The 144,179-nt window shown below is 36.8% G+C and overlaps 1 protein-coding gene and 1 long non-coding RNA gene across 4 annotated transcripts; one reads left to right on the forward strand and one right to left on the reverse strand.

Moving 5' to 3' along the window:
* Window positions 1-21,500: 21,500 nt before the first annotated feature.
* Window positions 21,501-78,048, forward strand: LOC127806173 (probable protein S-acyltransferase 15). Of its 3 annotated transcripts, XM_052343281.1 has the most exons (7): window positions 21,504-21,867; window positions 53,380-53,472; window positions 53,584-53,685; window positions 53,782-53,853; window positions 76,972-77,070; window positions 77,153-77,248; window positions 77,366-78,048. In XM_052343281.1, exons 1-7 carry the CDS (start codon window positions 21,595-21,597, stop codon window positions 77,459-77,461), a joined length of 831 nt encoding a protein of 276 aa, XP_052199241.1. In that variant the 5' UTR covers window positions 21,504-21,594; the 3' UTR covers window positions 77,462-78,048. The 3 variants fall into 3 exon arrangements, with proteins under 3 accessions (XP_052199243.1, XP_052199242.1, XP_052199241.1); XM_052343283.1 differs by lacking the exon at window positions 77,153-77,248 and having other exon boundaries at window positions 21,501-21,867; XM_052343282.1 differs by lacking the exon at window positions 53,782-53,853 and having other exon boundaries at window positions 21,501-21,867.
* A 1,516-nt stretch (window positions 78,049-79,564) lies between these two features.
* LOC127806174 (uncharacterized) lies at window positions 79,565-81,047 on the reverse strand. The gene is made up of 2 exons (XR_008024362.1): window positions 80,423-81,047; window positions 79,565-80,103 (listed from the first exon to the last, which is right to left on the reverse strand). It is a non-coding gene; the product is annotated as an uncharacterized LOC127806174 (long non-coding RNA).
* Between the last annotated feature and the right edge of the window lie 63,132 nt (window positions 81,048-144,179).

Raw genomic sequence — 144,179 nt, forward strand, 5'->3', positions numbered from 1 at the left:
TTTTGGGTCTTTTGGGTTTCCTTTTTCCACTCAATAATTCGTCGCCGTTCAGTTTCTTTTGCAGGCTCTTAAGCTAGCAATATATGAACACACAAACTCTCTCTCTCTCCAGAGAGGTTTCTGGTGATCGTACTCAAAGGATCAAAGAAATTAATGAGCAGCAGATCTACTACATTTAGCAAAGGAAAATTCTATCAGCAACCCGGCAAATTACTCTTTATAACCCATAGTTTTATTTCATCAACTACTCTCCATTAAAAAACCTTTGTTACCCTTACCTAACTACTTTCTCCCAACTACTTTCTTAACTCTTCGCAACCCAATCTCCCATCACTTTCATTAAATTTTTGCGAACATTTCTGATTCTGATCTTCGCAACCCAATCTCCGATCACTTTCACTAAACATTTGCGAACGTTTCTGATTCTGATCACTTATAGCGATTACCTTCTTCTTGTTTCTGTTAATTTTAATTCTATTCTTGACTTTTCTCTATGAATGATTATATCCAAAAATTGATGAGATAGGAAGAGTTTTATGGAGAAGATGATGAGCACCAAATCGTGCAAAATGAGCAGGTGGAGTACTACAATGAATCGCACCAGCAACACGTCAATATTCTGGTAAGTCATTTTATTTGTAATTTTAGATTAATGCATGCTATTAACTGATGCTGAGAATCACTACATGAATGGCAGCCCGAGCTTCCCGACACATTCCAATCAGGGATACCCAGGTTCCCCGACTGTAACTCTTCATGGAACCCAAGTTTCACCGACTCTTAGCCATCGGGAACCCTCGGGTTCCCTGACTCGAAGCTGTCGGGGAACGTTGGGCTTCCCGACTCAAGAGAGTCGGGAACCAAAACGTTCCCCGACAGCTTCGAGGGTTCCCCGACTCGCATCGGTCGGGTTCCCAACTCACACCCTATTCCCGACCGCTTACAATAGGGAACCCGAGGGTGATCCCTGATTTTTCTCAATGGGTCGGTGGTTCCCAACCCGCGATTCCATTCTCCATTCTATCACACACATTTTAAAATTTATATTTTTTCTTCTGTTTATATAAATTTTGTTTTTTTTAATTTATATATTTTATTCATATTTTGTTTAAAGCACAACCCATTTTTAATTTATGTATCTTATTTTTGTTTTGATAATAGGGATTTGATCATCAAAATTTAGAGAATTTTGATAATGAGAATGGCATATCGTTTGATGCTAGTCAAACTTTTGTTAGGAATGAGATTTTCAGTAATAGGGAAACACTGATTAAATGGCTTAAGACAGTTGGAAAAGAAAATGAAATGGTTATTCTTATAAAGGGTTCTGAATATGAGGTATAGGAAGAAAACCTAGAATTCGTCTTGTTTGTAAACGGAGTGGAAAGTATAAATCATCAAAAAAGGGAGATGAGACAATAGGATAAACAAATCGTAGGAGGACAGGGTCTAAAAAGTGTGGTTATTCATTTGAGTTACTTGGTGTTAAATTGTCAAATGAACACTGGATGTTGAAGGTTGTATGTGGATTGCACAACCATTTACCAGCAGCTCAACTTGAGGGTCATTCATATACTGGCCGACTTATAGAGAAAGAGAAACTAATTATGATAACAATGTCTAACAATCTTGTGAAGCCAAGAAATATTTTAATGATGTTAAAGACAGAAGATAAAAAAAATGTGAGTACCATCAAAACTATATATAATGCACGACAAAGATATAGACTCATGGATAAAGGTGGTCGATCACAAATACAACAGTTGATGAAAAAATTGAAAGATTGTAATTATGTAGAGTGGCATAGAAGTGATACATTATCAGATTGTATCATAGACTTATTTTGAGCTCATCCGATGGCTATAGAGTTATTTAAAACATTTCTTCATGTATTAATAATGGACTGTACATACAAAACTAATAGATATAAGTATCCACTGCTAGAGATCGTTGGTGTGACGCCAACTGACACTACAAGAATTTTGGATTTTAGCGACGGAATATTTCCGTCGCTAAATCCAAAATTTCGTCGCTAAATCAATTTAGCAACGAATTTTTTCCGTCGCTGAAACAATCGTCGCTATATTTTTTTGCGATGGATCTGTCGCCAATTTAGCAACGGAAAATTTCCTGTAGCTAAATGTATTTTTTTTTTTTTAAATTTAGCAACGGAAATTTTCGTCGCTATTTTTTAAAAAAAAATTAAAATTTATTTTAACGACAGAATATTCCATCGCTATTTTTAAAATTTTTTATAAAATATATTTTTTTATTTTTAAAATATAAAATTAAAAATTAAAAAAATGTTAGCGACAGAATATATTCCGTCGCTAAAGCATATTTATAAATAAAAAAATAAAAAATAAAAAATAATAATAATAATTAAAAAATAAAAAATATATTTACACTACAATCTGACAAACATAAAATTATTAAAAAAGAAGATAATTAATTAATACTTAAATATTTAAACTTTAAATATAATCAAAAACAAAATAAAATTAGAATACTAACAAACATTTCTAATAGTTGACTGAAAATAAATAAAATAACACACACAAAAAAAGAAAAAAGCATACAAAATATATGAACCGCAAAAAACATCTAAAAAATAAAAAGTAAAATAAATATCTAAAAAATAAACATCTAAAATATCTGAAAACACTTCAAATTTACTAAATTTTAAAGAAGACAAAGGAATATCTAAAAAAAAAAAAAAAAAACTTAACCTGAGCGAGGGCGAGGGGTAACAAGCGAGGGCGACAGAGCGATCAAGCGAGAGACGAGGGCGAGCAACGAGAGGTGAGGGCGATGTAGCAAACGAGAGCGAGAAAGCGATGGTGAGACAGCGAAGGCGAGGGCGAGGCCGGGAGCGAGAGGTGAGATCTAACGAGGGCGAAGCAGCGACCGAGAGCGAGAGCGATGGTGAGACAGTGAGGACAAGCGAGGGCGAAGCAGCAAGGGAGAGCGAGGGCGAAGCAGCGAGGGAGAGCGAGAGCGAGAGCGAGGGTGAAGTCGCGAGCGAGAGCGAGACATCGAGCGAGAGGCGAGAGGCGAGGTTGAGCGAGGGCGAAGCAGCAACCAAGAGAGAGAGCGAGGGCGAGGCCGTAAGCGAGAGGCGAGATCGAGCGAGAGTGGGGGGAAGACGAGGCAGTGAGCGAAAGCAGGGGCGAAGGCGAGATGAGAAGGCGAGGGCAAGAAGCTAGAAAGAGCTAGAGAGACAGAGAAGGTTAGAGATTTGGGGGAGGGGGACTTAGGGTTTTTTGGGGGGAAGGGAGAGGGAAGGGGGATTTGGTTAAGAAATAGGCGGGGAGTTTCCCACCTCTTGGATTTTTTTTTAATATTTATTAATTAAATAAAAAATAATATAATTTATAAAAATAATAGAAATAATTATTTAATTGATAAAAATAATGTAATTTAAATAAAATTTTATTATTAAATAATTTAAATAAAATCTTATTGTAATTATCTAAAAAATTAATTATATTATAAATCGAATAATTATAATAAATTAATTTTATATATTGAATTATTTATTGATAGTTTGTTATCTTAAAAAATTAATTTTTTTCTATAAATAAAAATTATACTAAACGAATTTCAAATTGCTGAATTTCATCTATAACTCAGAGACAAAATTAAAGAGTACAAATAATAAAGAGATATATTTATTTTTTTCTTGGTCAACATTAATGTTTTATACATAACACTTAAACTTTAAAAACAAAAATTAACCCCTATGATTTTTTTATAGTATAACTATTAAGGGGAAAAACCATTACATATTTTCGTCAGAAAATCATTCCGGACTTATCTTAATACTCTGTTATCCTAATCAACACATTTCACTTCTCTAGTTGTTTATTATGAATGACTTAATTATATATTTAATTGTGTTACAATGTCTATATATTAGATAGTGACATATGATATTGTTATAAGTATAAGACACAATGTCATCTATATATTATGGTTTTAAACTTTTTAGTTTAGCAAAAAATTCTCTTATTTATAAAGAAAAAGAAATTGACAAATAGCTCCTAAACACCTTCTTATATAATGTAATCCCTCGATATTGTTTTATTTTTATGATTTCTAAAATTTAAAATAAAGAAAATTTCAATAATATTATGATTTTTAAACTTTTTATTTATTTTTCAAATGTAGTATTTGTTTACATTTTGTACACATTTAATAAATATTACGGTTTTGTACACAATGTCATTCATATATTATAGTTTTAAACTTTTTAGTTTAGCAAAAGATTCTCCTATTTATAAAAAAAAAAAAAAGAAATTGACAAATAGCTCTTAGACACATTTTTATATAATGTAATCCCTCAATATTGTTTTATTTTTATGATTTCTAAAATTTAAAATAAAAAAAAATCAATAATATATATTATGATTTTTAAACTTTTTATTTATTTTTCAAATGTAGTGTTTGTTTATATTTTGTACACATTTAATAAATATTACAAATAATTAATTATTATACATTTAATATATTTTTTATTTTATACACATGAAATATATTAATTGATATAGTTAGAATTTAGCAATATTATGATTTTTAATATTAATATATTTATTTAAATTTTATAAATTAATTTTTTTATATTCATCTCATGTTTAAATGTATATTTAATTTTTTATAAAATTTAAATATTTATATATTTAAATATTCATCTCAAATTTAAATATTTATAAATTAATTGAATAAAAAAAATTAAAAATTAAAGCAACAGATTTGGACAATCCGTCGCTAACTTTAATTTTTTTTATTTAAATTAATTTTAATTTTAAATTTTTTATTATAAAATTTAGCGATGGAAAATAAATTTCGTCGCTAAATTTTAATAATAAAAAATTTAAAATTAAAATTTTATTTTAATTATTTAAATTAATATTAAAATTAATTTTTTATTTTTAAATTTTGCCACGAAATTTATTTTTCGTCGCTAAAATTAGTGACAGAAATAAATTATGTTGCTATATGACTTGCCCAAGAGGAGACAGTGATGCCATGATGCGCTATAAGACAATTATTCTAAATATAAAAAATTAAACATAATATATTTAAAAAAATTACAATTACAAAATTAATCTTACCACATCAGCAATGGTTACTCTATCTTGATCACCTCTATCAAACCCGAATCTATTTGTAAGATTTTGTATGATTCGATGCGTAATGTGATGATATCATTGCAAGTAGTCTTCACTGCACTCCCATGACACTCGGGCAAGTCCATCCCGTCAGTGTGCTGGCAATAAGTGAAAATCCCAGCGAGACCAGCTATCATTGATAAAATCATAAATTACCTTATATGTTGTGGTAGCTTTATCCCGCTTAGCTTCAATAGGGGATAATGAAGGTGGAGGTATATTCTTCATATGCCTAAATTGTCGCAAAACCCTCTTCAGATGATATGGCTCAATCACGCCTCCACACTTAAGACATCCGGAGAAGAACGCAATCTCATGCAATGGGTGTTGTGCACGATACCTCTTATATTGTGTCCATATGACCTGCACATGTTTCAGAATTTCAATGACGAGCAATATTAAGTTGCAAAATATAATGTGTGAACAAAATACCTGATCTTCAGTTAAGTCATCAAGTCGCTCTCGTAAAGATTGCAAAGAATCGTACTCACGAACAGGAAGCCAACAGTTAGCCCTAGACAACTCGTCAGTATATGATAAGTTATGTTTACTTCTAGTCAATGGAAAATGTTCTTATATCCAAGTCTGTGTACATTTAATGTAAATAATTGTTAAGATATATGGAAAGACATAGTAAAAATATGCACAGAATAAAAAAATTTAAATGATTACCTCAAGTAATGTTAAATATCCACAGATTCCATTGACATCTCTTCTACTCGCAATATCTAGCTGCCTATATAAATATGCCAAACAAGCAGCCCCCCATGCATACGTACCAAATATACTCAAGTCTTCCAACAATGCAAGATAGGAAATCAAAATCATGCTACCACTCTTATCCACAAATAATGTACAACCTAATAAAAATAACAAATACGCCCTACTGGCATTATAGATCTCTTCATCCGGAGCTAAATTTGGTACGTTCATAAATGCTCTTCTCAGCCAATCTAATTTCACATACGGTCCCCGAGTCTCAGCTATCTGGCCTACTGCTTCTACTATTGAGACCCCAAGTAAACGACAAAGTAAGTTCTGAGCTTCATTACCTGTCAAATGAGGGATTGATACAAGGCTGCCAGCAACTGGTATCTTCAGAATAGTAGCAACGTCATCTAGCGTGAGTGTCATCTCACCAAATGGTAGATGAAATGTGTTAGTCTCAGGTTGCAATCTCTCTGAAAAAGCTGACACAACTGTAGGATTTACAAATCGATACGTGGATTCTATCAAATGTGCCAACTGAGATCTTACGACAACATCATAAATATGTTGTTGATTTGCCAATGGCCAATCAAGAATTCTTTGTCCATGGCTATTGCACTTTAATACACCTCTTTCCTATTACATAAAAATAATAAAATAATTACTAAAATTATAATAATTATTTTAAATGTAAAATTATTTTCATAATCGCTTACCTCTCCAACCCATATGCTAACAATAACATGATTTTTAAAACTCTTTAAAATGGATGGATCTTCAGGGCCTCCCAAAAATAGTTCAGTAGTATCATCTGGAGCACGAGTAGATGGCTGCTCTAGAGCACTAGTAGATGGTTGTTCCAGAGCACTAGGAGGTGATGAGTCCAAAGTACCTGGCTGCTCAGAAATGTGCGTCTCTGAGATAGATGTATTAGCTACAGAATAACCATCATGGTCTTCTACCCTCTTCCTCCTCGTGGAAACTATCAGACGCTAACGAGATAAAGATGGGCGAACTCCCTCTACTTCTCCTTCTCGAGTAAGTGTCATACCTATAAATGAATGTACTATATTAGTTATTTTTAAAATAATAATAATCTACTATAAAATTAATTTAATTTATATAAGAATGTTATATTAAATATCTAAATGCATGATAACAAATAAAATTGTTTATAATAAGATTAATAATAATTAGATTTATGAGAAAGGTGAAGTGTAAAAGCGTACCTGATTTCAGTCCGATTTCTTCTTCCTCGCAAAACAATGGCCAAAGATTGTTAAGGTTTGTTTGAGAAATGTGATAAATTGTGTGGCTAGTGTGGCTGTGAGGGTATATTTGGGTATTTATGGGCTGTAAATAGTAATTCTTGTGGTTGTAAAGAGTAAAAATAAAAATTTACTTGCACGGGTTATGAAGAGCAATTTATGGGGTTCCCAATAGAATTTCTCTTAGCAAAGGGATACCCTTGAAGAGCAAGATGCATAGTAAATGTTCCCACTTGGACATATATCATTGGCAACGAGGTTGTAAGGAATCAATTATTCGGGCCTTGTGTCTTTCCTTTGAAAGCAAGGTCTAGGCCAACTGTGACCGCTCATTAGCTAAACTCTAATACCTCGAATTTTAATAAGAATTTTTGGACAAATTAACTAGTGGAAAATTAATTTTTGAGAAAATGTTATTGAAATAGGCCAAAATGACAATCACAAAAGTTATAGGCCTTGACAGTAAATTAAAAGAGGAATTATTGATGAGCTATTCTGAGATTTGGATAATAATGCAATTTCTCAAAGGTTTGTAGGGTATATGTGTAGCATTATTTCATGATGGACTTTAGTGTTATTTTTAGGGGTATTCTTGTAATATTCTAAAGCTAAGGACATGAGCTTAAGGGCTAAAGGGAATTAAAAAACAAAGAGGAGTCAAAGTGTAATTATCAAAACTTGAAACATTGGACAGCCAAAGGCGAGTTAGAGGCTGTTTGGCTAGGCTTAATTTGTAGCTAGTCAACACTAACTTTAAAATTAGTCGTCAACTTTTTTAAAAATTTATGGGTGTTTGGCTAAATTTAATAATAAAAACACTATCTATTTTAAAAGCTTTCAATACAATGTTTTTAAAAAGTTATCAAAAAGTTATCCTAGGCTAACTTTTTATTTTTGAAGCTTAAAACTACACCAAAAATGCTAAAGTTAACCAACAAAATGACAAATATGCACTCAAACAAATTACAAAATTCCAAGCTACCTATCTTTGCCAATTCTATTGTTTTTCTCTGTGATATTATTTTGATGATGAAAAATCTTATTTGATTTTATGTTTTCATATTTTAATGATTCTCTATAAGTGCAATTGAATTATTTTATTAAGCACAATAATAAATTTATCTAATGACAAAATACGTTTTCATCATTATCCTTAATTGCATTTGAAAAAAAAAAGTTTTTATTATCAAAAAGAACCATTTATATTTGAATATATCAAATTTTGTCATATAACACTTGAATATCAAAATTGTGTTTTCAAAATTGAAGGTCAAACTATCGACTGTTTATGCAAATCAGTCGACCGTTTGTGCTTGAAATATCGACCAGCCTTCCAAGCTTGTCAACCGGCCTTATGTAGGCTCTCAATACGCTCTGGTTGACAACTATTGCATAAAAATCGATCGACCATTTTTACCCATGTTGATCATTTTTCTCATTCATGTCAATCATTTCCTTAGGTTTTTTTCTAGCCAATCGATTGTTTCTTAAGTCTGACAATTGTTTCCATCGTTGATATCTTTAACGGCAAGTTTTGCAAATCATTAAATGCGACCAACAGCTCCATCAATTACTAATAAATCCAAAGGCCATCAGAAACCTATAAATACCAACACAAGTTTTACTATTCTATTCAAGTGCTCTAATGATTTTAAATTTTTCTCTCAAAAAGGTTTTGTGTAAGATTTATATTATTTGTTTAAGCCTATGTGTATTATTTTTTAGAGACATTGTAATTGAGAGATTTATCTCTCGGATCATCTCTTCTACAAAATTCATTGTATATTTGCCTAGTAAGGTTGCTAGAGAACCTACTTTGTTAAGTAATAGGTTATAATCCTAATTATTGTACTATAAAACATACTTAAGATCAAATAAGATATTTTAGTAATTAATTGTTGAAAATCCTTAGCGAGAAAATAAGATAATAGATTAAACCATTTAAATTAAACTACTATATATTACTTGTGTCGTTTCCGCACTTATCATTCATTTCTTTATTCTTTTTAAGCATCACTCTACAATCATCATCTTTTTTCATTAAAACCTCATCAATATATAGACAATTTTTTTAAAACTTAATTAAAATTTTAAAAACTCCCAATTCACTCCCCTAAATGTACGGTGCCATTATTTGCGCAACCTAACAAATTCTTCATTGTTGTCATTGTTGTTGAAAGTCGTCGTCATTGTCATCATCAAAAGTAGTAGTAGTAGTAGTAACAGTAACGGAAGGGAAAGAGAGGGAGTTTGTTTATATATACATATATGTTACATACAATTTATATATATATATATACATATATATACACACATATATATAGTTTATTTATATAAATATATTGTTTGGTATATAAAAATTTATTAATTAAAATCATAATATATGATATACTTTTGTTACAAAATATAATTAATTATATTTTTTACTATAATTACTTTTCAATGAATTTATTTATACAAATGAAGATAGTATGTCTCTTTTTTTTTTTATCATTTTCATCACTTTTAACAAGTTTACACTTTTATTTTATCAAACACATTTTTCTAATTATAGTTTTAAAGACATTTTATCCAAACACTTTTATTAAATTAATACATGACTTAAAATTTTAAAAATCTTAAAGATATATAATTTAAAGCTCTTTTAAAAAAAAAAAAAAAAACCTAACCAAATAAACTCTTAATCGCAACACTTATTAACCTTGGGGATAGAGACACAACTATACATGTATGTGAGGTTGGGCAATTCTCCCGTCAACTTCTAAAATTGCCCTTGGTAAGTTGATGCTTGATGTTGTGAATATGAATTATTATATTCTCTGATATTTATATTTTAAAATAAAAATAATAAAAGATAATTAATTAATATTAAAAAATTAATATATAAACTTGAAATTTTTGCTCTTTTAACCTAAAGTCACGTCTCCACCACTACTTGAGACTATATTAAGATAGGAGAAATGATATCTCTAAAATACAAGTCAAGTGGTTAGATCACGATAAGTTGATATTTACACCAGTAGGTCCTGAGTTCGATTTCTTGCCCTATATAGTGAGGTAAAGTCTCCACCTATAATTTATTTTCTTTATCAAAATCGAGAACACGAGTAATAGGGAACCGTGCAAGGATGATAATCCTAGGATAGAGGAAATAATAGTCAAAGTTGATTGGAGGTAAAGTGCAGTTTGGTAGTGGTATGTTGAGTATATTTAGGAATTCAATTAACTAACTTTGGGGGACGAATTAAGCGATTATGGGATTTGAAATTATACACGTGTTATGTTAGTGAATTAAATTAAAGAGTTAAACTTGTTAAGTGAATAAAATATTTAATAGTGTAGTGACTAATTTACATAGGCTTTTGTTGATTTTTTTAATTTAAATTTTTAACTTATTTTAAATTTGAAATGAAATTAAAGAATTTATCAAATAAAAAAAATTTAATTACATAATCTTTAAACTTTAAAAAAAAATTAAATTTAATCAGCTAGCCTGTGAGCCCATAGGCACAAAATACTTGGGCTCAACTTGGCCCTTTATATTGAGGTGGGCTTAACCAACCCATCAAGTACAATAACAACCCCGTGAAGGGGCAAGTTGGGCAATCAATCAGATATTTCTTGGACAAAAAGGAAGGAAAGAGAGTAAAAATAAGTAGATTTGGTTAGGGGAAGGTCACCCAAAAAACCAATCTAATGATAAGGAGGAGTGTGATAGTGGCAATAGAATCATAGATTGAAGGAAGAAAATAGTAAAAAGAAGAAGAAGAGGAGATAAATAGAAATAGTTAACAGTAATGGCCAACACAATAGTTGACAATTGTTCGAAGGAGACAACACAATAGTCATGGGCGGATGTAGGGGGACTTCTCAGGCCGGGCTATATTAATATTTAGTTGGAGCTATAGACTTTTACATATATACATATATCTATATATAATAAATATATATACTGTTTACCTGGGGTCGGCACGGGCTTGCCAGCCCCCCCTATGTCTGCCCCTAACAACAATAGTGGAACTTGAAAGACTTATTTTTGTTGAAAAACTCAACTAAAATGATCCCACAAATGGGGCCCTGCAGGTTGGCGAAACCATTGCTCTATATAGTCTAATCCATACTACAAATCTCCCCCCAACTCCAAGGATCTTATCAACCACCCTCTACTTTGTTCTTCATTTTCTTCTCTTACTCATCCTCTTCGTTAAATAAGAGCCGCACAATTGCTCGTTCACTAAAAATTGATGCACCCAACCAACAGATTGTTGGCTGATTCAACACCACAACAAATTGTTGGGGGTGTTGAATGAATATCAAAATAATATAATTATATTTATATATTATGTAATTTAAAAATGTATTTTTATATTTATATACATTATGAGGAAAATGGTCATTTGGTCAATAATTCAAAGTAATACCTTATTTATAATTGGGTGAAGACATAAATGCATCCATGTACTTTAACAAAAAAATCTGTGGCACTCCAAATTTTCAAAACATCTCATTAGACACCTCTATTTTAAAAAAGTAAAACTAGTAAAAAAAATTTAATTTATATTAAATTAAATATATCCCTATACTTTATAAAAAAAATAAACACCCATAATTAAAAATAATACGACGACAAAATATTTACTATTTAGGCATGTGCAACACGTGCATAGGCAGAAGAAGCAGTCGAAGTAACTTGGCGCATGCATCACACGAGCTAAAAACATAATAATAATTAAAAAATTAAAAAAATTATTTTAGGACTGGAAGGTAAAGTTTGAAGTGCCAAGATCTTCCATAACACAATCAAGAAAGATCTGACCCACCTTTGAAGTAGATAAAGGTAAGTGGTTTTCATGTAACCTTTCTAAATTCATGTTATGCACGTTTAATTTATTCTTGAATCATCTTTGAAGTAGATAAAGGTAAAGTTTGGTAAAGTTTCGTCATTCTTATTACTAATGTGGTTTATGACATAAACACCCACATGGTAGCTAGCCATGTTCTAAATTTTGTGACATAGAGTAAAATGGTGGATAATTAAATTTATATATCCTATATGAATGAGGCAATCTTATCTTGATCTTAATGTATCGAATTATATAACTTGATATTAAAATATTAAATTTAGTTGACCCCTTCGAGTCAAATGATGATATTAAAATATAAAAAAATTTACACAATTACATTACTCATTCATGAAAATTATTTTCAACTCTTACTGAGAGGTTCAACTCTTCTATTGTCATTTTTAAATGTGTCAGGTGACTTGAATTTTAGCAAAGGAAAGGAAAGAGCAGTTGAAACTTAGGCTTTTTTTTTTTTTTTTTTGTTATTTTCATGTTGTTTTTAGTTTTTTAAACAGTGAAAATGTATTTATTTTTGAAAATAAGAAAAAAAATTGTAAAGAAAATTCAAAATAACAAAAAATTATTTTATATATTTTTATTGCAAATATGTTCAAAATTTTAAAAACGTGAAAAATGCTACAAATAAAAAAAGTACATTTTCAGCAATATCAAAATAAACATTCAAAACACAAAATTGAAAATAAATTCAAAACTGAAAATTGAAACACGAAGAGAACATTCCCTTAGTTTCTATTATTTATTTTAATTTTATGTTTAATTTGAAGAAAATTATGTGATTTGGGACATTGAAACTTTTATGAATGTTTTAGTATTTTTTTTAATTACTATCAATGTTTTAAAAACTGGACTGTACTCATCGATTTGACCAATTAAACTGGGAATCGGTCTACCATTCGATCCGATTATATGTATATTGTTGACCTTCATTTAAACTTGTCAAAATTGAGGTAACTTGGTGAATCGGATTAGAACCAAGAACTGAGTTGACCCCGATTTTTTAATTGCTTTGATTGATTATTTATTTTGTTAAGATAATTAATTCTAATTTTTTGTTAATTATTTATTGCAGGGTATAAATTATTTTTAATAACTGTGATATCTTATATGTGTGTGTCTATATATATATATATTATATATATATATATATGATATCATTCAGTCGGATCATTCCAATTCAACCAATCGAATCAACTGAACCGTGATCCAGTTAATAAACCGATTCACTATTTGATCCGATTTTTAAAACATTGATTACTGTACCATTTTAAGTTCGAAAGTTTCTATTTTGCCTCAATGAATTTCGTTCTAAACTTCTATTTTGGAAGTTTATATTATTAATAATAAAAATTGTACTTTGACAATTGTGAAATTTGTACTTCAATTTAAGTTCCATCTAGACCGAAGCTTAGGTGTTTCCTTAGTACTTGGTTTTAGGCTGATGTTATTCCTTCTAGTTTGGGTTTAGTTAATCCAATTATGGTTTATTCCTTTGATGATTATTCTATTCCTGGGTTTAGTGGCAGATTGGGTTAACCTCAATTCCTTTATTTTGGTCAATTCCAACGAAATAGCTAAATAATGGCCCAAGTCAGTTTGACCCAAGAAACTAGATATGATTGGCTACCTAACTTGATTCGTAGGTAGTGACATTATCATGCTAACTAACATTAACAACTAATTAACCATATACTTATTTGCTCCTTTTTTTCACACTTGTTTCTTCTGTACAATTCAGTTATCAATGAGGAGTTTGAGTTCCAATCAATCCATTTAAAGTGAAAGAAAATATAAATATAAAATTTATTTAAAAATATAAATATAAATGGGGTTAACTTGGACATCGTTCACATCTCTATTCATTGGGGGTGATATAATTATAAGAAGCATACTACTTGTACAGAAAGTGTTACAGAAATAGTGATAGAAAGGCGATTAATTGATGAAAATACCTTTCATCCAATGGCAAAATTGCTTTCTCTTTTCTTGACTACCTCTTCTATCATTTTTCTTCCTTGTCTATGGCTGCCTCACTCTCTTATCGCCTCATTTCATCTCTCGCACGTCGACCATCGCTTCATATTTCCCTATCGTTGGTGAAGGATGTAATAATAATCAACGTGTAAAAAGCAAGGTGGCGAGAGGCGACTATGGGCAAGAGAGGGGAAAGAAGAGGTGGCTAAGGAAAGGGAAATAATTTTGCAATTGAATGATGGGTATTTTTGTCAATTTATCATCTCTATATAACTCTCTGTATAACCACCTATGCACAAACAACATTTTCCTAATTATAGTTGGTTCACGACATTTGTCGACCATTCTTTTTGACACTATGGCTTTGAGTTTATCCACCAGGTAGAATGGACTTAAGGTTTAATCCTTAAACTTATCATACATAGGAAATCGCCTGAATTGTCAGGCTACGTGAAGTCACGGTAGTTTAATTATGATTATTTTATTAAACAAACAATTTATCATGTTTTTAGTGTATTGATTCCAAATTTTGAAGCTTCTCGGATTACAAGCCTATCAGTCCTTATAGAGTTGTTTATACGATTATCTAAAATCTCTAAAATACTTAAGGCTAGGGGTGTGCAAAAAATCGGATAAATCGATTTAATCGAACCGAATCGACCAGTTCGATTAGTCTTAATAATCGGTTCGGTTTCGGTTACCCATTTAACAAAAAATTGAATAGTTGATTCGGTTCAGTTATTTGGGTCAAAATAACCAAACCCAAATAACCGAACCGCCAACCTGTTCTTGGCCCCCAATCGCGCCACCCCCCCCCTCCCAAACCCAAGTTCATTGTTCAGGCCTGCACACCCAATAGCTCGAGAGTCGCCCCCCCTTCCCTACCCTTCGAAGGCGACAGCATCGAACCCTAGGTCCCTAATCGGCTAACCCTCACATTGTCGTTGTCGTCGAACCCAAACGCCCTCGTCGACATCGTCGTCGGTTCTCCCCCCCTCCCAACACCCTACCGCGCGCTCTGCGCTAGATAGCTCGAGAGTCACCCCCTACCTGTCGAAGGTGAAAGCAAACCAAACCCTAACCGGCTAACCCTTACCTCGCAGTTGCCGTCGAACCCAAACACCCTCGTCGTCGACTTCTCCCTCCCCAACACCCAGCCTCTCTGCTCCAGCCGCCAGATAGCTCTTGAGTCACCCCCCACCCGTCGAAGGTGAGAGCAAACCGAACCCTAACCGACTACCCTTCACCTCGCATTCGTCGTCGCCCCTTCATCCCTTCTCTCTCAAGAGATCGAGAGTGAGTGATTTCGAAACCCTAACCCTAACTTGTTTCAGATTCAATTTGTTCATTTGTCGTTTGTTCATTTGTTAATTTGTTTCAAATTTAGTTTGTTCATTTGTTAATTTGTTTCTGATTCAAGTTTGTTCATGTCCTTCAAACAGGGGGAGGCAATTGCGATGTGCTTACAGCACTATATCTTGGCATTGGGGACTGCTGTGATGATCCCTACATTTCTTGTTCCCTTGATGGGTGGAATTGATGTCAATTAGTTAGTCCTCCTCTAAGTCCTCTTGGTGTAGAATTTGTGTTTTTATATCATTCTCAAAACACCAGTTTTGGTTCATTTTCTGTCATTCAATCTTTGATGTCACACATTGTTGTTTTCGTATTTGGAATAGAGGTAATCAAGTCTTATTTTGAATGAATGTTAATTACTTGGCTGCTAGTAATCAAGGTTGAATGAATGAATGTTAATTATTTGCCATTCGATTTCGGTTAGGTCGATTTTTGTGTAGGTTTGGTTTGATTTTTTGGGTAGGCTTTCGGTTCGGTTAGCTCAAATTCAGAATCGGTTAATTCGGTTAGTGTAGATTTTCGGTTCGGTTCGGTTCGATTATATGCTTAAGGTCGGTTCGGTTTGGTTAGTTAAAATCGGGTAGTTCAGTTCGGTTATAACCGAACGCACACCCCTACTTAAGGCAATTTACTCTTTTAGAAAGTAAAAGAATGAAAGAAGAAAAAATATTTGAGAGTTTCATTTCATTTGGTATAATAATTGTGCTTGATATTGTGATTAATTAAATAATTTAATAATTGGATTTGTAATTTAAACTTAGTATCTTACTGTGAAAAAAGAAATAAGTTTCTGTAAATTTTATCGTAAGAGGGGAAGTAAAATAAACTATGAAATTAAATTTTAACTATAATTAGAGAGGACGCTTGGCCTGCTTGATTTGTGTAATTTTAGGTTTATTTGGTGAGTTAGTGATCGTAGGTTTCTTTTAACAGTAAAAATAAAAAAATAAATTATTTAATTAACCACTATACAGAGCACAAATATTACATCAAAATTAAATGAATGTCTCCCTTGTTTTTGCTACAAACATTTTTAATGTTGCGTTTTCTTTACTGTTTTCAAGTCATTTTTAGTTTTTAATTTTTTAAAATAATAAAAATGCGTTATTTTTACTATTTTTAAAAATATATTTTTGAAAACAAAAAAAAAATTGTAAAGAAAACTCAAAATAACAAAAAGTTGTTTTGAGTGTTTTCATTCAAAACAAACTCTAAACTCAAAACACATTTATTTATTTATATTTTATTATTGTAATGAAAAAAAATATTACAAAATTCATTAACTTTAAAATGTATATTTTTTAATAATATATTAACATTAAATATTTATAATTTACTAAATAATCAAATTTATTGAATAAAATATCATTACAAATTTATTTTCAAAATTTCAAAGAGATCACATTTTCTAATTTTTTGTTTTGAAAAATAGTTTTTCAAAATGACAAAGAGAATGCATTTTTAATTTTTTAAAACCAAACTACCAAAATAGAAAACTAAAAATAAATTCAAAACTCAAAATTGAAAATTAAAAAATAAAGAGAACACAACCTAAGATATGTTCTCTTTGTTGTTTTTAAATTGTTTTATATTTTCAATTTTTTAAAACACTCAAAATACATTTATTTATCTATTTTCAAAAATATATTTTTTAAAACATAATTTTTTTTACACACAACACTAAAACACACCAAAAATGTGTTTTGGCCGTTTTTAGTCAAAACACTTTGTTAAAATTCAAAACATAGAAAACGCCGCTGCTGTATTTTATTCTTTCTCTCTCTCTCTCTTTTGTATTCTCTTCTCATCTTCTAGAGAACGCCATCATTGTCGACCAGCAATTGAGATCACATTTTTTGACTGTCGCCGTTTGTCTTCTTCTAGCCCCCATTGACGTTCATCCTCCAGCAATCGCCGCCGAATAGTCATCGTTGTCCTCAAAAAGCAACCCAAATCCACCACATCTTCCGGTAACATAGATCGACCCCCTTCGACAGTCATCGTTCATCCTCAGCCACCGCTGTCATTTGTCCTCTAGCCACCACCGCCATTCGTCCTTAGCCACTACAATTGAACAATTAGATCGCTCGATCTGCCTCCTCTAGTAACTTAGATTTGTAACACCCCACTCTCTGGAGCGATACGTAACGTAAGATTTCGGGGATATAATTTTTTTTTTCAAATAAAAACCCATCACAAAAATCGTTCCCCAAAGATCCTGTTACACCTTCTCAGTATATCAACTATGAACCATCAATAAACTAAGACAGGTTCACCAACACAAATGTGGAAGCTAGATCGAAACCTTAACAGGTCATAACCGAAACTACTTTATTTATAATATAAAGTCAAATCAATACTTACAAGACGTTCTCAAAATAAACAACATTATTGAACGCGACATATTACAAGCTATCAACTAATCGCCGTTACTCCTCGGCAACTCCCTTTCCTTTCGCACCGCTGCATTTACTTGGAACGTTTAAATATTCTAGGGACATAGTCCAAATTAGATACTGAATCATTTAAGTGAGAGTTCAAAACGCATTTTCTCATGAATGAATGTAAGACATGAAATAAACCAATGCACCCGGTAAGCCCTAGCCCAAAAGAATCCCCAGCGCTCAACCCTACCACGTGAAAAGAGCAATCTCTCTAAAAGCTATGCCACCATACCGACTCGACGACATGACTCGATTCTAGCTTAAGAGGGACAAGCCAACACATCTCTCTAGATCGCACTTCCACTCTAAGCGTCCGGGAACCACTATATAATTCCAACTCCAAAATTTCACATGGACCACCTAGTCATCCTAGTACAACTTCTCTGGCCAAACGGCCTGGCACGAAAACCAAGGTAGCTATCCCGGCATACTCACCAGCACGAGATACCCTTATTATTCTGTCACGCCCTTAGAGAATTACAACTACATTATCCAGACAACATCCTAGGTTGACATCCCACACGAACAACATATTATGGACCACCTAGTCGTCCTAGTGCAACTTTCTTGACCAAACGGTCTGGCACGGAAACTAAGGCGACTATCCTGACATGCACACCAGCATCAGATACTCCTATTATTCCGTCACGCCCTTGGAGAATTATGGCTACACTATCCAGACAACATCTTAGGCTGACATTCTATACGTACACACAAAACTCAAGACAATGTCATATTTCACAATTCAAAGCATCATATAAACAACAGTTTTATAAAATGTAATGCACGAGTACAAAACGTTTAGGGACGAATATTCCTCATAAAACCAACCGTCACCGGTTACCGTTTCAATGCACAAAACCATTTTGCATGAAATCACAACACGTTTAGATAGAACAAGAACCAAGTTTTTGTAGTGAACAACTCACAATAAACAAGTTTTGGGGGCGAACACTAAAAACTTAAAACCAAGTTTTTCGGTAGAACACTCACCTCGAACTAAACTCAGAACACCTCAAATGTTGTGCCCAACCTCGATTTTTGTGCAACTCCTCAAGTCTTTTGACCAAACCATCTGCTTACATGCCCTCACGTGCTGCTCAAGTGCTCTGTGCGTGTGGTGCTTCGCGTATGCTTAAAAAGCCCTCTATCCACTAAACCCGAAACACTCTTGTTTAGCACGAATTTATCATAACTTCGAATGAAAGAATCCTTAGCCATGACCCCCTATTTATAGGTTTTGGAAACTTAGCCACTAAGAAACACATATTCTGCAATCATTTCAAATGGCGCTGCTCAAGTGCTCTGTGCGTGTGGTGCTTCGCGTATGCTTAAAAAACCCTCTATCCACTAAACCCGAAACACTCTTGTCTAGCACGAATTTATCACAACTTTGAATGAGAGAATCCTTAGCCATGAACCCTTATTTATAGGTTTTGGAAACTTAGCCACTAAGAAACACATATTCTGTAATCATTTCAAATCTTTCAAAATATTTTCCAATCATTCCAAATCTTCTAAAATCTTCTGCAATCATTGTAAATCTTCCAAAATATTATATAATCATTACCAAATCTTTTAAGATATTCTGCAATCATTCTAAATCTTCCAAGATATTATATAATTATTACCAAATCTTCTAAGATATTCTGCAATCATTCTAAATCTTCCAAGATATTATATAATCATTACCAAATCTTCTAAGATATTTTGCAATCATTCTAAATCTTCCAAGATATTATATAATCATTACCAAATCTTCTAAGATCTTTTGCAATCATTCTGAATCTTTTAAGATTTTCTGTAATCATTCCAAATCTTCTAAGATTTTATGCAATCATTGTTATTCGAATCAAATCTTATTCAAATCATATCCAACAAAATCTTATCCAAATCTTATCAAATCTTATCCTTAAAGTCATCATGAGCCTTTATTTTATCTCTAATGTTATCATGAGCTTTCATCTTATCTCTAACGTCATCATGAGACTTCATCCTTATCTCTAAAGTCATTTATGAGGCTTTTCCTGAATCTCTCAAATGCCCCTAGTAAAAAAGTTTCAAGAATTATACTTTGGCCCGAACTTTTGGATAAGTGCACTTAGACCATTTTCAATATGGTCTCTAGACTAATTTTTAATTGCATTTTAGTCCATGAAGAATGGATTAATTACACTAATACCCCTGATTTTTAGGTAAATTACACTTTTATCCGAACTCTCAAAAATTATGATTTTTCCCCTGACTCAGAAATTGAACTTTTGTCTCTAAATATCCACAATCCCTTAAAATATCTTATTTACTCAAGTATCTGAATCTAAAAATCTTGAGTATTACATCCCGTACGATCATTCGATTTTCTCAACCTGGTAGATAGTTGTACCAGAAACTGTTCCCGATCCAACTTATTTTGATGCCTAAAATCATAACTCGTCATTACCATACTATTTTCCTTAAAAATCTAGGGTCCGGAGTACTTCCTCCGGTTGATTCGACAATTAGTTAACTAAATTCTCAAATTGATTTTCAGTTCCTTGAATTTACTCGACACTTGCAATATAGGGTATTACAAGATTGCTCCCTTCCTACTACTCTTCCTCCTCTAGCCAAATTAGCCGCCTCCTCTAGGCCAGATCCGTAGTCCTTGCCTCACCATTCTCGTTTTCTAGATTCGTTGCCATCACTAACTTGAAAATGTATTTATTGTTTGTATTTTTTTATTTCTCTATTTCTTATTTTTTACCAAAGTTAATTTATTTCTTATTTGTATTTTTTTTGTAATGGAAAAAAAATATTGCACCATTCACTAACTTCAAAATGTATATATTATTTAATAGTATACTAGTATTAAACTATTTCAATTTAAATAATAATCAAATTCTTTGAATAAAATATCATAAAATATTTTTTTTTCAAAATTCCAAAGTAAATGTGTTTTCCAATTTTCAATTTTGAGAAACAGTTTCTCAAAATAACAAAAAAAATACATTTTCAAAAATCTTAAAATAAACACTCAAAACACAAAACTCAAAATGAATTCAAAACTCAAAATTAAAAATTGAAATACGAAGAAAACACCACCTAAATTTTTATTACATTTAGAGTGACTGTCATAGGGTAAATCACATCAGAGGTCACAAAATTTTGACGTCCTTTTTAATTTGGTCACTAAACTTCAATTGCTTATAAGGTGATAATAAAACTTTAAAATATTTTGCAATATAGTCACTAAAGTGATTTTTGGATAATTTCTTACCAAAATTGCTGATGTGGCAATGGCCACATTATCGTCACATCATCGTCACGTCAGGAATTTTGGCTAGGAACCATCAAAAAATTATTTTAGTGATCACATTGTAAAACATTTTAAAGTCTTGTTATCGCTTTGCAAGAAATTGAAATTTAGTGATTAAATTAAGAATAACACCAAAATTTTGTGACTTTTGGTTTGATTTACCCGACTGTCATACATATACTTCTTACAAAATAAATCATAGGTTCCATTCCAATAGGTAAATTGGACTTTTATCTCTAGTTACTTGTATTTGCAACAAAAATACAATTGCTGGTCAAATAATTGTTGGCCCAAGGGCACCAGTAGTGTCTTACTCTGGGCTTGCTTTTGGGCTTCTGGAGGCCCATAGACATGGATATGAGACTGATATGGGGTTCTGGAGGAGGCCCATTTTATTTTATACATTCTCCTACGATGCCGAACAGGAACTCTCGCGGATTTTTTATTTTTATTTTTTTATTAATACAAATCGAGAATCTGGGGGTTTTCTTCCTCAAGGCCAAGAAATAAAGATCGATGAAGTGGCAAAGATTCGTGTCAGTGCCAGTTTTCTTAGCGATCATCCTTCTGGGTTTTGTTTACTATGTCACAATCTTCATTTTCTTGGAGGATTGGTTGGGTTTGCAGAGCTCAGCTGGCTCGTTGAACGCTCTCATCTTCACTCTCTTGGCCTCTCTCTGTGTTTTCTCCTTCTCGATCTGTGTTCTCACAGAGCCTGGCCATGTTCCATCAACATATGTTCCTGATGTTGAAGATATTGGGGCTTCAGATCAAGGGTCCACTAAAACTGTAAGTTTCTTAAATGATTTTTTGTTGTTGTTGTTATTGTTTCAGACCCATTTGTGTTTAATGTTTTAATTGGGGCTCTGGTTTCTTATCTCTTGGTTTCTAGATGCAACTGCCAAGCCGTGTAATTCCCTTGGATTTTTGTTATTAATAAAAATCATAATCTCGCGTTTGGGCTAATTAATTGAGCTTCAGGCTCCAGATTCTTTGCAAGAAAGTTATCTGGAATAACATTAATTTCATAGCAATTGAATTGCTGAAGTCTATGAAATGCAAATGTTCATCAATGTACCAATGTTTAGGCCATGGCACATTATGTATGAATGAAATTGATTGGAGCTAGCTGTATGGTTGTAACTATAACCCTGATAAGTTGTACTCTGACAAGCTTGCTATCTCGAGGATTCTTTTGCATGGCATTAATCCGATCCTTTGCCATACAGATTAGTTTTTGATTTTTTATACGTGTATTAAACTACTTGAATTGTACTGAAGACCAGGTTTGAGTTTCTTTTTCTTTTCTTTCAACCAGCAGGATTGATCACAAACTTGTCGCATGCTTTGTCATCTTTGCCTGTGAAAATGGTGAAATTTAAAAGTTGTCAAGGCAAATGAAAAGTTTAGAAATCAACTATGTGATCCAAGGATTATAAGTATATTTAGCATTGTGTGATTCACCTTACATTTGGAGTTAAAATATGGAATATTTGATAACTCAAATAATTGTGCTGGAGTAGCAATTTGTTACTCTGTCAAGACAAGGAAAGAGGAAGGGAGGAGTGTTCATAGCTTTCTATCTTGTGTGACACTTTGAATTGGGTGCCTCAATATGTACTAGACAAGAATACTTGATAAGCACATCAAAATATGTATTGCAATGTTATGTGGTCCTCAATGGTGGTTTGGTTGAAATTGTATCTACAACGTTGGAAGTAGGATTTTTTATTTTTCTTTGTATTTATCTTTTTTTTTATATAAGGAATGTAAATTTGATGGTTCTTAGAAATTCCTGCACAATAATCACAAAATATGAAAATTTGAAGACAACTCTTCATCTTGATGCTAATCCTTCGTGTTATTTGTGTGATGCCACTGCATCATTGTCAAACTAACAAAAATCTGGCTGTGATCACATATCTCGACACTCTTCCTTGCATCATGTTACATTGGCCAAGCATTAAATATGTGATGTTTCATTGGGAAAAAAGACCGAGAACCAACTCATGATTTGCCCATCTAGATGCCCTTGAGGCACTTCCATTCTTATTCCATCAAGTCTTCCCTTGAATGCTCTGTTGCTCATGGTGACATACTTGGTACTTTTGGCATGGTTAAGCAAGTGACTCTCCACACCTGTCTGTCCCCTTACAGCATAGTCTCTTTTCTGATAAGTTATCTCAAAAGTGCAGCCTTATGTTCTTACACCAGCCAGAATATAATTCACATATTTTGACATGTGGCAGATATGAACAGTCAAGTTGAGAACAGAAATTGAATTTATGTTTTGCGAACTATATATACATACTCTATTAATCAAATTATCCATTTTTGGGTTAAATCCTTTATCAAATCTGTGAGTTGCTGATGTGAAATATATGTCAATATAAATGATCTTGCATGGCCTCCATGTCCACCTTATTTTTTTCATGTTGGGGGAATGGGGTGGGGGGTTGTACATCATGAACACTGTTTTTGGTTAGAAATGACAATGGATCAGATATGGACTAAGTGCAGGGGGGGAAGTATTAGGTGTATAACACTGTTTTGTTTTTAGGAATAATAATTTCTAGATATGGACCAGGTGAACCTTCCCCCCCACCCATAATTCCTTCCTATTAGCTTTATCTGTTGGTTAATATACTTAGTCCCCCATCCTTGTCCCCATTAGGTAACGAAAATATCTACTGGATACCCATTCTTGTGAATTTAAATCATATCTTATCTTAAATTTCAATCAAAATTTGGGGTCACTATGTTTTTAGGTCAGGGTTTTGTCAAATTCTGATTTTTTTTTTTTTTTTTTTTGTGCTTGGTAATCAAATTTTGTTTTTATTTAGTTAAGTTCTATCCCAGCTGCAAGTTCCTCAGCAAGAGGCATGTTGGTATAGTTAGTTGCTAGCAAACAACCTTGGCTTAAGTAGGCCACTTGAATTTGGCCTTGGATGCATAATGTACCAGCACCTAAACTGTAGAAAATGAAACAAGCCTAAAAAATAATTGGAGGCTTGAATTAATTCCATAAAACACACATGAAAAATATATATAGGTTGTGTCCTACTTTTTCTCCTATAAAGTAGGACAAGATTTAGGATATCTATCTCCTAGAAAATAGGATAAACTATCTCCTAAAACTTAGGAAATAAATTTAAACTTTACATCAAGATTTGCAACAAGAAAACTCTAGGATTATCCAACTGATTTAATCTTTAACCGTGAGTTATCTCTTCCTTTATCCGCATCTTCTACATTCCTTCTTAGCTTTGAAGTCTCTTTAGCTTAGGATCCTCTAATTCCATCCAACACTCCCCCTCAAGCTGGAGAATAGATGCAAGTCATTCCCAACTTGCTAATTAATGATTCAAACCCTGGTCTTGCAGCTGCTTTTGTGAATACATCAGCTATTTGACCAGTGGTAGGAATATAAGACAAATTGATCCCACCTTCTTTGATCTCCCTTTTTGTAAAACTTCGATCTATCTTCACATGTTTCATTCGGTCATGCTAAATTGGATTTTTCACAATATTTATAGCTGATTTGCTATCACTATAAACCCTTGTTGGTAGAGTTAAGGGTATCCCCAAGTCTTCCATTAGCCTTTCTAACCAGATTACCTCACAAATTCCTTGAGCTATGGCTCAGAATTTGGCTCCAGCATTGCTGCGGGCCACCACTGATTGCTTCTTACTTCTTCATGTAACCGCATTTCCTTATAGCTTAGTGCAATAGCTTGAGGTTGATCTATTGTCCTCATGAGACCTTGCCCAATCTGCATCCACAAAGCCTTCAATTCCTCTTTCCTCAGTCTTCTTGAACAGTAAGCCTTTCCTTTGAGATATCTCAAGACATGAAACACAGCTTTTAAGTGTCTTTGAGTAGGAGAATGCATATATTGACTTACTATACTTACTGCATAGGCTATGTTCGGCCTAGTAAGTGACAAATATATTAGTCTTCCAACCAATCTCTGGTACCTCTCCTTATCTATGGGGGTATCATCCCCTTCCTCTTCAATTTTCCAGCCCTTTTCTAAGAGAGTCCCAATAGGCTTGCATGCCAACATTCTTGTATTTTTTAGTAGATCCAGGGTATATTTCTGCTGTGAAATGAATAAGCCTTCCTTGCTCCTAACTACCTCCATTCCTAGGAAGTACCTTATAATTTCTAGGTCTTTTACCTCAAATTCTGTCATCAGTTGCTGTTTCAAGCTTTCAATTTTCTATAAATCATCCCTTGTCACAATAATGTCATCAACATAAATAATTAGTTTAACTCTCTTTACTCTTGCCATGTGTTTTATAAACAAGGTTGTCGTGTACCTAGGGTTTAGCCTAGGGTTACATTGGAAATCGGAAGGATCTGAGATGCTGAAGATTAAGAACAAAACGATTGGAGAGGGAATTTGGACAGAAATGGGAGAGAAATTAGAGAGAAATGAGGGAGAGTTACTGAGGGAAACTAGAGGGAGATTGGGAGAGAATTCTAGAGAGAGAAATGAGAATATTCAATTATCATTCAACATGCCTTTCCATCCTCTCTAGCTCTAGCCTCACAGCATTGCACATGCACCCATGTGCAGTTACAACAGTGACCACAATTGCCTATAGCTAAAACAAATATCTATAACAGAAAAAGTAAAGGAAATTACAAAATATGGTAAAGCATGTAAGCTAAATACTATTATATTTCCTACTCTATCCTTGGGGATCCTCGGGGTCATGACACAAGTATCTTATGTCTTATCACATGACTTATGCTAAATTATCCCCTCAGTTCAAAGGGTTTGTTGCAAAAATTGATAGCATTAGAATTCCAAAAAATGTCTTAAGAAGCTATGAATGACCCTAAGTGGAAGGCTGTAGTTATGGAGGAGATGAATGCCTTGGTTAAAAGCAATACTTGGGATATTGTAAAACTACCTTCAAACAAAAAGGTAGTAGGATGTAGATGGGTTTTTTCTGTGAAGAATAATACAAATGGAAGTATTGAAAGATACAAGACTAGATTGGTGGCTCAAGGGTTTACACAAACTTATGGGATTGACTATGAGGATACTGTTGCTCCTGTGGCCAAACTTAATTCCATTTGGGTATTACTCTCCCTTCTTGTTAATTTAGATTGGCCATTGTTTCAATTTGATATCAAAAATGCATTTCTAAATGGTGAGTTGGATGAGGAGATATACATGAAGATGCCTCTATGTTTTGAACAAGGAGCTGGTTGTGACAGTGTGTGCAAGATCAAGAGGTCCCTATACAGATTAAAGTAGTCCCCTAGGGTCTGGTTCAAGAAATTTAGCATGACCTTAAGCCGAGTGGGATATAAACAAGGGCAAGCCGACCATACCTTTGTCATGACCCCTAGGATCTCCAAGGATAGAGTAGGAAATATAATAGTATTTAGCTTACATGCATTACCATATTGCCCCTTTATTGTTCCTTGGGTCATGACAATTTGACTTATGATCTTACCTTTTTCTGTAGAGTAATAGGCATAGCCCGATCTAGGTCATCCTTGCTTGCAGCACCATTGTCAGTGCTGTGAACTTCTGTGCTTTCCTCTCTAGTGTTGTCCTCTAGTGGACCAGCCTTTGGAAGTGATGGCTGACCATGCTGAGACTGAGAATGGCCTTTAGGCCGTCTTGAGTACACAAACAGAGGGCTGTCAGCTGAATAAGGACTAGGATCAAGAGAGGAAACAACTGGACCAAGAGAAGGGGTTGTTGTTTCTGGCTTAGAGGGAGATGAATAAGCAAGATTAGAGGGATTAGAAGGAATAAGATCTACCACTATGCTGTTAGGAATTGATGCTCCCCCTTGAGAGCATACTGGCAGATTAAAATCAAGGGGACAAAATGAGGGAATAGGAGTTCCTGATGACCTTTGAGCCTCAGGAAAGAGGACTGGAGGCTTGTAGAAAAATAGGTCTTCATAAAAAGTGACATTAGTGGACACAAGGATTTTTCTAGTGTTAGGACAATAAACTCTTATATCCCTTTTGGGAGGGAGAGTACCTGATAAGATACATTTGATGACCTTGTGATCCAGTTTGGTTCGAGAGATATTGTTTTGTACATACATAACACAACCAAATATCTCAGGAGCAAGATGTTACGACCCTAGGATTTGCCTAGGGTTTAGGAAGGAATTTGGTAAGAATTAGAGGTAGATAGGGCAGAAAGGGAGAGAAGAACAAAACAGACAGAATTGAGGAGGAAGAGAGAAAGACGGGAGAGAGAACTATGAGAATTGAGAGAGGGAAAATGAGAGCATTCAAATCATTCATTCATTAAGCTGCTTTCTCTATCTACTCAAGCCTATTTATAGGCTTACAATTGAAGGTATTAACAACAATAACAAAAAATACAACTAATAGGAAAAACATATAACATGTATTACTATTATATTCTTGGGGTCATGACAATCCCCACCCCTTCAAACAATTCTTGTCCCCAAGAATTGACTGCTGCTAAGCCTATTATTCAGCCAATTCCAGCCTTAACAATCTAGTTTCTTCTTCGCCTTTTCTTGTTCTTATCTCTTACTTTTCTTTTCTTTTGCCTTTCTGTGTCTTTTCCTCCAAAAACAGCAGTACCATGATTTGCTGCCGCACCTGTTCCAGCCATCCACCCATTCCTTGTTGCTCCCAAAATTAATTCCAGTTGACCTGTCACGCCTTCCACCATAACCTCTCCAACCATAGAGAGTAAGTCAAACTACTTTACATGCCAAAACTTGGTTCGATGCTACTGCTTTCCAATGGAAATAAGAACTATTAAAGCAGCAAAAGTCTCATTTCCTTCCACAAAGAATTTCCCCACCGTCTTCCCAACATCTTCTTTCTCTTTAGTAGAGGTGTCCTCAATTGGGGTATCTTTAACTTCCCGATTGTTGGTGTACACTAAAAACCCACTTCCAGAAGATTTTTTTGCCAGTGGAAACTTGATAGCTTCTTCAACAATTACCATCACTTCCTTGGCAGCCTGAATTGTCTGATCCAATTCAGGTTTTTCCTCATTCTTTGCAGCTACCGTCCTTATCCTTAGGTCTTTATCAGCCTCATACTTTTCATCAGCTGTAAGGACGCTATCACCATCGCCATCCTTCACTTCTAGTGCTGATACATCAACCTCCAGCAGATATGAATAGTGATCCCCACCGATAGCCTTGTCCAATCTCTCTTCCTTGTTGAATTCTTTAGTTACAATTGGCCGGTCCAACTCCAATTTTTCCTCCGATTCATGCTTGGCATGATTTGCAGCCTTAAAAGCTCCCTCAATCAGTTGGCTGCCCTTAATATAACTGTTAGGCTGCAGCTCCTGCTTCCTAAAAATGGCTTCCAAGGCGAGTTCCTGCAGCCTTGCTCGCTCGGCCGCCTCTTTCACAGTTGTCGGCATCATCATTTTGACCATTAATCTTAGTTTGTCCTTCAAACCGCTAACAAATCTTAATACAAAATAGCGCTCTGTCAGGGTTGGCTGATCACTCCACACTAGGGACCTTAACTCCTCAAATTTATCCCAATAATCTGTCACCGATCCCTCCTGACTTAATTTGTTGAACTCCTTAGTCACCTTAATCATGTTTTTCTTCCCAAATTGGTCATGTAAATTTCCAACAAGATCAATCCACTTGATCTCCCCTTCCCTAGACATTAGAGTATGATTGGAAGTGTGGGAAGATGAACATCTTACCTGAATTTTCGGTTTCAAGGCCAGTAGTTCCTCTGCTTCTTGCAAGCCATAGGTCATAGGAAGGGTGCCCTAGCTGGGCAGAATTGGATCAGCTATTGCCCGGGGAGGAAAATTCGGTGATAGCCGGCATCGAGGTAGTGAAGACAGCATGTTGAACATGCTGTTGATCTGTTGGACATGTTGCTCCATCATCTCCCTATGCCTTTCCAAGTCACTTTGCACTCTTTCTCGAGAGGCAGCTAGATCAGCTAGATCCCAACGCATGTTTGCTTTGTTGGCCGCAATATCCTCCTGGCTGTGGGTCATTGCCTCCTGTGTTGCCTTAGATTCCTTAACTTCAGAATTCCGCCTCTTAAAATGATCAACTGCCTCAGAAAATTGATCTTCCATAGGGCGTTGTTTTGTGTAATCTTCCTTACTCTCCGATGCAAGAGCAACCTCCAAAGTTCAGCTGTTGCTGAACAACCTCCAATAATTGCCTGATTCGAAATGCAGCCGTGACAATCACTCGGCTCCCTGAGTCTCGTTCAAAATCAGATCGGAATCGCTGTAGACCAGCAATCGCCCGCCCCTGTAATAGCTTCCAAAGACCACAAGCTGCTTCTGGAAAATATCGATTCCCTTCTTACCACTTTCGACCACAGCTTCCTACTTGCCTCAATCTCAATTAAGCCATGGTTGATCTCCAAGTTGCCCAATCGATTTTGCCTAACCGCTTGGTGTTAGGACAAATCAATGCGGCAGCCACAACATGCACCTAAAGCTGGATTTCTCTTTCTGGATCCTGCGTTGCTTGGCCTTGCTGCCTTCTGATCACAAACAACAACACATTACGCGGACTGGTCTGTTATTTAACCTGACAGAATCAAAATCACCATTTGATCAAGTGAGTAGCAGCCAAAAGTTGATCGCAACAGCCAATAGTGACTTCCCCTCTAGCTGGAATCGGTGTCTTTGTCTCTCAATTCAGTTAATCCGACCGATCTTAGGCAATAAATTGGAGCAGCTCAGTAAGCGATGACTCCAAACTTCAGAAACACGATCAAAATCCAAGCAATTTCCAGTTCATACCATCCGAGAATCTGAAGGAAACTTCTCGAGGCACATGAAATTAACGAATGACAAATTAGAACCTGACAAAGAGGCTTTTACTTATATCACAGAGTTTTCGTTGGATCAATAAGAGGCTTCCGAATCGATTGCTAGCTTCCTTCGGTCAATCAGATTCAATAATCGCCCCAACCCATGCCCAATCACCGTCCAATTGGCTCCAGAATTTCCCAGAGTTTGCTGCTTCTTGAATCTCTTTTCGTAACTTATTCGATTCCACACCCAATCACCGACCAGCTTCTTGTTTTCGGTGCTACTTCCGCTGTGCCCTCTGATTCGCTTGAAATTTTAAATCAATGTCTGGTTGGAACTCTTTCAGCTTGCAATGCCTTCCTGATTTTGATTTCGTAGCTGAAGATAGTCTTTCGATTTCGAGCATCAACCTCTGTCAGACCTTGCTACAAATCCCCGATTCTGAAAGCTGCCTGATCGGATACGATTTTGCTTCGCCACACTTTGTCACTTCTTTTGTGATTCAACACACCTCAATTCCGAGTCACTCGCCTGATCTCAAATCACTCAGAATCCGTCGGATCTCAACACCAATTCGAGCCGCCCTCCTCCGTTTAACGATTCCGATGTCGCCAATAACATTTGCCTTCTAGGATCAATCTAAGTTCCGCTTCTCCTCTTAGATCGGACAGATCCAAATCTCAATTCTGAACTCAATCGCATACAAGTTCTCCGGACTCAATTGTTGCTTGAACGTGCATGAATTACAGATTTCCGAAATCACCTCAGCCTCGTCTTCACCAGAGTTTGATTGAAATCACAGCCAATGAAGGATTGGCTTTGATGCCATTGTTACGACCCTAGGATTTGCCTAGGGTCTAGGAAGGAATTTGGTAAGAATTAGAGGTAGATAGGGCAGAAAGGGAGGGAAGAACAAAACTGATAGAACTGAGGAAGAAGAGAGAAAGACAAGAGAGAGAACTAGGAGAATTGAGAGAGGGAAAATGAGAGAATTCAAATCATTCATTCATTAAGCTGGTTTCTCTAATTACTCAAGCCTATTTATAGACTTACAATTGAAGGTATTAACAACAATAACAGAAAATACAGCTAATAGGAAAAATATATAACATGTATTACTATTATATCCTTGGGATTCCTTGGGATCATGACACATGAGAATTTAGGAAAATAGTATTTGGGTAGAGGTCACAAAGGACATCAAATATGTAGTTGTGAGAACAGCCTCTCCCTAATAGGAATAAGGACCATTGTGTCACGGCTTGAGCCTGACAATGCCTTCCTTTCTAGTCCAATATGAATTAGAAGGATCAAACACCGAATCAGAGAGCAGAAACATAGACAAAAAGAGAGAAGAATGAGGAAGAATAGAGAGAAGAACGAGAGAGAACAGGGAGAAGAGAGAAGAGAGGTATTGCAGAATTCTGATATTTTCGTTAGTTCCATTCATTCCCAGGATGGGAGAATATACACCAGCATTTGGGAGGAGAGATTCTCCTGCCAGGGTGAGCCCTACACCTTAACAAACTTGATATTCCCCTAACTTCTTTGCACATGGTAGTAACTACCTCTATATTAGGAATTACAATAGTAAAAGTAAATAAACTAACTTCTACATTAGGAATTACGGCAGTAAAAGTAACTAAACTTTAAATGAGCTATGGTAAGGGCCATTCTTGTGACACATTGGTAGTAAGCATTATAGCTCAAGCCACTTCTAAGAGATTTCTATTTTTTCTTTCAGCCATACCATTTTGTTGTGGTGTGTATAGGCATGAGTTTTTATGGTAAATACCATGTTTAGATAGGTAGTTGGTAAGGTCATGAGAGAAATATTCTCGACCATTATCAGTGTGAAGGATGTGAATTGAAGTTTGGAACATGTTCAAGATAAATTTGTGAAATTTCTTGAAGACGTTGCTTGCTTTGGATTTTTACCTCATAAGGTACACCCAACAAGTCTTAGAATGATCATCAATAAATGTTATAAACCATCTAGAACTAGAAATATTTTGGTGTTTAGATGATCTCCAAATATCATTGTGGATCAAATGAAAAAGTGTAGATGGTTTATAGGATTTAATGGGATGGGGAGATCGAGAGTGTTTTGTAAGAGTACACTGCTCACATGAGAAAATTTGATCTTTATTGATGAAAATTTTGAGGGTACAAGAATTTTAAATAGGGAAAACTACGGTGTTCTAATCGTCTATGCCATAATAGAACTTTGGCATCCGTTGTGACTATTAGACCAGCCTTATTTGTGAAAGAGGCTAAAGCATCCTTTGTCAAGTAGTATAGGTTGTCCCTTGCCTTAGCACTGCTAATCATCCTCCTCGATGCTTGGTCTTGAAATAAGCAATAGGATGGAAAGAAAGTGATACAACAATTCATATCTTGAGTGATCTTATTGACTGATAATAAATTGCATTGTAACCCCAGTACATGTAGGACTAATTTTAACTTCAAGTCTTCAATTCAGAAATACACACTCTTCCAAGTCCTAGGCCAAGTGAGGTTGTGCCATCGGCCATAGAAATATTAATAGAAGTGCTACAAGGAGTATATTTAGTCATTGAGGAGGCTGAACAAGCCATATGATTTGATGCACCAGTGTCCACTATCCAAACACTCTTAGGAAACCTTTTTGAAATTAGAGAGTAGGGAGAATTACCTTGCACAGTAGTAGATGCCATGGGAAGCTGTACCTTGATTGAGCAGCCTATATAAGGCTTGAATCGGGTCCTCTGTCAGGTTGAGATTGGTGTTCTTCCCAGTTTTTGTTGGTACATCTGTGTCATGTGCCTATTAAATAAAAGGCGGGAATTAGAGATGGCCGTAACACATGGTAGTTAGCGGTTGTATGGGGTTTTGGGCGGGAGCTATTCATTTTCGAATGACCCACTTGTTTGCCCACTGGACGGAGGAGATTAGTATAAATTTACACTGATCTCACTCTCAATGCACGAATGAATTGAATCTTAAAGTCTTCTCTCAATTCTCTCGCTCTCTTTCTCTCTCCCTCATGCTCAGATCTCTCAGTCAGACCTGTAGGATCTGACAATTTGGTATCGGAGCGATCCCGACCAGGCTGAGCTGCAAGAAGAATTGGTGATGGCAGACGACACACGGATGAAGAACACGGAGGCACAACTACACCAATTTGGTTCCACGGTATCAGATCTATAGGTGAGAGTTGATAAGCTAGAATTGGGATCCGACCGCAATCATGAAGCGATCATCTCCATTGATCACAAATTGGATGGGGTGGTCAATCAAATCCGAGAAGAAGTGGGAGCACAGATCCGGGAACAGTTACAAAGCTTTATGGTTATGTTCACGCGACAACAATCGGTAAGTCTCTCTCCAGATTTTCCCCTTAGGGAGAGAACATACCTGATTCTTCCCAACCATGGGATGAGTCAGAGGAGACTGGGAACCTCTGAGGTCAGGGAAGAATTAGGAGAAATAGGGGAAAATTTGGTTGGACGAAGACATGGAATGAATGGAGGTCTTAGCCATCCAGGATACCCATGCCAAAATTGGATATCCCTATGTTTGATGGGAGTACACCTCGATGGTGGATTAGACGATGTGAGAGGGCCTTTGAATGGTTTGGGATATCGGAGCATCAGAAGGTAAGTACGGGTGCGACCTACCTTAATGATGCTGGGGATGATTGTGTTAGCGTTATGCCCCACAAGCCAATTATATTTACATGTAATTGATTGTACTTTACATTTTGATTCTTTAGGAACAATCAATTATTATTGCAAGGCATTTATGTTTTTTATTTGTCATTGATGGTTGTCATTATTTATTGTAATCCATTCTCGACAAAGTCCATAGATCAAATAGGCTCATGGAATTTGGTTGTGCATTGAGATGACGATCATGAAACATATTCCTTATAAGTCTTGATCTTAAATGTTCCTAGTCATAGAGTTATTAGGATTGGACACTAATAACTCGAATAGACTAGCACATATAATGCATGCTTAATCAGGAGAATGTCTCATTTTATGGACATTGGTGTGGGGACACTAGTGCATATATGTGGGTGCTTATTATAAGAATAAGTACACTAAACTGACTTGCTACAGAATTTCTAATGGTTATTTTAATGTCGAATTGGAATTTTTGTGTTGCAATAGTGCAGATTGATCCTTAGACTTGAGACATCATGGTAGTCTTATATTTGACTGGTTATGCTTTGGTTCTTCTTTGGATTCCAATGGAGTCATTAACAAATTATCACTGGGCGTAATCTTATCACATATGAAGGCTTATGAATGTCGAAATAGGATTCATCACTTATCGATAAGATGAGAAGATGTCCTATGTATTCCGATGATTTCATGACTGAGGAAATCCTTGGCCAAGGTGAGGTGGAAATCAAAACGTGTTTTGATTTCACCTATTAAGTCATAAATCTGGAATGGATACATAGTTATTGAATGATTAGGGTTTCGTCACAAAACCATACCTTAAATTCAATCGGGACATAGATTGATGAAAGGATTTTACTGCACGGTATTTGCAATTGAAAAGGTCCGTGTTTTTCATCGTTGGCTAGGTATTCATGGCATGTTACTAGACATTAACCATGATATGTAGGGTTTTAGAATTAATTTGATTAATTCTAAAACTATTAATTAAAGAGTTTAATTAAGAAGCACATGAGATGAGTTAATTATGAAGCCTATAAGTTTAATTAAAGAGTTTAATTATTCTATTCAGTTGGGCCTTCATATAGCCTAATAGAATTGGCCCTACAACTAGCCCAATGGTGGACTTAAGGAGTCACACACTTAGGTCGAGTCCGTTCCACAATTTAAAAGAGAGATTCGGCCCAATATGATTAAAGGCCGAGCCTAAATTGTTTAGGGGTTTTCGAAGGCACAACTAGGGTTTTTTAACTTTATAAATATGCCACTTATGAAGTTGAAAAAGAGAGGAAAAATTCGATCTCTCATTGGAGGCACCTAGGGTTTGCTAGCACTACTCGAGGCGTCGTGGAAATGGTTGATCGTGTGGACCAATTTGGAGGAGTTTACGCTTGCAACTCTACGGATCAAAGAAGGCAGAATCGAAACTACACGGTTGGCCGGTTTCTAACAGATTGGTCCCAGGGATGGGCCAAAACGAGAGGAGAATGCACATGGGTAGAATTTGCAGCAGAATTTTGTGAAAGGTTCGGTGAGAGAGGAATGATAGATGTGGTGGAGGAGTTTAACAAAATCAAACAGAATGGATCGGTGGCTGAGTACCAGAGGAGGTTTGAGGAGCTAAAGGCGTTGATGCTCAGCCATAATCCCTATTTGATAGAGGCTTACTTCGTCTCTAGTTTTATTAGTGGATTGAATGAGGAGCTAAAGCCCTTGGTGAAGGTGTTGCTACCACAAACCCTTAAGCATGCCACTGACAGTGCCCTGGTTGCATGAGCTAACGGTGGAAGCGCTCATGAAGAAACAACGAATCATGAACAGGGGAGGAGCACATAATGTGTTGACTCCCGTTGGGAAGATTTACGGTAGAGAAAATTGGAAGGGTGTACAAGGGGTGAGGAATTTACCAACATTAGGCTCGAAGACACAAAGTGAGAGGTTGATCAAACAGAGGAGGCAGTCCAATCTTGGTTTTAAGTGCGGGGATAGATACTTGCCTGGCATCAGTGCAAGAAGCAACTGCTTCTACTGGAGGGAGAAGAGGAGGCTGTAGGAGAGGAAGAAATGGGAAATGTGTAGGAGGAAGAAGATGAAGACAATGGAGAGATATCTCTACATGCCTTGAGAGGGCTGGCTAATAAAAAAATCATCAAGGTGGAAGGGAAGGTCGGAGAAAGTAAGCTGATGATTCTCATTAACAGTGGGAGTACCCACAGTTTTTTGGATGAAAGTACCGCTAAACGGTTGAAGTGCTCCTTGATTAGCACACAACCATTTTCAGTAACAGTGGTCAATGGGAGTAAAGTGATGACCAAGTTAGCTTGCACCAATTTCCATTGGGAGATGCAAAGTGAAGAGTTTGAGGCAGACTTGAGGTTATTAAAATTGGGGGGATGTGATGTGGTGTTAGGGGTAGATTGGATGGAGCAGGTGAGTCCCATCTGCTTCGATTTTAACAGAATGGAGGTGACTTTTGAGAGAGAAGGGAAAGGAATGACACTGGTGGGTAGCAAGGAAGCTAGAGTATGCAGGATGATCACGAGAAAACGTTTACAAAAGATGCTTAAGCATAAGTTAACTCAGGTGGCCCAACTTTTTTCTATATAGACGATGGAAGAAGAGGAGAAGGATACAAGGGAAGATGGTGAACTGCTTGTGGCGGTCAGCAACCCTTCTCAACCAGAATGGGAGGTAAATCAACTCGACCTACTTCATATGCTTTTGTTTGAATATGAGGATCTTTTTAAGGAGCTAACAACTCTACCCCCTTTCAGAACCCATGACCATTCCATTAATTTGAAACCCAATTCGGAACCCTTTAATGCAAGACCCTACCGATACCCCCCTGCCCAAAAAACACAAATAGAACAAATGGTCAAAGAAATGTTACAACAGTCCCTAATCCAACCTAGCCATAACCCTTATGCATCCCCAATATTATTGGTAAAGAAGAAGGATAGATCGTGGTGTTTTTGCATAGATTACTGCTAGCTAAACACCATGACTATCAAAGACAAATACCCAATCCCCCTCATTGAAGACCTTTTAGATGAACTAAATGAGGCCACCATTTTTTCTAAGCTTGACCTAAGAGTTGGCTATCACCAAATTCGAATGAGCCCAAAAGACATACCGAAAACTGCATTCCGAACCCATCAAGGCCACTATGAGTTCTTGGTAATGCCCTTTTGCCTTACCAATGCCCCAGCTACTTTCCAATCCTTGATGAACCTCATTTTCGAACCTCACCTAAGGAATTTCATCTTGGAATTCCTTGATGATATATTGGTGTATAGCCGAACCTTTGATCAACACTTGACACACCACCTTCGAGATCCTTAGAGTTAATCAATTGCATATTAAGAGGTCGAAGTGTTCTTTTGCTCAAAGGCAAGTGGAGTACCTCGGGTATATTATATTAGGCCAAGGGGTCAGTACGGACTCAAAGAAAGTATCGGCCATGCAGTCCTGGCCAAGACCTACATCCCTAAAAGCCTTAAGGGGGTTTCTAGGTCTAACCGGGTACTACAGAAGATTTGTGAAGAACTATGGAATCATCAGTAAGCCCTTAACTCAATTACTGAAGAAAGAAGGGTTCAAGTGGGGAGAATAGGTTGAGGCAACATTTGAACAACTTAAGAGGGCTATGAGTGAAGCGCTAGTGTCAGGCCTACCTAATTTTCACAAGACCTTCGTGCTGGAAATTGACGTGTGTGAAACTGGGGTTGGAGCAGTGTTGATGCAGGAGGAAGGCCTCTAGCCTTTCTCAGCCAAGCCTTAGCTCCTAGGCACCGAGGGCTTAGCATCTATGAGAAAGAGTTTATAGCCGTACTGATGGCAATAGACAAGTGGAGGCACTACCTTGAAGGGGGCCAATTAGTGATCAAGATTGATCACCAAAGCTTAAAGTTTCTGTTGCAGTAGAAGTTACACACTCAATTACAAAAGAAAGATATGGCAAAATTGATGGGCCTTGACTATACTATACAATATGAGAAGGGAAAGGATAATGTTGTAGTTGGTGCATTGTCTAGATGTCAAGAAGAGGGAGAAGTAGTAGCCATAACTGCCTTGGTACTGGATTGGTACCAAGAGGTGGCCACCAATTACGATAACGACGAGCAAATAAGAGGGTTACAAGAACAGTTGATTGTGAACGCCTCTAGCAGACTCGGGTATACACTCAAGAATAGGGTCATACAATACAAAGGGAGAATAGTAATTGGGGACAAACAGGATATCAAGCACAAGATACTCCAAACCTTACATGAGTCTCCACAGGGAGGGCACTCGGGAATTCAAAATACATAGCACAAGGTAAAGCAACTCTTCTTCTGGCCTAAATTGAAGGAAACAGTGGTTAAGTTTTTTATGGTATGCGATACTTCTAAGAGATGTAAGCACGAGAATGTAGCAACATCGGGATTGCTACAACCTTTAGCTGTCCCAGGACATGCATGGGAGAGTTTATCAATGGATTTTGTGGAACGTCTACCTAGATCTGAAGGGAAGGATTGCATATTAGTGGTGGTGGATAGACTACCAAGTTTGCTCACTTCTTGAGCCTATCTCACCCATACACTACCCAAGAAGTTGTTAGAGTATTCCTGGACCAAGTCGTTAAGATACATGGAGTCCCGAGTACCATCATCTCTGATCGAGACAAGGTCTTCACCAGTCTAATGTGGCAGTCCTTACTAAAGTCCCTGGGATCTAAGCTGAGCATGTCGTTAGCCTACCACCCCCAAACTGATGGACAAACAGAGAGAGTCAATCGGTGCTTAGAGAACTACTTGAGGTGCTTATGCTTCCACCATCCCATGAGTTGGCATAAGTGGCTGTCATTAGCCCAATGGTGCTATAACTCCAGTCACCACACCTTTATCAGGATGTCCCCATTTGAAGCCTTATTTGGGTATAAACCCCCTTTCCTGCTATCCAAGAGATTACTAATGTGGCAGCGGTAGAAGAGCATCTCCAACAAAGGCAAGAAATTTTGGGACAATTAAAGAAGGATTTAGTGATGGTCCAAAATAGAATGAAACAACAGGCTGATAAAGGAAGAAGCGAGAGGGAGTCTGCAACAGGGGAAGAGGTATATCTGAGGCTAAGGCCAATCCACATCCGTGCGCTAACTTCAACACCAATGACTAAGTTGAGTCCCAAGTACTATGGTCCCTTCCCTATTGAGGCGAAATTGGGTAAGGTGGCATATCGGCTCCAGCTACCAAAGAATTCTTGTATCCACCCAATGTTTCATGTATCCCTGTTGAAGAAGGGTGTTGGAGGTCAGTAGGTGAGTGCAAGTCTGCCCTAGGGTACTGGCAGCAGTACGCCCCAAGCAGAACCCGCGGTTGTTCTAGATAAAAGGGTTATCTATAGGTATGGAGCCCCCATAACTCAGGTGTTGGTGAGGTGGTCACATCTCCATAACGATCACAATGCATGGGAGTATCTACCTGATTTACTTACACAATTCCCGAGAATAGCTAGTTTGCTTTATATTCCTTGAAGACAAGAAATGTTTCATGGGGTGGGAAAACTGTCATGTGCCTATTAAATAAAAGGCGGGAATTAGAGATAGCCATAACACATGGTAGTTAGCGGTTGTATGGGGTTTTGGGTGGGAGCTATTCATTTTCGAATGGCCCACTTGTCTGCCCATTGGACGGAGGAGATCAGTATAAATTTACACTGATCTCACTCTCAAGGCATGAATGAATTGAATCTTAAAGTCTTCTCTCAATTCTCCCACTCTCTTTCTCTCTCTCCTTTTCTTTCTCTCTCCCTATCTCCCTCACGCTCAGATCTCTCATTAGAATTCTCCCGAATTCCTTGCAGAATTCCTAAGATAGATCAGTCAGACTCGTAGGATCTAACAATCTGCTATGTAAGCAGATTGTGTAATCTCCCTCTTCTTTCGTGGCTTCCAATTAGCTGGTTTACCATGGATTTTCCAACATGTTTCCTTGGTGTGGTAATGTCTTTTGTAGTGGTCACACCACTGTTTGTCCCTTCCTAGGCTCTTTGGTAGGTTCTCTCTCCTTGTTTAAAAATAGTAAGAGTCGAATTTTGATGAGTTAAGGAAGGCTCACTTTGCTGATTGAGCATAACCTTACATCGACTTTCTTCCCTCATTACTTCTGGAAAAACTTCCTTGAGTGATGGTAGAGGTTTTGTACCCAAGATCCTTCCTCTAACTTCATCCAAATCAGGGTTAAGTCCATGTAAAAAATCAAACACACGATCTTTTTCAATCATCTTGCTGTATTTAACACTATCTTCTTTGCATTCCCAATCAACAGTGTAGAATAGATCCATTTCATGCCATAGTTTGACTAAAATATTAAAGTAATCAGTGACATTTAGAGTATCTTGTCTGGTTGTTCTGATGGCCGACCTAATCTCAAAGCATTGGGATGAATTTTCCAAGTTGGAGTATATCTCTTGGATTGAATCCCATATTTCCTTTGCAGACTTGATGAATAGGTAAGTCCTACCTATTTTAGGCTCCATCGAATATATCAGCTAGGCCATTATGGTGGAGTTTTTTGCCTCCCACAAACCATAAGTGGCTGCTGTGGTTGGTGGAGGAGGAATAGAACCGGTTAGATATCTGGATTTGCCCTTTCCTTTGATTACTAACATCACGGATTGAAACCATTATCTGAAATTACTCCCATTCAATATGTGGTGAGTAATCTGTAGAGGATGGTGATCAATTGGATTGGTGGAAAGATTTGTTGTTGTAGACGGAGGACTAAGAATGTTTGGAGAGCTTGCGGTTGATGCTTCGGTTAGGGTAGGGTTTTGGTGAGCTTCTGTCATATTCTCGTGCACAGCATTGATTCCAATGTTATGAGTAATCAGGACCTTGCTTTGATACCATGAAAGAAGCTTAAAAATAATCGGAGGCTTGAATTAATTCCATAAAACACACATGGAAAATATGCACAGGTTGTGTCCTATTTTTTCTCCTATAAAGTAGGAGAAGATTTAGGATATCTATCTCCTAGAAAATAGGATAAACTATCTTCTAAAACTTAGGAAATAAATTTAAACTTTACGACAAGATTTATAACAAGAAAACTCTAGGATTATCCAACTGATTTAATCTTCAACCTTGAGTTATCTCTTCCTTTATCCACATCTTCTACATTCCTTCTTAGCTTTGAAGTCTCTTTAGCTTAGGATCCTCTAATTCTGTCCAACAGAAAATATGTAGTTATTCAATTTTGAATATTCTATTTGAGTGTATAATTTGTTATAATTTTATTCCTAGGATAGTTCTTTTCTTTGTTCGGTAGTTTCTAAGTCATACCCAACTCCTATGGATCGGTTATATATGTACCATATGTATTTCTCTGTAAATTTCAAATGCAGAGATGTTGATTTTTTGTCAAAATCTAGTATCAGAGCTGTCCTAACACTGATCTATTCATTCCAAATTTGCATCTGATTTCTCTTGTGTTTTTCATTTGCAATGACTTCCACTGTTGAAGTTTCTTCTTCCTCTCAAATTCCCTCAGTTTCGACCCTAATAGGAGGATCCGATTCCTCTGCTCTTCTTATTACCAGACATAAACTGAATGGCCACATTTATCTGCAGTGCTCTCATTCAATCATGATGTTCATTTGTGGCTAAGGAAAGGTTGATTATCTCATTGGTGTTGCCCCTAAACCAAAGACCGATGATTCAATGTACGAGGTGTGGAAGACAGAGAACAATATGGTCATGTCATAGCTTATCAACTCCATGACAAATGAAGTCGGTGAAATCTTTATTCTCTATGAGATAGCACAATAAATTTGGACAGTTGCCAAGGAGACTGTCACAATCCCAAGAATCCCCAAGGATAGATTAGTAATATGAATTACATGTATTTTTCTTTTAGTTGTACTCTTATTTTGTAGCTGTTAGTACCTTCCTTGGTAAAGTCTATAAATAGGCTAAGGTAGTTAGAGAATGATATGTTTTTTAATGATAATTGAATTCAATTTTCCCCCTCATCAATTCTCTCTCAAATTCTCTCCCGTTTCTGTCTGTTATCTCTCTAATCTCTCCCTTTCTCTGCTTTGTCTGCAACTCTCCCTCATTTATGTCTATTATCTTCCTCGTTTTTGCCCAATTCTCCTTCCAATCCTTTTGTTCTTGGTCCTAATTCCCTCGGATTCTTTCGATTTCCAATCCAAACCCTAGGCTAAACCCTAGGTACATGACAAAGACATACTTTGACACAGAAGATGCGGTAGAAGCCTTCGAAATTGAAGGAATTCTCCATAATTTCCATAAAGGGGATCTCATCGTCACGTAATATTTTAGTTGACTAGACAAGATATTAGCAATAGCTTGATATGTATGAGACAACAGCATGGGAATGTCAAATCGATATTGGAAAATACAAGAAGATTGTGTCACGTACCTAGGGTTCAACCTAGGGTTTAAGAGAGAATTGGAAGGAATTTGGGGAAGATAGATCAGAGGAAATGGGAGGGAATTAGGGAAGAACAGAAATAGTGAGAGAGAGATTAAGGAGAATTGAGGAAGAGAGCGAAATTGAGAGCGAGTTTGAAATTAGATTTTCATTCAATAATATTGTTGTATTTTGAATCAGATTTGATCAGCCTTATATACTGATCCGACTGCTAGGTTTGGCGTTAATAGGGTTGCTAATTATTCAAATCAATACAGCTGAAGGCTACTACAATACAACTAAAAGAAATTCATTTATTACCTAATTACTACTATGTCCTTGGGTCATAACAATTTTCCTCTCGTAGAGAGAGTTTTTGTCCCCAAGAACCTGCTGCATTTCGGTTATATGATTGCGCAGCCTGTTTCTCTCCTCTTGTATTTTCTCTCGTATGTGATCGCGCATATCTCCGCAACTGCATCCAACTTCCTATCTACCACCGATCCGATCATCTTCTCCATGGATCCCACTCGATTCTGTATCTCCACCACCATCGTTGTAACTTGTTTCAACTATGACTCCATTTGTTTCATTTGGGTACCGTTGGCCATGGTAACTGATCGCTTGGAAAAAAAATTCGTCGGCCAGGAGCTTGCTTTGAATTTTTCTTCTCATTACAATTGTTCGCCACTGATTGTGGTCGTGACAGATCAACAATCCTCTAGTTCTAAAACCTCATTTTGCTGAATTTGCCAATCTTGGCGTTGCCTTTCAATTCTGGCCCAAATTACCAAAATCCACAATCGTCACAAAGCATTGGAAAACGTAGTTGTAAATCACCACAGCAATCGCCTAGGGTTACAGAGTCAATTCTCTGAAATCACTTCTTGAATCTGCTTTGCCTTCTTTGATCGATTACCACAATGCCTAAAATCATCATAGAGCCGCCCATAATTTTGAACTGAGATCCGCTTGCTCCTCTCGGTTTCACTCAATCCTTGCTTCCTTTTGACTTAGATTTGAAACGCGGAAAGATCACTGCCCGATCGCTTCAGCAGAGTTGATGGATTTCGCTTGTAGATTGCCTTCATACAAATGGCTTCCAATGCACAACTCTAATTATCGCCTAACATCAATTTGTCAAGTGAGAATCGACTGCTGCAATTGTCTATGAAGCCGCTTGTCACGAGTTGGGTTGGGCCCTTACCAGAGCTCATTTTAAATTTTTGTTACTTTTAACTATTGTTTGTTACTTTTACTGTTGTAATTCCTAATGTAGGAGTTAGTTAAATTACTTTTACTACTGTAATTCCTAGAGTAGAGGTAGTTATTGCCATGTGCAAGGAAGTTAGGAGAATACCAAGTTTGTTAGGTTGTAGGGCCCACCCTGGCAAGAGAATCTCTCCTTCCAAATGCTGGTGTATATCCTCTTATTTGGGGAAGGACGGAATCTATCAAAAATATCAGAATTCTACACAATCTCTCTTCTCTCTTATCACTCTCTCGTTCTTCTCTCTGTTCTTCCTCATTCTTCTCTTTTTCTCTCTGTTTCAGTGTTTGGTCCTTCTAATTCATATCGGATTGGAAGGAAGGGCATTGTTAGGCTCAGGCCATGACAATCTTAGTATCAGAGCAACGGTTCTCGGCTGGTGCTCTATGGAGAGGTGTAATGGCGGAAGGAACCTGCATGAAGAACCTGGAGTCGCAGGATGATGGGTAGGGATAGAGATGAGCCACACTGCCTTCATCATCCAAGGATTCCTATGCCTTGGATGGAGATTTCGATGTTTGAAGGAGTCAATCCTCGATGGTGGTTGAGGAAATGTGAGAGACTGTTTGAGTGGTACAGCATACCGATGATGCATAGGGTTAGCTTGGCCACTTTGCATTTCAATGAGGCAGTGGATGCCTAGTTTCAAGGGTGTTTAAGGGTGAGAGGAGAGTACACCTGGGAAGAATTCTTTGATAAACTCTACGAGCACTTTGGGGAAAGGAGTATGGTGGACACCATTGAGGAATTTAATAAACCAAGTCAAACAAGGAGTGTAGGAGCCTATCTACGTAGGTTTGGGGAACTCAGGTCTTATATGATCGGCCATAATCCTCACCTCTCAGAAACTTACTTTGTGTCAAGCTTCATGAGTGGCTTGAGTGAAGAGCTACAGCTAATGGTCAAAATGATGAAGCCACAGACGGTGGAACAGGCATCTGAGAGTGCCCACTTGCAAGAGATGCTAGTAGAGACCCTAATTAAGAAACAGAGGCAGCAACCAAGGGGGGTGGTTGCAGGAATGTCCAATATGGGAGGAAGGGGCTATAACCGAGATCCAATAAAGGGGGCAATGGGGTGAAAAATGTGATTGGATCAAGCTCCTTCCCTTTGGGGAGCAGCTTAGGGAGCAAATAAGGATTGCTGGTCTTTGCTTTCGATGTGGGGATAAGTACCATCCCGGACATCAATGCAAAAGGCAAATCCTATTGTTGGAAGGTAGCGAGGAGGATGAACAAGAGGAGACAGAAGAAGAAGATTGTGGGATGTTGGAACAGAAGACAATGGAGAGATCTCCATTCATGCATTAAAGGGAGTAGCCAACAACAAGATCATTAAGGTGGAGGGGCAAGTTAAGGGCAACAATCTCATGATTTTAATAGACAGTGGGAGTACCCATAGCTTTCTTGATGAAAGCTCGGCGAAAAGGATGAAGTGTCAACTCACAGAGACTACACCCTTGAGTGTGATAGTAGCTAATGGCTAAAGGGTGTTGAGCAAATTAGCCTGCAATGGCTTTTGTTGGGAGATGCAGGGGGAGAAATTTGAAATAGATTTGAGGCTATTATAGTTGGGTGGTTGTGATGTGGTTTTAGGAGTGAATTGGATCAAAGGGGTGAACCCCATCAGCTTTGATTTTAACTGAATGGAAGTATCTTTTGAGAAGGAGGGAAGGAATATGACATTATCAAGGGGAAAAGAGGTTGGAACGTGCAAGATGATATCAGGGGAAGAGATTGCAGAGGGTGATTAAGGGAAAATGGAGTTAGTTGGCACACCTTTTCTCAATTGTGGCAACCAAGGAGGTATAAGGAGATCAAGCACTATTAGGGAAGATCTACCTAATGGTTAGCACACGCTGCACACCCCAGGGGATGCTAGATCAGGTACATCACTTAAATCTCCTTAGTAGACTGTCGGTAGAGTATGAGGATCTCTTCATTGAACCCCAATCACTTCCTCCTACCCAGATGTTTAACCACTTTATTAACTTAAAACCACACACTAAACCTGTCAACATTAGAACTTACCGTTACCCAACAATTCAAAAGAATTAAATTGAGAAAATGGTTAGGGAAATGCTTCAACAATCTATCATTGGACCTAGCCAAAGCCCTTTTGCTTCCCTTGTCCTATTGGTTAAAAAGAAAGATAGAACATGGCGATTTTGTGTGGATTACCGCCAACTAAATGCTATGACCATCAAAGGTAAATTCCCTATACCCTTGGTAGAAGATCTTTTAGATGAACTACACAATGCCCAATTCTTTTCTAAGCTTGACCTGTGCTCGGGTTATCACTAAATTAGGATGAAACCCGAGGATATCCACAAAACAGCTTTTAGAACTCGCTATGGGCATTTCGAATTCTTGGTGATGCCATTTGGGCTCACTAATGCCCTAGCCACTTTTCAATCTCTTATGAACAGAATTTTTGAACCCTATCTTCGAAAGTTTATATTAGTATTCTTTGATGACATACTCATTTACAGCCCCACTTTTGAACAACATCTACTCCATCTTAGAATTGCCCTTGACATCCTCAGATTCCACTAGTTTTTTATTAAGAAATCTAAGTGTGCATTTGGTCAAGGGAAAGTGGAATATTTGGGGCACCTTATATCAAAGGGAGGGGTGAGTACCGACCCCCAGAAGGTGGAGGCCATGGTATCTTGGCCAAGGCCGACTTCGGTGAGAACCTTAAGGGGATTTTTGGGGTTAACAGGGTATTATTGCCGGTTTGTGAAGAACTATGGAGTAATTAGCAAGCCCTTAACTGAATTGTTGAAGAAGGGAAGCTTCAGCTGGGGGCCAAGAGCAGAAGAGGCCTTTGAGAATTTAATAGGGGCCATGAGTAGGGTGCCAGTGCTAGGGCTTCCTGATTTTAATAAGGCCTTTATTATGGAAACAGATGCAAGTGGAACTGGGATAGGGGCAGTTTCGGTACAGGAAGGAAGGCCTCTAGCATTCTTAAGTCAAGTGTTGGGTTCTAAACACTTAGGGCTCATCATATATGAGAAGGAATTCCTAGTGGTGTTGATGACTGTTGACAAGTGGGGGCACTATTTGGAGGGGGGCAAATTTATAATAAAAACAGACTATGAAAGTTTGAAGTTCCTGTTACAACAAAAGCTTCAAACACAGCTACAAAGGAAGAGGATGGACAAACTCATGGGATTAGATTACATAATACAATACAAAAAGGGGGAAGGAAAATGTAGTCGTCGATGCACTCTCAAGGTGCCATGAAGAAGGAAGTTTTGCCGCTATGACAATGGTGGTACCCCAGTGGTGCTTGGAGGTTATTGACAGTTATGAGGGGGATGGGGAGCTTAAACCCTTGCTAGAAGGATTGGCTGTAGGGGCTAATGAGGCGGATGGGTATACTTTAAATGGAGGAATGTTGAGATACTAGGGAAGAATAGTGATTGGAGATAATGCAGACCTCAAAGAGAAGATATTTCAGGTCTTACATGAGTCTCCCTTGGGGGGGGGGGGGGGGGGGGGGGGATTCAGGGGAACAAAATACTTACTTGAGAGTTAGGCGGATTTTTCATTGGCCAAGGATGAAATCAGAGGTTAAGCAATTGGTGCAAGCATGTGACATCTGTAAGAGATGTAAATCAGAAATGATAGCCTACCTTGGGCTACTGCAGCCTTTGCCTATTCCCGAACAAGCTTGGCCAAGTGTGTCTATGGACTTTGTGGAAGAATTGCCCAAGTCGGGGGTAAGGACAACATTCTAGTAATAGTGGACAGACTGACTAAGTTTGCCCATTTCATAGGGTTAACTCATCCCTACATAGCTCAGGAGGTAGCTAGGGCTTTCTTGGATCAAGTGGTTAAATTACATGGGGACTCCTAAGTATGATGTGGTAGGAGTTGATGAGGTTGTTGAGGACAAAATTGAGCATGTCCATTGCTCATCACCCTCAAACGGATGGACAAACCGAGAGGGTGAACTAGAGCCTTGAGACTCACCTAAGATGCATCTGCCTCCTACAACCTAAGGAGTGGCATAGATGGTTGGCCTTGGCTTAGTGGTGGTACAATACTTCCCACCACTCTTTAATCAAAATGACCCCATTTGAAACCTTGTTTGGGTACAACCCCCCTGTTCTGCTTGCAGTAGGGGAAGGATTTAATGTTGCGTCAGTAGACGATTATTTGCAGCAAAGGAGGAAGATGACATAGTAGTTGAAGCAAGAGTTAGCATCAGCTTAGAATCGTATGAAGCAGTTTGCCGATAGGAGGAGAAGTGAAAGAGAGTTTGAAGTAGGGAATGAGGTGTATCTGAGGTTGAGGTACCCTCACCTAAAGTCTATCACCCGTGGAAAGGCAACCAAGCTCAGTCCCGAGTACTATGGGCCATTTCCCATAGAAGCTAAGGTGGGAAAGATGGCATATCGCCTGAGATTGCCTGTAGGGTCACTCATTCACCCTATATTTCCTGTTTTGCTCCTAAAAATGGTAGTGGGTGGACAATGAACGAGTTCTGCATTACCTACCCTTCCTAAGGAGGCTGGCCAGATAGTGGAACCAGAAGTTATTTTGGAGAGAAGGGTGATACATAGACATGGGGCTCCTCTCATTCAAGCATTGGTCATGTGGCATGGTAGATTATTAGAAGATAGCACCTAGGAGTACCTTCCAGATCTTCTCAAGCAATTCCCAAGAGCTGCTAGCCTCCTTAATATTTCTTGAGGACAAGAAAATGATTGAGGGGGGAAATGTCACGAGTTGGGCACTTACCAAACCTCATTTTAAATTTTTGTTACTTTTTACTGTTGTTTGTTACTTTTATTGCTGTAATTCCTAATGTAAGAGTTAGTTAAATTACTTTTACTGCTGTAATTCCTAGAGTAGAGGTAGTTAGTGCCATGTGCAAAGAAGTTAGGAAAATACCAAGTTTGTTAGGCTGTAGGGCTCACCCTGGCAGGAGAATCTCTCCTTCCAAACGCTGGTGTATATCCTCCTATTTGGGGAAGGAAGGAATCTATCAAAAATATCAGAATTCTACACAATCTCTCCTCTCTTCCCTATTCTCTCTCTCGTTCTTTTCTCTGTTCTTCCTCCTCCTTCTCTTTTTCTCTCTGTTTTTGCTCTTTGTTTCGGTGTTTGATCCTTCTAATTCATATCGGATTGGAAGGAAGGGCATTGTCAGGCTCAGGTCGTGACACCGCTTCCAATTCGTGATCGACTGCCAACATCTCCTTCATAATTGAGATTGCCAGAGTTGAGGAATCGGCCTATATCACTGAACTTGCTTGCTACTATTGATTTTCGTACTTGCCTTCAAATTTCGAGAATCAACTGCTTCGGAAGCAGCCTTCGATATCCGTCAGAAATTAATCAACATAGGGACTGCTTAGGAACGATTGCTCTGATACCAAATTGTCACATACCTAGGGTTTAAGAGATAATTGGAAGGAATTTAGGGAAGATAGATAAGAAGAAATGAGAGGGAATTAGGGAAGAACAAAAATAGTGAAAGAGAGATTAGGGAGAACCGAGGAAGAAAGGGAAATTGAGAGAGAGTTTGAAATCATGTTTTCATTCAATAATATTGTTGTATCTTGAATTAGATTGGATCAGGCTTATATATTGATCTGGCTGGTAGGTTCGGTGCCAATGGGGCTGCCAATTATTCAAATCAATACAGTTGAAGACTACTACAATACAACTAAAAGAAATTCATTTATTTCCTATTTTGCTGGGTCTCAACGAGAATTTAGATGAAGTTTGGGGGCAGATTTTGGCCATCAAACCTCTACCAAATCTGCATGAAGTTGCCTCAGAGGTGTGACGTGAAGAAAGTAAAAAGATGGTGATGATGGGCACTCCAAATCAGCCATTAACCACTTAAGTTTTTGCCATGTTTTATCGGGGAACGAATGCTCACTGCACCAAGAAAGGCAGACCCTGGTGTGATCACTGAAAAAGGCAAGACACACCTGAGATACTTGCTGGAATATCCATGGCAAACCTGCTGATTGGAAACCAAGAACTAAGAAAAAAAGTCATGGACATCGCACTTCAACAAAGGAGAATTATATTGCAGTTCCAAATGGTCAATTCAACAAATAACAATTGGAAATTATTCAGCAGTTAATTTCCCAACCTCAACAGACATTAATCACTCCAACCACTGCCCATTCAACAACAACTACATAAGCATGTTCATAATTTTGTCAATTATCTAAGCATGTTTACAATTCTTATCCACGTCAAACTTACCAAGAATCTCATCCTTTTTCATTAATTCATTGTGATGTTTGGAGACCTTCTAAAATTAAAAGTGTATCCAGGACAAGATGGTTTGTTTCGTTTATAGATGACCACACTTGTCTCTTATGGGTATTTCTCATGAAAGAAAAATCTGAGGTAGGTCAACTATTCAAAAACATCCACATCATGGTTCAAACTCAATTCATTGCCAAATTCAAATTCTCCATACTAATAATGCCAAAGATTATTTTAATTCTATTCTTACGACATATCTAGTTCAAGAAGTTATAGTCCATCAAAGTTCTTGTCCTAATACCCCTCAACAAAATGGGATTGTTGAAAGAAAAAATAGACATTTGTTAGATGTTACTCAAGCTCTTATGATATCCTCACATGTTCCTAAAATTTTTTTGGGGGATGCTGTTCTTATTGTTACATATCTTATTAATCGAATGCCTTCTCAAGTTCTCAAATTTCGGACTCTATGTCAAGTCTTTCTCAAGGCATATCCTAATAGTCGTCGCATCTTATCTATACCTCTTAAAGTGTCTAGTTGTACTTCTTTCGTCCATATTCCTCATTAAGATCGAGATAAATTTGATCCTAGAGCCATTAAATTTATCTTTCTTGGTTATACTCCAGATCAGAAGGGATATAAGTGTTATTCTCCTCTCACAAAGAAATTCTATCATTCTATGGATCTTACTTTCCTAGAAAAATAGCCTTATCATTCCTAAACCAACATTCAAGGGGAGAGTGAGAATTCAGAAGAATTTTGGTTTTGAGATTTTGAATCATCTCCTACTACTATCCTTTTACTCCCAGTCCAAAGTCTCATGTTATTGAAAATCAGTCAAATTTACGACATAGTCTAAAGTCTCATGTCACTAAAAATTAGTCAAATTTATAGTGTGTTCCATTACAGTAGTTACAAGCTTTGAGTATTCCTTCAATTGTTAACAACGAAGAGTTAATTGTCTATTCTAGAAGGATGAAAATCAAGAACATGTAGAAGAACAAGTGCAACTCACTACTAACCATGGAGCTGAACCAAATCAATTCCAAAAGCGACACAAAAAGGTAACACTGTTTCTAATTCTGAAGAGGTGAATTTAGATAATCTTGATCTACCAATTGCCCAAAGCAAAGGTGTAAGGTCTTTCACAAAGTATCCCATCTGCAATTTCGTATCTTACAAGAGGTTGTCTCTAGAATACCATGTTTTTACTACTAAACTCACAAATATTCAAGCTTCTAATAATAAACAAGAAGCTCTCCAGATACCTGAATGGAAACAACTTGTAAATGAAGAAATTATAGCACTTGAAAAGAATGGAACTTGGGATGTAGTCAATTTGCCTCTTGGAAAGAAACCAATTAGATGCAAATGGATTTTTACCATTAAGCACAAAGCAGATGGAAGTGTTGAAAGGTTCAAAGCCTGATTTGTTGCTAAAGGTTTCACACAAGCTTATGGTATTGACTATTAAGAGACTTTTGCTCTTGTTGCTAAATTAAATACAATTTGAGTACTTTTATCTCTTGTAATGAATCATGACTGAAAATTATATCAATTAGATATCAAGAATGCTTTTCTCAATGGTGATTTAGAGAAGGAGGTGTACATGGAGATACCTGTAGGTCTTAAGGATCAAACAAATTCAAACAAAGTTTGTAAGTTAAAGAAATCTCTTTATGGTCTCAAATAGTCTCTTAGAGCTTGGTTTGACAAATTTACTAAAACAGTAAAGAAGTTTGCTTATTCACAATGTCAATCTGATTATACTTTGTTTATAAGTAGTTCTCCTAGTGAAAGAATATCCAATATTATTGTGTATGTGGATAACATAATTCTAACAGGAGATCATGAAGAGGAGATTAGCAAACTCAAGAGATTTCTTGCAAATGAATTTGAAGTTAGAGACTTGGGAAATTTGAAATATTTTATTGGGATGGAAATTACAAGATCCAAGACAAGTATTGTAGTTTCTCATGTAAGTATGTTCTTGATCTACTTAAGGAAACTAGAATGCTTGGATGCAAACCTTCAGATACTCCATTGGAGATTGTAACTGAAGATAGAGAGGAAAGGAAAAATGCTCCTACTAACTAACAAAGGAAGATATCGGAGACTAGTTGGTAGACTTATTTATCTATCACATATGAGGCCTGATATTGGTTTTGCGGTAAGTGTAACCAGTTAATTTATGAACAATCCCACTGAAGAGCATATGAACCGATTGTATCTCATTTTGAGATATCTAAAGAAAACTCCTGGGGAAGGTCTATACTTTAAGAAGAGGAATATTGAGGTATTCATTGATGTAGATTAGGCTGGTTTTATTATTGATCGCAAATCAACTTCTGGATATTGTACTTATGTGTGGGGAAACTTGGTAACTTGGCATAGCAAAAAACAAACAGTTGTGGCTTGAAGTAGTGTAGAAGTTGGATTTAGAGCAATGGCTCACGGAATATGCGAAGGAATGTTGTTAAACCAATTGCTCCTTGAACTTAAAATTGTTTCAGGTGATCAAATTAACATATTGTGTGATAATCAAGCTGCTATAAGCATAGCTAAAAATCTAGTTCATCATGATTGAACTAAACATATGGAGATAGATAGACACTTCATAAAAGAAAAAGTTGAAGATGGGACTATCAATATTTCCTACATACCTACTACTTTTTAGACTGTAGACATTCTAACCAAGGCTCTACTGATGATCAAATTTGAGGATATGAGATCCAAGCCGGTTTACCTAACATTTACAACCCAGCTTAAGGGGGAGTGTAGAAAATTTATAGTTATTCACTTTTGAATATTCTATTTGAGTGTATAGTTTGTTATAATTTTATTCCTAGGATGTTTCTTTTCCTTGTTGTCATGAACCTAGGGTTCATAACAGGTTTAAGAAGTAATTGGGAAGGGATTGAATTGGAGAAGAAATTAGAATTGAAAGAGAACTGATAACAGAATGATTGGAGGAGGAAATGGAGCAGAAATGGGGGAAAGAAATCAGTAGAAAGGGAGAGAGTAATAGAGAGAAACAGAAGGGAGATTTAGAGAGAAATGTAGAGAGGAAAATCAGATATTCAATATCAATTTCAGCATATCCTATCCCATCCGTTTACATAGCCTTATATAGGCATATTTGCTCCTAACTAACTACATAACAACACCCATGTGCTTCTAACCAATTGCTAAAATATCTAAAATATTTTCTAACAACTATTATCAACCTATTACTATATTGCCCTTCTATAGATTCTTGAGTCATGACACTTGTTTGGCAGTTTCTAAGTTATAACCGACTCCTATGGAACAGTTAACATCTGTATCATATATATGGCTCTGTAAATTTCAAATGCAGAGATGTTGATTTTCTATCAAAATCTACATAAACAAAGCAAAATAAAAGAACTATAAATATTGATTAATGCATGCGGGTCAGGGTCTTGTACCCTTTCTCAAACAGTACCCATGCAAGTATTTTTTCCCCATCCACCCTGTTCTGTTAAACAAAATTTTAGGTTTATATCAAGCCTCAAATATACCAAATTTGTTGGATACCTGTAAAGTGAAGTGAAGAATTGCCATCCCTATTTTTTGTGCTGTCATCAGTGGTTTTTGGCATCATTAGAGGTTAAAACCATGGCCAAATAAGATGTTACAAACCTAATCACATCATGAACACCGTGATCTTGTACTATCAACGTAGACTGTTGACATCATTAGGCTAAAAAATGTCCATTCTCCAAATAAGATGTTACAAATTGCATATATTTTATGTAGAAGTCAATCACACTACTAAAACTTACTACAATATTAAGATATAGAGGAGCTTTTGGCTACAGTGAAGTAGGTTTATATTGAGAAACATTTCAATCAAGTATTTGCATTTGAATGTAAATTCAAATTCCTTGATGCATGGTTTGCAGGGTGTGCAAGGGAGGCACTGTGACAAGTGTTCTGCATATAAGCCTCCCAGGGCTCATCATTGCCGTTCTTGTAGAAGGTGCATTCTAAAAATGGTAGGTACTTCTATTTTCCTTTTTCATGGCTAAATGATATATAACCACCGTGTCAGTGTAACTAGACAATCAATTTTTAATTTCCTCTTAACACTAACAAATTGCATGCAGGATCATCACTGCAAGTGGATAAATAACTGTGTTGGTTATAGAAACTACAAAGCCTTCCTTGTCCTACTCTTGTATGCTACAATGGCAACCATTTATTCTTCGGTAAGTTGATGATCTCCATTTCATGATTTTTATTTACTTGTTTTTGTTTAATAGTACCAACTTCCATAAGTTATGAGATGTCTTTGGCATGCATAGGTTGTAATAATTAGCTGTGCAGTTCAGAAGGACTGGAATTTTACTGAAAAGATTCCCCTCAAGATCTTTTACGTAAGTCAACAAGTGATACATCTATGTTGTGCCGTACTTCATGCAATGACTTGGTGTTTGTGGTCAAGCTTTCTTTCCTTCTAGTACAAACTTTGGGAGTTACAGTCCCAGCTTATGTGTCAAGGTCTTTGTCTGGTACAAAAACTGGCCAATATCATCCCTTATGTTGTTTGAACTTCAATAAACTACATATACTAGACTTCATTTGAAACTGATTTGTTGTATAAGAATCATTGATATGTGAACATGAGATATACACTAAGTTACAGTGATTTTTAAAGGTGCAAGATGAGGAATGACAGGTAAGGAAAATGCTGTATCTTTTCCCCATGGGTCATGCATTAATGTTTGGCTTAAAGGTAATGAAAGATATAGTATAACATTATTTAAAATAGAATACATAAGAAAAAATAGATAGACTTTTGCCCCCCCTCCCCCCCCCCCCCCCCCCCCCCCCCCCAAAAAAAAAAAAAAAAAAAAAAAGAGGCAAAGAACCTGCACTCTCATACCTCAAGGGGACTCTGTTTTCTGTCTGTTAACTTGGTTTTTTATATGTTCTTATAATGTTTTTAATTTTTCAATTTTGTCCCACTTGAACACTTCTGGTATTCTGTTGTGTCCATGATTTGGATTGAATGTGCCCGGCAGATTGTCATATACATGACCAACAACAACGAACAACATATCAAGCCTTTTCCAAGAAAAAAAAAATCAAGCTTTAATCCCACTAGGTGGGATTAGCTATTTGAATTCTAGCTTGCCAATCATTCTATCTATGGATGAGTACATTGAGTATATGACACATTTGAAAATCAAAAGAAAAATCAAAACTGGGTGAGTTTACTACAAGACTTTACATATATAACTGCCATAATGAAGATGTTAAAAACCAGCATAGTAACTAGTGTCAAATCTAGCTAAGAGGCGCAATTAGGCTTCTTGAAGATAGTTGGAGCCTCTCACGGTGCAAGGGATCCAACATCTATATCTCTAGATTCAACTTAGATTGGATTTGATCTGGTTTCCTTATAGTTTTGCACCAACTGATGGAAACCAAGCATTTCATTCAGATCTGGATACCCAATATAATAGTATTTTTGTTATGAAGGTTTTAGTATTACAAAGTCAAATCTTTTGAACTCCTTAATTATATATGTCTTTTAGAGTTTCAAGACTTCCTAATTATGAATGTGTCTTGAAGTTCCTAGTTAATGCATGCCTCTTGGGTGGCCAAGCCTGTGGGTTTCCAACTCATTAGTTTAAACTAATGTGCTTAATTTAAATCATTTTTCGGCAATCCCCTACTTCATTTAAATTAAGCATTGTTGGATATCAGTTTTATGGGAATCTAGGAAGGAATATGCTTAACTAATGGTACCTTTAGGATTTGAACCTTTACATAGTACAAATATACCATGCTTTTCTGGTAACTAAGTAGGCAACCTTGAACACAAGAAATAGGCAGGAACTGAGTGGACAAAAAGCTTGAACTCATAACCCATTTTAATAAACAAAGGATATCACACACATTCCTTCAGAGGTCTTTGTACTTCTAGAGCTAGCACGTTTATAGTCTGTCCTCAATCCCAAGTTCACTAAGTGCTCTAGAGAGTCCAAGGTCTCATGTGAAATTACTAGCTTCAACTATTAACTAGGTATGTCTACCAAGAGTGTGTTCTGTCACACTTCAACCAATTTGGTTTATAGACTTATTCAGTGAATAATATCACCTCAAAACAATAGGACACATTTGTATCTATTGCGGGATAATACAATATCATAGAGAGAGACTCCTCATTCTCTATTTCAAATAGATTAACAGCATAGTTGTTACTTAGCTTGTTTTCCCATTGAACCTGTGATCAAATTGGGTTTGTACTAGCTACAATCTCAGGTACATAAATTAAGTTTCATCTCCTTTGCTATCCATGAAATCAAATCTCATTTGGCCTTTTAGATTAAGAATGTGTTAAGTCTCCTTAGATTTGCCATACTAAATGGTTAGAAATCCTTTACAAATTAGCTATTTCACATTAGCATGCCTCAATAGATCTGGATTTTCCATTGTCAATCTCACTGTAAGCCTTCTGCATTTTGTAAGAGCAGACATTGGTTTATTTCATATTAGAACATCTAGCAATATATGCCGCAACCATTCCACTTCTTCTCCTGCAGAGAATAAAGTGAGAAATTTTGATTCCATAGACAAGTGTGCAATACAAATTTGCTATTTAGATTTTCAGAAAGTAACACTGTCTGCTAATGTAAAATGCCATTGCATTGGCCTATTTCTATCATCTAGGGATGAATATTGTACACTTCCAATACAGTAGGAAATATTCCATAATGTGGCCCATGTTTTGAAGAACCTTTAAGATATCTGAGAACTCTGGGAAGTGCAATCTTATGTGAATTTCTAGGATTCCTGTATGTCTTGAAGGCTATATCTAGTCTTGTGCGGTGCATAAGGTAGTTCACCTTTATGCCAAATTGAAAGTATGCTAATTGGGAAGCAGGTTCACCTTTATGTCTTATCAACTTGGCATGCATGTGAGCTATATGATTTAGAAGCTGGACTACATTCTTAATAATTGAATGTCTTGAGACATTCTTAATATAACTTGACCAAGTTAATGCAATCCCATAATCAGATTTGCTTATTTGTATCCCATATTTTTTACTCTCCAAATCAGTGTCCAATATAGTATATCATCCAGTTATAGGCATATGAATACACTAGAATACCTCTGATTTTGTTGTACACAACCATCAGCACCAATATGCATTCTATTGGTTCAATAAGATATGCAATTGCATCATCAATGAAAGTAAGAATGTTTTCCACCTCTTGCAAGAATACTGATCATGTCACAAATAATTCTTTGAATTTAATTAAGTTTGTTGGAATATCTATAAAAACTTTTGAATGAAGGCTTGGTCAATGTATATCAACTACATGCAATGCATTTGTCATGATTTTTGGGACAATAATTAGATATCAATCCTTTCTTAGCCATAAGCTTCATTGTGTTGAAATGGACACGACAAAGTCTACCATGTGTGGCAAAATACTTCTTTGCTTAATTATCAAAGGATGTACGCGGCCCTCTTTTATGGAGGGAGAATGAATACAAGAAAGGAAACTAAGAAAATACAAAGAAAGGAAAACTACATATTTACAAAGGTAAACAATATACACAATCATTAGGAAACTTTCCTAAGACCAGATTAGGAAGTATCCTATTCTGGTTGTAGAAACTTCCAAAGAGGCATGATCTCTTCTTCAAGTCTTTCCATAACTAGGCTGCCATATCTGACCTTACCATAACTAGGTTGCCATATCCTCCAACACTCCCCTTCAAGCTGGAGAATGGATATCTGCCATTCTCAGCTTGCATACTAGATCTTCAAACCTCTTGGCTGCTTGACCCTTTGTAAAAATATCAACCACCTGTTCCTCAGATGAAACATGAGGGATTTGAATGAGGCCTATATCTATCTTTTCTTTTATAAAGTGACCATCAATTGCAATGTGCTTCGTTCTATCATGCTGGATAGGATTGTGTGCAATACTTATGGTTGACTTATTATCACAAAATAGTCTAAGTACACCTTGAGTCTCGATCTTCAAGTCCTTTAGAATGATCCTTAGCCAAAGCAGCTCACATATACCAATAGCTATTGCCTCGAATTTTGATTTTGCACTTGATCTAGTCACAATACTTTGTTTATTGCTCCTTCAAGACACTAGATTTCCACATAGGAAAACACAATACCCTGTAATTGATCTTCTATGGGTAAGAGATCCAGCATAATCAGCATTAGTAAAGCCTCTAACATCCAATTCATTTTCTTTTTTGAACAATATTCCTTTTCCTAGGGTAGCTTTTAGGTAGCTAAGGATTTTCCTTATGGCCTGTATATGTTCTTTCGTTGGGTTGTGCATAAATTGGCTTACAAGACTAACAACAAATGTGATATTTGGCCTAATATGGGAGAGATATATCAATCGGCCAACCAACCGTTGATATCTCCCCTTATCAATTGGTTGACTGCTAGGATTTTGCCACAATTTGCAATTAGGTTCTACTGGAATACTAGATGATTTCCCCCTGGTCAGCCCCATTTTGGCCAACAAATCCAAGATATATTTTCTATGAGATAGAAAAATACCATCTCTAGAGTAAGCCACCTCAATTCTTAAGAAGTACTTGAGGATACCAAGATCTTTAATTTCAAATTCTTGGGCTAAATTCCCTTTCAGCACCTTCTGTTCTTCCTCGTCATCACCTGTGACAATTATGTCATCCACATAGACTAGCAAAACAGTAACCTCGCCTTCCCTTGAGTGTTTTATGAAGAGAGTATGATCACCCATGCTTTGATTGTATCCCATAGTCTTCATGGCCTTCGAGAATCTGCCAAACCAAGCCCTTGGGGACTACTTGAGCCCATAAAAAGCTTACTTGAGTCTCTTGAAATCCTGGAGGCAAATCCAAAAAAACTTCTTCTTCTAGGTCTCTATGTAAGAATGCATTTTTTTATATCAAATTGTTGTAATTTCCATCGAAAATAAGCAGCCAATGAAATAAGAATTCTCATCGTTGTCATCTTTGCCACAGGGGCAAATGTCTCAAAATAATCTATGCCCTAAGATTGAGTATATCCTTTGGCCACCAATTTTGCTTTATTTCCAATGTCCCATCAACCTTATATTTCACATTGAAAACCCATTTACAGCCTACCGGCATGACCCCCTTTGGTCGAGAAACAATCACCCATGACTGATTTTTCTTCAATGCTCTCATCTTCTCCAACGTGGCTTCCTTCTAGTTTTGATCTTTTAAAGCCTTATCTACTGATTGAGGAATGATAATTGAATCCAATGATGCTAGGAAACCTTTGTGACTTGGTGACAGTTGATGATAGGACAAAAAATTAGCCAAGGGATGTTGGGTACATCTTTTGACCCATTTTCTAACAGCAATAGGAAGGTCTAGATCATCACAAATTGGGTTAGAAGGTTCTGGAACAAAAGATTGTATAAATTCCTTACCTTGATTAGGATTAGATGGTGATGTTTGCTGAGAGTTTAGATCAGGTTGTCTCCTTTTGAATACATAGGGAGATCCTTTAAACCTTACTGGCAGCTGTTCTTAATGAGGGATGGCTGGTGTACTACTGTTTGACTGAGTTTGAGCAGCAGGAGGAGACTGAGGGAATGGAGATTGAGATTTGGGTAATGCTGGAGCTGAGTGCTGTTGCTGTTGCTGTGGGATAGAGATTGGGGATGCTTCTAAGAGAGGTTCTAAGAGAGGAAGTACATCCCCATTGCAAGAAGAATGGTCACCATCAACTAAATTCTCCCCCTGTTGGGTGAAGAAAAGAATGGTGTAGTCTCAACAAAGGTCACATCTTTAGAAGTTTAAAACTTCTTGGTAGGGGGATGATAGTATTTGTACCCCTTTTGAGTAGGGGAATATCCCAGAAAAATACACTTTAGCGCCCTAAGATCAAGCTTGTCTCTATGTTGCTTGGGAATGTGAACGGAAGAGACACAACCAAAGACTTTTAAGGGAAGAGGGGAATGCAAAGTTAGGTTCGAATAATGGGTAGACATAAACTGAAATGGGGACTGGTGATTGAGGATTTTGTTGGGTACCCAGTTTATCAAGTATGCTGCGGTAAGAATGGCTTCACCCCAAAAATGCTTAGGCACGTGATGATGATGGAGAAGTGTCCGAGCAACATTAAGAAGATGTCTCATCTTCTATTCAACCACTCCATTTTGTTGTGGAGTGTCGACATAGGAAGACTCATGGACAATCCATTCTTGTTGGAAAAATTAATGCAAGTGATTATTAAAGTAATCATTTGCATTATCAGTTTGAAATTTTTGAATAGAACAGTGAAATTGAGTGGAAATTAGCTTACAAAAATAGGGCACTATGGTTCCAATAGCCACTTTGTCTTTTAATAAGAAAATTCATGTCATACGAGTGCAATCATCAATAAAAGAAATGAACCAGTGAGCTCCAGAACAATTTGGTATTTTAGAAAGTCCCCAAATATCTGAATGAACCAAAGAAGAAGGCTCGGAAGATCTTTTATTACTAGCTGGATAAGACACACGATGTTGTTTAGAAATTACACATACATCACACTGAAAAGTACTAGGATCTAGAGACTTAAACAAAGAAGGAAACATTGATTTTAAAAGAAGAAAATGAGGGTGACCAAGCCTATAGTGTTGTAGCCAAATCTGAGCAGTAGGATTAGAAGTGAATTGAGAAGAGCTAGTAACCTTGGACAGTTGATTTCCAGTAGAGCAGCCTGCCTTGTGCACCAAAAAATACAACCCGTGTTGTTCCCTAGCAACACCAATCATCTTGCCCATCTTCAAGGCCTGAAATTCACACATATTAGGGGAAAAAATGACAAGGCAATTCAAATCATAAGTAAGTTGATGAATATTCACAAGGTTGGTGGATAGGTTTGGAACATGCAACACGTTTTTGAGAGTAATATTGGGACTAATGATGACTGTACCTTGACTTTTAATGGAAACTGAAGTTCCATTGGCGATAGTAATTTGTTTGGAAGTGATAATTTGGGAGAGATAGAATGGAGAGAGAATTCAAGAGGGGAAACATAAGGATTCTGTTATTCCCAAAGATACCCTCCACACTTACACCTGCCTTCTTAAAGGCTTTCTTCTAGCTATCTTGTAACTGAAAGATTTCTTATGAAAAAATAGCGGAATAGAAATCTTACTTTGAAAACTCCAAGATCGATAACTCTACCATTTAAATGCTAGGATCGATTTGTTGTAAAAACACAACTCTACACCAAGGGCAACTTGATTACCAACTTAAAGAAGCAGCAACCAAAATACTTTCACAACCCAATATGCTTTCTTTGCTAGTCTTTTATTCTTCTCACTAGAAGAATACTTGTATAATCCTTCAATCCTCAAAACACTCTCAAATTGATACCTTGGATGAAATGAGTGGTGCTCTATTTATATTTGAGTACCACCCCTTCCCAAAGGACTTGTCTTTGGAGAAAGGGTGCATGGAACCTTCCAAGTAACCACCCATAACCAACTTGTTGGGAAATGATGTGTGGTGACATTGGTGTAACCACCTATAACCACCCATAACCAACTTGGTGTAACCACCCATCATGGTGACTTTTCATCCATAAGGAAGGGAGAGAGAGACTTATGTGTTGCCATGTGTCAGCATGTGGTTAAGTCACATGTCAATTGCCTAGTGGTCCATGTGTGCTTCCATGTCATCACCCGATGACATGTCATTGCCACCTCACTTGATGACATGTCACTCAGCTAGTGTCACTCCCTCGAGCTGGGTCCAGCTACCTTGAGTTGACTTGAGCTAGAGTGAGCTGGGTGAACTGGAGTTGAGCTGGAGTGAGTTAGCTTAAACTACTGTGAGCTATTCAAAAGTCACGTTGAGCTCTCTCTAGCTATCTCGTGAGCACATTACTGCTAAGCAATTCATGATCCATCTGATCAAGTTTAACTTGTGCGTACACAAGTATTCACTCAAATTCCAACAGCTCCCACTCGCACATGGTAAACTTGAACCAATCATCAGTAACACATCAAGAACACATAAAAGCAAATGCAGACTCATACAAGGCATATGGGCCGCGACCCTTTGGCGAAAGTTGAGTTTTTCTTACTATGCAACTGTTAAGTTAGACATAGCAGATTTTCTCAAATCGATGTGACCTACCTATCTAAATAGATAGTTGTCAAAATGACTCCCACTGTCATTAGCATTAATGGTTATAACTATTACGTTCGCTTGATACCTAAGACTTGTTGATACACATGTTTGGCTACTTTCAATCCCTTTTGTGAATTGAAACTAATTCAAACTCATGAACCGTACCAAACAACCATGCTTTAAACCGCTATGCAGTGGAGGCTTGTTTCGCTGAGAAACATATGATCCGAATCGATTCCACATACAAGCGACAGCGTATTCAAACAAAGTCTTTCCTGAACTCACTATCTTACAACTATGAGGTATTTAATTGCCCAACAAAGAAACCAACAAACCGCATGTTCTCATGGTCATAGGTTACCCATTAAAGCAAAATAAATAACTCATAATCACAAAATAGTAGTCAATAGTCACTAAAGGCATACAAAACTGAGAAGGTCACACAACATAAGAGATAGGGATCACTCTTAGTTACTTCTTGGTGGTCACTATATTAAATGTACACACATGGTATGAGACATGTGCCACGGTATCACAAGCCACTTAAATGATTTACTACAAGAACTACCCAAATGCTCCCACTTAAATCATGTCTAGTGGAATTCTACCAAGTGTACTCCCACTCAAAAGAAATGGTCTCGTTCAACTTGGAGCATATGTTAACATTTGAATTAATAATACCGTGCAAACGCTAACCAAAACACACATGTTTTGTCTGAACTTCTTTAGGAATTCTGGTCTGGTTCATAGGTTGAGCAACAAATGTGGGGTACATATATGCTTGGTGAATCACACATCACCTCATCTTGAGGTTCTAACACAAAGAACTCATCAAGGCGACTAGCATACTCAAGATCACATCCACAAATAATGTGACTACCTCGAACAAGCATCTCATGATTGTGTTGGTATTTGAGTAAGTCTTATCCTTAGTTCACAACCTAAGGGCGGATTGCCCGTGTGAGAGAGCCAATCCTCAACCTATACTTGACATATCCTTTAGGTGTTATGGAATATGCTAATTGTAATGAAAAGAATACATCTACTCATTTCATTAAAAAATAACCTTGAATACAATATGGTTTGCATGTTACAAGGAAGTACAATCATATCCTACGCAGCCCCATTGCTTGAACATGACGGGCAAATAAATTAGGTTGTATAGGCTTAGTTAAAGGATCTGCCACTATAGCTGTCATAGGTATGTATTTCAAACAAACTTCCTTGGACTCAAGTGCATCTCTCACAAAATTATATTTTATTCCAATGGTGCTTGGTTTTCCCATGATACTTTGGATCCTTTGTATAAGTTAAAGCTGCTTGACTATCACAGCATATTGTGATAGGCTCATTCTTGCAAGGCATTATACTTAAATGGGAAATAAAACGACCAAGTCATATGGCTTCTTGTACGGCAACAACACTCGCCACAAACTCAGCCTCCATGGTGGATAAAGCCGTACAAGTTTGCTTTTTACTACTCCAAGAGATAGCCCCACTGTTTAACAAAAAAATATAACCCGATGTAGATTTGCATCTATCCTTATCACCTCCCCAATTAGCATCTTTGTATACAACAAACTGTAACTACCACCTTGGTAGCATAAACAATAATCTTTCGTACCTTAGGTAACGAAAAATCCTTTTGATACACTTCCAATGTTGACTTCCAGGGTTGGATTGATACCTGGCTAATAACCCAACAGCTTGATTTATATCAGGTCGTGTACACATCATGGCATACATTAGGCTCCCTATAGCACTTGAATATGGAACTTGTTCCATTTCATGTTTATCTTGAGGGTTTTGTGGACACATTGCCTCACTAATTTTGGCATTATGGGCAATCGGGGTATTCATTGGTTTAACATCCTTTATATGGAAGCATTCAAGAATCTTATCTATATAAGTTTCTTGAGATAGAGCTAGCAACTTTGTAGCCCAATTCCTTAGAATCTGAACTCCAAGGATATGTGCAGCTTCTCCCATATCTTTCATTTCAAAGGTTGATGATAACCATCATTTGATGACTTTCAAAAACCCTTTGTTATTACTTGCTAATAGAATGTTATCTACATATTGTGACATGACCACAAATTTGTCCTTGGAATGCAAGACATATACACAATGATCTCTATCCATCATTTTGAAACCATAGCTCAAAATTGATTGATGGAATTTTAGGTACCACTGCTTAGAAGCTTGCTTCAGGCCGTATATCGACTTCATTAAGTGACATACCTTTTGTTCTTGATCCTTAACGACATAACTCGCTGGTTGTGTCATATAGATTTCTCCACTCAAATCACCATTGAGGAAGGCTGTCTTAACATCCATCTGATGTAATTCCAAGTTCATATGGGCTACTATTGCAAGTATTACCCTAACAGAGTTAAACCTGACAACAGGTGAGAAAGTGTCTTGATAATCAACACCCTCTACCTATGTGTACCCTTTGGCAACCAATCGTGCCTTGTACCTATCAATGGAACCATCCGCTTTTCGCTTGATTCGAAAAACCTATTTGTTCCCAATTGCTTTCCTCCCTTGTGGAAGATCAACCAAGTCCCGGACATGGTTATCCCTCATAGAGTTTAGTTCTTCTTCCATAGCCATTTTCCACTTATCTGAATCAGGACTACTAAGTGCATCCTTAATAGTGCGAGGTTCATCATCCACCTCAGGTGAAACCATGTTCACTTCATCATTTAGAATCCACCATTTCTTTGGCCGTCTAAATATTCTTGAAGACCTACGCACACTAGGAGAAGGCTCATGAGGCACAGGTCCTAACTTTCCAAATTCAGATTTAGTGTTATGGACATAGGTTGCACAGCCCCAAGGCCTTAGATTGATCAAATTTGGCCTTCTTTTAATCCATAACTTATAAGGAGTAGAAGATATTGATTTAGAGGGCATCCGGTTGAGCACATATGTTGCTGTTAGCAACGCATCTCCCCAGTAAGACATATCTAAGTTGGTTTGAGCCCTCATAGATCTCACAATGTCTAAGAGAGTGCGATTCTTCCTTTCGGCCACTCTATTTTGTTGGGGTGTATTAGGAATAGTAAACTTCCTTTCTATTCCTTTTTGCTCAGAACCCCTTAAACAAATTAGATAGATACTCACCTCCATGATCTGTCCTTAGACATTTGATCGTAGTATTAAGTTGATTCTCAACCAATTGCACATATGCCAAGAAGCAACTTATTGCTTCACCTTTAAACTTTAACGAGTACACGTGTATAGCGAGTATAGTCATCATTGAATGTGAGGAAATATTTAAACCCTTGACTAGATATCACATTCAAGGGACCACATATGTCAGAATGTACTAGAGCTAATGGAAACTGAGCTCGGGACCCTTTCCCAAATGGTATTGTAGGGAAAAAATAATCTCGCACAAAGCCAAAACACTTTCTGTTAGTAGCGAACAAATCGAATCACAAGTGATAGCAACAAACACAAGAACAGAAAGTTAAACTTCCCTTTTAAAAATACCAATGAAGGTTACAGCTTATTCAAGGCTCAGATCTGTATATCATCACCTACAGCGAACCAATGAGAAGCTCTCCCAAACCAAAGTCCAATCGGCCCAGCTCGGTACCAGCACACAGCAAGAAGATCACACAGAAATGGTTCACACAGAGACCCAACGAGTTCAACTAGGTTTCTCTTCTTTTTCACACACTCGTCCCATCGAACCCACATAGGTTTTATAGCCATCAAGAGATAAACCGAAACCAGTAAAAAATCCGTCAAAGGAGGATAAAGGAACCAGGCTTTCGGAGAAGATAGAAATGGCGAGATAGGAGGAGAGGATAAGCTAGGGTTTTGGACAGAGTCGCAAACGGCCAGAGAAGAAGTAGGTCACAAAACGAGAAACAAGTATTATATACCTGGGAGAGGGCTGGCCGAGCTGGGCTTCAATTTGGGCCTGAGCTGCTGGGCCAAAATTGGCCCTACCTCCTCAAAGGCCCTTTGGGCTTGCTTCTCTATTTGGTGACCTGCACATTGGGTTGAATCCACACAAAAGTGGCCCACATGATCATCATAGCCTTGGGATGTTTGGTATCACAAACAACAGGTATCCTACTCATCTTTCCAGCAAGGCAATATTCACATGTAGGAAGAGACAAATTTCTCAAAGAACCAAGTAAGCCTTCTCTGGCTAACCTCTTCATTCTTGATTCTCCTACATGCCCTAATCTTGAATGCCATAAATATTCATCTTGCCTTTCAGCTATAAGACAATGAGTGTTTGAATTTTCATTTGAAGAATTCAAAATAAAGAAACCATCATGTAAGAAAGCAGAACCAACAAACTTCTTATTGGAAAATAGTTCAACTTTATTTCCATGAAATGTTAATTTAAAACCAAGATACAAAAGACAAGATATAGAAATCAAGTTTCTTCTAATCTGTGGTACATAAAGTACATCGAAATTTCACAAATCCCGATTCCTTGTACTTCAAGTCGTGCATTATTTCCAACATATACCCACTTGGTATTTGGTGGAATCTTCCTGAAATGCATGAACAACTCATGATCTTTTACGATGTGGCTGGTTGTTCCTGAATTTAGGACCCATCCTAAGTTAATCAACCATGAAAGTACATGATGCAACTAATGCATCAAATGTAAAAGGAGTAGAGTGTACCTTTGGTATAGTGAAATCACTTGCAAAATGACCCTTTTGGCCATAGTTGAAGCACTTGATTTTCTTGGGATCCTTTTCCTTCTTGGGATCTTTTCCCTTCTTGTCTCTGAACTTCTTTACAGACAACTTTCCATTCATTCTTTTCTCTTTCTTGAAACCTTTGGTCCACTTCTTCTTCTTTTTAGATGCCTTCCCATTGTATGATTAGGCTTTTTCATATAATTCTCAAATTTGAGAATTAGTGCTCTTTGCCTCTCTCGAGAGATGCTACCAAACTTTTCTTTAGCCTTGTCCCATATAGCTTTGGCTGATTCGAGTACCACGAAATCCACCATGATGTCATCAATCATTGCACTTAGCAAAGTGATTCTTGCCATGGTAACTTTATTTTTTAAAATTGACATAATCCATCTTTTGTTGGGGGCGTTGCCTTATCACCAGGATCTATCATGGTTTCGGTGATCATTTCAAGGGTTTCTTGCTTAGTTAGTATGAATTGAACCTTTTGTTTCCATATAGCATAACTAGCGTATACCCGTGCCTAAAGGCACGGTGTAAATATTATTAAGATTAAAATATAATTATAATTTATACGTATTATGTTAAAATTTGTGAAGAACTTGTAACAAATTTGCTTGTATTAAATGCTCTACAAAACTCAAATAAGAAACAAATATATAAGATTTATAATGTTTACCAATATTGCAAATTAAAATATAAGAGCAAGTAAAAAAGAAATTGTAAACACTGAACAAAAAATATAAATTAAAGTTATTGTATACTTATTAATGTTTTATATTAAAAAGAAAAAAAATTACTAAATCTATATAATAAAGCACATCAGTAAGTGCTCTACAATCTGAACAAATTAAATTGAAAATTAAATATCAAACAATACATACCAACCTGTATTTTAAAATTACTAAAAAAAAAAATAAATATCAAATAATGCACAACAACTAATACTCTGCAATCTAAAAGAAATTAAAATTAAATTGCACACCAGTTAGTGTTACTGACATCAAATGGGAAATTCTGGTTTGAGGTCGGAGAACCTTGGGTTCCTTGATCGCACACTATCGAGGAAGCCTTGGGTTCTCGACCGTGAGTGGTCGAGAACCCTTGTGTTCTTGAACCTTGGGTTCCCCGACCATGCGTGGTCGGGAACTTTTTGATTTTTATATTATTTTACTTAAAAAATTATTGTAATAATATGAATAAATGAATTCTTTTTGAATATTTGCATCTTTAATAATATATCATTTTATTAAATGCTATAGAGCCCATATCCAAATGCATAAGAGAAAAAAGGAGAAAGCATGAGAATTACATCTGATTGTGCTCCATGCCCCATTCGAATGTTAGAAACAAAGGGTGAGAAAGCTATGCGAGTGACATCTGAATGTATGGCCTCTCCATCCAAATGCTTCCCCAAGCCATTCGAATACATCATGCCCCATTTGAATGTGGCCAAGCATCTAACACATCCGAATGGCTCAAATCTCCTTCGAATGCCTTACGTTAAACACTGCCATTTTCTTCCTTATACACTCAATCACACCCACACCACTTACACATAACACCCAAGCAACTTACACCTAACATCAACATGCCAATCCATTAAATCCCACAACATTACATTATAATCAGATTAACATCAAGGCATGCAAAATCATTCCCAAGTCCTAACATTGGGTTACTAAATAAATTTACTAATTTTTTTTCAAATGTCACAAATTAATCAACATTAAAATTATGATATTTGTAAAAAAAAGAAAAAATTGAACACCTCTATAAATTATAATTCAACTCATCTGCTTGAACATCTTTATTGTATTAGATCATGAACTTACATACAAAATTTGATTGAGAGTTTACGCTTTATATTTAATTAATCTAATAAATATCAAGATTAAAATAATTATAATTAATACACGGGCATCACTATGAGACTACACCATGAGATTACTCGTGTATACAGTTTCGTGTATCACAACTATTTGCGACCCATCTAAAAAACTAAAAGATTTTTGAAGAATAAATATTACACTCTATTATAATAATAATGTAACAACATTAACAATTTTAATCTACTATTTTAATCTTCCTTTCCATAGCAAATTAAAATAAAATAGCAGATTAAAGTTAACATTTAATCACAGGTGAAGGAAGATTAATCTGCTATTATTGTTAACAGAAAAGGAAGATTAAAATTAAATTAAATTAATATTAACAGTTAACAGTTAACAGATTAACAAATAAAATAGTAAAAAAAAAAGAACAAAATACATATAAGAACAGAGCCTAGATTATATATAGGAAAGAGAAATTGGGAGCAGCAATCTGGGAGCTACAATACACGAAATATATATATAAGCTCTGCCTTAAAACTTATATATAAGAACAGAGCTTATATATACACAAATATAATATTATACTGAGCTTATATATATATATATACAGAGCTTATATATACACAAAATTACATAAGAAGCTTCTTGAGGGAGCTACAATGGAAGAGCCAGATGTCACAGCGAGCTGCGGCAGGAAGCTCTGTTAAATACATAATTACATAAACTCTGCCTTAAAGCTTATTCCCCTTGAGGCAGAGAAAGCCAGGCAAAACATATTCCACACACAAAATACATAAATATACACACACACAACACCGATGTATTGCAGATCACTCCTCCCAACTTCTCTCCTTTCCTTCAAAGCCCAAGCTTCTCCACTCTTCACCCACCAAAGATTGCCCAAAAAATACTCAAACCGCAGGCCACAACTCTCTCTAGCAAAAACCCAAATCAGATGCACAGCAGAAGCTGCCGGTGGGCCAGGAAATTGGGACAAATGGATACCCAGGGAATGCCCCACCACTTTCTTGCATTCTGTTGACTCCAGGATTAAGTTGGTAATTTCCTTTTCTTCTGCATTTTTTATTAGTTCTAGATGAAATTGGGCGGATTGGGTGGTTTAATTGGTCGGTTTTGAGTGTGTGCTATTTGTGGTTTTGTTGATGGGTTTTGAGTTTTTATGGTTTTTAACTGAATTTAGGATAATTGAATAAAGTCTTATAGCAATTTGTTGTATTGTTTTCTGGATTCAACAGTTCTGTTGCAACATCTTGACTCCTGCATGTAGTTTGACATTTCACTTCTATTAGGTTTTCTTACTTAACCAAAATAAAAGACGAAAAAGAAAAAAACGTTTTGGTTTTCTGGGCATGGAGCTTGAAGGATTGTTTGTTTGCATTCATGACAAAAACAACAGTTTTCTGGGCATGGAGCTTGAAGGATTGTTTGTTTGCATTCATGACAAAAACAACACACACACAGGGAACTCACACACACAGGGAACATTACTGAAAGAAAGAAAGAAGATAGAGATTGTGGCATCCGAGAACATTACTGAAAGAAAGAATGAAGATAGAGATTGAGGCCAGAAACAGTGGGAAAGATCGGCGATTGACAGTCACGCTCTGAACCACCTCTCCTCCATCTGTCTATACATATACGACGGGTGTGTGTGTATATGCGTATGTGTGTGTTTGGGGGTGACGCGTGTGTGTGTTTGGGTGTGTGGGTATATGTATGTGCATATATATATATATCTATATATACGTGCCTGTGTGTATACAATGGGACAGCCATAAGAAAAAACAGAGAGAAAGAAGCAAAAACAATGCGTATATATAATGAAATTAGAGAGCTTACTTCTGAGAGAGGAAACAAAAAGGAAGAAAGACGACCCACAACGACAAAGGTGCAGGCCCACGGCCATGGCGGATATCCAGCTATGGCCGTGACCCACGCTCGCCAGCAGCGCGCACCATCGGCGATGACGAACGATGCCATGGGTGCCGTTGTCGCCTTCTGCCTTCTTTGTTCATCACCATCCACCCATTGTTATTCTTTCTCTCTCTATCTCTCTTTCTCAGAAACCCAAATGGATGAACAGTTTATTTATGAAATTAAAGAAGAATCGTTGGGCGGGCAAATAGGAGAAGAATTGTTGAGCGGGAAAATTTTTAATCCTAGCCATCAAATCTTTAGAAATTGATCCAAGCCATTAAAATGTCTTTCTCTTGAAACATTTTCAAAAACCCTTGTGTTTTATTATATAAATTATCAACATCAAGCTTCAAATCTTTATTAAGCTCGGCAATTATGCCCTTAGTAGCATTAGCCATCTACATGCACATGCACCCATTAGTAACTTGTCCATAACTTTTCATTCAAAGCATTATACTAATCAACCAATCAAATAACATACATACTCAATCCAAAAGTATGCTTTTATCATATAATCAAAACCTCATATGCATGCATGTGATCAGCGTGTTTAATATAATATGTGAATGAAAATACAACCTCCTTTTTTTTTATATATTTGCGATGACCATAGCTTGTTGTAGATCCAAGGTATGATAATTAGTTATAACTGTAGATCAATACTGAGAATAATCAGCCTATTGACTCAAGGGTCAACCACAACTTGCTGTAGATCCAAGGTATGATGATCAGTTATGACTGTAGATCAATATCGAGGATAATCAGCCTATTGACTCAAGTCAGGTCTTACCAATACAAAGATCAGCCTAGCCCGTTCTTAAGTCACCTTTCTTTAAGAAAGGATTTTCATCTTAAAAACAACCACATATTTATGATACATCATAGTAACAAAATAACATGTATTATAAAACTGAAACAATTAAGTAAGAATATGAATTCATAATATTGCTTTAGTCATGGCCAAATAAGATGACACAAAAGAAAGGTAGAAGAGAGAGCAAAAGGCACAAAACCTTGGCTCTAATACCATTGAAAGATTTCTTATGGAAAAATAGCTAAATAGAAATCTTACTTTGAAAACTCCAAGATAGATAACTCTATGTTTTAAATGCTAGGATCGATTTGTTGTAAAAACACAACTCTACACCAAGGGCAATTTGATTACCAACTTAAAGAAGCAGTAACCAAAATACTTTTACAACCCAATATGCCTTCTTTGCTAGTCTCTTATTCTTCTCACTAGAAGAATACTTGTATAATCCTTCAATCCTCAAAACACTCTCAAATTGATACCTTGGATTAAATGAGTGGTGCTCTATTTATATTTGAGTGCCACCCCTTCCCAAAGAACTTGTCTTTGGAGAAAGGGTGCATGGAACCTTCTAAGTAACCGCCCATAACCAACTTGGTGTAACCACCCATCATGGTGACTTTTCATCCATAAGGAAGGGAGAGAGAGACTTATGTGTTGCCATGTGTCAGGATGTGGTTAAGTCACATGTCAATTGCCTAGTGGTCCATGTACGCTACCATGTCATCACCTGATGACATGTCAATGCCACCTCACTTGATGACACGTCACTCAGCTAGTGTCACTCCCCTGAGCTGGGTCCAGCTACCTTGAGTTGACTTGAGCTAGAGTGAGCTGGGTGAACTGGAGTGAGTTAGCTTAAGCTATTGTGAGCTATTCAAAAGTCATGTTGAGCTCTCTCTAGCTATCTCGTGAGCACATTGCTGCTAAGCAATTCATGATCCATCTGATCAAGTTTAACTTGTGCGTACACAAGTATTCGCTCAAATTCCAATAGTAACTCCCTAACGACTTTCAGCTACTCTTATAACTCCCCTAACTGCATACAATAACCCATTCCCCTGTCAGTTACAATCGTTATTGCCCAATTATCCCTTATACCCCTAAGTTCATAACAATTCCCCTCCCCTTAAGAAAATTCTTGTCCCCAAGAATTTTGAACAACTGTGCCTTCTTCTTCACCCAATTCTAGCCGATTCTTCTTCGTTTTCATCCTCTATTCCTTCCATGTTAAGGAGCTGTTTTTGGCATCAGTGGCCAGGGTTGAATTTATCGCCACACTTATGACATAATTCCAGCTTCGGTCTCAGCTCCATAGTAATTGATTTGGCTGTATCAGGGTTGGGATAAACCTTATAATTCAAATGCACTTGATTCCCTTCCAATGGTTGATAAAGCAAAGGTTGAATTTTCATTTCCACCACGTACTTATTGCAAATCGCTTCCAATGTAAGCTCCTGTAGCTTTGCCTTCTCAATCGCCTGTTTCATTGTTGTAGGCATCAACGTCTTAATTATAGGTCGTAATTCATCCTTCAACCCACTAATAAAACTAGATACAAAATACGACTCAGTTAAACTTGGCTGAGACAACCTCAATAACGCCCTCAATTGTAATCAATCACCGAACCCTTCTGCTTCAATTTATTGAATTCTTCAACTACATCTGACATTTTTTTCTCCAAATTGGCCACACAATTCCTCCTAGAATTCTGGCCAATTCATTGCCCTACCCTCGGCTTGCCTCCAACCTTGATACCACACGTCAACCGTATTATTGAGATAGGTTGTCACCAAGGCTATCTTATGCTAACCAATCCGATAAAATTCAAAGAATCTCTCATAACGACAGATCCACCACCTCAGTTTAACCCCCTCAAAGATTGGAATTCCCAATCGAGGCATAGGTGTATGGTTAAGAATTGAAGAAGCAGTACCCCTCACTTGGTTTTCCCGCTCCCCCGTAGGCCTATCTTCAACTTCCCACCTTCCATTCGGCTTGGGCTGAATGCCATCCCGGTCCAAGATTGGTTTAGTACCCGTTCTTGGAGGGAAATCCGCCGATAGACAGAATTGTGGTAGGGCGGACAACATGTTAAACATACTGTCGATCTTTTGCCCATAGTGATCTGCCCATTCTTGGCCCTTCTCCAACTTGCGTATGCTTTCCTTAATGGCTGCCATATCCTCCCAATTCTAAATCTTCATGGCTACCATGTCCTCCTGCATGCACAACATGCCGGACTCCAGAGCCTCCATTCGATTCTTAAGCTTCTTCAGTTGGGTGCCTTCCGCCTTGGTGTTTGGTCGTTCTTCCTCGCCTTGGGTCACTACCTTATCACTACTATCTTCTTAGCCAATTCCGACAATCTTAATCGATGGTCTTGCGTGTCTGTTGGTTCTTCCTCGCCTTGGGTCTTGGCTCTTGGCTCTTGCTCGCATCCGTCACCCACACCTTTGATTGTTGCGCTTGCTCACGTTCGTCAACCCAACCACACCTTGGGTCATGCATCGCTGGGAACGCTGGCTCTAATACTAAATTGACATGACCTCAACTGGAGAGTTGATCAATTAAGTAATTCTTGAAGAATTATCGAGAAAAGTACAAAATGTGGAAGAAAAATTGATAGATTGAGAAAGAAGGAGATGGAAGAGAGATAGAATAGAGAGAGAGAATTCGGGAGAGATAGAACAAAGAGAGAATTCAAGAAAGGAAACATAAGGATTCTATTATTCCCAAAGATACCCTCCACACTTACACCCGCCTTCTTAAAGGCTCTCTTCTAGCTATCCTGTAACTCCCTAACAACTTTCAGCTACCCTTATAACTCCCCTAACTACATACAACAACCCATTCCCCAGTCAATTGCAATCATTATAGCCCAATTATCCCTTATACCCCTAGGTTTGTAACACCATCCTCCCAAGATAATATCAATATATAAATCATTATATTCACATGAAGATTTTCGTTAACATCATAGTAGTAGAAGAGGTAGAAGCACCTTTCTTGTGGGGGTTCTCAAACTTTAACTCATTTCCGAGCAAAAGAAAAGTTAAGGATGTATGGTTTGGCCAAAAAAGAAGCAAAACTTGTAGTTAGTGAAGCAAAGTCAAAAGCGTATGAAAATTTATATCGACTTGATACAAAAGTTGGGGAATATAAAACTAGCTAAAGCGGGATTTGAGCCAATTGAAATGCATTGTAGACAAAAACCAAAAAGTACTAGTAACTGGGGGCCATCATGGAGAAAAAGAGGGATTATTTCTTAAAGATATGCAAGGAAGGTGGAGAAACAAATGTTCTATTCGACATCTTAGCAACTTGAAGAAGATAGTAATTACATGTTTAATAAAGGTTTATGGAAAAATGGCAAAAGCCAACATTGAAAAAATTGAAGACCAGTAAAATATTTAGACTAGGATAAAGATGTTCAAAGTTATTGAAATTATAGCAAAAACAAGCTAATGAGCCACCACCATAGTGGTAGCCTAGAAGTTCGGGAGTTGTTCTGTGTCTCCTAGGTCTGGGGTTCAAACCTTAAACCCATATTACTTGCAAGATAACCCAAACCCATGACACTAGAATGAGTGATGGATGTAGGTCCTAACTTGTGCACTATTGTGGGGCTAGGGTGACGGGATTACCTCCACGTTGTAGCTATGGCTCAAACCGAACATCCCCTAATGAGGAAGGACCATCATGATCATTGCCTAGAGGAGGTTGCTACACTGGTCGTCCCCCTTCCTATTTTAATTAGGAAAAAAATAAAGAAATCAAGTCAATGAGCCACACTATGAAACTTTGTGATAGATTAAGAAACTAAGGTGCCTAAAAACCAATTTGGTTTTGTGCCTAGATGGTCAACGCTGGAGGCTATGTACTTGCCGAGATACTTAATGGAAAGGTGTAGAGATTACAAAAGAATTTACGTATGGTGTTTATAGATTTAGAAAAAAGCGTATGACAAAATTCTTAGAGAAGCATTATAAAGGTTTTAGAGATGAAAGTCTGAATTGCTTATATGCATGTTTTAAAAGACATGTATTGTGAAGCAAAAACACATGTAGATACATGTGGAGATAATGAGACTTTTCCAATTACAATTAATGATCCACATTAAGGAAAATTAAGAAAAACTTAGGTGGTAAACTTGTAGATATAATGAGTTATAAGAGCCTTATAGAAGATAAGGCCATAGATTGCAATTATATAGGAACTAGACTTCATGTAGCTGAACCATGTAGTGTGAAGGCTTGATATATTGTTATGTGCATTACCCTCTTGGCAAGTATATATGCTTCCTAGTTTTTTGTTGAAGTTCTGCATTTACTTTCCAGAATTTCTCTTTCAGCAACCTTTTTTTGCACTTCATGGATCAAACTAGTTGGATTTCTGAAACTGGAGGAAGGGCGGCTGCAACTCAACTTCATAGCAACTTTTGTTGTGATATATTGAGATTTTCATGACATTTACAGGATTTAAAGTCATACCTAAATTTTCTTTTAGGTTGATAGAATTGTCTAGTAATGGCACCACAACCCAAGAAAGGGGGGGGGGGGGGGGGGGTGAATTGGGGTATTTAAAAATTTTGATTAAACTTGAAATCTTTTTTGACAAAAATGAGGATTTAGTGCACAAAAATGGTGATTGATTGAACTGTTTAATAAAATAGAGAGAATGAAAAATGAAAGCAAATAGAGACACAAAGATTTATAGTGGTTCATCCAAATGGCCTAATCCACTCTCTTAACTCCTTATTGAGGACTTAAAAACTCTCTAAATCCTTCTACTTGATCCAAGTAGGCCCTCTAGTCCCCAAGACTAGGAATTACAACCTTCTACAAATAATGTAGGCCCTCTAGCACACTTGCTAGGAAATACAACAGATTTTACAAATAAGAGAGACTAAGAGATAAATCTCTTAGTTACAAGATCTCTTAATAATGACAAGGCTTGAAATCAAAAGATACAAATTTAAAGTACAAGGCCTTGAGAGAGAATGTAATAGAACACTAAAGCACTTGAAAATTTATGGCACTTGAACACTTTGTAATAAATTGATCTAAGAGCTTTAAATGATCCACCAGCTCCCTATTTATAGTGCTTGATGAGTGCTTTCAAAAATATGGCCGTTGGAGGTAGTTGGGATGCATTAAATGAGCTCCAGAACTAGCCGTTGGAGAGTCTGCGAGAAAAACGGTTGACACATTCTAAGAATCGCTCGATAGATTAGTCCATAAATTTGAAAAATGGTTGAGACTTGGAGCAAAAACGGTCAACTGGTTTTTATGCAGTGGACGCCGACTGCACTTGGCCAAGAGCCATTATTTGATCGGTCAATAGGCTATGAGAGTCGGTCGATAGAAAGGACCAAAATGGTCGACCGTTCTTTAGAATTGGTCGACAACTCGTCCTTTGCTTTTTAAGAAATTTTGCTCCATTTTCTCCAACACTTAAAAACCGATTTTGAATCACATTTAGAAGATTCTTTGGACTCATAAAACTTTGTTTTTCCAATCTCCATCAAGATGAAATGATTTGTTCTTGAAGATGGGTTGAAATTGATTTTCATTTGAAGTCAAAGGATGCATAGAAATTGGTACAAAAATCATCTTACAAATGGATTTTGGGACAGGGATATAAAACCAATGTTTTTCATTATCAAGGGTATAAAACCAATGTTTTTATCATCAAAACCAAAACCAAGATCAAAATAACATAGGTCTCAGCTTGTACTGTTACTTGTCTATAATAAATCCTTTTTATTTTTATCCTGAATGTCATTTCATGCAGCTCCTATGAAATGCATCTTTTCTGTAGCTCTCTCTCTCTCTCTCTCTCTTTGTATACCTGTTATTTAGTACTCTTGACATTTACCAAAGTATGCTCATTCTTGAAGCAGTTGTCAGCTTCTGTAGTTAGCCAATTGAGTGTTATAGTTTGCATCTCTCATCATGCCCCTTTCACATGTAGCTTACATGTTTATGCATGCTTGGTGCATATTATAATTGTTAATTTTTCTTGCTTATATTTTTTTTGAAGTTTTGCCCAAGTTGCTTGAATGGCTTTAGAAAATCTAAAAGTAGCACAATTTTCAGATAGTTTCTGGTATGATGATTCCTGGCTTAAGCTTAACACTGGGAACTCTCTTGGGCTGGCATATCTACCTTGTCATTCATAATATGACAACCATAGAGGTAAACTTGTTTCCACATTGGATTCTCAACAAGTATATATTTTTCTAATTGCTTAAGATTTGAGTGTGGGATCGTTTCCCAGTATTATGAGGACATAAGAGCAGCTTGGCTGGCTAGGAAATCTGGACAAAGTTATCGTCATCCTTTTGATGTTGGTGCCTACAAAAACATTACCTTGGTCTCTCTCTCTCTCTCTCTCTCTCTCTCTCTCTCACACACACACACATGTAACCATGTACGTATACTAAAACCTGATTGATATCTGCCAATATGGTAACTGATCTTTATCTGACAGGTATTTGGTCCAAACATGCTGAAATGGTTATGTCCCACTGCAGTAAGCCATTTAAAGGATGGAATTGCCTTCCCTACTACACGCGATAACTCATGACTATCTCTGCTTCTACCTAGATTCTCTTTTCAGGCTCCTGTGCTTCATTATTAGCTCATGAGAAGCACGTGATTCACTTTTTCATCCTTCGAGCAACTGGATACAGTGTAGAGCTAGGCCAAATGACTGGCACCAGCTGCAGTTCCATCTGGAAGCATTCACGTAAGGCTATTGCTTTCCCTCTTCATTTTTTTCAACCAGTCAGACATGGGATAAGCAAATGCACCAGGCACTCAATTCTCATACTCGAGTGCTGTATAAGGTGTTAGTGCCTTCTCAGCTGTTTCATGCCCTCGGCAAATCTTGGAAGCCCAAAACTTTATAGTTATATGTCATGGAGTGCTGGATAAGGTGTTAGTGCCTTCTCTGCAGTTTCATCCCCAGGCAAATCTTGGAAGCCAAAACTTTGTAGTTATATGTCATGGATGCTGTTTTTGCTGTATGTCATTAACAAGTAACATTTCTGTTTGGTAATTTTATTTTGTTTTATAATTGGTAGTGCATTCCATCTTAATTTGCTTCAATGTTGAGTAATGTAGATTGGTCTAATTGAATACTACTTAACAGAATATATTTGTTTTTGTGTATTTTGTTTTGTAACACTTTGTATATTGGAATGTTTCTGTTGTTAGTTATGTGGCATATCTGTAATTAGTTGATAGTGGCAATTCTGTAATTAGACAATAGATCACCTTTACTATTTAAGCCGAGATCTAAAATGAATGAAGGATCGATGAGGAATTATACTTCCTCTGTGTTTTTCTTCTCATTTGATACTACTACTTGGTGTGACAGATGAAACTGGAAATCTCACCACCTGGAGATGCTACTTCTCTTCTCTTTCAATGTTTAATTTTATTGAAAGATTACAGTATGCTGCTGCTGCTCCTTTCTCCATGTATGATTATATATGTGGGGTGTTTGCTTGTGCTCTCCTGGTCTGTGTTTTTGGGGCATGTGCTTATGCATGGTTCCATGATCTTTGGGTGGTTGGCAATGGCAATGGCATTTGAGCCTTCTAGAATTCTCCTGGTCCTGGGGAGGGGTGAGGGTGTGATTCTGTTTGGCTTCTTCTTCTCAGAAGTCTTTTATTTTATTAGATGCCAGACAAGGTTCTTATCAACTTCTTCCTTGCTGATCTTCTAAATTCAAGGAAGGGTGATGATCTATATATGATACTTTCTTTAATCTTTCTTGTCGACTTGGAGGGAACTGATAGGAGAGAAGAAGAAGAAGAAAAAGTTGACTTGGCAAAGCTACAAATCAATCCCCTGGTGGCTGCTGGCTGGTGGCTGCTCGGAAGATACAAGTGGTCATCCCCCTCTTTTCAAGTGGCTATTGTCCTCGTAATGTCAGTTTTGGGCTTTCTTTTTTGAGTTGTGCTGGCCTGGGCTCAAGTGATCTTTTTGCTTCGTCTCTTTTGTGCCTCGATCGGTTAGTGGTCTGTTTAGTTGTGCCTTGCGATTGTTCTCTACTCTATTTTGTTTTTTGGGTTTTGGCGAGACTGATTGGTGGTCAGTTTCCTTGTGCTCTTTTGAGCCTATTGGCCTATGTTATTCTTTGCGCTCTTTCCCCTCCGATAGATGTCTTGTGCCTTTGTGCTATGCTTGGGAGAGGTGGGATACAAGACGGAATGTTACATAATGGAACAGAATGTAAAGATAAAGAAGTAACATAATGTTTGTTGACTTTTAATTATTTGGGAAGAATAGAATGTAAATGAATGTGAACTAACTCTATTTTTGTTTGGATAGTGAATGAAAAGAGATGAAATAGTTAAAAAAAGAAAATAAACCTATAAATACATATACTCAATCCACTTTCAAAATAAATAATAAAAATAATAATCATATTTATAAATATATTTTCTTCTCTTTTGTTACTCTCAAATTAGAATAAAGAGAAGAAAAGAAGATGTTGTATGCTGTCCTTTTTCTTTCCTTTTCATTATTAAACTTCCATATAAACAAGGGGAAAGTCTTGCTTCCTGCCACCTCCAAACCCAAACGCAAATTAATCTTTCTTTATATATTTATTATTCTTTTATTTCTCACTAAATTAAAAAAAAAAAAATCACATGCCAGTCTCGCTGAAATGTACATAAAAGCAAAAAATGTAAAGAAATATATTAATTAAAGCAAACATAAAAATCAAATCAGTAGTTGTCATTTTAAAGCAAGTTAAACAAAATCTGCACACTGCAGAATAGAGTATAGAGTAGAGGTGGAATCTACTTTAAGAAGACGAGAAGTAAACAGGACAGGTTTGAATCCACTTTTACAGACATTTGGTACACACTGTATAAAGCTAGCTAGCTCATCATCAGAACTCAGCCACTGAGGACCCACCCACCAATCTCATGCATCGATTCTCCTCCTCCTCCTCCTCTACCCAACCCCAAAAAACAAGGGCTTATTCTCTCAAGGGGTGGAGAATGTTGTAGGGAGAGAGAGAGAGCCGTCCAAATCCAATTGATTTCAGGCGATCTTGAACCAAGGGACCACCTCGCTTTTAGCCAACCAGCAGAGCCCAGAAAAAGAAGAATCAGAGATTGGAGATAGTGAGTGGTCCCTTCCCAGATTCCCATTCATCTCCATGCCCACATCTTCTCCATTTTTCTTTTTTGCTTTCTCCAGTCTGCCCTGTAAAAACTTTCCCAAGTAAGAATAAGAATAAAAGTAAGAATTTAAGAAGATGATGATGAACGTCCTTAGTTTTATTAATTTGTAACTTCGATGTTGTTTCAGAGTTTCCTCGGAATATGGGGTGACGAGTTACGGATCACCGTCACCTCCTGTTTGCTACACGTGTACAGACTCACTGTCAGTCTCAGGGAAAAATAATATCGTACCCGAGAGGTGAAGATATCATTGCCCCATCTGCATTTCTTCTCTCTCTCTCTCTCTCTCTCTCTCCCTCGTAACATAAAACCCTAAAAATCATGGAGAAGAGAACACTCACCTGCAGCCTGCAGGAATATGGCTCAAGGGTTCAGACGAAGGGAAATTACAATGCTGCCCTGCAATCTAGTTCTGTTTCTATTGTACGTACGTACTCTGGCACCATGAGATGGAAGTATGCATGGCTCCTCATACGCCATCCGCAGAGGCCATCGATGAGCCGATGGGCTCCGCAAATGGCATACAGGGAGCCAGGCATATATATGTATATGCATGGACCATATATTAATATATAAAAGATGCACGAAACATGTATGTATGCATGGATGGAAACATATAAAGTGGATTCCAAAACCCTAATGAAGAGAGCTTGTTGCTTCATGGCATATTTCCAAGAGGTAAAGAAGGTAACATGGAGATCCATGGAGAGGTAGGAAATAGCAAAGTGGGTTGCTCAAAAGATGCCAAACCCAGTTGAATTGGCACAAAGACAAGCATAAGAGATAGATGGATGGATGGATGGATGGATAGAGAGATGGGAAAATGGAGCCACTAGGGCGCTAAACATTTGTGTTTCTTTTGAGAAGGAAAGGAGCGAATGTGGGGTTGGAGTTGCATCCCCCCCAGACCGCCGGTAGATATAGAGACTTGTTGAGAGAGAGAGAGAGAGAGAGAGAGAGAGAGAGAGAGAGTTATTGGGTTACTAATCAACCACGCAATTTCCTAAGCCAGGGGGTGGGCTTAGAGGTGGTGTGCGTGTTGGGTTTGAAATCATCTTTTTTTCTGGGTCGTAAAGCAAAGGTTGCTTTTCCATTCTGAAGCTTGTTTGTCTGGGAGCGTTTGGAAGGCATGTGGATTCCTCAGCCCGCTCCACTCTCTCTCTTGATTAAATAAAAGCAAAATAAAATAAAATAAAGAAACTCCAAAAACAGCATAACCCCATGAGTTTTCTTCTTTCCCCTCTTCCTTCATTCAACCTCAGGAATAATCAGTCTAGTGTAAAACCTAAACTGTATGGTACAAAACAATATTAAATATGTCGCCCTCTTGTTCAAAACATAAAACATCAATTAATCAAACTTATTTCACAGGGTTCTCATCATGAATATATATTAATATCCATGTATATACTACTATTTGTTTTGAGTATATAATCAAACTTATATATATATATATGTATGTATATAGGTCACAGGGTTCAGGGTTCTGTTTGGCTTACTTTTGAAATGAATATATATATGGGGTGTAATTAAGTAAGAAAACAGGCTATATATATAGACAAGAAACGTTGAAATGCATAGACAAGAATCTTTCTTTTCTCTCCTAGTATTGGTTCGCATTGTAGCTCTCCTAGTCGTAGGCTTTCTGTTGTACGACGAACAAAATTTTATAGCAATGCTTCTAAGCTACATGTTTTTTCTTCAAATGCTGAATATCTTCCATCGCCAGAATCTTTGCTGTCCAATGTGACCATGGGTGGCAAGGCAGTCATCATCATCTTCTGTTCTATAGCTTCATGTTTATTGCCAGCTTAATTATTTTCTCAACAGCATTGTTAATTCATAGAATACGATATAAAGCGAGGTCTTTACAGAATGGAAAATAGTGCAGGAATATTTTTCATTTATTTCAATTATAAATTCTCAAAATGATCAAAACCTTGAAATTAATCACTGGGCTATGTGCTCAAGTTCTCATATAGTGTGTTGATATTTTACACATTTTATGACAATTATTTTCATTAGATAAGTTTTAAATTACAATTATCAATGAGAAAAGAAAACTGTGGTCAGTGAATTTTCCAAAAGACGTCTAATTTGTTGTGAATCATCACTAATATATATGTTTACTATAGTTAACTTAATTACAACTATATATGAAATATATGCTCAGCAGAAAAGAAAAAAAAAAAACCACCACCATGAAAGATATATATATATATATATACACTTTGGTATACCATTTGAATTAGCAAATGGTGAAGATTTGTAATGGCTTCTATCTTAGCAAGAAAAAAAAAAATCAGTGCCCATTTTAGATCATTTCATAAGATTAACTAACTAATTAGATGTGTTTAATTCATGATGACCTCTTAGAAACAAAATTGAGCAATAAAGTCTTGTTTTTATTTTAAAAGTCTCGTCCTTACAGCTCCTATTAAATAAATTCATCAGTACGATTAAAAAATTATTAAAAAATAGAATGAAGAAGATCAACGTTTTCAAATCAATTTTTTTTTTTTCTTTTTTTGCTAACCAAGTCAAGGGTTTATCTTCACCATAAAATCTATCAACCTTTCCAAAATTATGTTAGTTAATATGAGATAGGGAAAAAAAGGTAATTTTGATAAGAGATAATCATTTCATATAGTAGTGATTGAAGGCAAAAGTGATCAGGTAATACAGTAGGATAGAAGTGGAGTTATCAATTCAGGCTAAGTTGCCTTTTACATATGTAGGCAAATACATGCAACAGCTTAATAGCTACTAGCTAGTAGCTAAAAAGAAGAAAACTACCCAGTTATAACCTGAGAGAAAGCAACACGGATAGATATGAATTCTCAAAGTGGCTCCGCTCAATCAAATATTGCAATGGACTTTTCTAAAGTCTCATTGCCCGACAACAAATTTGACTTTTATTTGTCATGTAATTCTTTAATTTATGAATTTGTGTGGTAATATTTTATAATGTTTTTTTATTTTCTTTTAAGTTATCAATTAAAATTTACATCAGCATTCACGTCATTAAGGATAAAGATTAACAATTTCTATAACATTCTATGATTAAATTAATCTATAATTAAATTTGATTAGAACATTGCTAAAAAAGTGCATTCTAAAATTGTAGGAAACTTAATTTTTTTTTTAATTTACCCAAATTCTAAACTTATTACATTAGCTTGCAATATTATTATCTAAGAAAAATAATTATTTATTATTTTAAGAATTTTTTTGTGTGTTTATATATGAAAATACCATTTTTTTTAGAAGCATGATGGGTAGTCATGCTGAATTGCGCTAACAGAATAAAGTAGGCATGGATGGCAGGAGGGCAAGATAAAAAGTTAAGTTAAAAAGAGGGGACAAAACGTAAAGTAAACTTAACATTCCATTAATGACATAACTTTGTTTAAAGCATGTGTAATGATTAGAGCACAAGAGCTGATTTAACACGAAATCGATCCCAACGATCGAACACCTTGGATATATGCTTGATCATTATTAGGCTGCTTCTTGGTCAAATCATTTTAATTAGTCAATCTGAAAATTAATTATAATAATAGACAGGAGAGTGGCACGATTGGGCTCGGCATGTCTGCTCTTTTACTAATCAGTATGTGAAATATGACACGTGTAAAAGAAATGTAACAATGTTTTTATACAATATTGGATTTTAGATTGTTAAAAGTGGAGTCTTGAAACAGATGATGATGGATCAGGTTCATGCCTTGAGCTGGTTCTTTTGGAGTTGGGTAGGCATCTGAGCAACAAATTAATTAATTTTGATAAATTCTCTTTTATTTTAATTTCTGTACGTAAGTAATTCAGCATTGGAGCTACGGAGCAAATTAAGGCCCGCCTACGTGATGGGGGCATGGTGAAGGACCAGGTTTGGCAACTTAATAATGACCGGCTAGAATGAGAAACTACTCTTTGTAGACTGTGGGTGGGTAGCAAGGAAGTTCTAATCAAGGCAATAGATAGGGCAGGCGATCCCTACAAATATTATAATACCTTGTGCTTTGTTGCCTCTAGCTGTATGCCGAGACATCGAATCAATGGGGTCAACATGAAAAGATTCAATGGGTCAGCTCGGCTACGCTTTGTTGTTCCAAATTACAGACAGGGAGGCACATGGATTAACAAAGCAATGTTGGCCAACTCCTCCTCATTCTCTTGTTTTGAAGGCCAAATCATTTTCCCACTGTGTCCTTTCTTGAGGCGCGCCTTGGGCATAATCTATCTTTAATTGGCTTGCCAGGGATGTTCAATTTACAGTTTAAGGGAAAAGGTGAGGTGGTGTGCTGGTAATGGGGCTAGCCTCGGTGCCATCCGTGATAAATGGGTGCCACGTCCTCCATCGTTGCATACTGTTCCTCAACAGCCTGTGTCATTGGATGATTATGTGTTCGTTGACATCGATTTGGTTCTCTCTATTCCGCTGTACCCTTCCCATTCCTCCGGCACTTTACCAAAAAATGGGGAGTAGTAAAGGCCATGCTCTGTAGGTTCCACTACTGGCCAATCGCTGACGTTGAGCTCCTTTTGGAAGGCCATTTGGGGTTTGTCTCTTCCTTCCAAGCTTAGGACTTTTGCATGAAGATTTTCTAGGGATTCATTACCCGTTAGTGAATTTGACTAAACGACTGCCTCTCACATCCCAACTTTGTGTGCCCGTGGCTATATCAATCATACGAGTCCTCCGGCCTCCACTTGTCCTGCAATTGCCTCTAGCCCGCACCACTTAGTGTCAATTGGGCCTTATTTTTTAATTCCTAGATCCCCCACCCCCTATCATGTTGCATTAATTGTGACATCCCTTTTCAGTTTGTTGGTTTTGTGTTTTCTAATAAGGCCCAAGACTGTGATGATTTTTCGAGTGGATTTTCATCTTCATAGGGTTTGGTCCGGGATTGAAGAACCCAAATCCGTCACCACTTTTAAGCAACCCATTTTAGAAGCCGGGCCACGAGCCCTATTTCCACTTTAGAGGAGAAATGGTCATTAGCCCATTTACTCAAGTAGGGGGAAGCCCACTGTTTTGAGCCCAAAAGCCCATTATCTTTAAGCCCTCATATAAAAGGCCCGTGTGTGTCCATTTTCCTTGGTGTTTCTCTCTCTATCTCGGCCAAACCCTAGCTCATCTCTCTCTCTCTCGTATCTCCTTGCTTGGCCGATTGCTTCATTCGTAGTTTCCTTTAGTGGATAATCTTCCATGGCTCCGTTTCCATCTCGGTCTTATGCCTCTTTCCATGTTGAGAGGTTGCATCTTTTCTTGTTGATTTTGGCCGATTTGTTGTCGATGCGCATGCCCTATTTAGGGGTTTTCAATTATCCATTCTCTGTAAGCTTTTCTCTTTGCTTTGTGCTTTCTACCCTTTGTCTTTGTGAGCGATCTACCTTCTGTGGTAACCTACTGTGTGTGGCTTTGATCGATTGGGTGAGAGAGGGCTTCTGTTTGTGTTCGATCGAGAGGTGTTGGGGCTTTCTAGGTTTTCAGTTTGAGGGCTGGTTTTGAGGGTTTCGTTGTGGCTTGTGGTTCCTATTCGTTGGTGTTACCAAAGTGGTGAATAGACTCTTCAGATCTGAGCCTTGAACATTATTTAAACAAGGAAAATTTTCTGCAACAATTGGTATCAGAGTCTTGTGCGGCTCCTGGGTTGTGCTTGTTCGAATCAGATCTGAAAAATCCCATCGTTTCCAGATCCGATTTCACGGTGAGTGAGTTCCATATCAGATCTGATCTCGATTCAATTATTCTTTGCAGGTTGTGAGTTGGGTCGAAAGGACCTCAGATCTGGATCTAGCAAGTCGCGGGTCATCTCCCCGAGCAGCACGTGGCTGCTTACTCGCCTGCTGGCTAGAGGCGCGTGACCTTGCAGGCGGCGGTGCGTGAGGCAGCGCGTGGAGGCCGAGGTGCCATTCCTCTATTCTAGATCTGATATTGCATCACTCACAGATTTCAGCCCTGAGATTTGTACTGGTAACCTCTGTGGTTTTAAATTCTGTAATTTTCATTTACAGCATTTTAGCAGGCCATCGTGTGGGGGTGGCCATTAGGTTTTGGGGGTTATTCTGTGGTGGTAACAATTGCTTATTGCTAGAATTGTGATTACTTGTGTTAATCTGTGTGATTATTGAAATTGCTAAGTGCTTAAAAAAAAAATCTATTTCAAATTAGTCTTTGATTCTTTGTGAATCTGCTGCCTAAGTTTTTTTTTAAAAAAAAAAATAAAACTTTGTGTCTCCTTAGGTTCATATCTAATTCCTTATGCCCCTTGTGACTGTTTTTTTTTTTTAACTGCTTAGTGCTTTAAAAATTGTTCCTAGTATATTAGTATTATCCTTGTTTAAAATCTGCCCTTGATTGAATCTGTTTTGTGCATACGCATTGTTTAGGATTCAGTGTGAAAAACTTAGTGTTTTTTGTAGGTTGCACTACTTATTTGTGTTAAGCATATACTTAGTGAATATGTCCACACATTTTGAATTGGGGGTTTTCAATGGAAAGGGAGATTTTTTTATATGGCAACAAAAAATGAATGGAATTTTAGTTCAACAAAGAGTCTCTAAGGTTATAGATGAAAATATCCTGAGGGTACTAAAGAGGAACTAAAACTTGAAGCTGATAAACTTGCCTATACTTCTATAATCTTGCATATCTCTGATTTAGTGTTAAGAAAAGTAGGAAAACTTGACACAAATAAAGAACTTTGGGGGAAATTGAAGAAAATATATGTTAAGAAATCCACCCCTAATAAGCTTTATTTTCTTGAAAGTTTCTTTAGTTTTAAGATTGACCCCTCTAGAGACCTAGATGACAACTTAGATGTCTTTAATAAGTTGGTTCAAATATCATAAATTGTGGTGAAACGGTGTCGGAGGAATATAAGGCAATTATTTTGTTAAATGACATTCTGATACTTATAAAGAAGTTAAAAATGCCATTAAGTATGGTAGGGACACGTTATCACCTGAAATTGTCATAGATTCTCTTAGGAGTAAGGAATTGGAATTAAGGAGTGAGAGAAAATATAGTGAGGTCCACATGATGAGGGGTAGAACTAAGAATCAGGAGGAAGGTAACAAGAAAGTGAAGAGTAGGTCAAAATCCAAAAATCAAGAGAAGGGTAAAAAGTCTTATGGTTGTGGGAAAATCGGACATTTCATTAAGGATTGTTATGCCAAGAAAGACAAACAAAATGAAGAAGGCAATGTAGTGACCCCCTATAACCCTAGTGAGGTATACATGCTTCTAGATTCTAGTGCAAAATTAGTGGGTAAGGACTATGTGTCCATTGTTCCATTTTAGGGAAGGGTTGAGTATCCTTATTCCCACCACCTTGAGTAAGGTGGAGAGTCCTACCCTATTTGGGAGGATGAGGTAGATCCTAGCCTAGATGAATCCTAACTTGAGTGGGATGGAGAGAGAGTTAGCTCATGTTATATGCATTTGTTGCATATTTAAGCATTTGTTGCTTGTCTAAGCATTTGTTACCTATTTTATGCATTTGTTGCATTTCCTATGTGGATAATATGCATTTGTTGCAAGTTCATGCATTTGTTGCATGTTTAAGCATTTGTTGCTTGTCTAAGCATTTGTTGCCTATCTTATGCATTTGTTGTATGTTTATTTCTTGTGTGGATGATTAGGCATTTGTTACTAATTCATGCATGTGTTGCTTAAATTGTGCTTTTGTTGCCAGTATATGCATTTGTTGTATGTTGCCTGTATGTGCAGGCCTCGTTAGGAATCAATGTGGAGATTGTTGGTTTTGTGTTTCCTAATGAGACCCAAGGCTGTGACAATTTTTCGAGTGGGTTTTATCTTCATAGGCTTCAACCCGGGATTAAAGAACCCAAATCCGTCACCACTTTTAGGCAACCCATTTTAGAAGCCAGGCCACAAGCCCTATTCCCACTTTAGAGGAGAAATGGGCCTTAGCCCATTTGCTCAAGTGGGGGGAAGCCCACTGTTCTGAGCCCAAAAGCCCATTACCTTTAAGCCTTAAAGCCCTCATATAAAAGGCCCCTATGCGGCCCTTTTCCTTGGTGTTTCTCTCTCTATCTCGGTCGAACCCTAGCTTCTCTCTCTCTCGTATCTCTTTACTTGGCCGATTGCTTCCTTCGTGATTTCCTTTCGTGGATAATCTTCCATGGCTCCGTTTCCATCTCGGTCTGATGCCTCTTTCCATGTTGAGAGGCCGCATATTTTCTTGTTGTCTATGCGCATGCCCTATTTAGGGGTTTTCGATCATCCATTCTCTGTAAGCTTTTCTCTTTGCTTTGTGCTTTCTACTCTCTGTCTTTGTGACTGATCTACCTTTTGTGGTAACCTATTGTGTGTGGCTTTGATCGATTGGGTGAGAGAGGGCTTCGTTTGTGTTCGGTCGAGAGGTATTGGGGCTTTCTGGGTTTTCAGTTTGAGGGCTGGTTTTGAGGGTTTCATTGTGGCTTGTGGTTCCTATTCGTTGGCGTTACCAAAGTAGTGAACGGACTCTTCAGATCTGAGCCTTGAACATTATTTAAATAGGGAGTTTGTACTTTGTGTTCATCTTCTTGTTGCTGTTATCGGTACTTCGTGTATTGTTCTTTATGTCCGATTAAATCTGGTTCGATGTTATTGCATTAACCCATATGTTTTGTAGAGATTTTCGGAACACAGTTTGTATCAGGCAGGCTTTGATTCACTCGATCTCCTCAGTCGACTCAACTGGAGTTATTCCTTGTGGCAAGTTGGCGGCTTTGATTTCTTCACAATATGCGAATTCATAATCCAAATGGATGCACTTGCATTCGTTTATGTCCAACGTCAAAGCCCTCCATGGGCCGAGAAATGGTAGTCATGCATGGTGCTGTCCTACCATACCTGCGTAAAAAAATTGAATTTTCATTCAGCTTGTCCACTAGACAAACGTCTTGTGGGGTTGGGTATGGCGATTCACAATCATGCAGGAGACATGGTTGCTACTATGGCTTGCTCTTGCACTTGATCATGGAGGATATGGCTTGTTGCGAGGCGAAAAGAACATTATTCTGTGTGACCTTTTGCATTGGAGCTTGGTTTGTGCCAGAGCATTTTTTTTTCCTGTAAATGGAAATGAATTAACAAGAAAACCGAACAAGAGTTTACAGAAAAACCAATGGGCATACCTTGTAAAGACGCTCAGAAACAAACCAGACCTCAAACTAGAAAAGGAACCAAATTCGCAACCCCCTCAAACAAGCATTGTGGAGAGAAACGAAACTATAAATAAAAATATGGGAGAATAACAAGTATCCCATAGAGATAAAATGCACAAGAGAACATGAGAGGTCTTTGAAGAACCCTTGAATAAGGCCCAAGAAGGGAAATGGAAACAGGTGCACTAAGACCTCCAAAGGTCCCCAAGGCTGAAAAGTGGGATGCACCAACATGTTAAGGCCACCAAGCTTCCGGAACCAATCTCTTCCATAATGATATATGAAATAGGATAAACTTGCTCCTGATAATGACAGTAGCATAGGGAGACTACCAGAAGGCAGAGCTTAATGAGGAACACCTTTGCCAGACGCCCTGTAGAAAAACTACACTCCAAGACAAAATAATTAGTAGCATCTGAAACAACATCTAGACAAAATGAGAATAAAAAGAAAAGGACTAGATAATATACGAAGACAGAAAATGCTAGTAATGAGCAAAATCCAAACCTTGTAATGATTGAGGGAAGTGCATTGAGGACAAACGAGTTCAAACAAAGGTTTGGATTTGATAAGCAATTTGAGCGGGGGTCTGCTCATTATCACGAAAACATCTATTGTTACGCTGTTTGCAAAGGAAATAGACCACCACTTGCAGGGTAAGTCGGGAAGCCACATTCCACATCGATTTGCCACACCATCTATGGGCGCCCCAGAAGATCCCCCTCAACTTGCACCTCCAAGGCTGCATAAATTTTACCTTTCGGCTTAGTAGGGAAACAACCTACAAAGAGAAGGAACAAGAAAAAAACAAATGGTTGTGGAACTCTGTTGCTCTCTTACATAGATAACATCTGTTCGGGAAAGGTAAATAAAGATTGATCCAATCAAAGGTGGAGAGTCGCTCCCAAATAGCCAACCACATGATAAAGGTATACAAGGGGACACCTGAGCTATGCCAAACAAGCTGAAACCATAGGACCTACTATGCCTATTCTATAAATCCCTCACCACTGAACACATTGAAAAAACACCATCAAAGGCAAGGAGCCACCTCGACCAATAAGAAGAATTAATCCTAGAGAAGTCTCTACATAGAGGAAAGGATGAGCTAAAGGGCCTGGGATGGGATTGACATAGGCCAGTTCCAAGTACCATCCACAATAATATCCACTACCTTAACCATAGAGGGGATGGAAAGTTGACGAGAGAAATGGCTCGAAAAGTAATCAATCAGCACCCCTAAGGGATGCCAATGATCATACCACAGGAAAATCCTATTCCTATCACCCACATTCCATCGAAAGAACTTACGCACCTGACCTCTAATTTAGATAAGCTTGGGCCAATACCAAGAGCAGGAATAGAGAGCATTGAGGAGGGAGATTTTGTCACTGTGTCATCTCTGTTTTGCAAAAGCCACATCTAGTACTCTCCTTCTATATATTGCCTTCATCTCATCTCTAGTTTGTTCTTGGTTCAGTTAGCTCATTATTTTGGAGTCTTTGCCTTTCATTTGTCTAGTAAGCGTATAATATTAAAAGGGTCCTTCTCTTCTTTTGTCTTCTTTCTTATTTTAGATGATTCCTATTAATATGAGTTCTCTTTTATCAAAAAAAAAAAAAACTGTCTTAAATTTTGATTTGAGTAACCCAACTTAAAATATGATAAGAGTTAAAATTTATATATAAAATGCAAAATTCTGTAAGAGCTTGGGATTTAGAATCTTTCTTGTTCTCTCCATAAATAAAGTCGAAAATTTAATTATGAGATTGTGAATTTGGTTGTATGATGAATTTAAGGTTTTTGGTTGAGAGTACTAAATAGTTTACTTCCTTTGTAAACGTATAATAGATTTTATTTCTCATTTATTCATGAATATAGATAATTTATCAAATCATATTAATATTTGTGTAACGTTAATCATGTAATTAGTAGGCACGACAAAATTTAATTTCTACATTGCTGTTGTCTTCCCAATTCAGATTGTGATTTATATAGGAAAAATCCTATACTTCATTTAATTTTACTATTCTAGTTTAACAATTTTTCCTAAAAATCACTAAACTTTATTTAATTTTACTACTTAAATCAACAATTTTTCAATCACTATAAATTTAGCTAATAAATTTTTCTTCCTCTAATATTTTCAATAATACAACGGGTGTTTCTTTTTTAATAAAAGCTGTCAGCATAATATACTTATAACACTTACAAAAGTATGAGCTATTGATTAAAAAATTAAATCAGTTTAAAATAATTAAATAAATTTAAAAAAATTGAATTTTTTTCTTACTATTAGTTTAGATAATAAATGAAAAAGTAAGATTGAGCATATGACACAATCTAATTATTTGTTTCTAATAATTCGTTTTGGGAAAAAATAAAAGAAAGGAAAATAAAAATAATTAAAAAAATAAAACTTGTTTTGCTAATCAAATCACGTCTTCTTATCATCTCCATTTGTCACTTAAGATGTTATTCTTATAATGCTTATAATGACGTTCTCTTATCATGTCTTATTATTTTTTTATAACTTTAAAAACATAAGAGTAAATTTAAAATGATCATAAAAGATATGAGGTAAGAGGCTAATTTCTTTTCATTTTATATTACTAATAAAGAGCAATTTTCCTTTTTGCTTTTGCAGTTGAAGGAGTCATGCCTTGAAAAGTTATTTTCTATATTGAGAAAATATGTTAATGCGGCTTCATCATGTAGTCTTTTAATTTAGACAAATAGTAGCTATATCATTAACCTTTTTTTAGTGGCTTTCTATTTGAACAAATAGTGCAATATCAGCAACCTCTTTCACGTCAAGCATATAAAGCCTCAAGTTAATTGAATAAAAATGTTCAAGATATACGGTCCGAGATATAAAATTAACCTTTACATAAGATGAAAAAAGGGTTTTCCAATCAATATTCTCTCTCAAAAAATCAACCAACATCTTAACAAATTAGACGAGAATGTGACTTTGGCAACCCAAGTTGATTGGGTATAAATCAAATTGATCCCACGCAATCACGTAGGCAATCACATTCACTCAAATCTCTAATTAACAATTAACTTAATTTCAAGACTTGCAATTATTAACTTAAGACAATGAAGAACCCAATCTTCGAGAGACATGATTGAGCATCAGCATGAGAAGAGAATCATCTATATCTATATATACTTTTATATTTCCTTCTACTCTATTAGTGCAGTTATATACCTTGAAGGTGTAATTGATGAAGTGATATGTGTAATAAGGTGACAGAATTTTACCCAATCAAGTATATATACCTTCGTATTAATTTCGTTCCTTAGTATTAATTATTATGCAGTGGCAACATGAATTTTGTTTGTCTTTTAGGGTATTTGGGTGGGGAGCATGTGGTTCCAATCCGTCTAGTCTTAACTCTGATCAAATGATTTCAGACATTGACACTGCAACTAAACTTGGTCTTATCCCCATTTCGAATTTACTGGTCGAGTGTGTTAATTAATTTGTCTAGAAATGGACAGAGAAGCCGCTAATGGCAGATTGCTTATTAATTACCCTTAGAAATGATTTTAACTTTCAACCTCCTCAAGCACAAAGTAGCTGACCTAGCTATAATTATATCGTACTCGCTTTCCTATATTTATCATCATTTTTACTCTGGATTTAGACAGTCATTAGGAACTAATGAAATTACTTATTGAAGTGGCTTAGTTAATTACCACTCAGAAATATTGTTACTATACCATTATTAATTATGATAACATTTTTAAAAAGTCATAAAAATATATATAAAATGGCTAATAACATGTCTTTATGGCTACATATTTTTTAATTAATATTGTACTCTCTACTCTCTCTCTCTCTCTCTCTCTCTCTCTCTCTCTCGTTTATTGTGAAAGTCTGTTAGGCATTGGACAAGACTTAAAGGTAGAAAAGAAGGCATCCCTAACAAGACTGAAAAAGGAGTTCCCAATAATGGTTTGTTCTATTTTTGTAAGTGATGAAATGTCCTTGGAACAGTATACTAATAATATTTTAATTATTTTTCTAGTTAAATAATATTTTAATTAAAATATTGTTACTATTAAGTATCTCAATTTAATATTTATGTTTATAGCATATTAATATGCATCACTATAATCATACTCTATATTTTCCCATTCACTCCCCCATCAATAATTTTTTTTGCTAAATTACAAAGTTTTTTTAGTAAAAGGAATAAGTTTAATTTCTAAGAATATTTCTCATTATACTTGGAGTCAATGTTAACCTGAGTCTTAGAGAAGAGATCACACAACGAGCTGACTCAACTCTAGCTAAGATTTTAGGGGACTAATATTAAAAAAAAAAAAAACCCTACGCTTGGATTAAGCTAGCTTTCAATTCATCGAATAGAGTAACCCGTGAGTTAAAATTCGACCTAATCACATGGGGCGAGCCCTATACATTGAGATCGATCCAACAAAGAGACCTATCCTATCCGGGCTTGACCATTTCCAAAAAACTCAAAGTAGAAAAGCAGAGACCAGTGGGTGTTTGGTTGTCAAGGGAACTGCAACCCTACTAGAAGACCTAGCTAGGGCTTATATATATATATATATATATATATGTTCTTATCTATCCATTGGGAGCAAACCCCTTACACAAATATATAGGTCCATTTTACATATTGAAGGATTTGCAGCTCAGAAAATGCACCAAAAATGTTCAAGACCGTTGATAGAGATGAGGAAAATGATATCTCTTTATGGAGTTTTATGTAAAATAAAACCACCAAAACATAAACAGTGTTAGTTTTATAATTATGAAGGAGTTTACAGTAGAGTAGGAATGAGAGGGACCCGTTATTTTGGATAAAATTTCTGTTTATATATTGCTAGTTTTGGTTGGTAACTAATTAATTTGCTGGCGTAAAATAAACAACCGTTTTAGCCTAACATATATATAGAGCCGTTTATTGGTGTGTTTAGCAGTCGAGAAAAGGACCAAGAATCATGAAGAGACAACCCTAACATAATTACACGCATTAAATATGATGAGAGTGTTGAATTGGATTAGCTATAACTCCTGAACCTGCTATGCAGTAATATTGATATTGTTGCCTCTTCAACCCAAAATCGAAATCACTGAGCTGCAAGCATCCTAGATGGAGCAACACAAACAGTCTATTTACAAACAAACACCTTCTGCGAATAACACCAACACAAAAGTGAAAGAACTCTTCAGAGATGTCTTATAATGGGAAATTGATGGTATTGGAGTAAGTGATACACCAGCACACCTACAAATTGTATATGATGACGAAAGTAGAGTAATTATATATATATATATTATAAATAAATATTTTATACAAATTTCTATTCATATATAAGGTTTGGTTCGTGTTTATTAAAAAGAAAATCCTCATTAAAGTGATTTATAATATAGTAAAATAATAATTATATACAAAAAAACTAATACAAAATAATGTGACTCGTTCATAATCATAGAGTTTTCACATGATAATACGTAATAAATATACTTTGGTAAATAAAATATATTTATTAATTTTTTAAGTCATAAATATTCTTATTGATTGACAATCCATATGTTTTCTCAAATAATATATATTTATTACAGCTTATGTTATATTATGAGTGCACGGAAAAAAAGTAACCATAACTATATATTAAAATGTAATTATAGTCTCGTTGTTGTGATATAATATATTTAATAAGAAGTGAATTTGCATAATAAAATAAGGGAGCAAGATAACTTCTTTGTGCACATGTTGATTGCACAGCGCGCGAGCACATATGAATATGTATGGGTTTTTTGTGTATACTTTGAGCTTAATTATGTGTGTGCATGCATATATGTACACACATACATGCATACATATATATATATATATATATGCAGGGATGAGAAGGAGGGCAGTGAAAGTAAAAAGGACAGATGAGGGGAGGGGGGCAGATAGGGGCGGATGGATGTTGTTGTTGTTGGTGTCTAGAGAAGAGAGCAAAAAAGGGAGAAATATTCTGTTTCCAAAGAAGTAGAAAATGGGGAATGAAGAAAAGAAAAGATTAGGGAGAGTGAGAACTACTAATATTGAAAATGGGATTGGAACTATCGTTTAGAGTGTTGGAGGGAACAAGTGTGGGAATCGTTGTGTCAGATCCGTGTTTGTTCTCTCTTTCTCTTTCTCTTTCTCTTTCTTTAATTATTAATAATAAATTAAATCTCTCTCTCTCTCTCTCTCTCTCAGTTACATTACATAGGATCTGCTGGTTTGGGAGCCATTAGCTCAGTTACTGTTGTAGTCGGAACCCTTCCTTTGTTGGTATTTGTGTGCCGTTGTCTCTCCAGGTTAGATTCTATTCAGCCTCTCTACTTACCATTCGAGAACAAGAAAAAGAGAACAGTGGCCTAGGTGGAGAGCAAAACGGTATTCTTGTATCATTTTTATATGAAATGTATATTTATATGATGTGACATAATATTTTTATAATTAATAAAAAAAGAAAGAGAGAGAGGGGGAGGGGAAGGGGAGTGCAATTTTGTTCACCCCATTTAACCAGGGTTAAAATGACCCCCGTGAAAAACTAACGCCCCTTTCCTCTCCTCTCCTCTGCTCTCTACTTCCCTCTTCTTCTCTTTGCTCTCTGCTTTCCTCTTCTTCTCTAAATCTCCCCCTCTACTCTCCCTTCTCCTATTTCCTCTTCTTCTCCAGCCAGCCTCGTGTCGTCGTCGTCGCCACCTCTTCTCACGCGTCGACTGCCTCGCCTCGCCAACTGTGAGAGGATGGTGCAAAGGCGAGGTAGCGAGGCGATGTAGCGGAAGGCAACTAGAGGGTCGGCAGAGGAGAGAGCAAGGGAAGGGGAGAAGGGGAGAGAAAGGAGAGAGAGAAGAACGGATGGGTGAAGACCCTCCGAAATGACCTTTTTACCCCCCAAACTAACAGGGGGTAAAGTTATCCCGTTAAAGGGGGGTGAACAAAATCGCACTTGAGGAAGGGGAGGGGCGAGGAAGCGTAGAGAGCTTTTCTCTAGGGTTCTTTCAAGATTTTTCCAAAGTTGTTGGTAGGAGTAATGGAATTAAATATTGAGTATGTTATTTTATATTTTAGATTATATATATGTATAAATGATTAAAATATCTCTCACGCACCTTATCATCTTAGGTCGATGAGAATTTTTTTTTTCTCATTTTAGCTACATTATATAACTCAAAATATAGTTTAAAGAGTACAAATAACATTTTCCAATCAAATATATTGGGCGCGGCCTGCCCTACCTTGTCCCTCAAATCCTTTTTGCATTTTCTTTATCCAATTATATCAGTTTTATCTCATTCAGCCCTCTCTCCTCGTATTCTCCAAGCTTGTAAGATTGGGGCAGCCAGCACCTCACTCCAAAGAGCGGCAATACTACATACTAGAGGCAGAGAGGTTTGGTCCTAATTATACATAAATAAGTAGAATACTATGAGTATACCCAAGAAAGAACTAAATCAAATTACTAAGTTTAAGAAAGCGATCAATTATATGATTTGGTAATGTGACTTGATTTTGGGTTTTAGGTTTTGACAACCTGTCAAACCGTCCACTATCCCCAAAATATGAATTAAATTAAGTTTTTTATAATTTAATCATAAATTATGAATTTATTTTATCGTTAAGTAAATAAAAAATTCACAATTTTTAGTCTAATAATTTAGAGTAGAGTTTTTGAAACAATCAAAATGATATCAATTTTTTTTATCTCTTTCTCAACCATGCAAATTAATAACTTTGTTGGGCTTGTCATTTAATTCATAACCCTCAAGTTTTTTTTTTTTTTTGAAGTTTTTCTTATTTTAAAACAAAAAATAAAAATATCTTTGTTGTCGGCATATTTTTTATTAGTTATTATTAATTATTATAGTTAAAATTACTTGCTCAAAGTATATTAAGCTACAGTTTGGATGGTTTAAAATATATATAGTGGTTTGGTTATAGTATAAAAGATGGACAACTTATCAATAGTAGTTTAATCTAAAAAACACATTTCAAATCGATCATTACACATTCTTAATTAAAAAAAAAGTTAAATAAAAACTCACTTTTAAGGAATGTTACTTGGTTATTATAACTTAGTGTGTTTATTGTTTTAAATAAATATTAATTGATGATTATGTAAGTGGGCAATTATTTAAATTTCAAAATGTAAATATTTTTTTAAATTTAAATTTAAATTTGTTACAATATCTAATAAATAACATATAGGGGTATTTTTAAAATAAAATATTTGAAATATAAAATTTTAAAAATTCAAAAATTTAGTACATCAAAATATGTGTTTTCTTTAATTAATAATAGGATGGATATAAGTAACCACCAAAGTGGTAGTCCACCTAGTAGAGAGGTTTTTCTCGCTTTTTTAGATTAAGGAATTAAATCTTTTGACACACAAACTTTACTTATAAAAAGTAAACCTTGATCATAATGTGAAGTGTGAGGCCATCACTATGTATTAAAGACTTAAAGTGATAGACTGGCCTTTTTTTAATATATAATAACTATAATAACTATAATTTAAATTAAACAGTTTCTAATAATGAAAAATCTTTATAATAACCTTTAAAAAGATTACTACAGTACTAACGTTACAGTTAAAAAAATAAAAAATATATAAATATAGATAAAATACACCCTGTCTACGTGGGCCCACTCGGTCGCCCCAATTATATGGCACCTTTCATATGAAATGCCCTTCTCTTGTCATATATCTCTCACGTATACTCCTCGAACAGCACGCATGTATCTGTCTTATATAATATTATATGGCTAAGTCTGTGTGTGAGGATGAAAATGGTGGGGGCTGCAGAACTATCATGTGCAGCGCAGCTCCTCTCTTTCTATCAGTACTCTTTGTGGTTATTTATATATATATGCTTACACACACTTACATTCTTTTAGACCTCGGATTTAGCCAACCTTCAAGCATGATATTGGAACGTCCCAAATGCACTGCGCCAAGCACCCCTTTCTAGAAATATAATTACATCTCCATGTTCTCTCTCTCTCTCTCTCTCTCTCTCCCTTGCCGCAATGTGCAAACCCTAATTTTGATAGTTTCTGTGATCTTCAACCACTTCAAATATTAAACAGTCCACAAACAACCCAAAATTTTAAGCCAATTTAGGGTATTTGGGACACTGATACCACATTCTTTCTTAAATACAACACTTATTTTGTAATATATAGTTAATTTTTGTTTTTTTATGTTGAATTCTTTCCTTTTACATTACAGCCTTCTTCTTTTAAGTGCACTATATATACCTTATTATTTTCTACACCCTCTCTTATTTTAAATCTCATCTTGCCCAGTGTTACCCAAGGATACTATAGTAGTTCTCAAAACCTTAACAAGTTTCTGGACACGATAACAAATAGTTTTTTTTTTAAGGAAGATTTTCAGTTATTATATTTTTTGATTTGATTATGTGTTAGATAAATTCACTAAATACCAACAATAACTCACATGTCATATAAATTATATAAATAAATACAATTTATGTTTAAACTAGCTCTCCAAATAAATTTAATTTTAATTATAGAAAAAAATTATTATAAGCTCTTATCATTACGCGAACAATAAAAAGGTAAGATTATGATGTTAAAAATAGAAAAGATCTTGTCACTATAATTATATATATGTATATCATTATATAAAGATCGGATTATATATCCTCAATGTGTGTTTTATATAAAGCACAAATAAAACCCTAGACTTTTTAAATTATAAGTGGGTAGAGGCAACAGCAGAACTAGGGTTTGAGGTTAAGTATGACAGAGTGTACAAGACAACCGATTGGCATTATGTATGGCCACTGCTTACACAAACGGATGCATAAAGATGGGCAAAATGGAAGGAAATAAAGAAAAAAAGAAAGAAAGAAGAGTAAAAAGCTGGTAGTTTGCGAAAAGTGGGAATGGGTACTGATGAGCAGCAGTACTCAGAAATTAACGAGGCGTTGTTTTCGAATCTAGCAGAAGGGATACTTGATCTGGGGTTGTGATCCGTGTCTCCAATCGTACTCCAAATATTCTCTCTATAAAATAAATTTATAACTAAACACTTCTTTCAATTATTCTTCTTATCTATGAACCTCCTAATGTTTCCCCAGGTACATATGTCATCTGATCAGTCGCTTTCTTGATTTAATTCTTAAACTCAAGTTGCCATCTCACTTATCCCCTTGGCTTTAATTCTAGAGATTGATTATTACAGTCAGTTTTTACTTTTTTTTCTTTTCTTTTCTAAAATACAAGTATATGGATATAATTATTTTTCAGTGTTGTATTTCAGGTTACAAATGTATAAACATAAATATTCCTTTTCTCTTTCTCTGGGGCTTTTGGAGGTACAGATTCTTCTCTATTGACCCCTCGATTGGTTCCTTCTTCTTGAGGGGTCATGGTTGCCCACATGCAATAAAAGGGTTATATAGGTTTTCCGAATGATTTTTTATTTTTTTGTAAGCAAAAATATATTAACAGAAAAAATCGCAAGGTGTTAACAATTTACACTAGGGGATTGCCCAAGCAACCACAAAAGAAGCAAAACTAAACCACAAAGAAAGACACAAAACTAACACAGACCTAAGTGACAACCATCAAGTTGGATTAGTAACAATTGAAGCTGCTGCACTAGAACCTGTTTTTGCTCTCTCTAGGGTGTTGTTCTTCTTCCTCTCCTTCTTCAATTGGGACATGGATTTTATAGGCACATACCCCAAGTTGGAGCTATCTGTCTTGTTTGATACAAAATTCTCGTCCACCACACGACCTCTCTTACCTTTATTGTCTACATCCATCTCGGCTCCATTCATAGCTCATCTGTCAATAAGGAGGGCCAATTCCCCAAACGAATGAATATCCATATCATTCTCCATTAGTGAACAAAATCTATTCTCCATCAACGACTGCACCTCAACTGTCTAAATTGGAGGGGCCGTAGACATGTCATAAGCAATCGCAATTAGGGACACATGAGAAGGATCCTTCCGAAGGGTAACAGATTGTGTCAGAACCTCTTTTCTTCGAGTAACCTCAACTCCATTCCTCTTATTATTTATATGAGCAAGCTTATCCCTCTGGGCATTACTTGTCTCATCCTGGGTTGGGCTAGGAATCTTAGGACAACTAGATAGACTATGGCCAAACACATGATAATGAGAGGACACAAAAGGAACCCATTGATATTCTATTGGCAAATATGCAATCTTGGGCTCCCTCATGAACTCATCGAGGCCTTGGTGCAAAGCAACGAACTTGAGGAAAGATGAAAATGGGTGCATCTCCATGACACCCTAACAAACACCAACCTAGTTTTATCCTCAATCGTGGTGTCCGCATGAAGAGGTTTTCCTAGCCCATTGGCAATAACGGCAAGACCCCTTATGGATCATCCCTCTAAAGGCGCATTATGAACTTTAACCCACATGGGAAAAGAAGAGTGAGACTCCAGTGAAAGAATCAACCTAGGTTCCCAACACTTCAAAAATAATGGCCTACCCACAAGGTGACATGGACTGGCATTGAAGACACCCAACATATGGTTTTACGTATCAAAACGAAAAAGATAAACCCCATCATTATTTGAGATTACCTCAATGAGACCATAACGCTTCCATAAGTTCATAGCAATTGAATGAACCATTGGAAAGGTAAACCTTTTTCCAATGAAGTAATCGACCAGAGTGTTGAGCCAGTGTGTTATGTTGTCCCTAATGATACCCAGCAATAGTTTCACTTTTGGGAACCCATTCTCCAAACCATGAGGGGGGTATATGCAAGCTTGGCTGGGATTTAGGGACCATTGGATTCCAACATACTAGCCCATGATGGTTTCAAACTAGCCTTATTACTATGTATGCCATAGTATAGCCCTTGGGGTATGCTCAGTAGCCTCGGCTTGAGCTACCTTGCCACTATTCAATTTTTTTTTTTTTCCAATTAACATGCCTATATGCTCAATTACATAAAGGTTTTAGGCAAGCATTCCTTCCTTTAACGTAGGGGATTGAAGACTACATTCTTTGGGCATCATGTTGATTTTCGACTTTCCTAGCTTCTTCCAAGGAATCCCTCATAACAAGATCCTGGCTATCGACCATTCCACTATTAAAATAAACCAACGCTTAGTGTTTCATGCAAGGGAATCATGGTGGTTTTCAAAACTTTTTCAAAAACACACACACACACACACGTAGCGGAAAGGATACAAAACAACTCTTGCAAGACTTGGTATAAACAACTATATTCAAAACAAAAAATTGAAGCAACCATTATCTCACTCCATTGATTTTCGGTTGTGTTTGTGATACACTTAGACCTGAACTCTTTCAGTCACAAGCAAGCTCCCTCTAATAGCTTTTGCCAAGCTGGTTTATTCTGGTACTTGCTTTTTTGGCTAACCAAGCCAACCCCACAGTCATAGGGGACTAAGTTAGTCCACACCTAGGAGGCAATGGAACCTTTCACCTTACCCATGTGCTAGACAACTGAGAATAAATGTGACTCTAAGTGGTGCTTGGTTCTCCTTGGATAAACAGGTTATTTTACAACCTCTTTGATCAACAAAATACAGAAAGCGAGGAGAGAAGAGAGGGCAATGAAGCAAGAAAAAGATGAACAATAGAAGGAGATGGGAGAACTTCTACTTCTTTTCAAAATTGGTTGAAAGGAGAATGGTCGTGTGTGCTTCACAAGCTGCCTCCATCTCTCTTTTTCTCCTCTCTATCTCTCTCTCTCCTCATTAAATGTGCCTCAGAGTGTATCATAGCTTTGGTAGAGCATTTAATGCTTTGCTAATTGAAATGATGGAAGAAAAGAAAGCAAGATCAAATCTCGCTCAATGAAACTGTTAACTGTTCTAGTCGACCGGTTGACAGTTTTACAACCAAATTGTTGACCGTTTAGGAACACTATCGACCGTTTCATGCATTTCTTTCCAAGTTTCACCAAATTGCATCAATGCCCGCCATTAACTCTTAGTGGAACCAAGACCTTTCATTAACTCTTAACAGCATGCCCTGTTAACTCTTAATGGTCACCCTTTGTTAATTCTTTAATAATACATCCATTATCATCATTAACTCTTAATGATGATTGAGAACACACGTAACAAGGAATCGCTAATCTAATGCATTACCCAGTTTGTGTGTGACCTTCTAAGTTCATCGCCATGTAGTAATCAAGACATATGATGCTGATTAAACATTTTAGTCTACTATGAGAAACTCTCCATTTCCTCACAACACCCTAAAAGGTTCCGAATGACCTCTAGCATAATGTTAGGACAATCCTGATGACAATGAAGTTAATACTTTAAGTAAACCTATTACGATTTTTGATCATTGTACTATAATCCTTCCCTTGACTAATATCCTAATCAAGAGTCACGAATTAAGTAAACTCACAAGACTCGATAACTATACCAAGATCTAGGACGGTGTGATCGAGATGACATATCAGAACTCTTTTCAACATCGAAAACTTCTTTCTAATCATGCACACCCTATCCAAAGGTTTTCTAACCACAACCAACTGTGACTACATAGGATGTTCGCCTCACGTCGGAGGTTAATAGATCCCATTGGTAAGCATCTGCCTCCATACACTACTATATACAGACCACATAAAGAGCATTCTCACCTTTTACATTAGATAGTTCCCCTTAACGAAAAATTTCTAACACCAGTACAAAATACAACTCTATCATCTCTAGTCTAAGGACCAGTTACACAATCGAAAACCAACAGCAGATCATTAATCCTCTCATCCATGTGATCTATCACAAGCATCGTATTTAGTAGATGTTCAACCAACACCCACTGACATGTCTACTAGCTACATCTCATACAATATGTTATGTGACTCACCATCATTTATCATTAATATCTCATACTAATTAAATGTAGTAACTCATATGCTAGTCCATAATCGATTAATCATAGTCCCCATCTGATAAATCTTAAGACTAGGAATACCTTTAAGAAATTCTATGTTATAAACTTTGTCACATATTCTTAGCAACTTAAGAATATGATCATCAAGAAATCTTAGGACTCATTCATACACAATTTGGAGAGCAATGAATAAAGAAATGACCATTTTATTAATTACAAGAATATCATACATGTATTCCTATTACATACTAGATATCATCTAAATCCAACATTAGAACATTCATCACTAACACTTACCTCCCCAAATCGAATCAATAGGGACCTGAGTAGGAATGAACTTATCCCTCATGTGTAGTCAATTAATAAGAACCTGAAGTTGACTAGAGTCCATAGTTGCTGGTGAATCGGAGAAAGACAAGACCGATCGTGGCCTTCCCTAACACAAGACACTTGATTAATGGCCAAAGTCAATTTAAAATTGCCACTACTTGACGATTGACCCAACCAGGAAATTGATGGTTAGCCTCTCTCTCTTGATTAATCGGTTGCGATGAGTCTAACTCCAATGCACTTGTAGCTACCTCAAGCACCCATTCTTGTCATCCATTATCATGCTCAACCAAATCTACCCAACTTGTCATGGAAGTTCCAGATTCAGAAAGAAAAACACCAATAAGTAGGTGACCCAAAAACACATCCCAATGACCTGAGTTATCCACCTGGCCATCATCAACTCGCAACTGATTTGGGCCATCGAAAATAGGGTTTACAACTCTTGTCATTGAATCCCTATTTATTGAGATTCTTTCGTCACCATCCAGCAATGAGCTGAGATCATCAATTGATTCGTTATGGGCATCAAGGGCAGATTATGTTTCTCGCTGAAAAACCAACCGATCTTGATTCCCCACCACCATATCCTTTGCCTTTGAAGATGAATGGTTGCCATAGCCGAGTAGCTTTTCTTGAGAGGATCCATCTCCCATTGCCAAAGTTTCATTGAGATTATCGATCTTTATACCCCTCGAATTCATTTGGCCATTTAAGCTAGCCAAGTGTCTCACCTTCTAGAACCCATATTGCGTCTCATCACAGGAAAGTTCCAGACTCGTCGTCATTAAAAAATAAATCAACCCTGAGACCTTCTATTGAGTTCACAAAGACGTCATATTCGGACTCGTCATCACAATCGAGGCTTCATCCGACTATTTTGGTTGCAATTTTCACCTCACTCTAGCCTTAAGACTTCCAACCTTGACTCTCCCCATTGGGGTAGAGCCCCTAGACATCGATCTCACCAATGAGATAGACCGAGACCTCATTTCCACACAAAACCCTTATACTAATCCTATTTTTCTATTGTTTAATATTTGCACCTTTTCAAAATGATTTTGAAGGTAAGATATGTAATACCTAATATTAAATAATTATTTTAAATTAAGATTTAAGGCATGAAAAGGAATCTAAGAATTAAGGTGTTAGGTCACTAAGGGACGAAATGAACCAATTTAAGGAATAATGGCTTGAAGAGTTAAAATAGTACCAAATTAGGGGTAGAAATCTCTTTGAACCTTTGGAAGTGAAAAATATAAGTGTGAAATGATGATGAGAAACTCAAGACAAGTTTAGTGATGGGTCAAATCCTAAAAATGGGATAGTTTCCAAATGACTGAAATACTAGCCTAGAAAATAGAAGCATTAGAAGGGACTTTAAGAAAGTGAACTAAACTTAGGTGAGAGTCAATTTTAGGTTAACAACCAACCCTGAAATGAGTTTGGGTAGAATTGAGGACCTAATAGCCCTAGGTATCAGTTGAGAAACTAACTAGTTAAAGGGTTCAAGTCATGGAAATTGTTAAAGTAGATACAAGTAAACTCTAAAGGCTAGACATAAGAGTATTTTGTAAAGTCTTGAGGGTTTGAGAAACTTAAAGGCATTTAAGGAATTAGTTGAAATGAGTGGGACCAAATGGAATAAAAAAGGATCTAAATATAATTAAGGAGAATTACTTGGGGTTTATGTGAAATAAAGAGGAACCAAAGGACCAATTTTTAATTTCCCAAAATGTGTATTATATATATGTATATATTTATATATATATGTCGCTAAAAAACATGAGACTAAGAGGAAGAAAAACATGAAATAAGAAGAAAAGTAAGAGGTTAGCTAGTGATCGAGGAATTTTTCAAAGGCAGGGGCTCGCTAGAAACTAGAAGAAAAAGTTGTTGTTATGGGTAGTAGTAGCTATTTCAAATTCTAGTTGAGAAATTAACAAAAATGTTGATCAAGTGTTTAGCTAGATTCTGCAATTTCTTTAGAGACAATGAATCCACAAGGAGTCACAAACAAGGAAAGATTAAAATCATATGCATAGTTTAAATTATTGATGTTGTCTTGTACCTTAGGGTTTGATATAGTTGTTTATGGTCATTCGGATAGGCAATAGACGTCACATCATCCTTAGATGGGAGGGAAATCCTATGGTAGGGTCCATAAATGCCTAACTTGGATTCAAGTGGATTAACCTCACTACCAAAAAAATCGAATTTTACAAGCATTTTTTTTTGTCATTTTGCAATGGTTTTAACCACCACAAAGTGATTTTGCTGCAATTTTCAAAACTGCCACAACTATAGACGTCGCGAAACATTTAGCAGCAGTTTTTAGCAACCGTTGGAGTAATCACTGCAAAGTTATATTTTTTGCGGCAGTTGGTAACTTTTAGCGGCGAGTTTTAGAATCGTCGTTGTTTTCAACGCACGCACGCACATGGCTTTTGGTCATGCCTTGTTGTGCGCCTTCTCAAGCGCGGGCCATGCCGCTCACTTGGTTTCTCGTGCTTCTGCGCACACACGACTGCTCGTCTCACTACCCTGGGCACTACGTGGTAACACATTCGCTCTCCACGTGGCAATATGCTAGAATTTTATTCCAACTACTCTGCCTTTCCTAGTTTCGATCTCAGGACCTCTCGTACGCGCGCGCGCGCGCGAAACCAGCCGATCTGCAAAGCCTCCTTATTATATACCTATGCATATTAATTATATACTAATCCAACCACTATTTTCCAAAATTACATTTTATAGTTTTTAAATATAAATTAAAAATATATTTTTTAAAAGAATAATCGAATAAATTAAAAATAAATTAATAGAATTAAATAAAATAAATTAATTGATTAAAAAATAAAAAAGAAGAGTTAACATATTTTTTTTAATTTTTTTTATAAATTATCAAAATTTTATATATTTTTAATATAAATATTAGATTATTTTCTAAAATTTTACGGTTGTTCTAATTTTATTTTATTTTTTAATTATTAAATTATTTTCTATTTTTTTAATTTTTTATAATTAAATTAATAAATTTTGCAACAGTTCTTAACCATCGCAAGTTTTAATTTAATTTAATTTTTTAATTATTAAACTATTTTCTAAATTTTGAGGTAATTTTTCAAAAATCGTTAAAATTTAATTTTTTAATGATGAAATTAATAAATTTTGCAGTGGTTCTTAACCGCTGCGAATGTTAATTTTATTTTATTTTTAATTATTAAATTATTTTCTAAATTTAACTTCATTTTTTTGAAAATTGCCGTAAAATTTAATTTTAAAATTTAAAATTTAAAATTTAAAATTTTGCAACAAATTTTTAAAATCATGGCAAAATGTTAAAGAAACCGTCACAAAAAACGTATTTTGTGACGGTTTTTAAAATTGCTGTAAAAAAATTATCTCAAAATATCAATTTTTTTGTAGTGCCTAAAAATGTTAAGATATAAGGTTAGATCCATAAATGCATAATCTGTACTTAGGTAGACTAACTTGGAAACAATGAATCTCACTGATGAGTATGCATGGAACTACTATGAACTTGAATAGGTTAGGTGATGTAACCAGTGGCTAGTTGAAGGTTATTTTAGGCACTTACAATCACAATGCACTTGCCACTTATAAGTAGTCTTACTAAGTGCATAAAGTTCATGTTATTTCTTACTCTATTGTTTAGTTGTTGCAAGTGAAGGGAAATGCCAATTATTGGAGTATCAATGCAAGGGTTTAATTGGTTTTCAAAATGTTTTCTGAAAAAGCATATAAGGCAACGAAAATGAACATCAAAATCACCTTGCAATACCTGTTTCCAATGACCATATGCAATGTAAGACTAAACTATTCCATAGGGGGCTTAGTAGATATACCTCACAACGCTTAGAAGGTCGATATAGAGGCTAGAATCCTCATTGGACAACAACCCCTTGCTCCCGAACATATTTTTGGTTAGACCAAATCGACTCCAGAAACATGGGAGGCCTAGTTAGTCCACGCTCCAGTGAATGGTTGAATCCCTCAATTTACTCTATGTGCTAGCCAGAGAGAGTGAAAGAGATTGGGCTGAAAATGGGTTCAAAGAATTGAAAATTCCAACCCAATAATAGTCTCATTGTTATGGTGGAATTGCTACTATAGCAATATGAACAAGAAGGGAAACAATGGAGGAAGGGGCAAGGAGATAGGGTTTTGGGACTCTCTTGAAGGAAGAACAACTTAGGCCGAGAGACAATTGCACACCATCAAACCTCTCCTCGTTTTTCATCCTTATATATCATATATATACATGCCCAAAATAGGAAACCCTAGCCGCTTTGCATAAATGAACAAATTCGCCATAGGAGAGAGAAAAGAGACCAAGGGGCGACAAGAAGGACACACGCCATCGCCCATTTCCTTTTCCATCGTCCTCCTATGCCATGTGCCTTTATTTTTGTTACAAATATGACAAATGGATAGAGGAATCGTGACCCTTTGCAACATGAATTGTTGACTGTTTTGCTCGATTGGTCGATAGAGCCAGTTGACAGTTCCAAAACTGTGGACCGTTTTGCTTGATCAATTGAAAGAATCAATTGACAGCCTCCAAAAGCTATCGGCCATTTTTCTTTTGTTCAACCAAGTTTCCAAAAATTATATCTAGGCCTGCCATTAACACTTAATAACCCTTTCACCTTCCCATGATGAAACCGAGGCCCTCGTTAACTCTTAATGGCATGTTTTTCAACTCTTGACATTTGCTCCTCATTAATTTGATCTTGAACCCAATCCCTTAACCCTTAATTGTAATACCCTAAGAGCCCAAAGAAGTTAGTATATATCGAGGATAGTGTAAGGAAGGTAACAACACCAGCTGGATATCTTTTGGGCTGAATGTTGGCAAAGAACTGCCAAGTTAAACGTGCTTGACCTGGGGTAATCCAGGGATGGGTGACCCCATTGGGAAGTTCGTGTAGGCCTATCAGGGTAAGTTGTTCCGGTTCTTCCTATCGCTCGATCGGATGTTACAAATGGTATCAGAGCCGACTCCCGAGCCTCTGAGCGCGGTGGTGGGGCAAACCTCAGCGAGGAAGCTGAGTCCCTGAGAGGGAGGTGCGTGTAGGCACCTTAGGCAAATCCCACATCGGCCATGCATCGGGGGGAGATCTGGGACCGGTTGTAAGGTCGCATGACGAGGACGTCATGTGCTCAAGGGGGGGAGAATGTAATACCCCAAGAGCCCAGAGAAGTTAGTATATGTAACGACCCGATCGAGCGATAAGAAGAACCGGAACAACTTACCCTGATGGACTTACACGAACTTCCCAGGGGGGTCACCCATCCCTGGATTACCACAGGTCAAGCACGCTTAACTTGGGAGTTCTTTGCCAACATTCAGCCCAAAAGGTATCCAGCTAGTGTTGTTTCCTTCCTTACACTATCCTCGATATATACTGTAATACCCCAAGAGCCCAGAAAAGTTAGTATATATCGAGGATAGTGTACGGAAGGAAACAACACCAGCTGGATACCTTTTGGGCTGAATGTTGGCAAAGAACTCCCAAGTTAAGCGTGCTTGACCTGGGGTAATCTAGGGATGGGTGACCCCCTTGGGAAGTTCGTGTAAGCCCATCAGGGTAAGTTGTTCCGGTTCTTCCTATCGCTCGATCGGGTCATTACAAGTGGTATAAGAGCCGACCCCCGAGCCTCTGAGCGCGGTGGTAGGGCAAACCTCAGCGAGGAAGCTGAGTCCCTGATGGGGGGTGCGTGTAGGCACCTTAGGCAAATCCCACATCGGCCATGCATCGGGGGGAGATCTGGGACCGATTGTAAGGTCGTATAACGAGGACGTCATGTGCTCAGGGGGGGGGGAGAATGTAATACCCCAAGAGCCCAAAGAAGTTAGTATATATCGAGGATAGTGTAAGGAAGGAAACAATACCAGTTTAATACCTTTTGGACTGAATGTTGGCAAAGAACTCCCAAGTTAAGCGTGCTTGACCTGGGGTAATCCAGGGATGGGTGACCCCTCTGGGAAGTTCGTGTAGGCCCATCAGGGTAAGTTGTTCCGGTTCTTCCTATCGCTCGATCGGGTCGTTACATTAATGGTAATGCCATTAACTCTTAATGATAATTTCAGCTTTAATCACTTAGTCAACCACCACACTCAGATATGCGTGTGACCTTTTAGGTTCACTACTAAGTAGCAATCAGGATGTGTCAAACTCTTTAATATGGACCAAACATTTTTTTCTACAACGAGGATTTCTCTATCTCCCTGATGTATCTCGAAAGACCCTGAGTGACAACTAGCATTATGTTAGGGCAATCCTACCAGTAATGAAGTTTTACTTCAGAATAGAACATATTTGGGCTTTCGATTCCCATGCACTATAATCCCTCCATCGATTATCATCCCGATCGAGTGGGAGTCATGGACTGATCAAACTCACTAACTCGATGACTATGCCAAAATTAGTGTGGTGAGATTGAGATGACACAATGAAACTCTTTCTGACATTGGAACACTTTTCAATCAAGTGTACCCTGGCTAAGGGTTTCTTCAATCAAGACCACCACTGATCGTATTTCATCTTCTACCTAGTAACCAAATGGTTCTTAGCAATGGAAAATCCCTAGCACCGACATACAAGATAATTGTATTACCTTCGATCTAAGGACGAGTAACACAATCGAAGCCTATGATAGATCATAGATCCTCTCAGCCATGTGATTTATCACGTGCATCACATTCAGTATATGTTCCATTAGCATTTACCCATATGTATACTATATCTATCTCATGGATTATGGTATTCAACTCATCATCCTTTTATCATTAGCATCTCATACTAATCAGAGTTAGTATCCCATGTGTTAGTTTGTACTCGACTAATCATAGTCCCTTTCTATGAAGTATAAGGATTGAGAATTATCATTAAGACATCCTTAATACAAAGGTCCTTAGTCACATGTTCTTAACACTTACGAGTAAGACCTTTAATAGGAAATCTAGGGACTCATTCATATATAATAATTAGAGAGCTATGAATGAAGATATGACCTCAAAATATGAAAAAATATTTTGTTATATATATATAAATATGAAAGAATTACATCATTATTTCATTTGCTGGATGCCATCTAAATCTAGCATGAGGGCACCAACACTAACAATAAGATTCATCAAAGATAAATTGATAGCTATCGAGTGACTGTGTGGAGGTTGAATAATAAGTGAGATTAAGAGTAAATGATCACTTGATAGATCAATTATCGTGTGTCAGGAAAAATTAAGGTAAAGAACCAAGTGTTGTTTAGTCAAAAAGTTAGGCATATAAATATGTGATGAACACCCAATTTGTAATTAAATGTTTGGGTTGTAAATCCTAGTCTAAGCCTATGTTACCTTGGATTGTTTTATTTGGAATGCATGTGTAGAACAAGTTAGAGGTTATGTTTATTCATGTTTGTCGTACGTTGTCTTAGTGGAATGTTGGGATGACATCATTACATGCTTAGGTTATTTATGCAAACTAAATTTAATAGGTATAGAATGAAAACAACTTTCCTTTACTTAAGTTAAATGTGAAGGGAGTATTTAGTAGGAAAATATTAAGCTTTTGAATTTTACTAGCCTGGTGAGTGAGATGACGTGTTTAATTATCTAAAACTTGTCTATCCCAAGCTAATAACATTTAGTAACTTGTCTTTCCCAAGTAGAAAATCCAGGTGCCTTTGTAATACCTTACACTAGGATAGAGTGTTACAATTGTGGTATCAAAGCAATAGCCTAGGACTTTGAGGTTGTAGTCTAGGTTTTTACTCTTGAAGGTAATTCTTCTTCTTTGTGTTTGGGTGTGTTTTGAGGTTTAGAGCATGCATTTAACTAGATAAGAAATCTAACTAACAAGATTCTTGGGTCTTAGTGGAATATGGAAAGCAAATTGGGTGAAAAGTGGCCCTAGTTTTTTGATGAATAAGTTGAAATTGTATATTTGAGGGTATAACAATGTTGAGATGATGCTAGCTTCTGCTAATAACTATTGGTTGTATGACTTGGGTACAATGGAAAGTATCGTTATTTTGTATCTAAGTAAAGTTACATTGTTTTTACATGAATGTTTAGGCATGACTAGGTACATATGTGTAATTGACATAGGGTTGTAGTAAAAAACTATGAATTGTGTTGCTTTGTGAAGCAACAAATGACAAGTGCCTATGACACAAGGACATCGAATTTTGGAAAATTTGGGGTTTAGGAGTAATTTTTGAGAAATTATGAGCTTAAGTATGTTTTGAACAAAATCACATGTTCTAGAGTGATAATTATTAAACTAATAGGGTTAAGCATAATTTTGAGAAGTTAACTACTCATGTGAGATTCTTACTAAATGATGAACCTTAGAATAAATAAAACGTAACATATGGGTTCCAAGTGTAATCGCCAGTACATAAAAAAAGGGTTTGTAGTGTAAATTCATATACCTATGTATAGTTTAGCTTAAACAAAGCATAACATGGTCATGGGGTGATGATTAGAATGAGAGAATACCTTAAAGAATGGATAAAGATAAGATGGTTAAGATAGCAAAGACTTTTGAACGACTCTAATGGTCAAAAAGTGAATTTGGGAAATGAGGAATAGAATTTAGATAGTGTTTAGAAACATAGGTAATGATAAGAAATGGATCTAGTGGGAGATCCACAAGACAACAAAAAATGGCTAGAGTGTAATGACCCATTAGTAGGGTTAGGTTGCCCGAGAAGTATCAATATGTAGACATAATTTTATTTTATGTGAATAATAATTATTGAGAAAAATTATGTGATTATGTAGATGGCATGTGGAAAATCAAGCTAAGGAAGCTATAAAGAAATGTGTTGAAAAGTTAAAGCTTAAAGAGGAGGCAAAGGAGGTAGAAGCTTTGAAAAGTCAAAATAGGAGTTAGTGGTATGGGGATGCTGAAATTGCAAGGTAATTAAATAGATAAGTATGTGGAAATTAGATTTTTACTTCATTTAAATATATAAAGTAAGGGATGTATGTAGTGCATGTAAGTCAAGTAAATGGAAGAGAATTGAGAGAGAGTGCTAATGGAATTGGGAGGATAAAACCTAGGCTTCTTCTTCTTCTTCTTGATTATCAAAGCTTCAATGAGGGTAGTGCACAAGTTGGTTGCTATTTCAACATCTTCTCCTTCCTTCCTTGCTAGATTTTCCCCTTGTTTTGGTGGTGGTTGGTGGATTTCATCTTTGTTGTAACTTTCTACAAGTAAGAATCTAAAAGAAGCTAGATAAGGCAAGTTCTAACTCCTCTCTTAGTTCTAAAACCTTGAGTCATGGGATCTTGATGAATTTTTAGTGGGAAAATTATTTCTTTTGGAAAAATTGTCCATGCATGAAGCCTATGTAGAAAGCTTTGTAAATCTTCCTTGATTCTTGATTATTCTTGTTGAAACCTTTTGGAGCTACAAATAGGGTTTGTGCCACCCTATACTTTTCAAAGGAATGGTGTCTTTCTTTTTAAGTTGTAGATCATGCAAGGGATTTGGTGTGGCTTGCATGTGGTGGGATTGAAAATACTCTATTTCGGGTTGCAAGTCATTCTACAGGTCGAAAGATGGCTTGGGGCTGTCAACTATTCGCCCCCAAATGCATTTTCGATTGACAGGTGGCCTGAAGCTATCGATCGTTTTCCTTTAAGCAAGGCAATTGGCGACTGTTTCTACTATTTTCCTACTTCCAAAATTGAGTTTTTCTGGAATGTTCTAATTTTTATTCCTCATATTGGGTAAATGTTTTTCTTGGGGGGGGGGGGGGTAAATGAGCATGCATGGGCATGATAAAAGAGCTAATTTTGGGCCATATGGAAGCTTGTGTATGGAAGGCATTTCATGAGCATGTTTTATATATAATGTCTTATGAATGATATTTGTGTGCCAAGGCTTTGGGTTGAGCTAATGGGCCTGAGGGTTCGTATGTTGTTTGTGAGCATAGTCCTTGAGTTAAGCTAATGGGCCCCAAAGATCTCGTGGCGTATGATATGGTAAGACCTTGGGTTGAGCTAATGAGCCCTAAGGACCGTATGCTATTTATGGGCATAGTCTTTTAGTTGAGCTAAAGGGCCCCAAAAGTTGCTTGATATGTATGTATATGAGTTTATATGGTTTCAAAGATTTGCAAACCTTATTTATTGAGCATATGAGGATGGTGCATGGCATGGGTGCATTTCATGTGGCTAATGGTTTAGTATCTAATGAGTTTATCTAACATTGAAATCTATATTCTCATACCTTTTTCTTTTCATATTATATTTGTTAGGCCTTGTGGCTCATTCTTGGATTACATCATTCTAGGTAAAGGCAAAGCTAAGGCGGAGGGTGATTCTAGTGGGGCATGATCCTTTTGGGTTAGATGTGTATAGAGTTCTCCTGAACAAAAGGTCTTGGGATGTTAGTTTGTTTGTGCAATGAAGTTGGCTGAATTTTTGTCATTAGGGTTGAATGTATATCTTTTGAAAAATCCTAGTGAGATGTAAATAGTGATGTTTATTTTGTGTTGAATGGAAAAATGGTTGTAGTCTTTATTATTTTGTGTTAAAGGAGTGAATGTTCTTAATTGAGTTTTATTTTGTATCCATTCTTTTATGGCATCTCCTCTTGGACTTCCTAGTCATAGGGATTTCGAGATTGGGGTCGCCATATAGAGAGTAGCCAACTGAGAAAGTGATCTTATTGAAACTGATAAACTAATCTCCTTGAGAGTTTTAGGGTTTGATGACAAAGGAATGTTAGATTGAATAAGATTATGTGTCCATTGAAATCTTACGGGATAAATAGATTAGGGTCATTTGTGAACATTGGCATTAAATGACGATGAGTCCTTTAAGCTTCTATAAAGTATTAATGGCCAAAGTCATGAATGAAGAGGTTCGTAGGAGATTTGTATAATAGTAATTAAAAGTGTATTTGCAAGCTTTAGGAATGTTGCATAATCTAGATTTTTTGTGAGGAAAAGAAATTCAATAAGGATTAGGAAGTGAATCCAATTGATTAAAACTCAAAAAGATCAATATATGGACCTAGTTAAGGTTAATGCTCAAGATCATTATGCTCAAGAAAGGAGAAAGATAGAGAGACAACATTCACATGTGGTTAACAAAAAGGTATGTTCGAGAGTATTTGGTTGAGAATTGGTCATATGAGGTTTAGGTGGCCAAGGGAAAACTAAGACATTAAGTTGACTAGTGGGAGAAATTAAGAAAGGTTGTTTCCCTTAACTATGATCACAATGATGTATAAAAATAATAGATCTTGAGAAGGGGTAACTGTTAGGTTGGCACAAGTATGTCACCACACACCCAAGAAAAGGGTGGGGGGTGGGTTGGGTGTTTTAAAAAATTACTTGAAATTTGAAAATCTTTGCTTGAAATGAGGTTTTAGTGAGATAAAATAGAAAATGTAAAATGGAAAATGCAAGGCATGAAAGATATAAAACAAGAATGAAAAATGACACAAGATATGTATAGTGGTTCAGCTCAACCAGTCTACTCCACTAAAGATTCCCAAATTCACTAAAACCTCATACTTTACAAAGTAGTCTCTCTAGCATAAATTGCTAAGAAATACAAACCTCTTTCCAAAACTCGATAGGCCCTTTAGCTTACAAGCTAGGCAATACAATAGTGAGTTACAATGAAATGATCTAAGAGGTACGAACTCTCTGTAACGGCCCGCCTCCTGGAGCTCCCGCTAGCGTAAGAGATCCGTGAGAAGGTCGTCAAAGAAGTGGTACATAATCGAACTTAGCTGGAAACAAACATCCCACCACTAAGATATAACACCAATTTTCAAACAATTATTTGTTTCATCATGCATTCCACATTTTTAAAACAATAAGTTACAACATACAACATTTACATTAGGCTTTTACAAAAGAAAGCCCAAGACCCTGTATACAAACCTGCCAATAGCCATGAACAGGCTACCAAATCAACACCGCAAACACCACCACATCACACCAAACCCTTGCTATCATCATTAACATATGCCAAAGCACTCACAATAATATCACATCGAACCTCTACTCGTATATCAAGATCATGCGCATAACCATATCACATTAACCCCCTGCTTGTATATCAAGATCATAGAATCCGCGCTTCCTTTCCCCTTACTCAACCAATCACATCCTCATCATGCAATGCAACACATAATAAATGTAATAACTCTTGTAGCATAAACGTGATGGCAAAGCCCCCATAAGCTAAGCATTAGGCCATGCTATGCATATGCAGTAATTCACACATGCAAATTCTCTACATGCATATCCTCGCCTATCATACACAAGTCAGCACTCACGGGCCAATTATGTTATACCAATGCTTACACTCCCAACAAATACATAACATAACCCCCAATGAATGCAACCCATGGCCCAACATCACAATGTAATGAAATATAACAACAAACTGAAATACAAACACCCACCAACAGTGACCATCTAGAACCTATCCCAATAAGGTGTGGCATCATTCCACAAGGAAATGTAGGGAGAAACAAGTCGTACTTAGCTATTGAATACATAATGTATCAAGATGTCATTTCACTCTCTAAGGAGTTTGATGTTAGAAAAGACATTACATAGACCATCAATGGCTCTCAACCATACTCCAAAAATGCCACAAATAAATCTATTTATTCCCCTAAAAATCGGAGCAAGGTAGATAACCTGGAATAGAAGAATTCTAGATTTTAGGCAGAGAATGACAGCGTTGTTATGGGCTCAAAACATAACCAAATAATTCAAGTAATAAGTCACAAAAAAAAAAAAAAAAATCTTATGAAGTCTAGTTTACAAGAAAAAAATTGAATTTCAATTTGGATATCACCAAAGAAAGTTATATTCCAAAAACCTAGATATGGTCAAATTATGAGGAAATAGAGATTCCAAATTTAAGCATGTATTTCACAGGGATCTAACAGGCTCAAAAATTGGCCAAATAGTTTAAGTAATATATCATAATGAATCTTATTAATTCTAGTTTATAACGCAAAAAGCGAATCTCGAATTGAATATAACCACATAAAGTTATGTCCTAAAGGGTACAACATGTGCAAGCTGCCGAATAAAAACTATAATTAGATGGGGAAGCATCTGTCGACTGAAAAAGACTTTTTTTCCAGAAACTATCGATAGATCAAGGCAAATGGTTGACCGACAGAGGCCTAGAACGCGAACGACGAATGAAAAATCATAATTATAACAAGATACACAAAAATTCTTGCCTAAATCAAAACCCTATCCAATAAAAGCATCATTTCTTAAGGATCATAGGGTGGAAAAATACCTAGTTTGAAACTCAAAAGACCCAAACAAGAATAATCAAGAATTGAGGGATATTTACAAACCTTTCTACATACTCACATGCAAGAACATCCTTTTCAAAAACAGAGGGTTTTTGTGCTTAAATCCTCAAAATACAACATGATCCAAGGGTTTATAAGGGAAAGAAAGGATTAGAACTTGCATATGGAAAGAATAGGAAAACAAAAGGAACTTGTATCCAAAAATAAAGAGATATGAAGCTTGCCTCTTAAATGTAAAAGTGGAAGAAGAACTTGCCTTGTTGATTGAACCAAAAAGAAGGAAACAACCTGGAAATTTGAAAATCCCAGCACTTGAAGCTCCAAACCAAGAAGAAGATGGAAGAAGAAGAAGAAGCAACCGAGAGAGGGAGAGAAGAAGGCAAGAAGAAGAAAAAAATGAGGAATGTGGGAGGAGAGGGGGAGGAGTGGCCTGCCCGCCACTTTTCAACCACCCCCCACCAACTTTTTTTTTTTTTTTCTTTTAAGCCCACAAATATACATATACACACATATTTAATACATCTTTATATTTATACACACACACCCGACAACCCACTTAAATTAAACCCATAATTTTTTACTTTTCAAACCTTTTTCAATTGAATTTTGAACCTTTTTTTCTTTTTACCGTCAACCTTCTCACAACTCCCCTCATTGACTTTTCAAACTTCCACTTGTTTTTTACTTTTTTGTGTACAACAAATTTGATTTTTTTCACACATTTACATTTTCATTGACTTTGACTTTTTCCAATTTTTAATCGCATTTGCCTCTTTCTTTGTCTTTGATTATTCTTGCTTAATTTTCACCTATAAGATCACATAGAATTATTCGCAAATCATTTTCTAAATAAACAAAATTCAACTAACATAAAAATATTACCAGAGCAACCTAAACCCAAATAAAGGTCGTTATACTCCCAATTACAATGATCTCTCAAATGAAGATACAAAGGCTAAAACAAAAATAATACAAATGATATCTATTAGTCTTTTGAGAGAAAGAATGAAAGCACAAGCACTTATGAGAAGATGAACAATTCTTGTAAGCTCAAATCGATTCATTTCCATCTATTAGCCGTCTCCAGTGCTTTCTTGGGTTGTATTTATAGGCTTCTCCCATGCTTTGAATGAAACTAGCCTTTTATAGCCGTTGGAGAAAAAAAAAGCCAGCAAAAACTAATTGTCACAAAATGTCGTGAAGAAATAGTTGATAGTTTCACCAAACCAGTCGACAGTTTTCGTCGATGATTTTAAAGCACATATTGGCTTTGGAAAACGATTAACTCTTTTATAAAAAAAGTCAACTTCTTTCAACAAATGGTTTACTGTTTTAAACAACAACTTGACCATTTTTGGAAAAGGTTGACACTATATAGTCATGGTTGACTGAAATTGAACTAAAATCTAAACAATAAAAAGCATGAAAAGTGTTTATCGACTGTTTTTGCTAAAAGGCTTAAAGCGGTCGACAAATGCACCAAATTGGCTGACAATTTTTCCTTGCTTAACAACCCAAAAAATAAAAGCACAAAATGGTCGACAGTTCCACTAACATGATTGATAGTTTTGGCTTCAAATAGAGTGTTCAAGATATGAAAAATATTTTGACACTCTAACACATTTGATTTCAAAATAAATATAAAGGATTTTGTAAACAATGAAAGCACACACACACACACACACACATATATATATATCCTTTAGCATTGTTGAATTGATCATTTTCCATTTCAAAGATAAAATATAATTCATTTTTCAAATGTTAAATATAAAAAGTTTTTCATCATCAAAAACAAAACAATAATAAGTTAGATCATATCACTTAACTAAGGAGTAAGTGATTGAGGAGAAAGAAGAGTGTATTAGATCCTAAGAAGGGATAGAGCTCTTTGGAACAAGTTCAAAGAATATAAATGTAATGGCTAGCCTCTTGGAGCCCTCGCTAGCATAAAGGATCCGTGAAAAGTCATTAATAGAATGTTATAAAAGCAACTTGAATCAAACCATCATTAACATACCACATAACTCTCTTTTGAAAACATCATAATGTAATAATTAAGCATAGACATTCCACCGAAACAAAAGATACATCCTCTGAATATAATACATCAAGTCATACCCACAAAACATATATTTACTCTCAAGGAACAAGAGCCTAACTAGCTCTAGCATTTCAACACAAAAGTCCCAAATACCTTTTCTTTAGGTGAGTTATGTACACATCTATTAACAAAATATCAGCCCCTGCTAGACTCTCCCTCAGCCTTATCTTTGCCTTTACCTAAAATGATGCAAAGTAAAAGAATGAGCCACAAGGCCCAGCAAGTATAACAATGAACCACAAAAGACATGAGCCAATATGAATAAGCCACAATAACCCAACACAGGCAATCCAACCGGAAAGAAAAGAATAACCCAATGAAACATACCCATGCCCATGCCAAGCATACAAGAACCCATGAGTAGATATATTCATGAAACAATACCCTAAAATTCTGAGTCTTACACCTACCACCACAATTTACTTTTGGGGCTAGATAACTCACTCCTAGGGTTGTGCTTCCTCGTCATACTGTTAGTGTAGGTGCTCTAGACCCAATCAGATTGGGCATGTTGTACACTGACAATTGTAATCATATTTATTATTTGAATAAGGAGTTGTTCAAATTCACAAGAAGTCATTCTATTAGTTTCTTGTTATTGTTTTAATAAACGAATGAAACTAGATAGAAGTCCATATGATGTATATTGTGATTAATCTATAAATATGTGAGATGATGCATCATAGTTTCTAGACATCATTAAACGTCCCAAATCATAGCAATGTCAAGAATGGACATTGACAATTGCCGTAAGACTTGTATGTGCTATGTTTTTTCTATGTGATAGCAATGGGGGTCTCACACCCATAGGCATGGGGATGCCTAGACAAGTACATAGGTGACCAATATTGTAGAACGTGTCACTGGACATGACTCGCCATGAGAATCCATTTTGGTTATATGTTGATGGAATTCTCATATGAGATGGGTGTAACTAATCCTTGGACCTGAGGTTGTCACGGTCATCTCATAAGAAGACTGATATGCTTTGACATCGTTTCGATGGGCCTAGACAAAGGCTGCACGTGGGCGATCATTGGGTATATCATGAGGCTTATGGAGATGGGTGCATAGCCAAGATGGAATTCATCTGTCCCTTGATAGAGGATGATGTATCTAAGGCACCCTCGGTGGATATTCACTTTAAATCCATGGCCATGGTGAAAGAGATCAGTAAGGAGTTATTGATTCACTTTCTATTAAGTAAAGATATCCGGATGATCGAAGAAATACTTATGTGATCATAATCAAGCAACACATTGCCAACTTGAGATCACATAGGATACATTGATGAGAGGATCGAATTACACGGTAACCATGCTCGTGAAAGGTTATTTGCGGATTATGAATCATTCTGAATAATTGGGTAGGCATGATACCTTGCTAGAGGCCAATCTTGTCTTATGTGTTTGTTCCAACACATTGCCAACATATTCGAAAGCTTAATGAGTCATAGGCAATAAGCACGGTCCCTGGCTTAAACCAGGAGAGTGAACGTATGGTTAAGTGAGACACTTCGACAAGAAGTTATGCCGTCGTAGGTTCTCACGGAAAAAGAACAAATAGACGTAATGACGTCGATATGACGATGAGTCGTCATAATGGAAAGAGTTTCCTAAAATGGCAATTGATTAAATTAGGAAGAAGTTTCTAATTTAATAGTTTTCTATTTGTTGGAGTGGAAAATAGAAAATAAAATATATTTGGGCTTAAGTTAATATTTGGACTAAATTAGATTTTGGCCAAATATTAAATTAAATATTATATTTGCACTAAATTAGATTTGGACCAAATATTAAATATTATATTTGGACCAAATTAGATTTAAGCTAAATATTAAATATTATATTTGGGCTTGAATTAGATTTGGGTCAAAATATTTTATTTAAACCTATAAAAGGATTTGCGCCATTTAATTATATTTCTAGTTGGACTAGAATAAGCTCACTTAAGATTCTAATTAAATTAGAATTAATGGACTAGCCCAATCCATTAAGGTTTTAGAAACCCTAGGATATTTCTCTATAAATATCATTTTATGGGTTGCCCAAAAGAGTAGTGAGTTTTAGTGTCGTTTTTCAAGAGTTGAAAAACGTATTGCCGTTCACTCTTCCCATTCCTTTTGGCATCAATTTGAAATGTGGGCGTTCTTTTTTCATCCATACACAAGCCGCAAAAAGGAGAAGGAGATAGCACTCCTATTCCGCTCTCCTTGCCAACGGACGCGTGCCGCGTATCATGAGTTAGAGGCCGGACGCTTAGACGGCTCGAATCCGCGAACGACTCGATAATCTAAATGTTAGATTTATTTATTTGTTTGTGAATGATTTGATTTTGACGTTGATCCAATCACTAGGATCGGGGTAAGGTTCAAAATTTTTGAACTACGCTGCTTGCCCCGTAGCGATCTTGCTTTACTTTCAATGGTATCAAAGCCATCGTTGAAATATTTCAATTCCTTATGTGAGGATTCAGTTATGTTTTTATTTGTGAAATAATTAAACAATTGTTGCATTTTTATTTTTTTGGATTGCAAAATGTTTTTGGTGAAAGGGAAAAAGATCATGTATGACACGAAAAAGGGCGAAACAGGGTTCGGGGTGCATATGGATTCACCGAGGAGTCGAAAGACGCGGCCAAGCGGGGCTCGTGCGCGCTTAGCATGGCCTGGGGCGGCTTGGGCGCGCGTAGGGCCCGTCTAGGCGCCGCCTCGCGCGCTGGGGAGCGGCCACATGTGCAGGCAGCCCCAGGCGCTGCAGGGCGCGGGTGTGACTCGCGGGTTTGACCCACGACCCGTGTGGCCCCTGCCACCCGGGGCAGAGCGCACCTAGCACGGCCTAGGCGCTCCTAGCACGCCCCATGCGCGACCCAGGCACGCCCAATGGGCCTTGTGGCCTGGCAGTATGTGTGACATGTTGCCCGACCGCCTCCCGACCCCTCCTGCTCCCTCGAGCTTCGGTTTGACCCTTCCCCAGGGTTCATGTGAAGCACCCAGCCCAACCCTTCGGTGGCCCAGTGCGTTCCGTTCCCTCGGGTAGGGCCCGGCCAAATTGTTTGGCTATTTTTAATTATTTTTATCCTATTCATGAGTGTATGACACCTATGGGCTGTGATTAAAAATGGTCCGGGGCTGTTAATTGGGTTATTTATTAATTATTGGGCTACTAGTATATATTTGACATGCATTGGTTGATCCAAGGCCTGTTGAGCCTTATTAGTTTGACTAATGGATAGAGCCCATGCCCAACACAATTAAAACAATTTTGTTTTTTCAAAATTATACAAATTTTCAATTTATTGAAAGCATTTCATTAAGATTGAAATAGATGCGACAATTAATTAACATAATTATGAATGAATCAATTAGATTGATTGCATGGGTGTATGGCATGGATCGAGTCAACCATTTATTTTATGTTGGGAATGAATGCTTGTAAATTTGGTTTTTGAAATAGGGCCTACGTGTCCTGTCTCTCTTATACTCTGATGTACATTCTCTTCTCATCTCACTCCCCCCGAATGTAACTCGGGGTTTCTGATTCTATGTAATGTATATAGAATAGAATAGAGTAGCGATAGTTGTAGTTGTATGAAGAGCAAGAGATGGAGCCAAATTGAAGACAAGATTTGAAGACCAATGAAGGCTTGGAGAATGTGCTTGAGAAGCAAGATGTGATTCTTCACCTAGATTTGACCCGCTAGCTTTCCTTTTATGGCTCGAGGGGGCTAGCCGTAGTTATCCATACCATACACCGGTTTGAATCGTTTATTATGCATGATTAATTTGATTAATTGCATGTAATGAGACCTAAATAAATAAATAATAAATCCCTCATAAATATTAAGCCAACTTGCCTTCCATCATTATGAAGCATTAGGTTTCTAGCTAGCACTTGATTTGTTGAGTTACTCAAGGTCATGTGTCACCTATGATTTCTATGTTTCATGGGCTATGAGATGTCCCTGAATGATAGGTCCGACTTAACTAGAAAGGTGCGGTTTGTTGAGTCACTCAAGGCCTTACTGAGTATAGAGGCAAAGATTGGGAGACACATAAGACGTGCTTGACAAGGAGTTGTCAACCCAATGAATCTAGGAGTTGCATGGAGATGCAATTGGTAGTAAGTACCTACCTAATCGATCCTAGCACAATTTGTTGAGTCACTCAAGGTTGTGCGAGGGGAGATGGGATCCTAGCCCATTAGGAAATCTTCCAACGGGATTTCTCGAGTTATGTCTTAAGGGTGACAAACTCGTAGAAAATAGTGGGAGCAATCATAAAATGTTACTTCTTGCAATTTATGATTTCGTAATTCAATATGATTATAATAATATCTCTATTCAGTTGTTGATCCAGAATGTCTGGAAACATGTCGATAAGATCGATACTCGAGGGTAATAATACCTTCAACGGGACTAATTTCTATGACTGGGAGATCATCTTGAGGATAGTCCTCACACATGATTAGATTCTCTATGTGATATAGAGATCTCTTCTTGTGAAGCCACCAGTTAAGGAAATAGTAGCACATTAGGCCTGGACGATGCACAAGGGTGATATGATCATCGCTTGGTATATCGTCTTGGCTGCCATGACCCTGAAACATAGGTCACAACATAAGAGTTATGATGCCTATGAGATCATGGCTAGGCTCAAGGATCATCTATTGAGAAGCATGTCATGGAGATGATATGTTTTATCAATAGGTTGCTAGAGTTAAACTTGGCTATGGATGCAAAAACTTACCCCAGATTTGGTGCTACAGTCTCTCCTTAAAAGTTATGGAAAAGACTCTTGGAGAGTGGTTGTCCAAACTAAGGGAGACCGAGCCTAAAATTGATAATAGGCTAAGGGAAGTGTTCTCTTAGTTGAAGGGCCCAAGGCGCACAGGGGCAAGACCAAGAGTAAGAAAGCCAAAAGGAAGAAAAGTTATTCCATAGCGCAATCTGGAAGTGTCCAGAAGACTAAAACACAAAGGGTAAAGAGGATGTGATCTATCTCCACTATGATAAACCGAGAGGTGTAGAGTAAGAAGAGTTCTACTCAGGGCACTTCAGGTATTTATGTTATTAGAATTAATCTATCCACTTTTGATCAGTCCACATGGGTATTAGATACTAGATCTAATGCTCATATTTACACTTTTGTGTATGGGCTTAGGAGTACGAGGAGATTAATAATATGAGAAGTGTACCTATACGTGGCAAATGGATCAAAAGTTGTTCCATTAGTTGTAGGGACCTATTTATTAACATTGCCTATAGGGCTTGTATTGGAGTTACATAACTGTTACTACAATCCTAGTTTGACTAGTAATATAATTTCTAATTCTTGTTTGACAAGGATGGATATTCATTTTTTAAGGACAATAGTTGTTCGTTTTATAAAAATGAGTTGTTTTATGGTAAAGCAACAGTACGTAACGGTTTGTATGTCCTTGATGTTGATACTCCTATCAATAACATAAATATTAAGCGACTAAAATCAGGTGATTTAAATAACACTTATTTATGGCATTGTCGCCTCAGTTATATAAATGAGACCCGCACATTCAACTTGTATAAAGATGGATATCTTAGCACATTTGATTATGAATCATATGGTGCTTGCAAATCTTGTTTACTTTGCAAGATGATTAAGTCTCTTTTTAAAGTAAAGGGAGGCTACATAAGTGCTAGGGTTTGTGCATATTTATGTGTGTGGACCCATGTCCACCCAAGCTAGAGGTGGCTATGTTTACTTCATAACCTTCATTGATGATAGATCATGTTTTGGTTACGTGTATCTTAGAGACACAAATTTGAGGCTTTTGAATAGTTCAAAGAGTTCAGATTTGAAGTAGATAAACAAACTGAGAAAAGTATCAAAGTACTTCAATCAGATTGAGATGGTGAATACTTGAACAGTGAGTTTCTAGATTATTTAAAGCAGAATGTGATTCTCTCACAATGGACTCCACCTGGAACATCAAAGATGAATGGTGTGTCTGAAGGAGGAATAGGACCTTGTTGGACATGGTCTGGTCCATGATAAGTCGTGCTGAACTCCCTATTTCATTTTGGAGATATGCACTCCTCGCTGCGATCTTTGTTTTGAACAGGGTTCCAAGTAAGTCAGTTACTCAGACTCCATATGAGATATGAAAAGGAAAGAAGCCAAATTTGTCTTTCCTTAAGATTTGGGGTTGTTAAGCTTATGTCAAGTGTGTTGACAATAATAAGCTAAAACCCAAATCGATGAGATGTTTGTTTGTGGGATATCTAAATGGATATTACTTTTACCACCCATATGAACAAAAGGTGTTTTATTGCCAAGCATGTGGTATTCCTTGAGAAGGAATTCTTAGATGTTGCGGCTAGTGGGAGGAATGTTAAGCTCAAAGAGATTCGAGGCAAACCACAAACAAATACTCCCTTCCAGGAACCCGAGAAAGATCAGACACAAGATGTTGTGTCAATTCCCCAACCTTTTACACAAGAACCTCGTAGGTCGACGAGGGCTCGTCACGAGCAAGAGAAATATGGATTTCTCATCTTAGCACATGGAAATGTGCTTCTAGCTGAGAATGATGAGCCTACTACCTATGATGAGGCAATGTCTGACATTAACTCTGGGTTATGGCAGATGGATGACAAAACAGCTTTCCTTAAAGGAAACTTGGTCAAGGATGTGTATATGACACACCCTGACGATTTTTTTACTCATAAACATGAAAATAAGATTTGCAACTTGCAAAGGTCCATTTATGGACTAAGGCAAGCATCCCGAAGTTAGAATCAATGTTTTGATGAAAAGATCAAAAAGTTTGATTTTTCACAAAAGGGAAGTTGATCATTGTGTTTACAAGAAGGTTAGTGGGAGTGTGGTGGTCCTTTTAGTCCTATATGTGGACAATATATTGCTCATAGGGAATGGTGTTCCCATGATGCAATTAGTTAAAATATGGTTTTCAAAATATTTTCTCCATGAAAGATTTGGGAGAACCTATATTCTGGGAATAAGGATCTATAGAGATAGATCCAGGAGGTTGCTACCACTCTCCCATAGGGCGTACATTGATAGGGTGCTAAAGAGGTTTAGTATGGAAGATTCTAGGAGGAGCAGTATTCTCATGTCACATGGAATACATCTCTCCAAGGCTATGTGTTTGAAGACACAAGATGAGAGAGATAGGAAGAGTTGAGCACCATATGCCTTGGCTATTGGCTCGATCATGTATGCCATGTTATGTTCGAGGCCTGATATCGCCTGTGCTTTGAGCATATATAGTAGATATCAAGCTGATCCAGGTGAGAAACATTGGATTGCTGTGAAAAATATTCTTAAGTACTTGGGAAGTACTAAAGAGATGTTTTTTTCCATATGGAGAATGAGAGCATACCATGAAGGGGTTCATGGATGCCAGTTTCCAATTTGACCACAATGATTTTAAATCACATATAGTCGAAATTCATATTCTGTCTATATGGCTGGGCCATGAGTTGGAAGAGTTCCAACAAGAGATGGTGGCAGATTCAACAAATGAAGTCGAATACATAACAGCCTTTAAAGCAGCTTAGGAGGTTGTATGGATTTGTAAGTTCATTATTGAATTTAAAGTGGTCTCCAGCATTATTGATCCAATAATAGTTATTGGGACAACAATGGAGCCATCGCATAAGCGAAGGAACCACGGTCTCATCAACAGACCAAATTTGTATTGCGACATCATCATACGATAATGGAGATTATCAGCTAAGGTGACATATATAGAGAAAGTGTCGACGGATGACAACGTCGTAGATCCCTTGATTAAAGCTCTGTCCTAGGAGAAACATGAAAGTCATGTTCGATCATCAGGTATAAGATACATGAGTTATTGGCTCTAGTGCAAGTGAGAGAATGTTAGTGTAGGTGCTCTAGACCCAATCAGATTGGGCATGTTGTACACTGACAATTGTAATCATATTTATTATTTGAATAAGGAGTTGTTCAAATTCACAAGAAGTCATTCTATTAGTTTCTTGTTATTATTTTAATAATTGAATGAAACTAGATAGAAGTCTATATGATGTATACTGTGATTAATCTATAAATATGTGAGATGATGCATCACAGTTTCTAGACATCATTAAACGTCCCAAGTCGTAGCAATGTCAAGAATGGACATTGACAATTGCGGTAAGACTTGTATATGCTATGTTTTTTCTATGTGATAGCAATGGGGGTCTCACACCCATAGGCATGGGGATGCCTAGACAAGTACATAGGTGACCAATGTTGTAGAACGTGTCACTGGACATGACTCGCCATGAGAATCCATTTTGGTTATATGTTGATGGAATTCTCATACGAGATCGGTGTAACTAATCCTTGGACCTGAGGTTGTCACGGTCATCTCATAAGAAGACCGATATGCTTTGACATCGTTTCGATGGGCCTAGACAAAGGCTGCACGTGGGCGATCAATGGGTATATCGTGAGGCTTATGGAGATGGGTGCATAGCCAAGATGGAACTCGTCTACCCCTTGATAGAGGATGATGTATCTAAGGCGCCTTAGGTGGATATTCACTTTAAATCCATGGCCACGGTGAAAGAGATCAGTAAGGAGTTATTGATTCACTTTCTATTAAGTGAAGATATCCGGATGACTGAAGAAATACTTATGTGATCATAATCAAGTAACACATTGCCAACTTGAGATCACATAGGATACATTGACGAGAGGATCTAATTACACGGTAACCATGCTCATGAAAGATTATTTGCGGATTATGAATCCTTCTGAATAATTGGGTAGGCATGATGCCTTGCTAGAGGCCAATCTTGTCTTATGTGTTTGTATCAACACATTGCCAACATATTCGGAAGCCTAATGAATCATACGCAATAGGCACGGTCCCTAGCTTAAACCAGGAGAGCGAACGTATGGTTAAGTGAGACACTTCGGCAAGAAGTTGTGCCATCAGAGGTTCTCACGGAAAAAGAACAAATAGACGTAATGACGTCGATATAACGATGAGTCGTCATAATGGAAAGAGTTTTCTAAAATGGCAATTGATTAAATTAGGAAAGAGTTTCTAATTTAATAATTTTCTATTTGTTGGAATGGCAAATAGGAAATAAAATATATTTGGGTTTAAGTTAATATTTGGACTAAATTGGATTTGGGCCAAATATTAAATATTATATTTGGACCAAATTAGATTTGAGCTAAATATTAAATATTATATTGGACTTGAATTAAATTTAGGCCAAAATATTTTATTTAAACCTATAAAAGGATTTGAGCCATTTAATTATATTTCTAGTTGGACTAGAATAAGCCCACTTAAGATTCTAATTAAATTAGAATTAATGGGCTAGCCCAATCCATTAGGGTTTTAAAAACCCTAGGATATTTCTCTATAAATATCCTTTTATGGGTTGCCCAAAAGAGTAGTGAGTTTTGGTGTTATTTTTCAAGAGTTGAAAAACGTATTGCCGTTCACTCTTCCCATTCCTTTTGGCATCAATTTGAAATGTATGCGTTCTTTTTCTGTCCATACACAAGCCGCAAAAAGGAGAAGGAGATAGCACTCCTATTCCGCTCTCCTTGCCAACGGACACGTGCCGCGTATCACAAGTTAGAGGCCGGACGCTTGGACGGCTCGAATCCGCGAACGACTCGATAATTTAAAGGTTAGATTTATTTATTTGTTTGTGAATGATTTGATTTCAACGTTGATCCAATCGCTAGGATCGGGGTAAGGTTCAAAATTTTTGAACTACGCTGCTTACCCCATAGCGATCTTGCTTTACTTTCACATACAACCCTTGAGGATAATCAGCTCCCACCCAAGGTCATAGTTACATCACGTGTCATGAGGTCATTGGGGCTAGACAGCTCACTCCTAGGGTTATGCTCATGAGTACATACACCCTTAAGGACAATTCGCTCTCACCCAATGCCTTGGTCCACCCCCACACATAGACAAGACTATATATATATATATATATTAAGACATGCTCATAGTATGCCCTCCAAACCCTAACCTCACATGCATACAAATGAGTTTAATGCCATGCCCATGAATGCATAATCACTTCCCAAGAACATTTAAACATGCTTTGGAACCTGTAAAGAGTCATTTAAAACATGACTTATAACCACTTTAAAAGAAACAACAAAAGCAGTTGATAGCTGCCCCTAAAACGGTCAACAATTGCCTCACCCGAAGGAAATGATCGACAGCCTCAGGCATCTAGTCGACGAGCTCTGAAAATGGTCCATAACTTCCTCCTAAACGATCGATAGGTAACAGAACAAAACCCCTCCCAATTCATACCAAATTCAAGAAGACTCATATAACTAACCCCCAAACCCAAAAGCATCATTCCTTTTAGGATTGTAGGGTGAAACTAACCCTATTTTGAAACTCAAGGGAGACCAACAAGATCGAACCAACAATAAGAGATATTTACAATGATTTCTACATAACCTTCAACATAAGCAACCTTTTAGGAAAGCATGGGATTTTTATGCTTTAATCCCCAAATACCATGATCAAAAGCTTTTAAGAGATATGAGGAATTGGAACTTTCCTTAAAAATTCTTCTTGATGACTTACTAGCTATGCTTCCAAGATCCCTTTGCTTCTCACTCTCAATAAGAGAAACTAGGAAGAAGATGAAGAAATCTTTAGCTTCACAAACCTCTTGGAGCACAAACAATCAAGGAAGAAGAAGGAGAAGAAAACCCTAACCTTTCTTGCTCTCTCTCCCAATCGGCCACCCATTCTTCTCTCTTTCCTTTGCCTTTTTAATTCCTCTTCCTCTCATGCAAAAATAAGCCTCCGCTTATATATATACTCCAATATCCCCTTAATTACTTAAGTGCCTTTATTGCATCATAATTCAAATGAGAATTCTTTATATTCACATAATAGCTTAAGCATTAGTTAAACACCACCAAATAATATTTAATCACATACCTTGATCCATTGTGGGTCCCACTACCACTTAAGTCAAATCTTTAACTTTTTCACTTTCTTTGCACATTACCTAAAAATATCACATCTAATTCCCCAAAAATTATTACTTTAATAAAATAAATGTTCCATTCACCTAGACCCACTAACAAGTCATTACAATAAAGCAAGTAAAGGGTAGTTAAATGGACCTTGCAGTTCTCAATAGCAAATGGAGATTGTTACGGTAGAATAGTTAAAATGATAAGTCTAATACGGATAGATGGATTAAGACTGAGTGATGGTAGCTCACAAGTGAGGGCTGTAGGAAGACATTAGAACCATGAGGCATTTATAAGATTGGGATTTACTTGGGATGCAATGGGTTATGCCAATGAGATCTAAACAATAGATATGAAAAGTAAGAGAATCAAGATGTCTACTATTGTGCCTCAAGGATGATAGGAATAATCTGATTGAGGTCAATTAGGCATAAGATAAAAGGACTAATGAGTAAGGGTCATAAGGAATGTCAATGAGTGTATGATGTCAAGAAAAAAGAGAGCCATCCACCAAGGGGTGGTCTAAATTGGCTAGATGAGAATAAAACTACTTGGATAAGGCACATTGATTATGATGTATAGAAATATAGAGTTAAGGTGTGATGAAAAATTAATTCAAGCTCGAAGGACATGGAGTATGGTACTATAAAGAAAATTGAATAGAAGAGACCATGTAAAGACTCATTAGGGGGTTTAGGCTGCTCGGGTGATATTAATATGTGGGTTGAACTTTTGCCTTCCTTGAAAAATGATTTTTGAGGTTACCATGTGGTCTTTAGGTGAAAATTAAGGCAAATAAGAATTAAACTTATGTTGAATAGTCAAGTCAAGGAGGAAGCAAGGAATGTTTAATATGGGAATTGGAAGAAAAGTTAAAATCTTGCTATGGGATGTGGGACCCCTAATTAAGCAAGGTATGCATTTTTAATATTGAATTTGTGAAATAATTATAAATGGAATTATGGAATTATGGCTTTGGCGTTTATATATACATATATATATATTTAAATATGGAATTAAGGAAATAAGGTAAGTATAAAGGGGATAGTATGTTAAAGGGAAGCAAAATGAGAAATAGAAGAGTAAGAGGAAGTCGATTGAATTGAGAGAAAAGAAGGCTAGGGTTCTTCATCTTCTTCTTCTTCTTTGATTATCAAAGCTTAAAGAGAGTGGGTGTACAAGTCGGGTTCTATTTCATCATCCTCTCTTTTCTCCCTTGCTAGATTTTTTTTTTTTTTTTTTTTTGTGGTGGTTGGTGGATTTTATCTTTGTGGTAGCTTTTTCAAGCGAAAATCAAAGGGGAAGCATAATAAGGTAAGTTCTAATCTCTCCTTAAGCTCTTTAACTCTTGAATCAAAGAATCTTTGTGATTTCTTCACCAAAACCTTCCTATTTTGGAAAAGGGTTCTTGGAAAATAGCTAGGTAGAAAGGAATGTAAATCTCCCTTGATCCTTGTTTGATGTTGTTGAAATATTTTGGAACTTAAAATAGTGCTTGTTTTTCCCTATAATCTATTGGGAATAGTGTAATTCTTGTTAGGGTGTAGACCATGCAAGCATTTTTGGAGAGAAACTTGCATGTTAGTGTGCAATTTTGGGTGACAGGGTATTCTGTTAGTGGATAGATGCCGTAGGAATTGTCGACCATTTGGCCTAATGCTGGGGAACTGTTGACTATTTTTGAGAGGTTGTCCCTAAGGCTATCAACCGATTCTGCCATCCTTCCACTATGAAAATTATGTGCTCCTTGAATGTCTCCTTTGTAATTCTACATATTGAATAAATGTCTTTGGGGGTATAAATGTGCATGCATGGGCATGATTGTGAGGTAGAGATTGGGCTTAAAAGGGTATGTAAGTTTGGAAGCATTTTATAGGTGTGTAACATATGTGGTGTGAAAACTTATCTTGGGAATGTTTTAAGAATCTGGTTGTGGAAATGGGTGCATAAGTGCACACCATGGGTATCAACATGTTACCGAGTGAGACAGGAAATGAAATTATCAAAGCAAACCTCCCTATCTGATTGGGGGCACTGTTATGATGGGGCTACTACGGCATTGACGTGTGGCATCGTAGGCATGTGCTAGTATGACAGGGGAGGGTTGAAAGGGCTAAGGGCACTACTACGGTGGGACTACTACGACATTAGCGTGTGGCATCGTAGGCGGGTGTTAATGCTGCAAAGATGAGTTGAGGTTATGAGTCATAGCTAGATGGTCATGTCATATAAGAATTTGTGCGGTTCTAAAGTTCATACGCTATGTTTTCAAAGCCTAAGTGACAGGAAAGTTTGCTTGGTTGTGTATTATATTCATGATGGGATGGAGGATGATATTGGGTTGGGGATTGCATTATTTCTTGTTAAGATCCTATTGTATATTGTCTCCTATTGCCTCATAAGTTTATATTGTGTTACTTCTCTTGCTTCATTTCATTGAATTATACTTGTTAGGCCTTGTGGCTCATTCTTTCTCCTCTTACCATTCCAGGTAAAGGCAAAGTTAGAGATGAGAGTGGTCCTAGCGGGGCGTGATCTTATTAGCTAGACGTGTACAGAGCTCTCCTTAACTTGAGGTGTGGAATATCATTTTGCTGGAGCCATGTGTTAGCTAGGCCTTGAAGTATATCTTTTGTGAAGCTTAATGAGATGTATACAATGAAGTTTATTTTGTCTTGAAAAAAGAAAATGGGTGTAACACTTATTACTTTCTATTCATGGAGTAGATATTTTTAATTGAGGTTGTTCTATTTCCATTTTGAGGGGACTTTCTCTCATAACTCCTATGCTAGTGAGTTATCTAGGAGTAGGCCCTCACAATTTGGTATCAGAGCTACTTCCTATCACGACGGGTGGGCTCAAAGTCACTATGACTGAGAGCGCTATTGTAGTAGGGGCACGACATCCCCTGTGGGGGAGGGCATGTGTCACTGTAAGCATGTGCTAGTGGGCGTGTGCTAGTAGTCCCGTATCAGACCATCAGGAGGGGTGACTGGGCTTCATATAGGTGTGTGGGATGGATGTCTAGAGCAAGGTTTGGAATGAGTCTTTGTACACATAGGCATGTTGGGTAGTGTTGAGAGTATATTTTATGATTTGAGGCCAATTTAAATGGGAATTCAAACTCTAAATGTGTTGATTGTGCAAGAAGATGAGTGCTTGCAGAGGAAGGCTACCAATCAGGAGTAGACACCATGGCCAGTCTGCACCTATACCTATGCCTTTAGCAGCATTTGAGACTCCAGGGGAGTCCAGTAAAGACTAGTGTCATGAGATGGCCGAGGTGCGAGGGACCTTGGTAGGGATTCAGATGGCAGTTGAGATGCTCACTGCCAATCAGATGAGACAGATCAAGTACCTCATGAGGCCGAGGTGAATCCAGTTGGGAGTAATGTTGGCAGTCAACCTTCCAACCAGGTAGTGCATGGGACTAATGGCAATATTAGAGGTGAGTTGCTTAAGAATTTCATGGCACTTCGACCACCTGAGTTTTATGGAGGTGTGGATATATCAACAGCAAAAAATATGATGTCATCAATGGAAAAGCACTTTCAATCTATGGGGTGCAATGATGGTCAAAAGGTGCAATTGGCTACCTTTCTTTTGCGAGAAGATGCAAAATGATGGTGAGAAACTGCCAGGTAGAGATATATTGCAGGGAACCATCGTGGATGGAATTTCATTTCAAGAGGTTTTCAATGAGCATTTATTCCCCCGAATGGAACAGGGAACATAAAACTTATGACTTTATTGAATTGGTGCAAGGTAATAAGACTGTGGCCCAATATGAATCAAAATTTAATTCCTTAGCTTGATTTGCTCCAAACTTGGTGTAGATAAAGGCCAAGAAAGTGGCCAAATTTTAGAAGAGTTTGCATGTGGATATTTGGCATGCATTAGTGGGTGCTTGGATCACTGACTATCCCACCATGGTGTAGAGAGCTTATGCCATTGATGTAGAACCCCATGACCAAATGCTTACCACTCAAGCTAAAAGCTTAAGCTGTTAGCTGAGGTAACCATTTTTTCCTATAAGCACTATGGGCAATGCCATCACTAGCGCTCAAGCCCTGCTTTGATACGAGTAGAACCCCAGGACCAAGCACTTACCACTCAAGCTAAAAGCTTAAGTCCCACTTTTCAATTACACAATGAAGCAATATGATTTTCATTCTATGCTAATAATAACCTCAGGCGTTATTGGAAACCCTTAATCAATAGAAGTGTTGGATCAAACCTGTAAGCTTAACCAAAACTTAATAAAGAGGGTTTCCACTAGATTTCCTTCACAAGCACAAGTAATGCATATGACTTTCAATACTCTAGAAAAACACAACACCTCACTATAGGTACAACAACTGTAGGACACTCACACACACTTCTTACAACCTTGAGTATCCTAGCCGCTATTTACAATACATCATTTGGACTACTAGGGTACATGATGAAATAAAACCCAGAGCTATCTGTAAAACCCCAAGCTAGCTAAGCACCACCTCTTTGCCCTTGCTCGAATTGGAACCCGAATCACCTGACACGTCTAATATACCTGGGACGTTGAATATCCCAAGGGTATGAAACACCCAAGTTAGATTGTTACATCTAAGTGAATGGCACAAGAAAGGAAACTAGGCATGCAATAGCAATATGCAGTTATGCCAGGAAATATGCAAAAATAAGTATAAATCTCCCAAGATCAAGTCAATATAAAACCTCCTTGAGTCACCATCATCCTTGCCAGCACCATCTCAGCCTCACCTCTAGGCTAAACCCTACCTATGGGCATGTGATCATGGTCCAACCCCTCACATCTCACCTCTAGGAATGGCCCCACCTCTGGGCACGGGATTACCCCCCCGGATCATCGTGATGTTCCACCATCAAGTTGTTAATCATCATGTTCAAATTCCAGTCCCACCAACTAGCCACAAAATACAACATAGAGATGCATATATATATAGGCAAGATATGCTCAAAGCAAGGAAATATGAGATGTAAGCCACCAACCATGAGATATTGTATGAAAAAATAGAAGGAATATGATATGCAAGCCACAAGCCACGCATAAAAGCTGTCATGGTCAAACTCGAAGCAACAAAGTAGAAAGGATATGCTCGAACAAAGGAAACAAAAGACGTAAGCAACAAACCATCAACAAATGAAACCAAGCATGATTAAGAGGAAGCAAGAAGCATGCACAAGAAACCACTCACCTTTGGGTTCACCAAAAAGTACCATTTACACGCAAACCGAGACTATTTATTGTTAAAACACGAGTTTTCGTAAGGTAAATATCAAATATTTTTCTACAGAGTTGTAGGGAATTAAAAAGAGAGCATTGCATAAAAATTTTAAGGAAAAATAAGGCTAAACGTGCCCTCATGCACCCTAGGAAGGGGCCCCACGCGCTTCCATGCACAGCCCCTCCCGGTGCGTAAAGCTCAAACTCCTTTGTTTTTCGGCCATAACTCGGTCGTTTTAACTCCGATTTAACCCCCATTTTTTCCTATAGCTTCCTTTTTCCATGTTCTAGAGGATTATAACAAAAAACCAGACTTACCTCCCATTTTCCCAACTATTTTGGCCCAAACTCTGGCGAGGTGCGATTTTCCATTTAACCTTCGTATCTTCTTCGTTCCTCTGCTAAATTCACTCCCGTCTTTTTCAAAATCTCCCTCTTTCTTTTAGGAATAGCATTCCCACTTGAAAGCCTCTCAAAATAACCTCCTCCCCCCTGGATACGGCTAAATTCCCCAATAGCCTATTTATAGAAGTGGCCAACTAATCCTATTTCACCATGTGTCACCCTTAATGATAACTCATCATTACTCTTCTATCCTTTGCCATGTGTCACCATAAGATTTGGCCACTTGGCCTTATGATTTGAGCCTCATAATTTTTTTTCCACATGTCCCAATCCCATGGTGTCACGTGTTATCTAGATCATCGTTACTTAGATTTAGAGATTTGGCTTCATCATGCTTACGCTACTTGGCTCAATAAGATGGTGACACTTTTCCTTGAGATTTGCACCCTAATCATGACTTTTCTCCCCTTATCACAAGTGGCCCTAGAGATTTGGGCCTAATCATGACTTATCAAACCTCTCGACAAATAGTTTTATGCCACGTGCCATTAGGATTTGAGCCACCATTATTGCTTTTATCTTATGGTGCCATGTGTCCCATATAATCATGAGACCTCATTATTACCTTGCATGTGTGGCCAATAAAAGCTTGCCACATGTCCCAACCTTGAGGCTAAGCAAAGACTTGGGAAAGACTTTGAGAAGACTTGAACTTTAAGCAAAGACTTGGACTTGGACTTCAAAACGATCCAAACTTACATTTGATTGAAGTTTAAAATCCAAAGATATTTTGAAGTTCATATCTTTTACACTAATTCCCAAGACTTTTGGTCAATTGTACTTTTACCCGAACTTCCATAATTACGACTTTGCCCTTAGCTCAGAAAATGAACTTTTATCTCAGGCATTATATCATATTTGATTCTGAAAAATCTCAGGTATTACATGTTAGCTGAGGCAACCACTTTTTCCTATAAGTGCTACGGGTGGTGCCATCACCAGGGCTTGATCCCTTCAAACCAATTCTGGGTTTTTTTTTTTTTTTTTTTGGGGGGGGGGGGTAAGATAGAGAGTGATACAATTGATGAAAAAGTATGAGAGACAAACATCTTAGTTACAGATTCTTCTCATAAATGAATACAAGGCTTGGAAATAAAATTTTACAAAATTAATGCAAAGCCTTAAAGAGAAAAATGAGTGGAACAATGAAGCAAAAAATGAATAACCACTTGAGAGCTTGTAATATTATCACTTCACCAGTTTGAATCATCCATCTGACTTCTATTTATAGTGGTTAATGAGATCCTACAAGAATATAGTCATTGGTAGTAGAAAGTGATAGGTTTGTATAGTAATGGCACCACAACCCAAGAGGGGCGTGAACTGGTTGTTTGAAAAAATCAAAACTTCTAGGAGGTTTTGAAATAAAATGTCAAAATAATGAAACACAATCAAAATAAATGCAAGAGGGACACAAACGATTTACAGTAGTTCAGCATAAACCAATCCTAATCCACTCACTTAACTCCTCATTAAGGATTTTCAAATCAATCCACAGGAAATTACAACCTCCTACCAACATCCGATAGGCCCTCTAGCTAGCATATACCACTAGGATTACAAAACCTCATACCAAAACTCGATAAGCCCTCTAGCTCACAAGCTAGGAAATACAAGAATGATGTAGAAGAGAAGATATGAGTGTGGAAACTCTTAGTTACAATAATGTCTCAAATATAAATGCAAAGGCTTGAACAAGATGATACAAATGATAATCAAAGCCTTTTGAGAGAAAAATGAAAGCACAAGTAGAATGAAGAAGTAAAAATATAAATGTTAGCTCAAATGAATTTATTCTTCCTTCTTGGTCCTTTCAAGAGCTTCTTTGAATGATATTTATAGGCTTCTTCAAAGTTTCAAAGAAAACTAGCCGTTTATAGTCATTGACACTGTCTGCAAAGAAATGGTTGACTGGTTCAAGTAATTGATCGACTGGTTAGCTCAAAAATTCAAATAATGGTCGACTTGTTGGTGTAGAATGCTCAACTGTATTGAAGAACGATCGAAAGCTTATGATGCAGAGGCAGTCGACAGAAAACAACCGAGAGCTCACATAAAAACGATCGATTGGTTATAAGAAACGGTCGACTAGTATGATAACATTGTAGCACCGAAAATTATTGTAGCAACTGCCAAAAAATCAATTTGAAACTTTTTCTACACTTCAAAATTATTTTCTTTGATATAATATTTTTAATCAAATAAAAACATAATATTCCAAATATCATCAAGAAATTTGCTAAAGCATATACTTGACTTATTTGAAAGATACATATAGCATTACGTGACTAAAAATATGCTCAAATTTTAATAGCTATAAAGATACCCGACTATAAACATACCATACTCAATTGTAGCTTTAAGAAATAGGATTTTGTATAACACATACTTGAGTAAGTTTTTGTGACACTTGATTAATCTTAAAGATACACTAAGAAATTGAACCAAAAGCTATATTTGATTGAAGGCAATGTAGAAGCTTTAAAAGAATGTTTCAATCCTTTGCTTTCAAAAGGTTCAAAAATACATATACTTGGTTTATCAAAAGCTTTTATACGTAGTTGACCTTTCAAAACATTCTCTCAAACATTTAACATCAAGCTCGATTTACATAAAACTATATTTTGTTGTTTTGAAGTATATAGGGATATATGAACCTAAAGTTCTCCAATTTAAAGAATAATAATTTATAAGCTTCGTACTCCTTTATCAACCAAAATTGGTACTTAGCTGTGTTTGAAAGAAATACATAACTATATAAGTATGAGGTTTTCAATATACATATATAAAATGTTTTGGAAATCATCAACAAACCAAATTTATTAAAAATATATTTTGTAAAATTATTTTCTTTATAAATCAAAATACAAATTTCTGAACACATGATATCCTTTAAAAAATAAAATAAACCTTATAATTGGTTTCTAGAACTACCATTTTTCTATATTTTTTTATGGGACTTAAGATTTATTACCCATCAAGACATGGGTCAAAGTTTGGATATCTGCATCAAGGATTGGATGAGCTAAACCCAACCGTGGGTTGGTTCCATTCGTGGCTATAGTTTTGACTCTATAGTGTCCAATTCATGCCCATATGCATATGCCTTTTGTTTTCTTTTTCTAACATTTTCATTATACTGCTATGGTTGCTCAAGAGTGATAGGAAGGATTTATTCCCATTTCTTGAATTGGGTTACCCTAATTTTGAGCTTGTACATGGTCAAAGAACCATTTTCAAATTATTCAAAGAATTGATTGGTAAATATGTGAAATGGAAATTAAAGGAATGATTTCTTTTTATTTTTTGTAAGTAAATTAAAGGAATGATTTCAATCCCATTTCAACCCAATAGTTGCTACTATTTGAACAAAATCAATTGCATCATCCTTGTATCTTCCCCATTCCTTTAGTTTCTTTTGTAGGAAAAATTTTGTTTTCCTGTGCTGATCTATGAATCCTTGGCCTAACAACTTTCTAAAATGTGTTGTCTAGTAAAACATCTAGAAATATATTGTAACGACCTATTAGCAAGTCTAGGTCATTTAGTCATTATTTTTATGGGTGTTGTGTTTTGTTGTAATTTGACCAATGGGTTGGAAATATATAATAGGGTGTTGGAGAGCTAAAAAATTTTGAAGATGAAATTATGTAGAAAGAAATGTCAAGTAAAATAGTTATCAATTGATGGTTGAAAGGTCAAAATGAAATAAGGGTAATAATTGAGTTGAAAGTTAATTAAAGAAATAGGGGATTGGAAATGGGAAGGCGGGCCGTTGTGGCTTGTGTATATACATATAAGTAATGATAAAAGAGAAGAAAAGAAGTTTAAAGCCTTGAATTTCCTTTTCTTTTTTTTCTCACTATATACAACGGAAGCATGACATAGGATATAGTCAAGTCTTTTACATAACATTCGGGCCCATCCACCCATAAGATACAAAATAACATAACTTGATAAAATACGATAGTGCCCTACTTGGACACAAAACACACAAAGCCACCCAAGCATCTTTTGGTCAGGGGATCTCTGGATACGACATCAATCCATTAGGAATCAGAGACAGCGGGACCCATGCTCAACGAGTACTTTGCCCTTACCTGGAATGATGTAAAGCAAATGTGAGTCACAAGAGTTAGCAAGCATAAATAAAGAATGGGAAAATGTTAAGGATTGAACCTTCCGAAAACAAAATGCATAACATGCTATGAACGAAATCATACATCAATCCTGCTTATACATAAGTACTGACAGGAAAATAACTCAACCACCCACATACCTCATGCACACTGTGTACACATTTAAACCATGGATCTCAAGCTATGCAATAAACGCATAAGTAAATATGCACATAATGGTACTTGGGGCCCATATAAGGTACACACATTGGCACCCAACACCTTGTATACAAACTTGCTAGTTGCCATGAACAGGCTACAAAATCAATATCACTAGTACCACCACATCACACCAACCCCCGTCATCATCATCAATATGTGCAAAGCACTCACAAGAATATCACATCGAGCTTCTACTCATATATCAAGATCTCAGAAGCTGCACTTCCTTTCCCTCAATTCAATCACTCATATCCTCACCATGTAATGCAACACATAAAAAATGCAATGGCTCTTACAATATAAACGTGATGACAAGTCCCCCATAAGCCAAGCATCAGGCCATGCTACACCCATGTAATAATTCACACATGCAAAATGTTCTACATGCATATGCTTTCCTATCATACACGAATCAACACTCATAAGACAACTATGTCATGCCAATGCTCACGCTTCTAACAAATACAAAGCATGATCCTTAATAAATACAACCTATGGCCCAACATCACAAATAAATGCCATATCACAACAAGTTGAAATACAACAACAACAACCCAATAATGACCATCTAGAACCTATCCCAATAAGGTATGACATCATTCCATAAAGAAATATAGGGAGAAACAAGCCCTACTTAGCTATTTAATACAAGACGCATCAAGATGCTCATTAAAATTATTTCACTCCCTAAGGAGTTTGACAACAGAAAAGACAACACACAATCCATCAATGGCTCTCAACCATACTTCACACATGCCAATAAATGCCCATTTAATTCCCCAAGAGCATCTAGACTTGCTTTGGAAACCAAGAAGAAACCACCCAAGACTTGTAAAAAACATAACTTAGATGAACTTACTAAATCAGTTGACAGTTGGCCAAAATCTATCAACAAAATCCTTTCTGAAGGGCCAATTAGTCGACAAATGCAAGGCCATATGTCAACAGACAGAGAGCTTAGGCTTGAGGCAAAAGACCCAAAACATGCAAGCTTCATCAAATTGCTTGCATAATCCACAACTTAAAATAAAACACATAATTTCCCAAGATTTATAGGGTAGAATAAAACCTATTTTGAAACCCAAAAGAGACTAGTAAGATCAACACAAAGATAAGAGAGATTTACAAACCATAGACTCTAACAAGAACAAACCTTTGAAAAACATGAGGGATTCCCTTGTTTAAAACCTCTATACACCCAGATCAAGAGTTATTAAAAGGAAGGAAGGGGTAAAACTTTCCCCTTTAGCAACAAAAGGAAGAGGAAGTAAGGCTTGCAAAATATTAAAAGAAGAACTTACAACCACCAAAGAGATATGAGATGAAGAATCTTGTCCCCCAAGAAGAATGACTTACCAAGGACCTCTCTAATACACAACTTACTCTCTTAAAGAGAAAGGAATAAGGGAGCTTGCCTTGATTTCTTCCTTTAGATGGCCGAACAAAAAAAAAGCTACTTGCTAGACTTTCTTCCACTTCACCTAAAGACTCCAAAACTAGCAAGTACACCAAGAAGAATGAGAGATTAAGGAAAGAGAATGAAGAAGAAAGAAAGAATAAGAAGAGAAGGAGAAAAAGAAGACTCACCACCTCTCAACTCTCTCTCTCTCTCCCTCCACTGACTCCAAGCTTCTGTAACCTTTCCCAAGCTTCTCCCTCACCAATTTATATACCAATTGGCCTAGAAAACTGAGCCTAGTCAAAGTTGGTTGATAGTTTCAAAGGCATCTATCGACTACCAAAGACAACTCTTTTCAATCTGTTGATAGAATTGCTCTAATCTATCAACAGTTTCCTTCTCCCCTTAGCAATCTGTCGATAGATCACTTTCATCAATTGATATATTCCACCATTTTCCTTGTAATCTGTCAATAGATTACTCCCATTTGTCGATAAACAGAATCCTTTCCACCAATTTGAGCCTACCCTCCATCTGTTGACCGACCAATCACAATTTCCTTCGATATCCTTAGCAACCTAGCTCCGAACACCTCTAACTTGGATCCCTCGATATTCAACATCCTTGCTTCCTCTTTTACCCTCAATTATTCCACATCCCACTCTTTTATAATCCTCTTTTACTTGACTTTTCTATATTCCTTTCCACCTCAAACTTAGAACTTCCAACATCAAGTTTAAATACTTAAATCCTCAAACTCCACATGTGATCCTCCTCTTAGCCCACAAATGACTAGCAAGCCATAATTAAATCAACGTAGAAACAATGGACTCATTCCCTTCCATTATTTTTTTTCTTCAAAATATTGGGTCATTACAAGAAAGGAAGGAAGCAATGAGAAGGCACAATAGGCTTTCGATCGATGGCAAGGAGTTGATGATCAATAGTGAATGATCACCTATTTTCCTTCGGTCTGTCGGTCGTTTTCTATTGGGCTCGATTTTCTAAGCCGCCCACTATATAAAGTGATGAGGAAATAAATAAGTTATGCTTGAGAAGTCAAAATAAATGAAATTTGATGTATGGGCTTGACATGCAAATTGCTCCTTCTCATTTTCTTCATTATTCACCTTCCTTCTTTCTTCATTTCTTTCTTCTCTTATTATCTCCTTCTTCTTCCTTCTTCTTTCTAATTTTGGAGCTTCAAGGGGGTGAGAGTTGCCACTCCCCGCAAGTTCTTCTTTGGTTCCACCGTTCAAGGCAAGTTCTCTTTTTGTTCTCCATTTTAAATGCAAGTTCTTCCTCGTTTTGTTTTGAATGCAAGATCTCACTTCTCTTTCCCATGCAAAAGAAAGTGTTTAATCTTCTTTTCGGTCGAATCGTTTCTTTTTTCATCTTTGGATTTGTTCTTGAAGAACCCTAATTTTTTGGAAAGGGTCTTTATCTATGTCTTGTTGTAAACTTCAGTAGGGTCTTGACTCACCCTAATTTTCTCAAAGGAATTGTGTTTTCTTGGTTAGGATTAGAGTAATGCAAGATTTGTTGATTCTTGTGTGCATTAGTTTCAATTTGGTCTTCGTTCCTTGCGTTTTAGGGCTCAAAAAGTTAGCTTTCCTAGTTTAAGAGTCGACTTTATTATGTTTGGGAGTCAACTTCTAAGGCTGGGAGTCGACTTCCCCAAGTAGGAGTCGACTGTCCAGATATCAACTCTCGTCTAGGTCGACTTTACATATCAAGCTCTCTATTGGATTGGCTAAGGCTATGTAGAAGTCAACTTTCCATGCCAAGAGTCAACTTTTTGATCCAGAGATCGAAAAATTATTGTTATGCATTTTATTCTTACTTGAGAAATGGTTTTAGTGGAAAATATCCTTTTTATTAAACTTCTTTTTGTTTGGTGATTCTCTCTATGTTTATTATTATGGTTCTTTCCTATGCTATTTCCAATTCAAATCATTGTTCCTTGCATCTACAATTTTGTTCTTAAAAACCCTTATTTTGGAATAATGGATTTTGTCTCCTTTGCTTTCTTAAATCTTATGATTGTTTGATTTCTTGTTGAATCATTTTGAAAGCTTTAATAGGGTTTTGATTCACCCTATATTCTTAAGGAATGATGCATTAATTGATAAGGATTCAGTTTGTGCAAGATTTTTGTGTTATCTTGCTTGTATTTTTGGTTTCTGGCAGTTGTCGTTTGTGTTGTTAGGTTCTGCCAGTCGACTGTTCACGCCACGATTATACCCGTTGGATGTATGGGCACTAGCAGTCGACCGTTAGGATGTGACTGTCAATCCTTTAGGAAGTCAGGCATTGGAAATCGATTGTTAAGATGTATCTGTTGATTGTTCCTCCATGGTTGTCGACTAATTCTTCCTGTTTAGCTTTCGTATTGACTATCTATCATTAATAATTAGAGTTTAGTTCATTTGTTAATTTAACGTTGGTTGGGAAAGACTTGAGATGTTGTGTGATGTTATAGAAATGCATTAAAATTATCGATGTAGATTTAATGAGGAAAATTATCAATTCAATCATGTGCGAGCATGTGTTGGAAATGTTTAAGAATTTAGACGTGTATGTAACCATATTTGCAATGCATAGTGATGCATGATAAATATTTGCGCACCTATTATTTTGCGTTGCGACGAGGCTGTGAGGGGAAAAGGATATCCAAAGTTTGGTGGATAAGCGCTTGACCTGGGTGAGCTACTACTATGAGCTCGGTAAGTGGGACTTGATCTATAGGTTGATTATTAATTTGAAAGACGAGCACTTGACACGGGTAAGCTACGGCTATGAGCTCAATAAGTGGGACTCAGTCTATAAGGA

This window comes from Diospyros lotus, chromosome 7 (genome assembly GCF_014633365.1).
Source record: "Diospyros lotus cultivar Yz01 chromosome 7, ASM1463336v1, whole genome shotgun sequence".
In the NCBI taxonomy this organism is placed as follows: Eukaryota; Viridiplantae; Streptophyta; class Magnoliopsida; order Ericales; family Ebenaceae; genus Diospyros; species Diospyros lotus.

Bases quoted from the DNA above. Each gene is read 5' to 3' on its own strand.
- LOC127806173 (XM_052343281.1), top strand. From the start codon at position 21,595: ATGAAGTGGCAAAGATTCGTGTCAGTGCCAGTTTTCTTAGCGATCATC. The intron at 77,071-77,152 runs GTAAACTTGTTT...ATCGTTTCCCAG, and splicing joins ATAATATGACAACCATAGAG to TATTATGAGGACATAAGAGC. The intron at 77,249-77,365 runs GTCTCTCTCTCT...TTTATCTGACAG, and splicing joins CCTACAAAAACATTACCTTG to GTATTTGGTCCAAACATGCT.